General features: G+C 37.2%; 11 protein-coding genes, 1 non-coding gene and 1 pseudogene across 19 annotated transcripts; 6 read left to right on the forward strand and 7 right to left on the reverse strand.

The window, feature by feature from the left end:
• Positions 1–13,386: 13,386 nt before the first annotated feature.
• LOC116207594 (glucan 1,3-beta-glucosidase A-like) lies at positions 13,387–18,109 on the forward strand. Of its 7 annotated transcripts, none has more exons than XM_031540613.1 (11): positions 13,395–13,491; positions 13,780–13,822; positions 13,988–14,092; positions 14,541–14,656; positions 14,772–14,891; positions 15,323–15,508; positions 15,679–15,837; positions 16,266–16,435; positions 16,537–16,692; positions 16,949–17,301; positions 17,628–18,109. In XM_031540613.1, the coding sequence occupies exons 3-11, from the start codon at positions 13,999–14,001 to the stop codon at positions 17,816–17,818; spliced, it is 1,545 nt and encodes a 514-aa protein (XP_031396473.1). In that variant the 5' UTR covers positions 13,395–13,491; positions 13,780–13,822; positions 13,988–13,998; the 3' UTR covers positions 17,819–18,109. The 7 variants fall into 7 exon arrangements, with proteins under 7 accessions (XP_031396469.1, XP_031396473.1, XP_031396472.1 ...); XM_031540612.1 differs by having other exon boundaries at positions 13,473–13,491; positions 13,744–13,822; XM_031540611.1 differs by having other exon boundaries at positions 13,477–13,491; positions 13,744–13,822; positions 13,947–14,092.
• A 166-nt stretch (positions 18,110–18,275) lies between these two features.
• Positions 18,276–20,494, reverse strand: LOC116207595 (red chlorophyll catabolite reductase). The gene is made up of 3 exons (XM_031540614.1): positions 20,367–20,494; positions 19,204–19,574; positions 18,276–19,108 (listed from the first exon to the last, which is right to left on the reverse strand). The coding sequence occupies exons 2-3, from the start codon at positions 19,558–19,560 to the stop codon at positions 18,500–18,502; spliced, it is 966 nt and encodes a 321-aa protein (XP_031396474.1). The 5' UTR covers positions 19,561–19,574; positions 20,367–20,494; the 3' UTR covers positions 18,276–18,499.
• LOC116207597 (heat shock factor protein HSF24) lies at positions 20,296–22,634 on the reverse strand. The gene is made up of 2 exons (XM_031540615.1): positions 22,019–22,634; positions 20,296–21,424 (listed from the first exon to the last, which is right to left on the reverse strand). The coding sequence occupies exons 1-2, from the start codon at positions 22,235–22,237 to the stop codon at positions 20,828–20,830; spliced, it is 816 nt and encodes a 271-aa protein (XP_031396475.1). The 5' UTR covers positions 22,238–22,634; the 3' UTR covers positions 20,296–20,827.
• Positions 22,635–31,056: 8,422 nt separating this feature from the next.
• LOC116207598 (CLK4-associating serine/arginine rich protein) lies at positions 31,057–35,222 on the forward strand. 2 transcript variants are annotated; one of them, XR_004156947.1, is made up of 14 exons: positions 31,057–31,386; positions 31,484–31,522; positions 31,628–31,770; positions 31,958–32,033; positions 32,218–32,512; positions 32,630–32,739; positions 32,958–33,005; positions 33,093–33,305; positions 33,565–33,669; positions 33,804–33,934; positions 34,019–34,157; positions 34,472–34,654; positions 34,802–34,979; positions 35,095–35,222. XR_004156947.1 is itself a non-coding variant. In XM_031540616.1 (13 exons), the coding sequence occupies exons 1-13, from the start codon at positions 31,190–31,192 to the stop codon at positions 34,824–34,826; spliced, it is 1,704 nt and encodes a 567-aa protein (XP_031396476.1). In that variant the 5' UTR covers positions 31,057–31,189; the 3' UTR covers positions 34,827–35,211. The 2 variants fall into 2 exon arrangements, 1 of the variants encoding a protein (XP_031396476.1); XM_031540616.1 differs by having other exon boundaries at positions 34,802–35,211.
• Positions 35,223–38,172: 2,950 nt separating this feature from the next.
• LOC116207599 lies at positions 38,173–40,017 on the forward strand. The gene is made up of 2 exons (XM_031540617.1): positions 38,173–39,304; positions 39,485–40,017. The coding sequence occupies exons 1-2, from the start codon at positions 38,469–38,471 to the stop codon at positions 39,849–39,851; spliced, it is 1,203 nt and encodes a 400-aa protein (XP_031396477.1). The 5' UTR covers positions 38,173–38,468; the 3' UTR covers positions 39,852–40,017.
• Positions 40,018–44,380: 4,363 nt separating this feature from the next.
• On the reverse strand, positions 44,381–53,131 carry LOC116207600 (annotated as a pseudogene).
• An 8,037-nt stretch (positions 53,132–61,168) lies between these two features.
• Positions 61,169–66,315, reverse strand: LOC116207564 (zeaxanthin epoxidase, chloroplastic-like). The gene is made up of 16 exons (XM_031540561.1): positions 65,618–66,315; positions 65,183–65,345; positions 64,993–65,067; positions 64,743–64,843; positions 64,510–64,625; positions 64,195–64,406; positions 63,839–63,930; positions 63,630–63,744; positions 63,422–63,525; positions 62,936–62,981; positions 62,731–62,795; positions 62,532–62,618; positions 62,377–62,431; positions 61,818–61,906; positions 61,628–61,715; positions 61,169–61,520 (listed from the first exon to the last, which is right to left on the reverse strand). Exons 1-16 carry the CDS (start codon positions 66,127–66,129, stop codon positions 61,437–61,439), a joined length of 2,004 nt encoding a protein of 667 aa, XP_031396421.1. The 5' UTR covers positions 66,130–66,315; the 3' UTR covers positions 61,169–61,436.
• Positions 66,316–74,071: 7,756 nt separating this feature from the next.
• On the forward strand, positions 74,072–76,499 carry LOC116207565. Its single transcript, XM_031540562.1, has 4 exons — positions 74,072–74,809; positions 75,295–75,631; positions 75,852–75,933; positions 76,026–76,499. The coding sequence occupies exons 1-4, from the start codon at positions 74,248–74,250 to the stop codon at positions 76,230–76,232; spliced, it is 1,188 nt and encodes a 395-aa protein (XP_031396422.1). The 5' UTR covers positions 74,072–74,247; the 3' UTR covers positions 76,233–76,499.
• A 1,128-nt stretch (positions 76,500–77,627) lies between these two features.
• TRNAR-UCU lies at positions 77,628–77,700 on the forward strand. Its single transcript has one exon. It is a non-coding gene; the product is annotated as a tRNA-Arg (tRNA).
• A 2,431-nt stretch (positions 77,701–80,131) lies between these two features.
• On the reverse strand, positions 80,132–81,664 carry LOC116206625 (mitogen-activated protein kinase kinase kinase 17). The gene has a single exon (XM_031539403.1). It carries the CDS (start codon positions 81,515–81,517, stop codon positions 80,360–80,362), a length of 1,158 nt encoding a protein of 385 aa, XP_031395263.1. The 5' UTR covers positions 81,518–81,664; the 3' UTR covers positions 80,132–80,359.
• Positions 81,665–92,965: 11,301 nt separating this feature from the next.
• Positions 92,966–95,669, reverse strand: LOC116209496 (subtilisin-like protease SBT1.9). The gene has a single exon (XM_031543149.1). The coding sequence runs from the start codon at positions 95,438–95,440 to the stop codon at positions 93,125–93,127; it is 2,316 nt and encodes a 771-aa protein (XP_031399009.1). The 5' UTR covers positions 95,441–95,669; the 3' UTR covers positions 92,966–93,124.
• A 984-nt stretch (positions 95,670–96,653) lies between these two features.
• Positions 96,654–100,597, reverse strand: LOC116209688 (transcription factor SPATULA). The gene is made up of 8 exons (XM_031543420.1): positions 100,111–100,597; positions 99,421–99,525; positions 99,215–99,280; positions 99,046–99,111; positions 97,688–97,978; positions 97,284–97,392; positions 97,084–97,176; positions 96,654–96,983 (listed from the first exon to the last, which is right to left on the reverse strand). Exons 1-8 carry the CDS (start codon positions 100,498–100,500, stop codon positions 96,979–96,981), a joined length of 1,125 nt encoding a protein of 374 aa, XP_031399280.1. The 5' UTR covers positions 100,501–100,597; the 3' UTR covers positions 96,654–96,978.
• Positions 100,598–121,022: 20,425 nt separating this feature from the next.
• LOC116207052 (ethylene-responsive transcription factor ERF008) lies at positions 121,023–122,479 on the forward strand. Its single transcript, XM_031539912.1, has 2 exons — positions 121,023–121,259; positions 121,451–122,479. The coding sequence occupies exon 2, from the start codon at positions 121,515–121,517 to the stop codon at positions 122,016–122,018; it is 504 nt and encodes a 167-aa protein (XP_031395772.1). The 5' UTR covers positions 121,023–121,259; positions 121,451–121,514; the 3' UTR covers positions 122,019–122,479.
• Positions 122,480–144,179: the final 21,700 nt, after the last annotated feature.

The raw sequence follows: 144,179 nt of genomic DNA on the forward strand, positions 1-144,179 counted from the left end.
GCAACCTCCACCCCATTCCAATGACTGTGACTCATTTCTTAATTTATATGTCTTTTCGCTAATTAAATCTGTCCTGAAATTCCTCGTATTTCCTCTTGCCAAGCTTCTACTGCAATAGATTAATGAGAACATAACCACGATTAAAATAAACTTATTAGCAGAAAAAAAATAGATGTATTATTACAAAAGGTTTTGTTCCCATATGCATCGAGAAGAATTCCATTCAAGGATTTCCAAGTTGCCTGCAATCATTAGAAGCTCTATCACGCTAAATTATTTAAGGAAGCACCGATAATTAAGTCATCATTTTACAAATAATTATTTTCAAGCATGCAATTCATCAATAAGGTTTCTCAGGCATCTACCGAAAAAGAAATTAATATATTTCTATATATATATATGATCAACCGTATATATTGTCTTATAATTTCCACATATATTAATACGGAAAAATACATATATATTAATTATCTTCATTCAGCTCCGGCCCCAATTCTATGAAAAAATACATATATTTGATTATTTTATCATGTCAGTATCTTATTAAGCCACTTGATGATTTGAACAATACTAAAACTTACTTTTGAAAGTGTGAACCATGTAAGATTATTATTATTATTATTATTATTTTACTTTCTCGGAAACAATGTTAAAGCTCCTCCTTCCTTAGGTATGTTTCATTAGTTCTCACTGTACCGACGTTTCATATATAGTCCAATATTAATAATAAACTATATATATGTATATCTATATATATATATGTATGTCCTAATTTTACATCTCACTGGGGGGTCTATGTATGAAATCTTCGAAGCGAAAAGATTCGTGGTTTCTCTAATTATTTCGTCGTTATCAAATCAAGGCAATGGTGGTAGGCGACGAATTAATTTCGTTTTTGTTTGTGTGTGTGTTTTGGGTTGGGGGTGGTGGGGGGATGGAGATTATTTTTATTAAAGCTATGTCCTTTTTGTTGGTTTGATGAAGAAAACGAATTATCTGCTTTAAGCGCCATTATTCCACTAATTGCTTTCTTGGCGGGCGGTCCCTTAAGGATCACAGCTGATCTCTTGAGATTTAGACCCTTTTGATAATATAATATACGATGTAGTCGTCCATGCACAAAAACTGATTTAATTATTAATAACTAGTTGTTAATTATCTCGGATTATTAATTAATAGTCGACTTTTGCACGCACGTGCAATATGATGTTGAAATTGGACACCCCCATGATGAAGAGGATGTATAATTATAATCAGTGCATTATGTTTTTTTTTTTTTCCTTTCAGAATTGACAGTTTTCTATACCAAATCCCTTTAACTTTTATTTCACTTAAAGTGAGGACGCATATTGTGACCGTGAATGCTTTTGCTTTGAGCCTGACGTGAACATTCTAGAGCCACGATCTAGCTGAAGTGACCCTATATTAATTGCATACAAATGGTATGATACCAACTGCCATATTAATAAATTTTAGGATTGGGAAGAATTATTTTTGTTAAAGCTTTGTCTTTTTTGTTGGTTTGATGAAGAAAACCAAATATCTTCTTTAAGCGCCATTAGTCCGCTAATTGCTTTCTTGGCTGGCGGTCCCTTAAAGATCACAGTTGATCTCTTGAGATTTACACCATAATATACGAGCCTCTTATATGTAGTCGTCCATGCACAAAAACTGGTTTAATTATTAACAACTACTTGTTAATTAATCTCAGATTATTAATTAATCGTCGACTTTTGCATGCACGTGCTCCAATATGACGTTGAAATTGGACACCCCATGATGAAGAGGATGCATTATACAATTATAATCCATGCATTCTATTTTTCTTCTTTAAGAATGGACAGTTTTCTATACTAACTCCCTTTAACTTTTGTTTCACCTAAACTGAAATGTTTATTGTGACTATGAATGCTTTTGCTTTGAGCCTGATGCGGACATTCCGGAAGCCACGATCTAGCTGAAGTGACCCTATATTAATTGCATACAAATGATACGATACCGATTGCCATATTAATAATTTTTAGGATTTGGAAGAATTATTTTTATTAAAGCTTTGTCTTTTTGGTTGGTTAGTTAATCTCGGATTATTAATTAATCGTCGACTTTTGCATGCACGTGCTCCAATATGACGTTGAAATTGGACACCCCATGATGAAGAGGATGCATTATACAATTATAATCCATGCATTCTGTTTTTCTTCTTTAAGAATGAACAGTTTTTCATACTAACTCCCTTTAACTTTTATTTCACCTAAACTGAAATGTTTATTGTGACTATGAATGCTTTTGCTTTGAGCCTGATGCGGACATTCCGGAAGCCACGATCTAGCTGAAGTGACCCTTTATTAATTGCATACAAATGATACGATACCGATTGCCATATTAATAATTTTTAGGATTTGGAAGATTATTTTTATTAAAGCTTTGTCTTTTTTGTTGGTTAGTTAATCTCGGATTATTAATCGTCGACTTTTGCATGCACGTGCTCCAGTATGACGTTGAAATTGGACACCCCCATGATGAAGAAGAGTGTAGAGAGAGATGTAAGGCACTTGAGATGTAATAACTGATCACTGCTACTGTAGATTTTTTTTTTCCATTTTGGCTTTAATTCGATATAGTATATATAATAATCAATCAGTTGCCCGTTAAAAGCAAAAGGAAAAATGAATTTGAGTTCAAACAATGGTTTTGATGTATACTTAATAATACATACCCAACTTGGGTTTCTTAATGGTACGATGTAATCTTTCAAGGGCACATGATATGATGATAAGATATTGAGATGATATTTCCAGCATCTTTTGTGAGGAATCCTACTAGCCTTTTCATCCCCCAAATATACATGCGATTTATATAATATAAAGTACACATATACATATATATATGTGTGTGTGTATTCATATACTCACACAGTAATCGATACTGCTCGTGCAAATATAGTAAAAAAAAATAAAATATATATATATATATATATATAGCCTTCTTTTTTTTTCCCCCCTAATGATTCAGGGTTAATCCTGTGCCCCATCGACCCCTAAATCTCCCATGGAATCGGGTGCATGACATGCAAGATGGAGCATGTAAGGAGTGGCCTCCAAAACGTTTTGCAATAGGATGGGATTGATTCTGCGACTCTCATGTTATGCGGGGAATAAGAGACTTGCTCAACCACGCACACTAATTTTTGAAGGTTGTAATATGTATATACACTAGCACATGTTGAGATTTTTTGAAATAAAATATTTTGTCTGCGTCGCTTAAAGAAGAATGAGTATTTCAACGCAGTCATTTTTTATCATCTGTATTATTATATTCTAGTTTTTTGTCTTTCAGGTTAGAATATATGGGCGTCGAGCTTAAAATTGGATGATATGGTAAACATATTAGAAGTCGAGGTTTCGTGGTTGATTAGTAATAAATAGATTCCATACGTAAACCAGCATCATGATTGAAACAAAGTCAACAACAGTTCAATTATTCCACTGGGGAAAAAAAAACTGTATTTCACTTATCAGAAAAATCAACAATAGTCCAAACTCATCCCGACAAATTATTAGCGGACAATATATAACAGATAGAGAGATAGATAGACCGAACAATATATATATATATATATATATTATATAATAGATAGAATACAATAAATACCAGCTTCAGGCCACTTTCTTTTGGCAGCAGGGGAAGACTTTGCCCGTTGAAAAAGAAACAGCAATGGTTGTCACCTAATTAATTATTTTTTAATGAGGTTACGGAGTGTGTTCATCTTATTAATTGAGGGGAACTTCTCTTTTACTCCTAGTCATTAGTTATTGGGTGATTAATTATAGGGTGGATACCATTGACACCTCTTATAGGTTGTTAATATACCAACGACTTCCCCTCTTAAAAATTAACCAATCATCACCCTTGATTGTGCTAATGTGACATCTGAACACGTGCCACTTGTAAATTAGGTTGAAGTTGTAGGTTTTCCAATTTTTTATTTCAAAAATAAAAATATTTTTTTTTAAATTTGAAATAAAAGAGGGCAGGAGGAAACCAAAAGCTAGGGCTCTCCGTTGTCCATCTCCACCTTAAGTGAGGTCATCGGAGTGGTTAGAGGCCTTCGACAACCACACCTGGGGGAATGGTGGATAGTGGGGAAGCCCCCCACCATCGGTTTCGCCCCCATTGTCTCTTCTAGTTCACAAAGAGAATGTGGGGCAGAACTTGCAATGGGTCTCTCATGCCGGACACCTCCCATCTAGGTGAGTTCGTCAGGGGCATCGGAAGCCTCTGGCAACCATACTAGGGGGCGGGGTAGGATTTGCTCCCCAATTCTATCCTTTCAAAAATTCCAAAAGAGAGAGTGAGGGGCAAATCTGGCGATAGGAGCTCCCCACCGCCCATCGACCTCTCAAGTATGGTCGTTGAAGGCTTCCGATACCACTGGCAACTTCACCTTGGGGATAGTTGGCTAGCGGGGAAGCTCCTATCTAGTTCAATGCATTACTCTTTATTTAAAGTTTTAAAAAAATTTGAAATTAAAAATAATTTTAAGAGTTATCCCATTCGCATAATTTACAACAGATGCTCACTCAGCTATTATATCAGCAAAATTAGGGATGATAAAAGATCAATTTTAAAAGGAGGAAATATCATCGATAAATTAACAAATTATAGAGGGTGTGATGGTATATATATGATGTACAATTATATTGATTTCTAAAAGATTATAGTAGTCATAAGTATAAGAAATTTGACCTCATTGTTGAATACTACTGAAGGGACAAAAGATGGAATACGCTGCGGGAGGGAATCTCTGTGACATTTGAAAATCTTAGGAAGAAATCTGTATTACATCTGAAAATTTGGTGATGATTAAAATGATATGGATCGAATAAATAATCAATTATTAAAAGGATAAAATTGTTCATGATAGGAGAACAATCATGATAATATTTTTTAAAATTTTTTGAAATAAGAAAATAAAAAAGTCCTTCTAATATCACGTAATTCTCTCATAAAATAATTTGAGATCAATTTTATGAGAGAATTATATTTAAAGGAAAAGAATATAAAATATGTTGAAATTAATACTTTTATACAACTTTATCTATATATCCCTAGCGTAAAACTTGTCTACGATTCAGTAAATTATCTAATGATAACATTCAGTTTAGTAGTTTTATTCATAAAGGGAGCATATGTTAAAATGAAAACAAAAGAAAGAGAGAAGGTATTGATAATCAAAAGTAGGAAGATGGAAGAAAAGATGAGTCTAATTTGCAACAAATAAAAGAAAAAAATATAAAAAAGGAAAAGAATAGTAAAATGAGAAAAAATGAATATAAAGTTTCAAACACGGGAAAATGAATACAATTAGTCATGTCTCTACCATTACAACTTCGATAAACTTATGCTCACTTCTTATTTCTCTATTAATTTTTTTTAATTATGAAAAACTAAATTCAACAACATGAAGGATACATTATAGAGACGCTACTAAACTTGTGAAATTGTTGACGTGGTAAAATATTATTATACAAATCGAGATCGCTTATTGCATAATATTGGGAAATCGAAATTAAATGCCTCTAATATGTGAAAGGAACTTCTAACCAGATTCAGCTATTTGTGCTCTAAATTTGAGCTGAGACCCTTCATATTCTTTAAAAAACTATTAGTTTTCAAAATTTCAACTCAATAGGTCAAAAGAATTACTCTCATCAATACTAGGGAAAGTGTTTGTGCTTTGCCGTGGGTACAACTCAAATAATTTATTAAATATATGTAATATTAAGCAATTATTATTTCTTATACCCGCTTATTTATATAGGATTATAATAACTTAAAACAATAGATTTGTAATGTTTATGGATCTTCTCGTACGGATAAAATGGAAAATATTACCTGTAATTGAAAAAGTATGCATATAATATCTTTTTATACTTTGTTTAAATTTTATTTTTAATAGTTATAAAGCTATATTTTATTTTATTGGACCTTTTTCTCATCCGATATTTGTTAGGCTATTGAAATATATGAAAATAATTCATCTGATATTTTTAATAAGAAGTAAATAATTATGGCATATCGAGACTTATTATATAACTAGAGCGCGCAATGAAAAGTATATGGTACTTAAAATTACTTATGAACATTTGTGACTATAACAAAAGTATTAAATGAATTACCAAAAAAGCTTCATTATATTTAAAAACATATAAAATAAATTTAATTAATTAATTTCTAAAAAATATGAAAATCCCCCACTTAAGACCCACATTAGCATAGAACACAAAAAAAAACTTGAAATATGGTATTGTTGAGCCACTTTTTTGTTAAAAATGTATAACTTAATTTTTACTTATTCTAATGATGTATTATATAGCATTACCATTTTATATATTACGTTAAATAATCATTATTTTTTGTAAAAAAGTTGTTGCTATGATATATCGTTCTTTAATAATTTTTGTATTACCATGCATGGCAGGTATCTCGGGTCGAGTCCTGTGATTGGAGAAAATTCACGATCATGAGAAGTTTAATCCTTAGCTGGTCGACTTCACCTGAAAGATCAATCGAGCCTAGTGGACTTTCGAATATTATGTGGTACAACAAAAAATAAATAAATAAAAAGAGACTATTTAAATTGATGACCAATTGTTGAACTGAAAAATTGATGACAAATTGAGATAGATTTTCTATCAACGTGGGTTGGTTTTATGTGAGCCGACGCTTGTTATCATTAAGTAAATAATCGAATGCAAGTTTTGTTATTGGAGAAAATTCATGATCGGGAGAGGTTTATCTCTTCGTAGATCGACCTCTTTCGAATCTAGATTAATCAGATTTAGTAAATTTCATAATATCAAGTGGTACACATCCCGAAAAAATAAAAATTTATATAATTAAATTTAAACAAGAATTAAAATTATTAAAATATTTTTTAAAAAAGAATGGGTTGCGAGTGGGAAAAGCCCATCCACTCTCTCCCTTTGGGACCTATTTTCATTATCTTTTATAAAAATATCAGTATGACATCAACATCAGCATAAAAATTTTCACCAGCATGAACATTATTGTTTTATCAATAACTTTCCCATTTTACATATTAAAATTACAGCAAGACACCGTCATTTTCATCTCCATTCCATTTCTCTACCGTGTTTCCTCCTCCTACTTTCATTTTGTCTCTCTACATGGAGAGAGAAAAAGCATCGGATTCATCTCTCGCATCATCTAAATATGTACAAATATATCATGTCCTGCTATTTATTTTTTAATTAAAAAAATAAAATCGTGGAGCATAATAATATATCTCAACTTTCGGAGTCTCTAGCAAAATCATACTGGAACAGAGTTTACAGTAAGATTAACAAAATTAGTTTTATGCATATCATGCATTAAGTAAATTATTACAAAATCATATTAAAAGCTCAACAAAATTTGTGTAACACACACATATATATATATATATATTAATTTGGACTCATGACCTGTCATACAGGCTTTTGAAATATCTCTCAACTGTTTACTGATTGACTCTTCGAGTCTCCATGTAATTGTCCCTCAAAGTTCACTTTCATAGTATACTCTTTGGAGAGTATGCACTCTCTTTCACTTCAAGGGATGCTAGACCAAAGAAATTAATCAAATATATATAAATCAGAAAAAATAAATACACAAATCTAGAGGACTTATTAAATTCTCAAAAATACAGTAGTAATAATTTAGTTATTTTCTCACAAATAATTTAGATCTGGTAGTAATAAAATTTTAATAACAAAACAAAATTTCAAAAAAGAAATATAAGTTTCATATTTAAATGATGAAATTTTTACCATTCGCATATAAAATTAAATACTCATCAAACTGAAAAAAAAGAAACTAAATACATGAGTATTTTTAAAAGATAAATCACAACAATAATCCCCGGCATGTGAGGATAAATAAAGTGTCATTCTGCTGGCTTGATGGCGACCTCTCTACTTTAATCAATGATCATCTATGGCCCTTTGCCATCCTCGGAGGGTGACGAGGGTCCCTTATAAATCACAGGTGATTTCTTGAGATTAGGCATCCCTCAGATAGTATTAAGTGTCTCATCATGTATAACTTCATATGCACGAAAACTATTATTCATACCCTTGCAGTTAATTAATCTCGTATTGTTTTTTGGTAGGAATTAATCTCTTATTGTTAATTAATTGTCTTTCCCATGCATGCACGTGTTGATTTTTTTTTTGGTGGAACGCATGTGTTGAATTTAACAAACCTATGAAAAGTATCGGGTTGTTTCTTGCTATATATATATATACACGAGTTGTAAAGCCCGTACGATGCACATAATAAAATGTCATATTTTTCTTTGCTAATTTTATTATATAAAATATTTGTTATGGATTGTTGAAAATGGTGATTGACAATTGCACACTGAAAAAAATAGTTATTAACCATCACTAACAATATACTATTAGATATATATAATACTAACGGTAATTTAATTTCATAAATAAAATAAAGAAAAATTATATAAAAGAAGATAGTTTATGTAAGTCTTAAAAAATTCAACACTGTCAAGATTATGCATAAAAAATTAAAAAGAAAAATTTTATTTATGACAAGATGATTTTTTGTCTTCTATGATTCATATGATGTTATATTATGTCTTATGTTAACAAATACATAAAATTAGAGAACTCAAAAGTTCTATAAAAGTTTATATGTGAGAAAAAAGCAAAAAAATTGAAGAACTCACATTCAAAAATCCAATTATAAACGTACTAAAATAAACTCATGCATGCATGCAAAAAATTTAAAAATTAACTCTAGTGGTGGCATTATTTTGTAGATGTGGATTGGTCACAATTTATATGTGGTACCTCCGTTATTTATAACTTATCATACAAAATAAAATATAAATAACACATTATAACTTTATCCCCAAAAAAACATTATCTAATTTGCAATTTGAAAAGCAAATATATAACACATCAAATCTATGAAAATATTATCTAATTTTTTTTTTTTTAAAATGAACAATCCCATAAATATAAATATTTTTCAAAAAACTTAAAAAATTATTTTATAAGAAAAGCTCAAAAACTCAAGAAAATAATGATCGGTCCCACAAATATATATTTATACCTTTAAAAAATTTGAAAATAAAAAATAAAGAAAGATAATTTTTTTTGAAAATAAAGAATGGTATCGCAATTTTCATATATATATATATATATATATTTCTAAAAATTGAATTTTTTTTATAATAAAATAAAAAATAGAGAAAATTTCATTCAATAATGGAGCTTTTTGAGGCTATCTGACCAAGCTCACCATGCTATTGCTTTCATATATACTAGCCGTGGAGCTCGTGCGTTGCATGAGATATAACGTGAATCTTTCATATTTATAGTGTATAAAATATTGTTATAATTATTAAAAGTAATAATTTAAAAATCAATAACAAGATACTATATTACTATTATATATATAGGACTGATAATAATATTATTTTACGAATAAGATAACGAAAAAATTAGTACAAATAAAAGAGGAAAAATTGAAAAACTCATATCCACAAATTTGAAGAGTAATCATGCATGAAAAAAAAATTTCAACCACGTTACATCGTGGCAATACATCATGTCTTACGTTAACTATATATATAAATTGGAGAATCCGAAAATTTTATAAAAATTTACATGTTAAAAAAGTAAAAAGTTGAAGGACTCACCTTTATGCCTAGTAGTAGATGTACCAAAATAAGGCCACATGCGTATGAAAAACTAAAGAACTCACATATAGTGGTGGCAATATTTTTTCAGAGTCAAATCGGCACGTCTCTATTTATATATAGATAAACACATCATATCTATATCTATAAAAATATATATGATCTGTTTAATTTTTGAAAAGTAAATATGATCTTACATGATTTGTTTTATTGAGATTTTTTTATAAAATGTTTTTAATTTAAAAAATAAAAAATTGAGAAAATAATGATAGTTTCCATAAATCTATATCTATATCTATGTTTTGAAAAATTTAAAAATTCGTTTTCTAAAAACTGTTCAAAACATCAAAAAAAATAACGACAGTCGCACGAATATATATTTATATATTTTTAAAACTTTTAAAAAGTAAAAATTGAAAAAAAAATCATTTTATAAAAAAAGCTAAAAAAACGAGAATAATGACTGATTCCATAAATTTATATTTATATATTTTATAAAATTTAAAATTTAAAATTTTAAGATTGAAATGATCTTTTTCAAAGAAAGCTAGAAAATTTAGTAAATAATGATTGGTCCCATAAATTTACATCTATATATATTTAAAATTTTTAAAATAAAAAACTAAACAATTCGAGAAAAGTCCATTCAACAATCCGAGCATTCTGAGACCGTCTGGCCAGAGCACCACAATTCCACTTTATATTATATATATAGATATAGATTTGCATACATAATATTCTCGGTGAACTGCTATATATATATATATATATATATATACATACATACTTCAAACATTCTGCTGTTGCTTGGTGGATGGATATGGAAAGAATATTTGGCCCATGTTTTTACCAGAAAGGTTACATTTTTTTTTGTGAGCAAAGTTACCTTATTTGGGTTTGTTTCTTTTTGTACTGTTTACTTTTGATTTTGTCGTTTTCGTGAAAGTTATTTGAAAAGTTTATTTCGCCGCTTAATATGAGAAAATATCGATTAAATTTATAATATATATCGGCCAAAAAAATTTTACAATATATAAAAAAATAAGTATTAATCACTTGATTAATAACTAAAATTTTTCTTAATATTAACATTTTTCCATCGTTTCCCCACACAAATCAACCAGCTTTGAAGCAGTACATACAGCAAGAAGTTATTGGGACGGTGGGCTAGGTTTTTCAAATTAGTTTATGTATAAGTTCATAAAGATTACGAAATTAAGATCAATTTCTTGGTCGATTTTATATACTGTAAAACTTTTCGATCTCTACCTGTACAAGAAACAATAACTTCCTCATCTCCATATTGTCTATGAACTGCAAAAATGAGATGCCAATGTTACTTGAAGTTTTGATCGATTTAACATGTCAAATATTATCAGGTGCATTTCACATGAAATCACATGACACACAATGCACGTTTCATTGTCTCAACTAGTTTAGTCGGATGAAATAGAGGCCAGGCAACTATATTATGGATATGGAGATGTCCCCCCCGTGCCCAATTAATGTAAACATGTAGTGTTCCACCACATAAGACAAAGGAAATATATATATATATATGGTTTAGAATATTTGACACTTATTTTTTTAAAATTAAATCTCATATTCGAATCTTATGAATATAAACAATTTATAATCGGGAGAGTTTTACTCTTAGTGGACGAATTTGGCTTGAATATGGAGCTTTCAAATGTGAGGTGGTGCACAAAAGAAGTGTATATGTACATATGGTAATTGGTGAAAGAAATAACCGTATATTTTTCAGGTAATTCTTTTTTTATTGATTATTTTTCTAGGTAATGACAAACATAGAAATGACTGGATATGCATGAGTCAAATTATTGGAGATATAATAATCCACCGAAAAAAAGAAATTATTGTGCATGAGTCAAATTATATTCTTTCAATCTTGAAAGCCCTCCCGTACGGGTTAAGCGGGGTCCATTCTCTATTTAACTTTTCTGGGCAAACGATTCTACGTGGGAAATTGGTCAAAAAGCAAAGGATTTTTGCCATGTATTCAAAAAAAAAAAAAACAGACTCATGCTATATCGATGATCTTATCGAACTATAAGCAAATGTTGAGAAGAGGACGTTCAATAATGCGGTCGAGCACTTCCATTAATGGAGAATTAAGGATTTTTGAATTCAACACTTATAATAAAAACTAATTATAGCTTCTTTTTTTTATCATTCTTTCATTTTATTTCGCTTCATACTCACGTACACTCTTTACGCTTCTCTTTCTAAAGCTCTTTGGATTGCGCTTCTTATTAAGTTCAAATAGTGGATTAGGTGAATCCTCAACTCCCTTTTTTCTTTTTCATAGAATGTTATGTTATACTCAATAATTTATTTGTAAATATTAATTTATTGGCAACTTTAATTTCAGATATTTCAATATCTTTTCTATTTATTTATATTCAGATATATGAAATCTAGACATGTCCAAGCCTCACTCGCAATAATTCAATCGCAGGAGCGATGATCTACCAATTGAGCTATATACCTCCGAACCAATTGGAAATGCTCGAAGGAATTATGCTTCTTTTATTATTTTTCTTACCTGTAGGAATTTATTAGTTTCCTTCTACCCCCAAAGAAGAAAAACAGTATATAGGGGTTTGTTAGTTGTAATATAATATGATAAATTCTCTTAGTTTCCGAAATACACAATGTGGCATAGGTCTCAAATGATGTTCAACAATCGTACTACAAGATTTTTCAGGTACGTGGTTATGGAGCGGTGTATTGTAACACTGAATAGTAGAATTTATATTTTATAAATATATATATATATATATGTAAATAGACCTTTTTTTTTGTTAATGCTACTAAAACATACAAATTACCCTAAGAATAATAATATTAATCTATAAATGTAATGACTAATGTACTGATAATTATTCTAACTAATCTATAAGGATGACAAATAAATACTATTGGTTGTTGGTATATTTTCCACTGAAAGATTAAATAGTCATGTATATATTGTATAGGATTTCAAAAAAAAAAAAATTTGCAAGCCATACTTCTAGAAACATGTGGTCATACAATATGTATTACAAAAGAACATTTGAAAATGAGGATATCACAAAATAGTAAACTATTTAAGAAAAAATATATATACGTATACAACCTCATACAAAGCACGGGATAGAACGCCATTTGGTCTCTAATTACTTGGATTTGCTGGGCGGTTTCTCTTCAAGGTCTTGAGCTGGGACTGTGAGGTATCATGTGGGCCCAACTCCCAGCCGGGCTTTATAATGAGCTTTAATGGGCCTCCAGCCCAAATCAAGCAGCTCAGACCCTCCTGGTCTAAGTCTACTAGTTAAGCCCATGTTATTTCTGCTCTATATAATGAAATAAAGTTAACATTTTTTTATTATTATTATTATTATTTTTTATGAATAAGCGACTCGCTTAGACCCCTTACGACGCGAACCGCTCTTCAAGGAATGCGCAAAATCATCCAACTTCGTATTACTCGAGCGATTACTGAATTATCATAAGTTGATCTATCGCTTCATCTGCAAGACTGCAAATGAGAAATGGACTTTGAAATGGGAAAAATTATCGACCTTTTAATTGAAGAGAGAGAGAGAGAGAGAGAGTGCATACAAGAGAAGTTGACCAAGATAGAAAGGCAGCTTTGCTGGTGGGGAATAAGGCGGTCGGATGGTGCCAAACTCCCTGTCCTGTCCCACCTCGCCCCTACTACCGTTCCGAATTTCATCCCCTTGTTGTCATTGGATGGAAAGGTTCGATTTTTCTCCACCTTATTCCTACTTTTCTCTCATCAGCTAATCAAGAAGATCAAACCCACTGAACAATAATTTAAAAAAAATCCAAATTTGCAGTGAAGGTCTTCCAAGGAAAGCCGCCATCTTTGATCTCATTCCCTCTCTCTCACTCACTTTTCTATCACATCCCTTCCTTTGAGCACACACTTCTGCTGCCCTTTTTATCCTGTTTATTTATTCTTAATGAGTCTACCACATTGTTCTTCACAGCTCTGGGCTGATATATAGTTTGGGTTTTCTCTCCAGCCTTGTCTTTGACTTGGGGTGCTTTGTTTCCATGAATACAAAGGTACGTATTTGATCAAATGCCTCTGAGGGAGGCGAGTTGGGAGATCTTTCTTGTGCTTGTCTGCAAGTTTCGTTTTTGGATTAATTCAGTGCTAAGGAAGGAATTACTGGGCGATGCTCTTTAGGAAACCCCCCTCCGTTGTTGCTTCCTTCGATTTTGTTGCAGAGGTTCTCTCTATGAGCTCAGCATTTGTCGTGGAAGCTGTCATGAACGAATGGGTGTTGGCAATTCTGCTCTGTTGTTGGGTACTCTGCCCCTCTGCACTCGCAGGTACTACTCTACTGCAGCATTTCTTTCTTTCGCTGTTTTGTTTTCATGCTCTGCACGAAATGCATAGGCAGAACATGAAGCAAGTTCGGCGTGAAAATGGAACGCTGATCGGGCTGTATTTCAGATAAAGTTTTGTTCAAAGGAAACAATGAAGTATGTCCTTTGTATTTTCCAAAATTGAAAAGATAGAAGAAAGTGATTCAAAATGGGAGTTTGATGCATGAAAGTTACGGAGTGAAAAACTTATGTTATATGAATGTACTCGCGTTATATGAAAGTACATTTAAGTGCTTTTACCACCTCCATTTTGCATATCTGATCATCATAAATGATAGGTTGAAATTAGATTGGCCAGCACAATTATGTAACTTGACTTAATGCATAATGCCTTTTACCAAACACTAAAGATTGGCTCTTATTCGATTCGATGTTGTGATTGGGATTGAAGTGGAGGGCATCCATGGGGATGGTAAAGTGAGGGGAGTCAACTTGGGAGGGTGGCTAGTTGTGGAGGGTTGGATTAAGCCTTCTCTTTTCGATAACATCCCCAATGGAGATATGCTGGTGAGCTCAAACTTCTCCCATTATTTTTTTGCTCTTCCCTCCCTCAAATTCAGACCCAACTTTCAGATTTTTCTTGTACTGCGATTTGATTAGTTATTGCTATGTTGATGGGTAGGACGGGACCCAGGTTCAGTTTAAGTCATCCACTTTGCAAAAGTATGTTTGTGCTGAAAATGGTGGCGGCATGGCCGTTACAGTCAGCAGGGATGCTGCATCTTCATGGGAAACCTTCACGGTGAGCAAAAAAGTGACCAATTCTTTATACGCATCGTGCAACTTTCTTTTGATCGTGTATTGGAATATAATGCAGTCGTCTTTTCCAAAAGTTTTAGTGAGCATTTAGATGGGACTGTGACCTATTTAACTTTATGAAGGTTCTCTTGGATTACCTTTCCTGCTATCACTTTGAAAAGATGCTCTGATTAAAGAGAAGCCACCATTGATATGGGTATACTTTTTCGGGCTCAAGTATCTGTTATTCCACCTTCTTCATAGGTCTCTGTCACAGTGGTTGATCTTTGGAAGTCATTCCTATTGTGTGTGAATTGCAATATTCGTTCTTTTGGTATTTCTGTTAGAAGTTCCTTATACAACTGAGAGGGTTTTACAACTACAAGGAATTCAAAAATTTGTAATTACTCTGCTTTTATGCCTCTGCACGTGCAGTTATGGAGAGTCTCAGAATCGGAATTCCAATTCCGCTCCTCGCTCGGCCAATTCTTAACGTGTGATGGTGGTGAAGGGTGTGTTGTTGCTGCCACGGCCCAATCTCCATCAACAAGTGAAACATTTTTCATTGAAAGAAACAACAGTAGAGTACATGTTAAACTTGCCAATGGTGTTTATCTGCAGGTACATTTGCGTACCACTTATTTCTTTTTGTTTCTCTCCCCTCGTGGGAAATGGTAATCCAACCCAATAAGTCGTGAGCTACTTGTACTCGTTAATTTGTTAAGTTTTTGAAATCTTTTTACCTATGATGGTCGATATAACAAGCATATTAGAATACAATCATTGTTTAGGCTACTAAGGAAAATCAGCTCACGGCGGACTTTCCTGGGCAACCAGAATGGGATGACAATGCTGCTACATTTTTAATGACAATTGCAGCCAACAATTTGCATGGAGATTACCAGCTCGCAAATGGATATGGTCATAGCAAAGCAAAGGAGGTTCTGCAGGTAACTCTATTCTCTAAAAGTTCATTTTTCAATGCGTTAAATTCTGTTTGACATTTTGTTTAACAGCCTCCAAGTCCAATTACTATAACATGATGCTAAGGTTCGTGCTAAACTGTTTTCACTCAGCATGACATCTTAAAACGTTAGGGTCTTTTTTATCCTGGAAGACTTGGAAACTTATCGATTTCTCTTCTAGAAAAGAACGAGGAAAGAATGGGTCAGATTTTTTGGATGTGTATGTGTCAGATTACACTTCTCAAGATGTTATTTTTCTCACAAGAAAAGGAACATAAAAAGAAAAGGGGAGACTTTACTGAAGGAGCATGTCTTGGAACAAAAAGCATAACCGTATCAGTGAAATTTACCCTTTTTACTCGTGCGAATTGTAAGATGAATATCAGACACAGTTTTGCTTTGTCAAACCGCAGGAACATCGGAACACTTTTATCACAATAGAAGATTTCAACTTTCTATATAGGCAAGGGATAAATACTGTGAGGATTCCTGTTGGCTGGTGGATTGCTTTTGATCCTAACCCTCCAGCCCCATTCATCGGGGGCAGTTTAGAAGCTCTTGACAATGCATTCTCCTGGGCAGTGTGGGTTCTGCTGCTAACTTAACATTTTCCTATTGGTGATTTGAAATATTTGCAAATTCCATTTAACACGTTTTTGAAAAAAAAAAACTACTTTGGTGCAGAGACTATGACATAAAGTGCATAATTGACCTGCATGCAGCACCGGGATCACAAAATGGTATGGAACACAGTGCTAGTAGGGATGGGTGGACTGGGTGGTCCAATTCTTCGGATTACATCTCGAAGACACTGAATGTAATAGATTTCCTAGCCAAAAGGTACTCTTATCAGTGCTTTTGGAGATTAAACAAGCATATTCATCCAATCTTTTTGGGCATCTGGCGGATATCAAACGTGCCAGGCATGCCTGGAGTTCACATTCTCGAGCTTTCTGCTTTCATTTTGTTAATTGTTTTGAGCATGTGTGATTAGCCTCGATTGTTTCCTAATTTTCTAGAAAACCAAACAAATTCTTCCAAAATCCAGTAGAGCTTTTCCTTTAGTATGGACAAAATTTATTTCTTGCTTTCTCAGATATGGAAGACATCCTGCGCTGCTTGGGATCGAGCTACTGAATGAGCCATCAGCTGCTACGGTTCCATTGGACACCCTCGTGTCATACTACAAGAAGGGATATGACATTGTACGGAAGTACACCTCGAGTGCGTATGTGATCCTATGCCAGAGGATCGGGAATGCAGACCCTTTGGAACTGTACCAGGCGAACATGTGGTCCCATAATGTGGTGGTGGACCTGCATTACTACAATCTCTTCGACACGTTCTTCGCCAACTTGAGCAGCGTGGATAACATTGAGTTCATATACAAAAGCAGGGAGCCGCAGTTGCGGGCCCTCAACAGCGCAAACGGCCCCCTTGTATTCATTGGTCAGTGAAGTTACTTCTTCCAACTACACCCAAAAGAATGATAGTGAACTAACTCATTTTTACTCTTGGTTGCAAAAAACTGTCATGGGTTTCCCTTGTCCTTCACATGAGAAAACAAAGAAGTTGATTGACGCCACAAGTTATGAAGAGAATCAACAACTTCGATCTCTTATTCATGCCTTGGAAAAGCGACATCCTATTTCAATAGCGGAACAACATCTTATATCTAGACGGGGATTTCAATAGCAATTAGTTACTTTCTTACCAGTTCAATCGACCTGATGATATTCACTGCTCATAGTCCCATAATTCCATTCTTTGATCAGGGGAGTGGGTGAATGAGTGGAACGTGAAAAGTGGGTCGCAGGCAGAGTACCTAAACTTTGGAAAGGCCCAGTTGGAAGTCTACGACGTGGCGTCGTTCGGGTGGGCTTATTGGACTCTCAAGAATGACATGAAGCACTGGGACTTTGAGTGGAACATCAAGAACAATTATCTCCCATTTGGTGAGTTCTGATGTCCACAATCTGATAAAAAACCTGAAAGTTTTGCCGTTTATATCGGTAAAATAGCATTGGCAGCTTGGGCCGCATCAACATGAAGTAACAAACTTATCTAGAAAACAGGTCATAACATTCAATTCCACCCTATATATGTCCATCAAGATTCTATCTTCTGTTTATGTTCATGAACCATGCAGGAAACTCGGCCAATATAGAAAGGGCCCAACGGTTGATTTTGCTTGGACTTGTTGCATGCTTCTCTCTTCTCGAACATCTATTATGAGAATAAACCTCGGATTGTGCCACAATTACAGTTCGAGACACAGAGAGAGAGAGAGAGAGAGAGCGATACATAATATGGCGGTTTTTTTTTCTCAGGCCTCTTTTTTGAGCTATTTCTTTGAAATTTATGTCCCCAGTTAGCATATAATCCAGTTTGGGGGCTGAAATTGATTCGAGCTCGTTCTCAAGTATTGAAAGCAATCACCTCTTTCCTTAGCGTAGTAACATGTTTTGCTTAGTACAAGTCACACTCGGTTCATGTTGCCCATGATCTTCCAAACTCTTAGAACAGAAAAGACCTACGTGCTGTAAACTTATGCTGCAGATCGGGTGCGAAATGCATTCGATGAAAGATCATGCATGATCTACAGAACTTCCCTGTCCCGAAGAAATGCCTTTGATAGCTTCACAGATCACACTGCATAGACCTCCCTTAAGACTTCTATGACCCTTCCAGCGATTTCTGGACCGAATAGCCTCGGGAAGTTTGATGCCAAGTCGATGTCGATAGTCTTCCTCTTAACCACATTGTCCCTCTTCTCCAAGTAAGCCCTGTCGGCCTCGTCCACACCTCTCTCCTCCCCGTACGCGCACTTATCCAGCCAGATCTCCAGAACTGCTTTTGAGATGGTAGGCAGCTGACTGTCGATGATCTCTTCCAACCGGTCTTCGCCTCCTGCATCGATCTTGAGCATTATGGCAGTTGGAGAGACCACCGATCGAATGTAGAGTGCCGAGGAGAAGTAAGGCTGGGCCTCGGGGAGTTTCTCGAGAGCCTGTCTGTGGGAATCCAATTGGGTGTCCTCGTAGAACGTTTTAAGGTAGTCGGGGAACATGACGAGGTCCTTTCGCGGAGTTAGGTCGAGGATCATGACGAGCGACGTCGGCCCATTCCGTATGAGCTCGAACAGGAAGTTCGGGGCGTCGGTCGAAGTTTTAAGGTAGGCCGAGAGGCTCGTGATGTTCAGCGCTCCTCCTGTCGGGAGCTGACAGTTCAGCCAACTTCCTAACACGAAATCGACCTGATGATGGAATTATCACAGAACAATAAACATAACCGTATCGGGTCTTATCGTGCTGTGTCGGAAATGAGCAAAACTCAGGGGATGGAATTTACCGGAGAGGAGCTCTGGCCGCGCCGGACGTAGAGAGAGCCGCGGGCATTGCCTGCTTGGTTCTGGTAGTACTCTACGTTCGGCGGCAGAGCGCAGGGCTCCAACTGGGTCCCGAGGCGATTCTCCACCGCCGACAGGAGATCGAACATCAGGGACCTGTGCGGGGCGGACACGTGGGGGAAGTCCATGAACTTACTCCGGCCTTCCATAGGAGGTAATGAGCTAGAGGAGGAAGAAGAGGCGGCCGAGGCTGAGAACCGCCGGCGACGGGGAGATTTGACGGAAGGATGAGAAGGGAATTGAACTGGCCGAGAGGAAAGAGACGGGAAGAGTAAAGTGTTGGGTGAGAAGACTGCCATTTTTTCCAGACAACCTGAGAAGATATTTTCGAACAAGTATTCGACTCCAAAATGGCCAAACTGAATTTATGGCCAAAAATGCATTTTAGTTGCTCTTTTTTTTTCCCATTTACTTCATGATTTATTTTTTTTAAAGATCTTATTGAATAACCAACGACAATTAAATCAAACGGTTCGACGCTTATTCCACTTAAAATTTCGGGTTTGAGCCATTGTGAATACAGAAAATGTGAAAGCTTTATCTCTTAGTAAGTTAACTTGACTCGACTGAATTAATCATAATTCAATTGGATTTTTGAATGTCAGGTTTCACATCCAAAAAAAAGATTTTATTAATGACCCAAGGTCTAATGTAATAGCACAAGATGCCTGCTTATAACCAATAAATCCTAAATTCGATTCTCATTAATGAGACTTACATATCCCTTTATTTGATATTATTTCATATTTTTATACTAAACTCACGAACATTCCTTATTATTTTAAAAAAATCTTATTAACCCATATAAGTTTTCAAGTTTAATTGGGGATTCCATTAGATTGGGCTATCGTGACGTTAACGTCACAAAAATCAATTTTCTTATCTGGATAAACAAAAAGGCCAGTCTTTAAATTAGGGACGAATGTAGGAATTTTTTCAATGGAGACGAAATTCAAAGGAATTTTATATCATAAATTTAAGAAATACGAAATAGGATAACTTCATTAAAAGATGATAAACTCGACACGTCATCCTCAGACTAATTGAAAAGTTTAAACCGTTACAATTAAGAAGAAATATAATTAATCATATCATAATTTCTTACACTATAATGCTGTGGATATACAAGGAGCATGAAGACCCATTTGCTTTTGATCTTCTTGATCTGCTTCTCCACCCCAATGATCGGACACAACTGTGTTCACCTGTGACACTTACACCCTTATTATTACAATTTATGCAAATAGAAATGAATAATTTCGGTGAAGGGAGTCTTTTCTCCCTCCTACCAACAGTAGAGCCATTGACCTCCTATGATCAACTTTTGTCCTAGTTTTCCATGTCTTGCACTAAATCTATGTAACCGATTCATCGCAACCTCCTATTATATTCAGATCACTAATACGCCGTCAGTGTCGTGTGACGAGCTAGCCAGCAGTGACCCTCGCGTATTCAGGACAAGTTGCAACTCGTAACACTTTGGTAGCTTGGGCTGTTAACCATCGAAAATAGACTATCGCGGGCAATCGAGACTTAATTGGGCGGGTATAACGGTAATTGCACCCATCAGTTGCAGACCTTGCTGCTCTTTAGTGGCGGGTGAGGATGAAGGTCGAAGGCCCTCATTTCCTCCGGGCCACCGGGTCCAGTCAGCCCAACCTTTTCCTCCCTTTCCCTCTTCTTCTTGTTCTGTTCTTTGCCCTCATCCAACCAAACGCCAAACAGCTTCAACTTCAAGCCCTCTTCTCCTCCGTCCCGGGCAGCCCCGCCGGCCCCTTGCCGCATGATGAGGCTGATCTGATCCGGGGCCACCTTGAGGTACCCCGTCAGGAAGGCGACCATCTCGTCGCACTGCTTCTTCGTCTGCGCCAGCTCAGTGCTCAGCTGCTCCTTCTCCCTCTTCAGCTTCTCGTTCTCGTCCGTCAGGTCAGCAAACTGGGAGGTCAACGCGGACGTGTTGGCCGACCCCGGGCTCTTGGAGTCCGGGGACGACGTCGAGGAGGAACCCTGGTCATCGCCGGAGTTCGACGCCGCCGCTGCGGCGGACTGGGGAGGCGTTGGAACGGCCTTGCGCCGGCGGATCCCGGTGAGGAGCTCCTTGTGGTCGCGCTTGAAGTTGTCGTTGGCGAATTCCCACTTGTCGGGAGCAATCTTCCTAAATCCCTAGAAAATTGAAATTACCAGAAAATCCTTCAAAAACGTTTTCCTTCCTAAAATAAATAACGTTATAAAAATAAAAAATAAAAAGAAAAGACGAAGAAGCTATTGTTGATTTTTCAATTGTTTTAGATTAGATAGGATCAGTCGCATTCCATACCTAACCGCGTGCAGCTGAGTCGTCAAAAGAAACAGTATTTTTTTTTTTTTTTTGTTAATAAAACCCAGAAAATTAAATGCCGATTATTTAGACAATCTAATGGGGCCAAAAGGGTAATTTACTTGGCCATCAATTGTCTACGCTAAGAAAACAATGAATGCAGGCAGGTACGAACGCAACTACATGGCACCAAATTGACAATTCTAGCCTTGGAACAATAGCATCTGTTGTTAGTCTTCAGTGTGAAACATAAGATGCCTATAAGTTAGGCAGAAAGTTCAGGCTTCATCGGGACCGATAGCGGCACCATCCCAGATTGGAAAACTAAACTCGCTTCCAATTTCTCGCGGGACTTGGCTCCGGCTCGATCGAGCAATATACATCAAGTCATACGAATAATGCTAAACAGGCGAACCGAGACGGACGAAACTGATACTTACGTAGGTGTTGAGCTGCCGGACGAAGCTGGAGAAGTTGTTGTGCTTGAAGTAGTTAGGGAGCAAGTCCCCGGCGAACTCCGCCGTGTTCCACACCACGAAGGTGGCCCCGGACTCGTCCCACGACACGACCTTGTCGGTGCCCGGGTCGTCCACCAGCTGGTACGTCTTCGTCAGGAACGGCGCCGGCGCCGATCTCTGCTGCTGCGGCTGGATGCCCATATGCTAAATATACTTGGCTCCTAAAAGACTCGATCGGCGGAAAAAAAGAAAAAGAACGAAATTGGCTTCTGGCCCTCTAATTGAGAATACTTTGGTGGTGGGGGATGATCGATATGATATGATGATGATCAACGGCTGAAGAGGAGGAGAGCGGTGAGGAATTCCCAGCCCCAGCAGTAGAAACCGGAGAGGAAGATGACGGAGGAGCCGTCGGAGTTATCCATATCTCACACAGAAACAGAGGATGAAACCATAACGCCGATGACCGGACTTGCGATTGATTTCGTGTACACAAAGAGATTTCCAAAGGAATTAGCTGAAGGGAAGCTTATAAAGAAAGAGAAGAAGGACAGAGAGAAAGAGAGAGAGAGAGAGAGAGGGTTCTTTCTAGAAGTGTTGAGAAAGAGAAACAGAGGAAAGAATATAAGGTTTAGATTAATGACGTGGGAGTTCCACTACTGACTACTATTGGTCGTGTTTCGCATTGACCAAAAAAAAACCCTTTTTTTATGTGTATTCGAAAATTGAACGTATCCCGATTAATGTAATTCGAACTAGGTCGACTTACTAAGGAATAAAATTCTCTCAATCAATGAATTTTTCTATTCACAATATTCATATTCAAAATTTTACTTAAAAAAATAAACGTCAAATTGTTTAAACTAACTCTTGTTGTTAAAACATGACCTTCTTAAACATCATAAATTGATTGAGGTGATTCGATATCTCTTTTCACGAAAGATTTCGAGCTTGGTGGAGACACTGACAGTGGAAGAGACTAAGTGGATCGATTCTTTTTTAATTTAATAATTCACATTGGATACAAGTGATTGTAAGTGAAAAAAAGAAGAAGGGTAAAGTGAGTAAAAATCATACACTTTGCCTCATTTTCTAGTTTTCTCATAAACTCTTTTTTGACAAAACAATACATGAACTTTCAATTTTTTTGTCCCATTTACCATCCGTCCTATTTTCCGTTAATTTTGTTGATATTACAGTTAACGAGTGCCACATGGCAATGATGACTGATGTGGCAAGCCACTTCTTAAAAAAATTGTTTTCTTCCTTCTATCTCCTCTATCTCTCTCTCTTTTTGACTCTTTCTTTGACTTTTGACTCTTTTGTGTTCTTGGCCAATCAATACCTCTGTGTTCCTTTTTGTGGATCAGTTCGTCATTAAATCTCATATTAATTATCCTTATAATCTTATCTCTTTTACATGTTATTCACCAATAATAAGTTATAAGAATAGAAAAATCATTAGAGAGACCGAGAGAACAAAGAGATAGAGTAGAAGAGCAGTAGCAGCTTCTACGTGGAGCAGGGCGCTTCCTCTATCAACAATGGTTCCGCTCTAAACAAGCAAGACAACTTCAGGGGAAAGGGACATGAGCAGGGGAAGCCAAAGGAACACAAGCAGGACAACAACAGATAGGGACTCAAGCAAGACGGTTACGGGGACACAATGGGGGCAGCAAAAGTGACACGAGCAGGGGCGACGGCACAGCTGCAGCAGCTCAAGGGGTAGATGAGGAGCAGACGGCAGTAGCTCAGTGACTTGGAGGAGGAACGAATGGTAGTTGCAGCTCGGAGAAGGTCAGAAGAGTGGAAGAGCAGTACTAATAGCTCAGGGAGCTTAGGTGAAGGATCGAGTAACTGTGAGAGCAAGCTGCAGCTTACAACGTGATGGAAAGATGAGAGAACTAGAGGATGAAGTAGAGTAAAGGTAGCAGCGCAGTAACAATAGCAGGGAAAAGAGAAAATAGATTAAGATAAGGAGATGGAGGGGAAGAAAAGGAGCAGAGTTAGCGGTGATGATGGAGAAAACGATGATGATGGTGAGGGATGAGAATGGCAAAGGATGCGAGATGAAGATGGTGGCGAAAGAAAGAAGATGAAGTGGCTGTGATGAAAGGAGGTATAGGGAAGAAGAAGGAGAAGATAGGGATTGGATGTTAGTGGTCTGATGATGATGATGATGATGGAGATGATGAGAGGGCTGGAGATGAAGATGATGATGGAAATGGAGTTGAGGATGGTAATGGTGTTTATGGGCTGACTGCGGTAGTGGATAGAAGATAAGGAAATGATGGTGGATACTTTGGTAATGGAGGTGACTGCGATGATGGACAAAAGAGAATGAAATGATGGTGGATGCGATGGTGATGAAGGTGATTGTGATGATGGACAGAAGGGAATGAAGGCTTTATGTGTGTGTTTGTCCGCTGTCTTCCCCCGGAGCCCAGAAGAAGTAGGGAGAAGGAGGAGGCGATGAGACAAAAAGGAGATGTGCGTCTGCTCCCCGAAGCCGAGAGAGAAAAAGATAGAGGAAATGGAAGGAAGAAAATAATTTCTTTTTATGAAGTGGCTTGTCACGTCAGCTCCTTTGCCACGTGGCACTTGTTAGCTACCACATCGACAAAACTAATGGAAAATTGGACGGATGGTAGATGAGATAAAAAATAAAAAAATTCATGCATTGTTTTGCAAAAAAAAAAAAGTTTATGAAAAAACTGAAAAAGAGGCAAAGGTTATGTTTTTTAATCATTTTATCAAAAAAAAAAAGCGTTTCTTATTTTTCTTTCTTTTTGGAAGAAAACGACGTGAGGTGAGAGAAAGAGAGGGAAAATTCTTGCGAAGACCATGTCCCGAATGATTTCGCATATAAATTTGTAAAAATCAGTTTTATTTGTTTTCAACAAATAATTTTAATTTTAATTTTAACTCTATTATATTTAACTTCATTTATCTTTAATTCAACAATACAATTATTACTTTCTCTCAATTATTCATTATTTTTTCCAAAATTCAACAATACAATCATTACTTTATCTCAATTATTCATTATTTTTTCACATTTTTTCTCATAATTCAACAACACAATCATTATAACCTAATTAAAATCAAAACTCAATTCTAGCTAACTCTAAAACCAAACACAATATTAACTTTTGTCCCAAAAAAAAATAATGCCCCCCTAAATTATTTTATTATTTTACTTTTGCCCCAAAATTTTCTTATAAGCCCCGCTAATATTTAAAAACTTTTAATTTATCTTCTTGAATATTATTTCTAGCTCCGCCCTTATTCACTTACATTTATATTTTTCATTTTTCACTATGTTCCCTCTAGCGATGATCAATGGTTGATTGGACACATAAGATGCTATTTAAAAATCAAAGCATGTATATATATATATATATATATATATTCCTTTTCTTTTTAAGATTACTAGGGAGCAAGGAAGTTCCAGCAATAAACTTGGATATAAATCCTTATGATTCTAAGCGAACGTTAATGGTACTTTTACTTTCTTAATTTCGAGCATATTATGCACGAGCGATACAAATGATAGGGTCTAGGTCTAAAGTAAAACTATTTAATGAATTTCATTGGTACAAATATTTTGTTACGATAAGGTAATACAGTTACGTGCTTGTTTTTAAAAAGTTGTAAAATTTTCATTAAGAATTCTATACTTAGGAAGTGTGATGTATTTCTTACTTTATCATGTGTTACATATCTGCTGAAATTATTTTATCTTGTTCGCATATTGCAAGAAAGGACCGCGTCAAAGAAAAATTTACATTTAAAATAGGATATAGCACAGTAATGTATGTCATCCTTTGATATGTTTTATGGCTTATTTGGTTTCAAAGTAGGATTTTAAAATCCTATTTTAACTTAATTCTATCCACAACAAAACAAAATAATTTATACAAAGTCAAACGGTGGGTCCTATTTATATCACTTTTTTTTCCACAATAAAATAAAATAGTTCATACAAAATTAAATGATGAGCTCCATTTATACCACTTTTTTTCAAAATTAAAATCTGATTTTAAAATTATACTTTGAAACCAAACGTAGCATTAGATTGTATATTAAATGAGATATAAATGCCCTTTTATTAGGTATTAGAATTTGATGTCGAAAACCTCAAATGTTAGAATTAGTTATTCAATATATATATATATATATATATATAACATGTTAGGATTAGTCAATGAGGTTTTTCTGGCGAGGTGTGGAAGGTTTTCTTGGTCGTTTCTTGAGGGAAGCTTCTAATTCATTGCTTAGTCGCGACTTGCGGGGTGCTTGCTTTGCATGTATATTTATTTCCTACGGACCTTAATCAACAATTAATTAATTAGTGATTCGATAATTAATAAAATAAATGAACGAAAGAAGAAGTGGGCTTTCGCCGTTTCCTTACTTTAATTATCGTTGTTTGTTTGTTATTATTATTGCAAGGGAGAAAAGGAAAAAGCGTGCTTCATTGTGGAGTTTTTTCAGCGTGCTATCAAATTGTTCAATTTGTGCGGATGAGAATGAGATCTCAATTTAAAGATTAGTTTGCACTAACTAAAAATTAATGGCGGAAATGGAACCAATTTTAGATAAATGACTGAGGATACTTCACGGTCTAATTGGGAAAAAAATGTAATTTATCTTAGTAGGAGCAAATTAATTGATTAGGTCTAAATATTTGTTGCTTTTTGACGGGGCTAGTATATCTCGTTGGAAATTTCCTAAGGTCGCTTTCGGCTTGGCTTAACTTGACAAAACGATCCATTGGAAAAGCAAACATGTTGACAAATGAATGGCCCCATTAATTTCATGTCATCGCATCGCTTTTTATTTTCTTCCGTTGAAAATTAAATGGTTAATTCATTCAAGCAGTTGATTTAGTCCTCGCTGAAATTAAGCAAAACCAGACATGAAGAAAACACCGATTGTGTGTGTATATATATATATATATTTGATGACTGACAATTCACAAGCCGTTTGTAAGTACGTTCGTGTGAAACTATTTCCATTGGGCGTTCAACTTTCCTTATCGTTTAAATCGACAGCACCAATTTGCAATAAATTGACCGTGTTTTTAGCCGTCCGACTGAGACACGTCGGAATATGAAACTTCAACTTGCGTGTTCGATGCGTTTAAAAGCTATCGTCGAAGATCAAACATGTAAAAGATAATTTCCAGGTACTTTCCGTACGTAATGAATTTTTGCATATAATTTAAGAGTCAGTCAACACTTCTTTTTTGGCGTAGTTTTTCGAGTATATTTTATGTATAAGCTGCCGCTAAGATCAATAGTTTTCTAGTCTAATAGATTAAAAAAATATAAAATTCCACTATGCCGAAGGTGTACGTTTTTAGTGTTCATGTATGTACTTCGCAAACAGTTCAAATAAAATATAAAATAAATAAAACTATACATCTAGATGCCTTTTTCTTTTTTTGTCTTCTTACTTATTGATGTGAATTTTGATAACCGTAATCTTAATAGACCTTGAGTAATACAATTTGAGTCGGATCGATCTATTAAGTTCTTCTAATTATAAATCATAAATTTTATGTTAATAGTCTTTTTAAGATTTTCTTGGATAAACGACTCACTTAAAATTACTAATATTTTTTACTCACTTATTTCAAAGAAAATAGGAAGAGTTATTGATCATATTACTATTAAATCTATCTAAAAGCAGTAGCGAAGCATAAGGTGATGTCACGTAGGACGAAACTACATTACAATAGAGCGATCTTTGAGGTCATCACCAATGAAGACGTTGCAAATGGCATAAAATTATGGTACTACCTCACTCATAAAATTTCAAATTAAGTCTCATCGTTCAATGAAATACTAGAATTTCTAATTCTTTAAAATTCAAAATTGTCATAACTTATAGGAGTAAAATATTTTGTACTCGAGAAAGTTGAAAAGTCAAAATCTTTAGCTGTTAGGCCAGTTGAAGGGTTTTGCATAAAAATAAGGATGTGGCCAACGGTGGATTTATGGACGAATTTAAATTGATCAAGTTGTGATGTACTCTCCTAATTTTGTTGGTTGTCGACCTCTGTTCTTGTTAAAATATCGCTTTACTAATTTGTGTAAATAGTTTTTTTTTTCTAACTCGGAGTGTCTGGATTTCGTCCGACTAATCCCCGGGACTCCGTGAACTCCCGGCAGCGCACGGAGCGGGTAATTACGCCAAAAGTGCTCCGGTGGCCCCAAGGAGATTCGAACCCGAATCTCGGTGCAAACTAGAGTGCATATTAACCACTAGGTCAAACCCCTTGGAATTAATTTGTGTAAATAGTTATTACGTGATTAAAGAAACCGTCATATATAGACTATGTATAGTTACATCTTCATGTGTTTATTCCCACTTCATTTGAAAAATATACTTGTAATTCAATTAATTTCTAAATATTAATCTTAGACTTGATAAAATATACTATTCTATAGGTTGAACAACCTACTAAGCCAATCAATTGGTGGGATGAAATTTCATTATTTTTTTACATAAGCTAATCAGATTATGCTACATATGCATCATTTTCAATATTAATCGTGGTTTTCAATAATACTCATTGTTTCGTTATCTTAATAATTTTAACCCGTGCATATATACGGGTCTTTCGTCTAGTTTTCATAATAATTAATACATATAATATAACATGTAGTTTAGCCTTCTGGGCGTACACGGCCAGCGAGAAAAAGGTGAGAAGATACAATATTATTCTCTATTTCCCAAAACTAGAGAAATATAGATATATAAAGGAAAGGGCAAATTTAATAATCCGATCCTCAGCTGTATAGCAACGACAGTGATACAGTCTAGACTAGAAGTTCAAGATGTGAAAGTCAAGAGATTTTTCATTAAACACGAGGATGTGAAATTCTTAATTTCAACACATTATAAAAAAAAATCTTAAATTCATATTGAAATAGATAAGATAAGATAAGATGAAGATTATTCATTTATTATGTTAAGAAATTAGCACTATTTAAGAACTTTTTTAGGGTGAATATTATTTAAGAATTTTATTTTTGAAAAGACAACATAGACCGCAGAGTTATCTATTTAATTGATGTCCGCATCTCAAGGGAAAATTTTGACGTTGTCCTAATAATCGGACATAAAGTCATGGCATTGCATCTAATCGTCGACGGCACAAAATGCAATGTGAAATTATTTATTTATTTATGTATACTCTGGTATTCGAAAGCCCGTTGAATTCCGATTAATCAAATTCGAGTCGACTCGTCCCGCTAAGAGAGTAAGGGCTTGTTTGGTTTTAGGATAATATTTTAGAATTACAATTCTAACTTAACTCTACCCACTACAAAACAAAATAACTCATACAAAGTCAAAGAGTGGGTCCCATTTATACCTTTTTTTTTTCACAACAAAACAACATAACTCGTACAAAGTCAAATGGTGGACCTCATTTATTCCACTCAAAATCAAAATTAAAATCTTATTTTAAAATCTTACTATGAAACCAAACGCAACCTAAAACTCTCGTAACATTGATTTTCTTTCCTTTTTACAATATGTGAAATTTCTCAAATGATACTTCAATATCACGTTCTTTATCAACATAACCATTTCGTATTTATAAATATATAGTCGTTTTACCATTTCATTGATGTTAGTATTATTATGAGTTGACCGTGTAGCTGAAAAGATATCGAATGCTTATCGTCATAATAATTTTTTCTTAGTTATCCCATGCTCTAGAAAAACTATAACCATACGAAATTTGAAAGATTACGTCGTTCACAAAAAAAATAAGAATATGGAGATTCCCTTTCTACAACAAAGGCATTTTAAGGTTTTATATTTTCAGGGTTCATCGTCAGCAGAGGGTCGATGGTCAAAAAACATTACCCAAAGAATTATATTTTCTTATGAAGAAAAATAATGAGAATGGGGAAAAGAATTAAAAAAAAAAAGAAAAAAGAAGCTATTTTGTCAAATAAATTGGAATCATCGAAAAGAAAAGGAGGAACAAGTCGTTTGTTAGCTAAGGTACATCAGAAGGACCACGATAATGCTGTCGCCGAAGCTTCTAATTAATCAGAAACATCAGATCAGCCTGCCTGCAAGTTGTGGGACTCAACCAAACTGCAATTTACAGCTGATCAAACCCCCTGCTGGCGTATAATTAAATACAACCGCTTTTTAAGTAAACTAGTTCACGATCGATCTACCTCGAGAGAGCGCGGTATCTATTTCATGCATGATTTTTTTCCGGGTACGTCTTATTCCGTAATCTGATGCTACATTTACGGCCCATAGAAGGATGTTGGTAATTCAAGGGAGGTAGATACGACTGCACTTTTCCGAGTGTAGCTTTCACTTTCGTTGATCTGATCATCCATACGATCACGTGGATTGAAATGGACGAAAGAGAGCTTCCTGCATGTCCCAATTACAGCAAATTTCTCGGTACATTTAATGAAGCCGAAGTTGTTAGCGGCCAACATATGGCATTGTTAGTTATTTCTTAATTGACACTTTTTACATTTCTCCGCCCATCCAAGAAAAAAGGCCCAATCCATGTCTGTTTGCTTTACCCCACTCTTCATTATGATTATGGAGAAAATGTTGCCAAGTTATTGATAAATAAGCCTGCCGGCGGACTTGCAAAATTCTCTCATGCTGGCTAATGCGGCTGTGCGAGTTGTGATATTCTGATATCCAAAATCCGGAATCGATCACAACGTTCGCGGAAATGGACATTGTGATTGGCTCTGAACTTCTTGAAATATCAGAACTCTCACCGCCGTATTCGCCAGCATGAGAGAAATGAGCTTTTCCGGTGGTGATGAATAGGGGGCCAATGGAGTTTACACCATCAAGGTCGATTAGCGTTCATCGAGCCATCAAGGGGTGGGCCACGTGCAACGCTTTCAAGACTCACGGGCCTATTAGACCATAACACAGCTACGAGTCCAATGGGCTTTAGACAGACTGTTAGAAGGGCCCATAACGGTCCCTCCGTCTAAGTCATCGAATCGAACAGACCAATCAAACAGAGCAATTCTGATCTCTTTCTCCGGCTTAATCTCGATTCTGCGATTAGGGTTTCGATTTTCCCGGCAGAAACCGCGAAATTCAGTGAGGAATCGATCGAGAAAGAAGTAGGAGAAGATGTGGCACGAAGCGAGGAAATCGGAGAGAAAGGTGCACGACTTGATGGACGCCGCCCGGAAGAGGGCCCAGCGGAGGGCCGTCTTTCTGGCCAAACGGCGTGGCGACCCTCAGCAGTCGATTCAGGTGATCGGCTCCCGTTGCCGGATGTACCGCGACGACGGCCTGTACCAGGCCACCCAGGACCAGCAAGGCCTGTATGATCACCGTTTTACCTGAAATTGCTGCTTTTTCTTTATCACTTTCATGTAATTTGTTTTGTTAATTTGGATTAATCTTGAATCTCCGTATCAGGATACCTTGGAATGGGAAAGAGGATATATTGATCGACAGGTAATATATCTCTTGTCCTCTTCATCTTCTCTGGGTCATAGTATTGCATCCTGTTATCATGAAATCAATAATAAAAGTTTCTGTTTGGTTTGTTTGTTCAAGCAGATTTGACGGGCGTGCCCTGCTGGACTTCATTCGAGAGCCTCGGCATGGTCGTGCAAAGGAGAAGTCTGAGGAAGAAGAGGAATTAGAAGAGTTTGTTAATTTTGAGCGATACCGGGATTTAATTAAGCATCGACGTAGAGGATGTCGGTACTTTTTTGAATTGGATTGATAGTAATGCCTTAATTTTTGACATTTTCGATGCACATTCTTCACGACCTAACTGTTGCGTGCGAAAGCAATACTTGAAGATGATCGTTCGCCCTCACAGTCAATTTTAAGGAAGGACTCCTTTTTAGACAATTTTACAAGCTAAGCTTTGTACCTTAACAGTTTCCGATGCGGAGGGTTTGCAATATGTTCACCAAGAAATGGAGGCAAAAGTTACTGCATTATTGGCCCCTGACAGGTTAGTTCTTCTTCACAAATACTTCTGTGTTTTTGCTAATCAGGAAGGTACAGATTCTTATAAAACTATCTTACAGTACTGATTTTCCGCAACGCTACCAACTTATGTTTTTCATTACTAATGCCACCAAAAGTTTTTGAAGAGTTTCATACAAGTCTTAGCGTCTTTTGCTTATGTCACATAGATCTCAGCAGCAGCAGACTCCTGCAAACAAGGGTTCATATTCACAAGTGGGGTTTTCTTATGATGGTGATGCCAAAGAGGAGAATGCCTATTCAGATGGGGATGATGAGGACAATGATGATGATGAAGAGGATGAGGAAGATGATTTTAACAGTTGCGATAGTAATGATGAGGGTATGGATTCAATAGCCAAAGAATTTGGGGTGAAAAGGTATGGTTGGCTTGTGCACATGGATAAAAAAGCGAAAGAGGAAGAGAAGAGGCAGAAAGAAGTGATCAAAGGAGATCCTTCAATTGTAAGTGTGGGATGAGTTTGTTACCTTGTCGTCATTAATGCTTGAGGAACTCTTTCTTTGTTTTTTTTTTGGTCAAAATATTTCTTGACCGATGATATATAATTTTGACATGTGCAGCGAAAGCTTAGTCGAAAAGAGAGAAGGAAGGCTTCTCAAATAGAAAGGGAGAGGGAGAGAGAGGCTGCAAGAATGTCAGGAGCCAGGGCTCTTCATCATGACCCTTACAGGTGGGATTCTCAAAGACAATGTATCAGATCTAGGGAATTCTGAAGCTTGTGCTTTGTGTGGAGTTTAGATTATATCTTCCAGGCCTTTTCGGCCCAAAAGAAATCAAGCTTACGTGCTTTTAGAAATTCATGTCTTGTTACGTTGGGACTACCATCAACTATTGCTGTCTTTTGCGGACCTGTATTCTTAAATGCTGTTTTCTTGTCATAACATTTAGGGAGCATAGGCGGAGTCCAACTTACGAAGCCTATCCTCGCTCCAGAAGGTATACGAGTGAACATTATTTGTTGTGGAAAATGTTATACTGTTTGTTATTTCAACTTAAATATTTTATCTGATCCTTGTTTTGCAGGTTGAGATCACGGTCACGTTCCTATTCACCTCCACACTCAAGGCGCCACAGTCGCGGAGGGCATGTTGATGACAGTCATAGAAGCAAGCCAAGGAGTCCTAAGATAGAGTATATTACAGAATTTGGAGGCTGTGGCAATTCAGAGGGGCCAAAGTTTGAAGGACTTTCTCCGCCTTCATCTCCCCCTATACATCAGGCTGATGCTTTGAGCCGGTCGGAGCACTGGACCTTTAATTCTCGCAAAAAGATAGATTGGACAGTCTTTTCTCTGCTGCAGCTTATCCCACACTCTTGTTAGCCCAAGGCAAACTTGTCTTGGCCATATAGTTAGATCTTGACTAGTGTTGTGAGCAGAACTTCCAGGAAAGAGAAAGAATGAAGCAGGCTTCTTGCTCAATCAAATACTTTTCCCATGTGCATTTATGACTTTTTCTAGACAGCATGAATTTCTGATGCCTATAATTTCTTGCAGGCCTTCATCATCGGTTCACATACTTGAAGCGCTTCATGTTGATCCTGCATCTGGACTTTCCCTTGACAAGGATAAGAGCAGTAAACTGCCCAAACCATCAGCAAGGTACTTTATGAGATGGGTGTCATTTTCAAGTTTTGAGATGTTAAAAAATGAATGAGGAGGGTGCCCAAATTATGTAAGTGATCCTGTTGTTCTGGTATTTTTTATTGTAATAACTTACATTGTGTGCCTTGCAGCACCTCTTCGGCTTTGGCAAAGTTGACCAGGGCTACAAGCTCAACAGGGCCTTTGAAGCAACAAGGAGAGAAAAAAGAAACTCCTCAAGAACGACTTAAAAGGATAATGAGCAAGCAGCTGAATAAACAAAGTACACTTTAGTTCTTTTTTATTGTTTTAGATGGGTGTCCTGTTAATTCAGCTGCAAGTGTGATGGAGGTAATTTCCGGTGCAGTTAAAAAAGATTCTGCTGTTGAAATGGCTAAGAAACGGGAGCACGAGCGACAGAGGCTGGAAAAACTTGCAGAGACCAAACGAGTGAGTCGTTACAGGTATAGGAGCCGCAGCAGGAGCTACAGTCGCTCTCCTCCAAGGTATTGTTGTTGCTCTTCTATGCATCTTTGAGTCAATGCTGTGGTTAGATTGTGACGTGCTTTCTGCATGAGATATCTCCTGTTGGACAAAATTATTGATTATTTACTTGTGGACTCCCTCCTATTGCCTGAATTAGGTGCTTGTAGATGGTCGGAAAATTTCTTTAAAAAATAAATAAAATAACGATGGGACTAGTTTATGGACGGTTAGAGATGAATTTTGATGATTGCTCGTGTGACCAACAGGATAATATTCTACAGCAATGATTGGTTCTATTTCAACATAAGATTCCTTAAATTATTAATAAATGCAGGAGGTACCGAAGGAGCAGAAGCCGGAGCAGAAGTAGAAGCCTGAGCAGGAGCAGGAGCAGAAGCACTCGAAGACGCTATTCCCGATCCCACTCTCGTTCTCGATCACGTTCTTGGTCCCGATCATCTTCGGGTCCTCGCATACGCTCTCGATCTCGCTCTCATTCTCTGTCTAGATCACCGAGGTGATGATTTGAGTTTCTTTTTCTACTGTTTACTCCTCTCCTCCAAGGTCTGGCTTCTATGGTCTCGCTTCCTCTCGTAGTTATAGTAACTGATGTTTGGGCTGTTTAACTTTTGGGGATGTTCATTTGGATTAGTCTCTTTTTCAGGGTAAGGAGCCGTTCAAGGTACTGAATGGGTTCTTCGTTGAGGTCATCGAATTGACGGGCTCAGTGTGTGAACTGTTCGCGGCCAGTCAGTCTCTTGTTAGCATTGTAACTATCTGCTCTTAGATATCTGTTGTGTTTGGTGATGCCTCTAGAAGATGGAGAAAGTAGAAAGTTGCTTGTGAGTGATATTTATCTGAGGTTTCTATCTTCATGAACCCCTTAATGATGAGAAATGGATAATGATTAAATGTAGTTAATAATGATATTTTCCTTAATTTTTTTCTAATGTGTAGAAGGTAGATGAAGCGCATAGGTGTGGTGTATCTGTCTTGGGCTTATTAAATTTTAATTTCAGTATACTATATCTTTAATCCAAAGAGTGTATAAAATAATTGCTATAGTTTGGTAGAGTTCTGCCCTACATTAAGTATGAATCTTATAATATTTGCAAGCATGCATGCACAATATCATCATTATTGAATAAGTTGATCATATCATTCCTATCAACCACTATTATTGGTGTCGATTCAAACTCAGTTCATGCATATTCTAAAGTATGAGATTAGATATAATGATGTTAATATACAAAAGAATCTGATCATTTGGCCGCACGCACTTTCTTCCCCTTTATCAGTACCTAATCGTCTAGAGGAAATTATGGAACCGAGAGGCTCGATCAATTGGGAAGTACGGATATCGGGGACAAGCGGGTCGAAGGTATGAAGTCTGCCCTGACCAAGTGTTGGGTGTGATTCTATCAACCTAAAGTGGACCAACACCATGCGTCCATGCGAAGTGGTTCGATTTACGTAGAAATGAACACTCTTCCTATTTGCAAGCGAGGAGTGACCACTTGGTTCCCTCGCTACAACAACGCTCAACTGACCATGCTAAAGAAGTCGGTCCGTATCGGATGTTTAAAGTTTCAGAATATCGTGCAGCTCTAAGGAATATCTTCTTCACCGATATTGACATGTCACGAATGATAAATACAAAATTATTAGAAAATACAAGGCCTCGTGCAGCATCGCATTGAAACAAATAATTCTTACAACTAATGTAGGCGTTACTGATAATATGGAAGAGAAGGGTGAACCAGTTACAACTATACTTCACGTATTTGAAAATCCTAAGTTACTTTTAATGGAAAAATATCCTATTATTTTAAGAGTTTTTTTTTTTCCAAGGCATTCATCCATTGTTAATCAACTTTTTATGCTGTGATATATATATATATATATATTTAATATTGTGGATTCTGCTTCAAGGACTCGAAAGTAAACTAAAGGTTTGGTATGATCTCCCATTGATTTGATGGTGCAATGCAATCCAATCTTCAACTAATTCTAAGGATATTAGAATTTTAAAACCGTTGACCTTGTTAGAATTTTTACATCTCACCGACCGTGTGATGACGACAATGACTCAAAAACAGCAAAATCCAAATATTATTTTCTTGATCGAAGATTAACCGAAAATCAAGGCCCCCCAACACGGCAGCCTTCGATTTCAACTGCAATTTCTTAAAATAAAAAAAATAAAAAAATCAGACATTGTAATTTGTAATAAATAATGTGAATAGCATATATAGTGTTCACGTGCTAATGTAATTTAGGAAAAAGGAAAAACAAAAAGCTGATATGGATCAGCCTTTCCCATGTCCATAGTGCCCGTGGATTTACGGTGCCCCTTAATTCACGGGATGGCCTAATTTTATACTCTTTTTCTTCGTCAAACATCGAAGGTCATAGGAATAGGAAAATCGGTTACGTAGATCACATTGGGGCATTCTTTATTCGGCCAGTAAAGTTAGGCTTTTGTTATTCGATCTGAAATGTCGTGAGGAGTAAACACAACTTGCCAATTTAGGCTCTAACCACGAACCACGTTCGATATTTCTACTGGCATGCCAATTCCGTCTCATGATATTATGGCCATTAAACCAAACATCTATTATTGTAAGTGAATTCTCGTGAAATAATCACTGCATTCAAATTTTTTTTTTCACAAACCAAAGTATTGCAAATATTTGAAAAACGACCGACAGACCGATCTTCCGGTGAAAGCATATATGCATATGCATGGGTGCATGCACGCACATGAATACATATATGTGGTTTGACTTTACTGCCTCCAAATACGGTTGAATTTAATTCTTTGGAATCTTTAATTCGTCGGGGACATTTCAATTATTACCTGCCCTCCCCAACTCCTTCAACTGCTTTTATATTAGGGCAAAAGTAGATTTCAAGCATGGGCACTTCGTGAACAAGTTGCACCCTTAGCTACGATCCATCATTTTACCCTTTTCATTTGCTTTCTTTCTTTCTTTCTTTCTTTAACCAATGGGCCGACTCTTCGATCTAGTCCCTACGAACATCCCGTGGGACAATTTCTAGAATCAGTAGGCTCAAACATTTCCACGCTCTTAATCGCAATGGATCTCCTTTTGAACACGCTATGAGCATCCAATAATAGCTCGAACCAATCAATATACTGCAGTCATTGTTACTCGTCACGTTCAATGTTAGCAAACTAGCAAGAGGAAAACGAGTTTATAGATACCATTAGCGCAAGCGATTGAACCGCGCGCTAGAATGATTTTGTTCTTTATAATAAAAAAAAATGATATTCTATAACAAGTAATTATATGCTTTCGTTGCTAATCTCATGCTGATAACCAATGATTAGTTGATAACTTTCATTGCGGAAAGAGTTCCACTTTTTTTAGTTAACAAGACACCGTAAATTAGAGAATTAATGTACATCAATGTGCCACCATCATTTCCTACGCCTTTTTTTTTTTCCTTAAGAAATCTCTACCTTTCCGATTCGAATGAATAATAATAACACCCATATATCTATTTAATGTTGACCTTTTAACGATTATTATACATAAATATGTTTTTTTTTTTATTGTAAAGGACACTTATTCCCTAATATAAGAAAATCAAAACCTAGATAAAGATGACAAAAGCGGGTGGATGCATTGCAGTTTATATCTTACGCAGTGTGCTCCCTAAGGGACATGACAGTTTAGAGCGAGAACAAACAACTCTTAATTCTATCAATGAAAATTGAACATGATAGTATTATTATGGCAATGAAAAGAAGATAACTAAGCGGTAGAAATCACAAGTAGTTAAACTTTTGGTTTGAACAACCAAACGCCCTACATTGTCCTCCAATTGCTCAATAATGCAAAGCCGATAGTATTATTATGGCAATGAAAATATTTAATAAAAAATTAAAAAGCAAGACAAAGAAGAAGGGAAAAGAAGAAACCAGAAGAACAAGCGACCCCAAAGCACAGCTCACCGCCACCTCTGCGGCCACCGGACAACGGCAAGACTCCCGCCGCCGATGGATCCCACACTAACAATAATATAATCTTCATCCCAACATACAATTATTCATTGAGACGATAAAAAATATTAATTCTCATTTTTTTCTTCTTTTTTTCATTAACCAAAATCTCAGTGGGCTCCAGTTCTCCACTGCTATAATATAACTACTCATCTCTCTCTCTCTCTCTCTCTCTCTCAAGACTTCAAAGAAAGACTCTCTCTTTCTCTGTCTACTTGATTCCTCGGAAGCGTAGTCTCAAATATAACTTCTGCACTGCACCCATTGCTCCAATATCGGTTGGCTTCACGGAACCGCCATTATGGTCGACGTGGACCGGAGGATGGCCGGGTTCAAGCCAGCCCACCTAGCCGGCCTCCGCCGCCTCTCCGCCAGGGCCGCAGCATCCACCCCTTCCTCCGCCCCCGCCACCGCCCGCACCGGTCTCCTCTCCTTCTCCTCCCTCGCCCAACAAGTCATCGCTCATTTGCGCAAGACCGGCGTCGAAGTCCAACCCGGCCTGTCCGACCCGGAGTTCGCCCGAACCGAAGCAGAGTTCGGGTTCACCTTCCCCCCGGACCTGCGGGCCATTCTCTCTGCCGGCCTGCCCGTCGGCCCCGGGTTCCCCAATTGGCGCGCCGCCGGAGGAGCTCGTCTCCACCTACGGGCGTCCATCGACCTCCCCGTCGCCGCCATCACCTTCCAAGTGGCCCGAAACTCTCTCTGGTCCAAATCATGGGGTCCCAGACCCTCCGAGACAGAGGCGGCCTTGCGGGTGGCGAGGAACGCCCTGAAGAGGGCGCCGGTCCTCATTCCGATCTTCAACCACTGCTACGTGCCCTGCAGCCCGGCCTTGGCGGGCAACCCGGTCTTCTTTGTGGACGAGGACCGGATATTCTGCTGCGGGTCGGAGCTATCCGACTTCTTCGAGAGGGAATCCCTGTTCGGAAGCTCCCGACCCGACCCGAAGGTCCTCAGGAAGCAAAGGTCCGTCGGGCCGAAATCGTCCGGGTCGTCACTGTCTGACTTCTCCAATAGAAGCTCCGACGCGGCCTCTGCTGCAGCCAAGACGCCGAGGTGGGTGGAGTTTTGGACGGAGGCTGCCGTCGACCGCCGCCGGAGGAACTCCTCTTCTTCATCTTCGTCGTCGCCCGATAGGTAATTAATATAAGCAGGAATGAAGTAATGGAAATTAATGAATTATGTTGTAGTAAGATATGGTCTTTTAATTATATAATGTGTTTACGTAAAAAATCTAAAGTGTTTTCCTAATAATATTCTATCAATATTCCGATTATATATAAGACATTGCGATTAACATTGTGTATTTCGTGTCAGGTACTTCGACATGCCGAGGTTCAAGAGCCCAAACTGGGTAGGGGAGTACATCGAGCGGATCGGTTCGGTCCTGAGGGAAGGCGGGTGGAGCGAGTCGGATGTATCCGAGATCGTCCATGTGTCGGGGTCTGGTTTCTTTGGAGCCGAGATGGTTTTATTAGACAACCAGGCGGTTCTCGATGCCCTGCTCTTGAAAGCGGACCGGTTCTCGGACTCGCTTCGGAGATCCGGGTGGAGTTCCGATGAGGTGTCCGATGCTTTCGGGTTCGACTTCCGGCCCGAGAAGGGGAAGAGACCAACCGTGAAGCTGTCGCCGGTGCTTGTGGAGCGGATAGGGAAACTGGCCGAGTCGGTTTCCCGGTCATAAAACCGGCTTCAAGATTTTTTTTTTTCCCCTCTCTAATTTTGTTTTATTTAAGAAATTCGAGACCTCGGGTTTGGGATTTTGAGGAAAAAGAAGATGGGAAAGTGGGTATATTTGTGGGGAGAAACGAGGTTGTACTGTAATGTGGAAAAATTGAGGTTTATGAAAAGGATAGAGAAAAGGGTCCAAATTCAATGAATTAGGTAAATTTTTGCTGCATGCATGACAGCACGAGTACAGTAATTAAATGGTGCTCTTCCAATGTTTATACCTTTCCTGCGCATGATGATAAAATACATAACTACCAATTCCAAAGGAGTTCGGTCCGACCTGGTTTAAAATTGCATTACGGAATCACAGTATGAAGGAAAGCATAGTTTATCCTATTATGTGACTCTATTTCGTTTCATATCATTCTGCAACTCGTAAAATATGGTATGTCAGCACTTAAACTTGCGTTTGGTTTTTGAGTTAAATAAGTGATTCATAAGCGCTTGGTTTTCAAGTTAAATAAGTCATCTAACTCAATTTGATTTTATGCAATGATTGTAAGTGTTGACAAATATATTGATATGTGAGAGAATATATATATATATATATATATATTTGAAAATAAATAAAAAATTCGTTATTAAAAAAATTAATTATAAAAAAATAAATAATTTATTATTAAAAAATTAATTATAATAAATGATTAAAAAAAAAATATGAGTGATAAATTATTATTAAATAACATAAAAAGATAAAACGGTAATAATTATATTATTGAATCTTGAAAAGAATAGAATTGAACTAAATTGAGTAAAATTATTATTTGAAAAACAGTAAAAGCCTAAAATTTTAGGATTATTGATTAATTATTATCATTATCATGCCTGTATACAGCTATGATTCGCCTATCAAAAAAGTATACAGCTATAATTATTTTTTTGTATTAAAAAAATTATATCTGTGGTCATCATGATATTATGGAGTGGAGCGCTATAATGGGCTCGGGCATCCAAAACCGGCACCTGTGCACGTGTGCGTCCTTTTCCAATCAAAGGGCTGGCAGCAGCTATGCTGTATATGCCATAGCGTCGCCTCGTCCCCGCCTAAGCCAAGCTCCCCTATGTAACAATACAGTAGTGCTCATGCTAGCTCTCATTCCTTATTCAAGTTTGTCGATTTTCCTTTGCTTGGGTTGGGTAAAAATGAAAATCCATAAACTCGAATTTGAGCAAATCGTGACACTCATTTGATGATGATTGGTTCGCTACCCTCCATCACGTAATTAACTCATTACCTAATAAGTAACTCGTTTCGACTTTCGAATCATCTGTTTAGTAGTTCAATCGATTTGTTCAAACCTATCAAGTTGCATGACGAGGTACAAGTAATTTACTTGAATTTTATGCTTGTGTTCCATGGCAATTTCTAGCATGTCGACACCGTGTCATGCTAACGCGACAATGGGAGTCGTTGCATTAGGTTCCGTACGTGGGCGCATTACAGCTCCCACGTGAGGTTACCATGACCCGTGTGGAAGCTCTCCGTAATTCAGTTTACTCCTGGCCTATTTTGGGAAGTGACCATGGTGAAATTGTGCTTTATCCGGGACCGATTTCCCATTTCTGTTTTCTTGGAAAATGGGTTGGTGTTGTTTTTTCTTTCTTTCAGACGGGGGTTGATCTTCTGGGCGTGGAGAATCCTGGGTTTGATTTTGATAACACGAGCACGGCTGCACGGGTGTGGCTGTGTTTGCTCTCAAATGTCTCAGGAAATTTGTTTCTCTTCTTTTGAGATCCAGGATTGGGATTTCTGGGAAGTACGTGATTGTTTTCCTCGGAAACCGCGAAAGGAAAATCGGTTTCCGCACAAAAGCCTGACACAGAAACCTCTCCTCTCCGGGACAGAGCAACGAGGATCTTTGATGTTTGGGCTGTGGGAAACCGGTTTCTGCTGAGGGAAAGAAAAGGAGAGAGAGAACTAATTTGTGGCCATTTCCGAGATGATGAGCATGCTGTTGAGCAAACCAAATTGTTGATAGTTAAGTTAAGGTCGGTCGATGCAGTTTCCGATTAACAAAGGAGAAACACGCCGTTTGTTGAGCCTATAAGATGTCCATGATTTCTTATCAATCATTTTCTCCTATCAAAGAAGGTTCATGAGACCCAATAGAGGATACGAAAATATGAAATAAAGAGGTACGAGAATCTCTCTTTTATTCAAAAGAAATGAATCCAAAAAATATCTTAATTGGGAATTGAGGGCGATGTTATCTGCAATAATTCCGTTTCTCACCTTCTTTATCAGTTTTGGAATAAAACAAATGCAATCATATAACAACATACATAATTAGCAGAAAAGGGGAAAAAGTTCATGAGATAATGTCTCCATGGGAAGAAATGGTCGAGGGAAGCAAACGTTGGGCAGGTGGGGGACTTCCCCGGATTGTACGTGTTCTCTTTTCCAAGAAGGGTTGTACATACTATACAGTACATGTACATGTGGTCCGTCCCTAGCCACTCCCATTTTATATGTCTCTTTGCTTGGTTCCAATCCCATTTTTCGGTTATCTATATTGCGCCACAGTAACTCAATCGCTATGATCATCTATATATCCAGCAGCCAATTAGAAATATTGTTAAAAAAATTGCGCATGTCGGGCAAGTTCTGCACGCGGGACAAGTTCCATAAGAAGAATACTTAATATACGCTTCCATGAAGTTTCAAACGCTAATCCCTTTAGTTGGCAAGGCAGAAGTTCGAGTTGCCTTGGCTTTAATCTCCTTCTACGTTGAGCACCGAGTCGCTTGGCGTTGCTGACCCCAGAATGTTATGTCAAAATCCCATTCCTTTACTTGGTTCCATAGCTAGTTTCTTTCCTTGGGTCGATGGTCACTGAATGAGAGTAACTATGACGATCAACATCACGTCACGGGCTCCAGCCACAGGAGAGGGGGGGGGGGGGGGGGGGGGGGGGGGGGGGGGGATAATCATGTTTTTGTTTTTCAATAAGCAGGATAAACTGTATCGATCAGTTCGGTTGCGTCTTGATTGAACACATATACTGTCTGTGGTACGAACGAAGTGGAGGAGTTCTAGCCTTGGGTGTGGTGTCTGCGGGTTCTGAGACAGAATATGGCCTGAAGTAAATGGATTCAGCTGCGGTAGGTCCATGGCTGTCCTTACATTTACACACAGGAGATGGAGAGAGAGATGACAAAACGTTCTTTCGAAATCCAGCGTTGCTTTAATCTTAACTCACTAGCACATGAAAGCGAACAAGAAAAGGTTAGGGACAGGGACAACAATGGTGGTGGTAAATGGAGATCCATAAAGGGTGTCCGACCCATGTCGACCTAGAGAGGGCCCTTACAAGGCGAACATTTCTCGTTTTGGAAAAAGTACCTACGCCCGTGTCCCGCGCCATGTCTGGGACTTACTATCACTCTCTAATGCCATGAAGCCTTTCGACTTTTATCAAGATTTGTCCGTGAAGTCTTTCCTAATACGGCATCATTCGCGAATACCCTAAGGCTCACTCCCGCCATTTCAGAAACTTGGCTCCATCGAATTTTGAAAACTCTGTTGTTTCTTCGGGTCCAGACCGATTTGTTGGGGGGACTGAGGGGGGATGTCCGAGAAATGACCCAAAGTAAGCTGAAACTGAAAACTGATTGAGGGGACACTGTCAAAGCGTTTGGAACGGTGACCTCTCGTTGACATTAAGGGGGAGCTTGTTTTGGATCATTGAGACATTATTGCTGTATCCCTGTCCCACAGTCCTTCAATTTCCCTGTCTCCATGCTTGACTCTCTCGACACAGTCGAACGGGTACTCGGCTCCGTAATGGGTTTGCGACTGAATTTTCCAAGGATCGCTTAGAGCTAACCAGGAAAGTTTCTGATCGCTGTATATTAACCGACGCAGCAGTCCATTCTTAGTCGCCGATTCGGTATCAATTTTGCCGTCTCGGAACTGATGTTTGAGTCATTACTGATGGTATATTTGGTGGATGGGTTGCTCAGAGATCTGGTGTGAGAACAGATAAGGGCCTGATTGGAATAAGATGATTGACGGCCAGCATCAAATATAGTCCAGTCCCCAAGTGTCTTCACTCTCTGACAAGATAAAATTCTTGTTTATTTGATCTGCAGGAAGTTGGTTGCAACCTCAATTATTTTTTTGTCACGACCCATCTGCCTCTCGGTTGTTTCCGCATGCGCGTTTTTCCTGTTCTTTCACCGAGGTCATATGATATTATCGCTAATAATCTGAACTATTGATGGCCGATGGAACCCACTACTTTTCCATGGGATCCACAAGAATTAACGGTCCCTATTGATCTTGTCCACTTACCTTTTAGTCGGTGTGCAGGAATGAATTATCCTTTCATTACGTATGAAGGTGCATTCCTTCACGAGTGCTCGGATATGGAACAATAGGCCAGGCCAGGCCAGGCCAGGTCAGGTCCTTCTCAGCTTTGCCAAACCAGGCCTGCATCGATGAGGCCGATTCCTGAGCTCATTTGTTTTACACGAGGTGAATTGAGCTCTTGGCCTTCATCGTATCCAGGCATCTTGATGATACGCCTGAACAACGCTGAGTTCATCGGGCAAGAGGAAAACGACGTCAAAAATTTATAGCACTGTTCTTAGGCTTTGAATTTTATATACCTTTTTCTGATGTAAAATTTGGACGAGGCACCTCACTGTCTCAAGTCTGGTATAGAATGCTTCCCGACCTGACCGTGCTTGCTAATTAGCATTGTGAGATCCCGAGTCTTCACCATCAGTGAACAAAAGTCTGAAAATCGAGCATAAGCAAATTGAACAATATTGATACACCGATATGTCAATTGAGTGAGAATCATGTAAGACTTAAAATTAATTAATCCCTGTATTTAAACATAATCATCTGCAGCTGTGTCTCAGTGCTTCTTGTTGCAATGAATCGGTCTCGGTACAAATCATGGACCAATTAATCAATCGTTCTATGCTGTCTCACTACAAGAAAACTGTGTCTTACAAATGAATTTCACTGTTCTCTTGTAGTGTCTGGTGAAATCCTCCTCTTGTTCCAGTTTCCTAAGTTTTAACCGGAGATCTTATCACTTTAACCCGAAAAATTGCCTGCATGCAAATAAATTTCAAGTTTAATTAGGAAAAGAGAGGACCAGATAGTTTATAGGTCCCCCATAAATGAATGCGATACAAGGGTTTACCCTTTTGTCAGATCCAAACTCGATAACATACGATGGACGGAATCGGGTTGGGGCATTCGGTGATATCCGGTACCGCCTCCCCTCATTGCTGCCAAGTTATAGCAGTTAAAGATCTCACATTCCAAGTGATAAGCACAAAGCGAATTGTGCTTAACACCTTTTTTATCCTTGAAAGAGTACTTACTCGGTGATCCAGGTTCCGTGCTTGCTCCCAAGATCAGTTAGGAAATACGCACCATCCTTGTAGCTTATACGGGCATGCAAATTTGAAACCTGAGAAGGTGAATCATTCGTGAAACCTCTGATGAGAGACCTGCTACTCTGCATGTTATCCAACTTTCTGGAAGTACGAGTAAAAGAAAGTACTGGCAACTGATACAAGCCGATAACAAAACCAAAACCCAATAAAACTATGAACGCAAATCACACCTAAAACCAACCTGTTTCGAAGACTAATCAGTTATTTTAAGTCTCAGTAAAAACTTTGACATATCGGACATTTATCTCAGATGGACAGGAACCAGACGTGATAGAAGAAATGGCCAGCCTCGTCGATGATTGACAACAAGACATGGGAACAGAATAAAATTATCACCTGAGGCAGAGATATCATAACTGGAACAACCCCTAGATCATTGTTTACAACACTCCTGCATGTTTTAAGAAAAGTCCATGAATAAATAGAGGCACTAATTTGTGTAGCAGCAAGTGAATTTATGAGATTCCATACCCAATGATGTAATCTTTGCCTTCATCCCAACTTAATTCGATAGGCTGCTGCAAACTAGTCTCATTTCCGGAATGTATGAGAATCCATCTAAACACATCATAACACAAAGATAAATTCCAGAAGGTAGGAGTATCCATCTAAGAAGAAAAACACAAAATTAAGGAATAGGATTCAGGGACTTACTCCCCATTAATAGCGCGCTTGAGGGCACCATCATCCTCGAACCATCTTCTCAGTTGGTCATTTGCCTTCATTCCAGAAATCATTTTATCAGCTACCGGATGCTGTGGTTATTTATTTATTTATTAATTTTTTTGAGACTTAACCAAGAGAGATTTAAATAGTCACAAACATGAACATACTTTGTCTGAGAGCCTACAACAAAGCGGCCTGCCCTCGAGCTTCGAGCTGTCAAATGAAAATTATGCTTTCAACATTCAGTTCAAGAACATATGAAAGTGGCAACTCGATCATATAGCTCTTCGAAACAAATAAAATAGGACTGCCGGGAATTGGCTCTGTTCATGATCAGTATGAAAATAAAGCTGTTCTCAGTACACCGGCTTTTTTTTTTCCCCCTGTTAAACATCATCAAGATCATAATAGAAAGATTGCCTTACTGAATCCAACACGCGAGGTTTCACCTCGTTTTCTCAAATATAAAATCCAAAGACAAATATGGAACATTCTCCCAGTAAATCCAAGATAAAACGGTTCTTGAAAACTAACCTATAGCCACCTAATACCCAACTTACGATAAGAGGCATTGCTATATCAGCAAGGAATCTCCCTCCGACCATTACGGGATGTCGGATCCGAAACTTTGTCAAGAACTGCAAAGAAAATTCATATCCTCCTCCGTTACCCTGGTTGCAGTACAGCTCCATGTGGGTGACACTAAACTTTAGTACTTTTTAAGATATAGCATGTGTTTACCGAAAGTGGACCGAGTCCTTCACCTAGATAGGCACTGTAACTCGATAACATGGTTGAAGACATTCTCGCTATCCCATGAATGATGGCCACTCTGAACCGCCTTGCTCTGAGAAATGAAAGACAAAGTTCAGGATTTAAATCGACGTGTTGGAATAAAATTCAAGTCTCTTCTATTCTGGCCAATTCCCCTAGCTAGGCATGGTCAAGTTGTTCTTGTACCGCCTCAGAGATGAAACGACATCAAGGGGTTTTCCCGACTCAACACTATCTTTCCAGGCTTGCGCGAGCTCCATTGCGAGTAGGTAACTATCCTGCAAAAGAAGCAAGAAAACAGAGCGAGACAAATTTAAACAAGAGGAATAAGTTAGCAACGTCCTTTTATCTGATCTGAAGCGTATGCCTTGGATTTTCAGTTTTTCATTAAGCAATAAGCAATTAAAAATGGTGCAGGAGAGAAAGATAAGATACCTCGATGGCCAGACACCCTCCTTGGCCCAAATTCGGCTGCACAGCATGAACAAAATCCCCGAGCAGAGTTACGTGACCTCTCCCCCATGTAAAAACAGGTGTAAGATCATAAATATCACGTCGGAGAATTTCATCTTCGTCTGTCGCAAGTATCAGATCAATCACGTTGTCACACCAACCATCAAAAATCTTCAGCAGCCTCTCCTTTTTCCCTGGGAATGTCATGCGGGAAGGAAACAAGCACAATGTGACATAATCAATGCCAAATAAAATGGACCGATCAAGCTCCATGTACTGATAAGATCAGTAGATATATCCTACCGGAAAGACTATCAGTGCCACCAGGCGGTTCCTTGTGGAATGCATACCACTGTATCTTCCCTTCGCCAACCTCAGTAGATCCGAAGTATCGTTTGTGTCCGAGAAATACTCGGAATCTGCACACCAAATAACAGTTGACACTTCCTATGGCCCTATGTCAAAAAGCTGGAAGATAATCATCGACAAAAACAATGACCAACGGAAGAAACATCGGATCACTTACGCAACAGTTTCGATATCAGCAGGTATGAAATCCGTGATACCAGTATAACAAGTGTAGCCTGAGTATTCGGCCTCCTTCGGTCCAAATAACTTCCTCCGCACCTTCACAATGAGAAACAAAGGAATGGCCACAGGAAATTCTTTATTTTCTCATTCTTATTTTTTTTGAATATTTCCTAAAGTTAAAATATAATTTTTAACTGAAACAAATTGAGGAGAACGTAGCCATTTCGGAGACATGAAATATTTTACTTTTATTTAAAAAAAAATCCAATTTGGATACCCTCAAAATTTACTTATTTATTTTAATTCTCTTAACCCTCCATTTGGAGAAACCAGCTTTTTTTTTCTTTTTAATAATATTTTCAAGAAATGTTCCAATTCGAGGGATATTCTAAGGTACAATCACCAAAATTGGTGGCATGGTGCACTCAAATATTTTACTAGAAGTTTAAGTAAATCTCCTATAAAATTCATGTAATTTACTAATAAAATAAGTAAAAACTCTTCGAACTCCGTACAATTTACTTCAAATGTAAGTAATTTATTAAGAAAATTAAGTAATTTACGCCAACTAATTTATCAAAATAAGTGTAATTTATCGAAACACATGCAATTTACTTAAAATTAAAATATTTTACTATGACTTTTAAAATAGAAGGTCAGAATAAGAGAACATGGGCGTGGAAATTGATGATTCACTTGAATATTGAAAAAGATATTGCTTCGAGATTGTACCACTGATGTATTGATTCTCCTCAAGAATGATTCTTTACAATTTCTTCTTTCTTTATTGCTACTAACAATCACGAAATAAGAGTGAAAAATAAATTGACAATGTTGGATTTTATAAAGAGACCGTTGGATTTGGTCTTAGTAAGAATGCACAGATGACCTTTGGCATTAATTGAAGAAGGCATGGGCGTTGTTACTTAATTGAAGATTTGCATGTATAATTGTTTTTTTCGGTGTGAACCTTGGTATTCGGAAGTCCAATTGGGCCCCGACTAATTCAATCGAATTGGATTGGCCCACTAAGGGTAAAGTTTTTCCAGCGTAAATTTTCTGCATTCACAATGACTCGAACCCGAGACATTACTTAAGCAGAACAAACGTCGAATCACTTGAACCAACCTACGTTTGGTTGCATGTATAATTGTTAATTAACCTTTTTTCTTTTGCCAATTAATGAAAGTAAACCGTTCCTTAAATGTCTCAATTTGTTTAACAAGAAGATGCGTGCATGTGTTTTTCTGCTGTTTTTTTTTTATGAGCACGTCCTTTTTTCTGCCTAACTATGTTCAATTAGTCGAAGGAATTTTATCGGTAAGATTAATCAAAGGAATTAATTAGAATCATTTATTAGTTAATAGGAAAAATAATAAAATAAATATAATATTAAGTAATGAGCCTACGTTCTTGGAGGCCTATAATTTTCAAGGGCCTAACGCTATGGCCTTTTGGGCCTAATGGACAGCCGCCACTGATTGTACGGTGTTGATATGTTCATAAAAAAACACAACCCAGGTTTTAAAACGTAAAATGTTAACCTTTGTATCCTTTCATCATATTATTATATAAAGTAATTGTAGACCATGTGCATTTCACGAGATCGAATGTGATCTATTTTTATTTTTTATCAATTTTATTATACATTATATGTGCATTTAAAAAAATTTTAAATCATAATTTACGGTCAATAAAAATATATATATTAGATATATATGTGTTACACGATAAAAAACGTTATATACTTTTCCTTTTTGGTCATTTCTTTTTTCGGTTATTACAAAGAAGGACCGTATGTGTTATATATATGTGTGTGATATATATAAAATATATGTGCTATATATATAGATGTGATAGATATATAACATAAAATATCTATATATCCATAAACAATGATTTTATTTTATTTGCTTTTTGAAAAAGTAAATTTATAACCCATCATATCTATGAAAAATATGACCTGATTTTTTTAAAAAGCAAATATGATCTTGCGTGATTTTTATTTTACCTGGGTCTTTTCATAAAAAAATTATATTTTTAAAAAGTCAAAAATCAAGAAAATTACGGATAATTCAATAAATCTATATTTATATGTTATGAACAAGTAAAAAAATTCATTTTCTAAAAAGAGCTCGAAATCTAAAAAATAATGATGCGTGACACAAATCCATATATATGTTTAAAAATTACAAATTAAAATTTTCATTTTCTAAAAAAGCTCCAAATATCAAGAAAATGACAACTAGTTCTACAAATCTATATTTAATTTAAAATTTTGTTTTTAAAGAGAGCTAAAAATGATAAAATAATTATTGGTCTCACAAATCCATATCTATACATTTTTAAAACTTTAAAAATGTTTTTTTAAAAAAACTCAAAAAATTTCCTTTAGAAACTGAGCATTCCGAAACCATCTATCTAGGACCACCACAACTATGCTTTATATTATAATATTATATATAGATTCGCACATATTGCACATATTGTGTGCAATTAAATCTATTTTTATCATATATTTTTTAAGGAATGATTTGATTCAGAGTAGTTAGTCTAATTTCTTTAAAAATTTAGAGAAAAAAATAATATATAAAAGGAAAAAACACTAACAGAGGAGGAGAGAACGCGGGCGGGGTGAAGGGAGAAAAAGAAAGAAAAAGGGCGTGAATTGAGGAGAGGGAAGAGAGTGTTCAAATAGGTACTTTGTACATGCACACGACTTTAGGGAAAAAAAATCGCAAAGAAGAAGGAAAAAAAATTTCCTACAAAAATTATTAGCTTGATAAAAAGCATGGAGGAATTGAGATAAAAAAGGGTGTAGCGTAGTTACGCATACTCTCACCTCTTGACTTAGAGATTATTGGTTCGACACCTAGTAAGACTACTCGTACCTTTTTATTAGTTATTTAAGATTTTTCTTTCATTATATTAGGTATTGGGCCTCCTTTGTAACCGAAAACGGGGTTGAAGAATTGAGAATGAAAGCAAAAATGGGGAAAATAATAGTGGAAAGGAAAGTGAATCTAATCAGTAGTTATTATAGAAAATTTTTCAATATAATTCCAATTTGTCACTATTACATAAAATTATCGAAAAGGTGAGAATGGGGGAGTGGAAGAAAGAAAATATGGTTAAAATAATATAATTTTAAGTTAATGATGTTTTAAATTAAGTTTATTTATTAAGAATATATTTTAGAAGGTGAAAGTGAGACGATATAGGACTTATGACTTTATATTAGTAGAAATTAGAAAATGAGGGAAGTTTTGATCAATTTTGTAGGAAAAGGGACCATCACGAGAGATCAATTATGTAGCAGTACAAATTTAAACCCAAACTTTTTTATTAGGTCGTACTAGTTGAAATTGGGATGATATAGTTTCACCAATCAAGGAGTAAAAGTCTTAATGCCAACTAAAAGTCCGTTGGTAATATGAAAAAGTATTAAAGAACAAAATGCATCGACTTTGAATAAATATAGAGGGAGAATTTCAGCTTCAACTTCAAATTTAAATCATAAAACTCTACAAAAACTCTAAAAGCCATTAATACACTTAATTTTTTTATTTAATTTGATTACAAGCCACTTAAAAACAAATCAAATTTAAACTTGTACAAAAATATAAAATTTTGGAAATTAAATTATTAAAATAAATTAACAGTAACATATTTAAATTGGTATATTTTAATTTTATAAAATTAACAAAGAATCATTCTCAATAGAAATTTATATGTTGCAGCCAGAAAAAGAAATTTATATATGCATTTTTAAAATTTTAAAATATAAAATTCAAAACATAAAAATACCGGAATAAAATTGAAAATTTTCAAGAAATTGGAAAAACTAAATCAAAAGAATGGGTCAAAAGGCATTTGAAAATGTAATAATATATAATTTTCTGAAATTTATAAGAGTTCCAGGAAATTTATAAAAATAAGTATCATAATTTTTTTCCCAGAAAAATATCTGAAAATTGACTTATTTAGACATGTTTAAATTTATTAGGACAAAGAAAAGAAACTAATCCACCGAAAACAGAAGGAAAAAAAAAAAAACCATTGCTGTATCAGTATGCTGAACTGAACCGGAGAGAACCAAGGCGGGACCCACTGCTTCTCTCTTCCTCCATATACCGGTTCTTCGTTGAATCTTTTGTTTCTTATTTGGAATATTTTATAAGATAAAAAATAAAATAAAATTGATGCAGTGAAACACATGTTTAATTTTTTTTTTATTTTTTTGTCTTAGTCTAGCAGGCATCCTTTATAATTGAAGGGAAAAAAAAAGGAAAGAAAAAATTATCATAGTCACCGTCGACCAGATGCCATCTGGACCAACCAGAAGATCGCCTTCAAACTGCCGTCCATTTGCAAGCGTGACGGTTACCTTAAAAAATAGAACGATAAGTCAATGAAACAAAATAAATAAATGAATGAATAGAAGTTAATAATTTTTATTAAGGATAAAATCATTTGTAGGAGCATGTTATTATTGACCTTGCTGCCATCGTCGTCAAAATCAACCACCTTACTGTCAAGTAAGATCACATCATCCCCGACGTGGTGGGCGAGGATGCGCTGCAGTGCCATTCGGCTAATAATTCGAGTGACGGGAAGCCCCCTCTCCGCAGCCGGAGTGAACATATCAAATTTGTTGTACCTGATATGTACCCGGCTAAATTAACATCACTTCCTTTCCTTCCTGAGACTCTCAAAATTAATTCAACGTGTCGAAAAATGGTAAAACTTTGCACGAAAGGGTATTGCCGTGCTACGACTTACCAAGTACCCGAAACGCCATCGACGAGACCATGTATCCTGTTACCGGTAATACACCCGGCCCTCATGACCTCCTCGGCAGCGTCCATGTCGATAGCCTCGAGAGTAGCCAGCGCGTTGCTCTGTATCTGGATGGGTCCTCTGTACTGAGAATGACCTTCCCCTCTACTGGTGCTCGTGTCCTTCTCGAACACGACCACCTCGAACCCCTTTCTCTTTGCCGCCAGGGCGAAGGCCAGCCCCCCCGATCCCACCCCCCACCACGAGGACCCGCGGCTTCCTCATGGGGCTGTCATCGGAGGTTGTCACCTCCACTGCAGGACCTGCCATTGCCAGTGACGCGGGCACGACGGGCTGAAGCTGCTTCCTGCCTCTCTTCCTGAAGGAGCAGGGGACGCTGTAAGGTGGGAGGCAGAGGTCTGATGGGCGTTGTTTGGTTGGGGGAATCAGGAGGCGGGTCCGTAAGAGAGGTAGAGGGGAAGAGTGGATGATGGAGTTGAAGAGCAGAGACTGAGAGGAAGCCATTGATGGCCTGTATGCACTGATCGATCCCTCGGAGCAGAGCAGCTCCAGAAGAAGAGGAGAGAGGATTTATGCTGCAATGAGGAAAAAATTGACGTTTACGTAAAGGATTGAAAATACATATATTTCAACCAAAAAAACAAAATACATATATAACTGAGAAGAGGGCGTAGGCTCGTACTCTATTTAGTAGTCAAATTCTCGTTCTGTGACTATATGTGTCCATTAATTAAATATTAAAATTTTCTATTGTACTATATTCATGAATTTTCTTTATAATTAGAAAAAAAACATGCATATAAACTATAAATCTCACTGTTTTTGAGGTTATAATCATGTGGCAAATTTTAGATATTACCAGGTTTTATTTGACACGGTGTTGCCGACATGAGTTGACTTAAGTTGTTTCTACTTATTCCCTTTATGTAAGGTTTCGAGTCATTGAATAAGAAAATCTATGACTTAAAGAGTTTTACCCTTTAATAGCCGATCAAGTTCAAATTGGATTAGTTGGGCCCTTTTCTGAATGTCAAGTTGCACGTCAAGCAAAAAACAGAAAAAGAAAAAGAAAAGACTCAATGTTCCAAAGAGACATGATTCACAACCGTTGAACTGCGTTGCATCTCGGATCTAACGGTAAAGGCTATATAAGGATTAAAGAATTTTCCCTTGATTAAATGACACACTGATTATATGGATCCGGTGATATCATCTTAATCTCAACATTATCTTATTTTTAAGTTATAAATAATAAATGGTGTATATTTATAAGAGCATCCATCCATATAAATCATACATAAGTATATCGTAACTAATCTTTTCCAGTTACAAGAGAGATTCATGAACTAATAAAATAAAATACTTCAACTAATCTATTATCTATTAAATATACAAACTCATTGTTGTATTTCTCGAGACTTTACATAATTTCTATTTTGCCCTTCAATATATATGGCATTCTTACAAATTATTAGTTCCTTGTTGGTTATTTTTCAAGAAATATTCAATATTTCATAAATCTAAACAATTTGCAATCTGTTTAAAAATCATTAAAATATATTACAAATTCATAAAACATATGATATTACATTTTTTTCAATATAGCTAAATACTGGCAACTTCATTTATTATATCTTTGTATTGGTTTACTTTTTTATATTTTCAATAAAAGATGAGCTTTCATGTGCAATGTACATGGAATTACACTAGTTATTTACATCGATTCAGATTATCTACTCAGCAGTCGATTAGTTTATTCAATAATAAATAAGTTGCACGAAAAAGATATAAATAATTTACTCGATTTTTCAATAGATGACACAACGACATCCAAGCATCAACACTTTTTTTTCCCCTTATGAGCAAGATGGTATCAACAGTTCATTGAAGAAGCCGCTGACAATGAGAAATAATCGGTCGAAAATTTATAGGGCACTCAATTCTTCTTAACTAAAGTTAAGCATTAAACAGCACCGAATGCATGCCTGCGCATGTCTAATAAAATTAATAAAATTTATTTATTTAATATTTATGGAGAAAATTCTTAATTTATTAAAAGATTTTTTAATATAATATTTATTCGTGAATGGGAAAGATTTTTTTTCTCATTTGTAGCAATTTTTTTAAATATAATTGATAAGTATGACCATAACTTCGTTGATGATATTAATTGGCCGAGTAGTGTGGCGCTTCGACATTGCTCTTGATGACTTTTATATATTATAACTAGTCTTCTTGCCGGCGTGTTGCATGGGCATTTGCTTTTATCTATTGTAGCTAGTTTTTTGTAAAATATATTTAGAAATATCCAATGGAATGGTAACTTGACGCAGCTTAACTGTTGATGCTCTGTAAATTACATTCACGAATTTATTAGAAGTTGGATTGTATAACTTTTTTCTGTGTGTATCCTAATATCCGGAAACCCAAAGAGTCTCGACTAATTTAAATTGAAGTGGGTCGGCTCACTAAGAGATAAAATTTTCATAATGTGAATTTTTTTCACTCACAAGACTCGAACCCAAAACCCTTTTTAAGGAAAACAAATATTGAGTCGGGTTGACTCATTAAGGTTTTGATCGCTACAATAGTCTGAATTACTTTTTTTTCTTTTTTCCTTTTGTTATATGTGTCCATGGATATAGTATAATGAAAATAGAAATGCTAATAACTAATAAAGGATACATATTCTACCATGAGAATCGAACTCTCTTGGTCTGATCATAGCATGCGTGACTGCATTACACCATTTTTCTCGACTAAATTACTTAATTTATGGATAGATTGATGTATTTAGGGCCCAATTAGGCTCAACTTGTCCACCATTTTTTTAATAATCATTGTGTGCTTTCATTAGAAAACGGTTTTTTTTTCGAACTTGATAATAATAATTGCTTTTCATATGCTTTGTATGCCAAAAAAAAAATCCTTGCAAATTGGTGTTTAATCGTAACGTGAGACTTCTAATTGTTAGAGAAAATAAGATATTTACATTAATTATGTCGTTACTGTATGAATAGATTCATGGTTTCGGGAGTGCATGAAATTTTTAGGTAGCAATATATTCAATAATGGCAATACATTTTTAAGTTATGGCCTCGGATTGTTATTAAATGGTAAGGAATAATTGCATTTTACTTTTTGGTAGAAAAATAGTTGAAACCAATATGGGTTGATTCAAGCAGTTCGACACTTGTTCCGCTTAAGTAAAGTCTCGGGTTCGAGTCCATCTGAACGCAGAAAATTCGTGATTGGAGAACTTTACCCTGTAATGGGCCATCCCGGCTCAACTAGATTAGTCGGGGCCCCACTGGATTTCAGGATATCAAAATTTACACAGAAAAATAATTGCATTTTCTATGAAGGAAAAACAACAATTTATGAGGATAATTGTATACGATGAAAATTCTCTTAAAGAGTTTTTTTATTGTATTAGACCCATAAATTTCTCAAAATTCTGTGAGTATACGTGTCCATTAATTAATTATTAAATTTTTTTTATTGTATTATACCCATAAATTTCTCTTATAATCGGAAAAAAATAACTATAAATCTCACAGTTTTTGAGGTTATGATCATGTGGCAAATTTAAGATATTACCCGGTTTTAATTTGACACGGTGTTGCCGACATGAGTTGACTTAAGCTGTTTGTACTTATTCCTTTTATGTAAGGTTTCGAGTCATTGAATGAAGAAAATTTATGACTTAAAAGAGTTTTATCCCTCAATGGCCAACCAAGTTCAAACTAGGTTAGTTAGGCCCTTTTCCAAATACCAAGTTGCACGTGAAGCAAAAAAAAAAAAACAAACAAACAAAAGAAAAGACTCCATGTTGCAAAGAGACATGATTCACAACCGTTGAACTACGTTGCATCTCGGATCTAACGGTAAATGCTATATAAGGATTATAGAATTTTCCCTTGATTAAATGACACCCTGATTATATGGAACCGGTGATATCATCTTAATCTCAACGTTATCTAATTTTTAAGTTATAAATAATAAATGGTGTATATTTATAAGAGCATCCATCCATTTAAAGCGTATATTTATGATCATACATAAGTATACCATAACTAATCTTTTCCAGTTATAAGAGGAATCCATGTCCTAGCAGAATGAAATACTTCAACTAATCTATAATCTATTAAATATACAAACTCATTGCTGTATTTCTTGGAACTTTACATAATTTTTATTTTGCCCTTCAATATATATGGTCTTCTTACAAATTATTAGTTCCTTGTTGGTTATTTTTTTTATTAATATTCAATATTTCATAAATCTAAATAATTTACAATCTCTTTAAAAATCGTTAAAATATATTACAAATTCATAAAACATATGATATTATATTTTTTGTCAATATAGCTAAATACTGGCAACTTCATTTATTATATCTTTGTATTGGTTTAATTTTTTTTTATATTTTCAATAAAAGATGAGCTTTTATGTGCAATGTACAAGTTATTTACTTCGATTCAGATTATCTGCTCAGCAGTCGATTAGTTTATTCAATAATAAATAAGTTGCACGAAAAAGATATAAATAATTTACTCAAATTTTCAATAGATGACACAACGACATCCAAGCATCAACACTTTTTCCTTTTTTTTCCTTCCCCCCCTTATGAGCAAGATAGTATCAACAGTTAATTGACGAAGCCGCTGATAATGAGAAAGAATAGGGACGAAAATTTATAGGGCACTCAATTCTTCTTAACTGAAGTTTAAGCATTAAACAGCACCGAATGCATGCCTGCGCATGTCTAACAAAATTAATAAAATTTATTTATTTAATATTTATGGAGAAAGTTCTTAATTTATTGAGAGATTTTTTAATATAATATTTATTCGTGAATGGGAAAGATTTTTTTTTTTATTTTCTCATGTGTAGCAATTTTTTAATATAATTGATAAGGATGACCATAACTTCGTTGATGATATTAATTGGCCAAGTAGTATGGCGCTTCCACATTGCTCTCGATGACTTTTATATATTATAATCAGTCTTCTTGCCGGCATGTTGCATGGGCATTTGCTTTTATATATTTTAGCTAGTTTTTTGTAAAATATATTTATAAATATCTAATGGAATTGTAACTTGACACTGTTTAACTGTTGATGTTCTGTAAATTACGTTCTCAAATTTATTAGAAATTAATTTCCTTTCTTTTATGATTTTAGTTATACTTTATAAGTTGGATTATATAACTTTTTTCTGTGTGTATCCTAATATCCAGAAACCCAAAGAGTCTCGACTAATCTAAATTGAAGTGGGTCGGCTCATTAAGAAAAAAAAATTTCATAATGTAAATTTTTTCCACTCACAAGACTCGAACCCGAAACCCTTTTTAAGGAAAACAAATATTGAGTCGGGTTGGCTCATTAAGAAGTTTTGATCACTGCAATAGTCTGAATTACCTTTTTCTTTTTTCCTTTTATTACAAGTGAGATCCATGGATATAATATAAAGAAAATAGAAATGCTAATAACTAATAAATGGATATGTATGCTACCATGAAAATCGAACTCTCTTGGTCTGGTCATAGCATGCGTGACTGCATTACACCATTTTTCTTGTCTAAATTACTTTATATATGGATAGATTGATGTATTTAGGGCCCAATTAGGCTCAACTTGTCCACCATTTTTTTTTTTAATCATTGTGTGCTTTCATTAGAAAACGGTTTTGTTTTTCGAACTTGATAATAATAATTGCTTTTCATATGCTTTGTATGCCAAAAAAAAAAATCCTTGCTAATTGGTGTTTAATCGTAACGTGAGACTTCTAATTGTTAGAGAAAAGAAGATATTTACATTAATTATGTCGTTACTGTGTGAATAGATTCATGGTTTCGGGAGTGCATGAAATTTTTATGTAGCAATATATTCAATAATGGCAATACATTTTTAAGTTATGGCCACAGATTGTTATTAAATGGTAAGAAATAATTGCATTTTACTTTTTGGTAGAAAAATAATTGCAACCAACATGGGTTGATTCAAGCGGTTTAACGCTTGTTCCGCTTACGCAAAGTTTCGGGTTCGAGTCCTTCTGATTGAAGAAAATCCATGATGGGGAGTTTTACCCCTTAGTAGGCCGTTCCGGCTCGACTAGATTAGTCAGAGCTCAATTGAGCTTTGGGATATCAGAATTTACACAGAAAAAAAATTACATTTTCTATGAAGGAAAAACAACAATTTAGGAGGATAATTGTATGTGATGAATATATCGATATGATGTGATGAATTATTATTTTTTTTATCTTTGTGATGATAAATGACCTACTTAATTCTGTGGTTAGAGTATTACTTTCATACGACTAGAATCATTGGTTCAAATCCAATAGTAGGTAGAACTTATTAATAATTTTTTCTGATCACATTTTTTTATTGATTTTTTTAGCTTTTCTTCTATATTTCTATTCATTTTTTAATTTCAATTCATTGCGTAAGAATCTATCCGAAACCACTTGATTTTTTTTATTGTATTCAATTTCAATTGGCAAAATAAAAGGGGTATGTGTGTGTGTATATTTATATATATGTTATTTTCCACTCAACAAGATTCTGTTAAGTAGCAAGGCCATGTGCACATAAAATTTGATGAACTGCATGTCATGATTGAGGTATTATATTTTTATGCTTTTGTGAAGCAATTTTTTGTGTACCGGTGGATTTATACACGTTACATGTGTGAAGTTGTTTAGTCGAATACATACTACTAAAAGATACTGCGAAATATATACAAAATCTAAATCACATTAGAAAAAGTTCACCGAAAAAAAATCACATTAGAAAAATATAATTATATAAAACATGATTAAATTATATTCAATTAGTTCAATTGTAGCGATTAGTAAGTATGAATTGCTTTTCAGCAAAAAAAAAAGAATTATTTAATCAAGTAAAAATAATCTTAGAATGCATAACGTTTGACTTTTGTTCTAATTGTAGCACGCCATCAATTTTCCGTCCAATATTGATGAAAAAGCTGATGTTTTGATACCATGATAAACCGAATTTTTTTAAAAAAAAGTAAAATAAAAGAAAAGGAAGTTTTGTCTAATTCTTATAATTTCAGTTTAAAAAAAAAAAGAAAAAGCCCAAAGGTAATGAATAATTCTAGCTAATTTCTTTCATGTGTAAATTGTCTTAATTTCTTATTAGTTTCTATTTTGATATATAAAAACTAATTTGCGCAATAATATTTTCATCCTTTTCTCTTAGTGACAATTCATTTGATTATGTTCAAATAAGACCACTAATTTTGATTGAATATCTTTATACAACCTTTTACATTTGTTTATTATTCTACAAATTTAAGAATTAGAAAATAATTTCAAAAAATAAATAACAAAAAAATAAAATAAAATCAACGTGGGTTGGTTCAAACGGTATGACGCTTATTTCGCTTAAGCAAAATCTCGGGTTCAAGTCCCTATGAATGTAGAAAATCCACGTTGTGAAAGTTTTATTCCTTAGTGAGCCGACCCGTCTCGACTAGATTAGTTATGAACCAATTGGACTTTCGGATACCAGAGTTCACACCGAAATAAAATAAATAAAATAAGATAAAGAGAGCAGAAGAAAAGAAGAACGTTTAAAATTCTATGAAACAGAGGAGAGGAGAAAAATTTATAGACAAATTCTATACAAGAGAAGGAAAAAAAAAAAACTAGGGCGTCAATAAAAGGTGGCATCTCGATCCCGGCTTCCATAATGAAACCTAGAATAGTTATTAGTGATAGTGATAAGTGATTAGTGAGTGTGTGTTAGTGAAGTGATTGTCTTAAGGCAACTATATTTATGTGACTCGCTGCAATATTATCGATAGTTGTTTCTCTGTCTATATATATCTAGTTGCGAATGACCCTTCATCCATTCCAATATAAAAGATTAGTCAACCAAATAGTAGATAGTAAATGGATCGGTTTACCTTGATAAACATACTTAACTCATCATGTTGGGCATGCACCTCATGCATGCCCGAAGAGTTATATACGTAAGAAGGCTAATTAATACACATCATCCCAATTTTGTGAAGTTTCAAGCTCGAATCCTTCTATCTATTGTAATGAAGTTTGAGCAGCCTTGCCATCGATCTGATCCGTCTTATATTGGACACCAGGGTACCTTTAGTTGTATAATGCATCTTCACATGTATTATTAATTGCATACTGATTACTCTTGATTATTAAAATTTTTATTTTATTATACTAGACCACCTCTCTTGTAACAGAATATATATATATTGGTTAGGTAAGTTCCAAAGTCCCCTTTCCATTGTACCTTTTTTCATTAACAGCTCTCAAAGCTCGATCACATGGAACACTAAGGGACCGTTTAGATTCAGAGTTAAAATTACTTTGATTTTGATTTTAATTTTAATTGTGAAAAATGATAAATGAGATGTGATTATAAATTTGACTTGAAAAACGTGTGTTTTTGTCGTGTAGTGTGTTGAGTTAAAGTTAAAGTTAAAAATTTTGAATTTGAAAATATTTATTTTTATTATGTAGTGCGTTGAGTTAAAGTTAAAGTTAAAATCAATTAACTCTGAATCCAAACGGGGCATAACGCTGTGCGGACATCCACGACGAGTCTATCCGTACAAGTATAGAAGTATGCGTGAGCTATAAAAGCACACTTCTTCATTATGCACTCACAACCGTCGTGGAAATTTTCATTTGTCAAGATAGCCGAAGTCCAGACAATTAAGAAAAGTGATTTACACTTGCCAATATACAACCTGAAGAATTAGATTTCCTCTGTGAAGACTTACATAAATTTGATTGTATGATAATGGCTTGCTGCTGCAATGAATCAATTCACTGTACAAATCATCGATCAAGTCATGAGGTCCTTCCCGAACTTCATCATATGTATTCATGCTATGCTGTCTGGAGAATCCCTCCTCTTGTTTCGGTTTCTGCAGTACTTACCGGAGATCTTATCACCTTAACTCGAAACATTGCCTGCATAAAGATGAACTTCTAACTTTAGCAAGAGAGGACCAGAAAAGAAAAGAGAGGACCAGATACTATATCCCCTACAAAAGAAATTCTGCAAAACGTGGATGTACCCTCTTGTCAGATCCAAACTCAATAACATCTGATGGACGGAATCGGGTTGGGAAGTTTGGGGACACCCGGTACCGCTTCCCTTCATTACTGCCAAGTTTTAGTGACATTGAAAATTAGACATCTCACATTTCATCCAAGTCACAAGCACACTGGATTTGCGCCACCTGGTTTTATTTTAGGAAAACTTACTCGGTGATCCAGGTTCCATGTTTGCTCTGGAGATCGGTCAGGAAGTACGCGCCTTCCTTGTAGCTTATACGGGCATGCAAGTTTGAAACCTGAGAAGGTGAATCATTCACAAAACCAATGATAAGACCTGCTCCTATGCATTTGATTTGACTTACTGAAAATAGATGAGTTAAAGAATGGGCTGGCAACTGAGACTAAGGCGATAATAAAACCCAAACCCAAGAAAACTATGAAGACAATTCACCTAAAACCAACTCTTTTTGGAGAGACATTAAATAACCGATTCTTCCAAACATACTTTGTCATCTATCTGAGATGGACAGGAACCCAACAGATTCAATATTTCTTGGCCCACAACAGGCCAAACCACCTGATCACTTGGTCTAATGTGAGTAGGCCACTTAACCATGCTTCATAATTGAAAAAACAAGCACCGTGGAAATACATGCCACTCGGCCAAAGACAAATAACGGAAAGTTGCCCAAAATGGGCACTAGATAGGAGAAACTGCCAGCCTCATTGATAAATGACAACACATGGAACAGCATAAAATAATCACCTGAGGTAGAGATATCGTTACTGGAACTCCCCCTAGATCATTGTTAACATCGCTCCTGCAAGTTTTAAAGAAAATCCACAAGTTGGTTTTCCTTTTCTGGTCAATGGAGGAGGCATTATTTGTATGACAGCAAGTAAACTTATAAAAGTTCATACCCAATGATGTAATCTTTGCCTTCATCCCGACTTAATTTAATAGGCTGCTGCAAACTAGTCTCGTTTCCGGAAGGTAAGAGAATCCATCTAAGCACCAAAACGCAACAATAAATGTCTGAACAAAAATAATTCCAGAAGGTACGAGGATCCATCAATGAACAAAAACACAAAATTAAAGAATAGGATCTATGGGACTTACTCTCCATTAATAGCGCGCTCAAGGGCATCATTATCCTTGAACCATTTTGACAGCTGGTCACTTGCCTTCATTTAACAAATCATAATATCAGCGCGGATGCAGTGGTTATAAGAGTAGATTTGAACTTCCTGAATATACATATATATATATATATATATATTTTTTACTCACAAAGAGACATTTAAATAGTGAGACGTGAACATACTTTGTCTGAGAGCCTACAACAGAGCGGCCTCCCCTCGAGCTTCAAGCTGTCAAAAGAAAATTGTATATACTTATATTCAGCTCAAGAACATGGAAAGCAAGAGAAAGTACTCAAAACATTTCAATCAAAATAGAGAACAAGATGATAGAGTTACAGAACTGGTCATTTTTTCATGTGAGTGCATAACCAAAACAAAATATGCCACAATACCAAGGCTTGCCTCAGTACCGGAGATAATAAGATGCTAAAATATTTAAAAATAAGACCGAAATAAATAATATAGGACTTCCAGGAATTGGCTTTGCTCTATTATGGATGGCTACTCTCAGTTTTCTACCTTTTCAAATAGCTTGAATAACACAAAGAGTGTATCAATCAAACCAACACAGTTTTCACCTTGCTTTCCTCAAATATGCAAAAGATAAATATGGAATTTTCAAAAACTCTTCCGATCGATCCAAATTAGAATGGGCATCGAAAACTAACCTATTGCCACCTAATACCCAATTTAGCATAAGTGGCATGGCTACATCAATAAAGAATCTCCCTCCAACTCTTCCAGGATGTGGGATCCGAAACTTTGTCAGGAACTGCGAAGGAAATTCAAATCCTCCATTACCATGGTTGCAGTACTCCATGTGAATGACACTAAAATTTAGTACCTCTAATTTTTAAGATAATAGCATGTGCTTACCGAAAGTGGCCCAAGTCCAACACCTAGATAGGCTTTGTAAGTTGATGCCATAATAGCGGCCATTCTCGCCATCCCATGAATGACGGCCACTCTGAGCCGCCTTTCTCTCTCATAGCTGAGAAATATAAACTTTCAATATTTAAATCTATGCATTGGAGTAAATTCCAACTCTGCATCGACCAAATTTCCTAGGCATGATCAAATTGTACCTCTTCAGAGATGAAATGACATCAAGGGGTTTTCCCGACTCAATGCTATGTTTCCATGCTTTCTCGAGCTCTATTGCAAGTTGGTAACCATCCTGCAAAAGAAAGGAAAGATTTGCAAGAATCTATTAATTTCAACTTTCCATTTTGTCATTTAATATGGAAAACTGAGAATATATGGAACAAAATGAAATCAAAGAAAACAGAAAGAAGACAACGAACAGGAGGAAGAAATAAGCATGTCTTGATAAGAATGGAAAACTGAAATTCTATTTTGTAAAGTGTTGTACCCTTTTATCGGAGGCATGCTTGAATGATTCCATTACTAAGCAAGCGATAAGTACATTCAGGAGACATACCTCGATGGCCATACATCCACCTTGCCCCATATTCGGCTGCATGGCGTGAATAGAATCCCCAAGAAGAGTCACACGACCCCTCCCCCATGTAACCACAGGTGTCCGATCATAAATATCTCGTCGAAGAATTGCTTCTTCATCTGTTGCAAGTATCAGATCAATCACATTGTCACACCAACCATCAAAAATCTTCAGAAGCCTCTCCTTTTTCCCTGGAAAATTCATAGGAAGAAAGAAGCACACGTGAAATCTCCTAAAGTCCATACAGGTACCAAGGTGGACCAATGAAGCTCCACGTATTGATAGAGTACATACGACGAGGGTTGTCAACGCCACCAGGTGGTTCCTTGTGGAAGGCATACCACTGCATCTTCCCTCCACCAACATCAGAAGACACGAAGTATTGTTTGTGGCCAAGAAATACTCGGTATCTGCGAACCAAATTAGAGTTGACACTCCCTATCAAATAATTAGAGATGGGTAGTAGGCCTTATGTGTCAAATATGCCCAACGAAAATGACTAAGCGAAGAATCATCGAATCATTTACCCAACAGTTTCAATATCAGCAGGTATGAAATCTGCGATGCCCGTGTAACAAGTGTAGCCTGAGTACACGGCATCCTTTGGTCCAAATAACTTCGTCCGCACCTTCATAAGAGAAATAAATGAACGAGACAAACTAGAGAGACAACTATTGTTAATGTAAATAGTTCATTTTATTACAAAATACTTTTGCTTCACACAAAACTGGAGAGTTTAATTTAATATGAATGCGGCGCAAAAAAGCACATATTTACCTTCGACCATATGCCATCAGCACCAACTAGAATATCACCCTCAAACTGCTGTCCATTTTCAAGAGTCACGGTAACCTTAAATAGAACAAGACAGAATTAAGGGGCCGGGGGGGAAGGGGGAAAGGAAGCGAAATGTACTTTCCATAAGGATAAATCCTCCAATTTTCAATTGTCAGTGCATGTTATTCACCTTACTGCCATCATCCTCAAAATCAACCACATTACTATCATTTAAGATGACATCATCCCCGACGTGCTGAGCAAGGATCCGCTGCAGAGTCATTCGGCTAATGACTCGAGTGACGGGAAGCCCCCTCTCTGCCGCAGGAGTGAACGTATCAAATTTGACGTACCTGATACCCAACCAAATATCACTTTCTGAGACTCTAAACCAAAATTCAACATGTAGAAAACGGTGAAAATTCACTAGAAACACCAGGATACAAGATGTCAAGGTCGCAGAAAAATGAGAAACATAAACCATACGCAAATATCGAGGAAAATTGGACCTTTAATCTTTTGTGCATACATAGCCGGCCTATGTAAATACAAAGGGGTTGAAATTAATCACATAGACCAACCAATTGTTCCTGAGAGCAGGAAAGGGGAGAGCTTGACGACTTACCAAGTACCGGAGACGCCATCGACGAGACCATTGATCCTGTCACCGGTGATACAGCCCGCCCTCATGACCTCCTCGGCGACGTCCATGTCGATAGCCTCGAGAGCGGCCAGGGCGTTGCTCTGAATCTGAATGGGTCCCCTGTACTGACCTTCCCCTCTAATGGCGCTTATGTCTTTCTCGAACACCGCCACCTCGAACCCCTTCCTCTTCGCCGCCAGGGCGAAGACCAGACCCCCAATCCCGCCCCCCGCCACGAGGACCCGCAGCTTCCTCGTGGGGATTTCCCCGTTTGTCACATCCGCCGCGGGAGCAGCTGTAGCTGCGGCGGCAACGGGCTGCAGCTGCTTCCTGCCCCTGTTCCTGAAGCTGGCTCTTGTTCTTGAGCTGTGAGGAGAGAGGTCCGACGGGTGCTCTTTGGTGGGGTGAATCGGGAGGTGGGTCCGTGAGAGAGGTGGAGAGGAAGGATGGATTATGGAGTTGAAGAGCAAAGAGGAAGAAGCCATCAAAGGCATGTACTGATCTCCCGGAACAGCTCCTCCTCCTCCGCAACCAGAAGGAAAAGGCTTTTTACTTGCTGGGAGGAAAATGAGCAAAACCGAAGACTGGACTGGACTGGCCTGGCCGGACGCAGGAGAAATTAGAAATTGGGAATGGCCAATCACGGAGTTTGCCGGGGACACGTGGCGATTTGAGGATGACACTTCTTCTTCTTCCTCCACTGAGCAAGAATGATTGGAGTTGCTTGAAACAAAAATCTTCGACGGACATTGACGATGATACTGATGGGTCCCCCTCTGCCTCTCTGGCTATTGTTTTTCCACTTCATTTATTTATTTATTTATTATTATTATATTGTCATTATAATAAATTTAACTCCGTATAACTTGATATCCGAAAGCCCATCGGACCCCAATTAATGTAATTCGAACTGGGTCGGCCACTAAAGAGTTAAAGCTCTCCTAAATTTTGTTCATTCATAAAATTCGAATTCGAAATCTTATTTATAGAAAACAAGTATTGAATCGTTAAAATCAACCTTAGATGTTATTATTGAATTATGCGACTCATACGTACATACAAAAATATATACGTGTATGCTCAGTTGACACAGACTAATAAAGTTTAATACAAATGATGGTGCATAATACACAATTTCTAAGTCGGTCATATACAAATATGTGTTCTAAATTTATCAGTTCTAAATAAAATTAATATGTTAAAAAATGAAGCGGATCGATCCGCTAGTAATGGTGTGTGCAGCGACATAGGATTTGAACATAGCAAGGCAAACTCCCAAAGATACAAATAGAATGATAATTTCTTTGAATTAGTAGAATGAATATAAGGAATCTTATAAAAAATTAAATTATACTACGTAAATGTCCTTTTGAGCATAAAAAACCTAGGCGACACCACCTCTCGTCCCCAATATATATATATATATATATATATATATTCACGGAAAGGATCAGCTACATCTATTTATTATCATGTGATATTATCTATTGTTACTATATGTGAGACTTTCCATATAACTTTCTCTTTTCAATTTTACCCTTAATGCATATACTTGAATTTACAATAATCATAGGATAAAAGAAAAAATGATAAAATCAAAAAAAAAAATCTCATCCACCAATTTCTCCTCCTCTATATTCTCTCCACTCTCGTCCTTTTCTCTCCATGTTACCTTTTTTATTTCCAGAAGTTTTCTAATTTAATCTCACACGTATTGCGGACACATAGTGCGACCATATCTCTAATTATTATATAATTCTATTGGCAAGATCAGTTTACTTACATTTGTAGCATTGCGTGCAGGGTGCACCCGGCCATTATGCAATTGAGAAAGTTGACCAAGATGTTTTAATTACAAGAAAACATAATTTCATGTTACTAAAGAAACGGGGTATCAAGTGCTGCGATAATATTTTATTATTATAATATTTACCAAAAAAGGAAAAAGACAGAGGAGCATTAAGGTCGGTGGAGGGCGGTGGTGGTGGTGGTGGTGGTGGGTGGAATTCTGCTGAGGGACAATATGGGAAGAAACCATTGGTTAGGCTGTGTGAGCCAGTAGCTTTTTTCTTTCTTTTTTTTTTTTTAATTATGGAAGTGAGCCAGGAGTTTGACATGTTCCACGTGTCTCGAGCATTGCCATTTGCATCACAAACCCATCTACAAGGTTTTCCTTTCCTCAATGTTCGCCCTCGAATTTGACCCCCCCAAAAAAATACATTATAAAATGTTCGTCCAGGAGATTTTTTGCTTTTTTGTCCTGATAAGTAATAATATTATTTAATAATAATCAAATGAATGAATGAATGAATAAAAATAAAGTTGTTATGAAGAATTTACGTAATTTCATTCATCTTCGTTGAGCTAATCATGTATAGGACACTCGTTTTCATTAATTCGCATAAAGTGATATAGTAGAATATGCTGAAAAAAATCAGTAATCTTTATATTCGAATCATGCAATGAAGTAAACTTCATCATAAAACGATAGAAACTATAACGAGGTCTTGGACAAATTTCTCTTTAGAATGCATCTTAATGTGTTTTTACACGAGCTCGTCATATTTTAGTCAAAAGCTTTCATTATAATGGATCTCATGATGTATCTACGTAGGTGTTCTACGGATTCAGTGATCTAAAAGAGAGAAAATAAAAAAGCGACGAACGGTATATTCTATCACTATATTTTAAGAATAACTTTTTTCGATTATAAAAAATGTCTAAATCCTAGTACAATAAAAGAGAAATCATAAATTACTATTAAAGGGTATGACTAGCCCCACTACATACCTTTAAATCGATAGTCGATAGCGTGCGTCACTGCATTGTACCAACTTTTGATTTTTAAGAATGATTTTGAAGGAATAACTTCACATTTATATTTTCTTGCTAATTAGAATGCACTCATATTTCTATAGTCCTCCAACCAAAAAAATCAAGTGTGTACTTTGTTATTCATAATTTCCAAAAAATTACAATAATTGCAATTATTTCCTTGGCCACAGAATGATATTTAAGTTGTGCAAGCAATAGATTACTCATTACTGGACGCATGTTCTTCTTGATAGATATTTATTATGCAAAATTTGACTTCTCTTCCAGATCTTTTCTTCTCCTTTATTTCCCTTTCCATAAATAGTGATAGGTTGGAAACTATAATTAACGGAAAAAATAAAATAAAAATCTCCTCCTCCATTTCTTTCTCATGGTCTATTTGTCACATAAACAGCCATTGACGTCAAAATCATATACATTCCCCCTTCTTCTGTATCCCCAGGTCACATTGTAGGGTCCATGAATGGCATTGGTTATAAATAATTCCTCGACTCCGGTTAATGCATTGGACCGACTACTGCCTGAATCACGAATGGAAAGTTAGATTGGCTTGGGCTCGATATGAGCCCTTATTCAGCCCGAGATCCGGAATTTTCCACACCCCGATGATCTGAACGTCGGCTAGAAATGAAATGGATTTCTCACCTCACCTCACTGATTGATTCGTATCCATGGGCCAGACACGCAATAATGGGCCGATCCCAGGTTGTTTGATTGACCACCGAAGTCATCGGATTCACATGCACACGGTGCAAATTGGATGCTTTTGCCCAGCGGATTGAGGGAGCATAGAGGGGGCCGACATCTTATGAGCAGGCCATGCACTTTATGTCCAAGTCCTACTTCCTCTTCTGGTGCCTTCTCATTTCATCTCTGCCATGAAAACCGAGCTTCGGCATCGAAAATGAAGCCCAGGTGCGCAGGCAGCTCCTTCACTGATTTCTTACTTATATAGACGTTTTGCTTATGGCATACTCGAGCAGAATTCTTTTCACATCTGAACTCTAATATGGTGCAATACTGCTCATGAGCAAAATTATACGTTGTCAGATGTCGATAAGAAAGTGGATCCCGAAATACATACGACAGTTAGACCCTTGCTTTATACATCCATATCTTATGTTGGATGCCTGTCCTTTCGTGAATGCGATTCCTCAAGTGGTGACCAGTAGACATCTCATTTGCTCTTAGTCTTACCAATGAATTGCAGAGACTATGCAGGTAGAGTAGAGCAATGAAAATATTAACTTAGATTGCAATTTTTTTTTTTTGCTGAATAATGCATATTTTTATTAATCAGTATGAAGATGTAGCTACAATGCTATCAAGGTTCGGATATCCCTGGAAAATACAGAGAGAGTTAAAATTTGACTCTGAGCCGAATTGGCCTAGATTATGAGCCAGAGTGTTATCCGATTGAAGTGAGAAAAATGATCATCACGCGCTAGACTCCTATATCTATATATATAGCACATTTTAAAAGAAGGCTAGCTATTTGTATGTAGCACAAGCTGGAAGCAACTACAAAACAAATGTGTAGCATATAAAACGCATAGTTTTGCTTGAAAACAGAACAGAAGGATTGCATTGATTGTATTTGTGTCCCAAGTAGCTCATATTGTAAAAGACAAAAAGTTTGTCAGTTCATTTCCCCCCTCCCTCAACGTTTTCACCACAAACTCGGATGTGCATTTCTTATCCGATCTTTCAATATTTTCAAGCTGCCTCATATCATGTTCGTTCGTTTCTTCCATCTGATCATCTTCGAAGCCGTCTCTCTTCGTCCTTCTTTTTTTTAATTTAGGAATCGAACCGGCGATTCTTTGGTAATTTCGAACATCTAGATTTGTCATACACATACTTACTCTCTAATGATGCTCGTACTGTCCCATGAACATAATTTTAAGCAGGGATGACCATACGTGCATGGCCAGGTTCCCAGAAAATATAAGCTAATGAAGCCCTTAACCCGGATTATGCTTTACCCTTAAGATAAAGGATGGCTTTCTTCTTTTAGAAAAACAGTTCGCATGAGAATAAAATGATACTCTGTTATTATGTACGCATCCATTTTACTTGGAGAGCCATAGGGTGGACCTGCCGCTGCCGACATGTTAGCTAGCTAGCTAATTCAGCCAGGACATAGGCCCACCGCGCTATGAACCATCATTTGTTGTCCCATTAAGGCAATAAAAATCGCTTATGAAGCATGTGATGTTCGAATTGGAAAAGTAAATAACTTATAAAACAATAGGAGAATAATCCATCTGTAATGACAAAGATTGATGAGGAAGATGTCAAGAACCCAATGGGAAAACAATCGAGGGGGGGCATGTCTCCTAATAATGTTTAATGCAGGAATTCGTCGGCATCCACAGCTTTCAATTTCAATTTGATTTGGCATCTTCCTACCTCCATGAAAAACCAAACGCCAGAAAACCTTCCCATGTGGCCCGTATATGTATCCCTACCATAACTTAGTTACTCAATTAGAATACTTACATTGATACAAGCTAGCCACTGTTGAGAATACAATAAAAAAAATCAAGAGGAAATTCCCACCTTTTTCTCCCTTTCCTTCTCTCCCCACCAAAACTCAACAACCCTTAAGCAGCTCCCCTTACCAATGCATCTTGCGGCATGCCACCGGGGATCGGAAAGCCGTGGCCATGTTGTACCTCCCGGTAGTCTTCGATCCCGGTGGCTCTTTTCCCTCCCCTCTTCCTCCGCCCATTTTTCCTTCCCGCAAACAATAATGGAGGTTTTGGGGCTGCCAATCTAGTCACTGACCTTGATTTCTTCTTTGAATGGTCGGTCACTGCCTCTTCGAGTCAGACAGGTCTTTCTCGCTGCTCTTAGAGGTGCCCTAGGGTTCCCCTCCACCATAGTTCCGACGTTTCCTCCCGACATCGGGATTTGCGGGCCTCTCCACCACATTTCCATGCCACCCTTCCGCTATCTCTCCATGTTCTGTGGTGGTCGGGGAGTTAGTGAAAAGGACATCCCCGTAGGTTGCAGCAACTCCTCCCCCTCCTTTCTGTCTCTGCGGTGGGTTTTTCTCTCCTCCGGTGACCCACGCCCTCTCCTTCTCCAGCCTGCCCTATGGTGGAGAGCAGTGGCGGTTTCCTCCTTGTTGTGGCAAGGCTGCAGCCCCTACTGCCTGTCCGCCATTCTTTTGACTGGTGGCGAAGAAACCAATACCTAGGGGTATGCGAGTTCGGATACCATTTTTTTTACGATATCTAGACCCTGCTCTGTAAGGGACAAGTTTCAAGATTTTGAAACCGAACCCTACAATGTTGAATTCTAGAACCGGAACCTATATTATACCACAGGTTTCGAGTACCATGTTAGAACTTATAAATTTTTTTATCTTACTAAATAAAATCGAAAATGTCTCATCCGTAATTAGTAGTCACGTAAAACAGAATGTCGACATGGATTTAGATTTTTTTAAAATCAGTGACTATATTTTTAAATATAGGAATATCCGAATATAACTATAATTATATAATGAGAGAATTATTATCTGGGTCAGAGTATCGATTCCGATTCTGGATAATCTATATGTAAGAACCAAAATCGGAATCGATTTTCACCGATTCCATATTTTAATAGCTAGACCCTATATTATTTTCAATATGAGCTACCCGGATTCTACCTTAACAGATAGATTCCGACTAGTTCCCTATATACTCAGTATCCGTACACACCCCTGCCAATAGCCTCGACTCGACCCAATCATACACACATGCCATGACCAACCCGACCCAACTCGACTATCAAGCCAGACCAGTCCTGACTTGATTGCTGACCCGACTGGCCCCTCAATACCGATCTTATTATTCGAACCTCCCCTTCACCTCAGGTGATAGCTTTTCGTCTCCGGCTTCTCTGTCTCCTCTGCGACAGTATCCTCATCCTCCACGTCAAAAGGTTGTAGCTCTATTTCTTTGAATGATCGAACTACCGCTTGCGAAATTGACTTTTTGTGGCTTGACTTTTTTGTAGAATTTATGCATGTCTCAGCTCCTCTTTCAGAGTCGCTGGTTTGAAACGATCAATAATCTCGACTAATTTGATTTGATTGTCTTGGCTGATAATCGTTGGTTTGAACCGATCAAAAAAGTCGGATTGCTTGGCTTGACTATCTAGGGATTGGGTTTGTTTAGGAATTGTTCTGATTGATTAGATCTGGAGTTCTGAACTGTGAAGGGTTCATGCGCTGAGTACCGATTCAAGACTCCTCTTGGCTCTGCTCCTTTGTTTCTACACAATAGCAGCTTTATATGGTTTGCAACTTAGCTCTGCTTCTCGGCTTTGTCTGGGACTATATATAGTCTAGTTCCAAGATGTTGAAAACAAATATATAGTAACCGGAAAAATCTCTACAATTGTATCTGTACTCACTGTTTGTACTTCGTCACTATGCTTTTTCCTTTGCGGTGATCTCGATGATCTGCTGTTTTTTTTCTGTTCTTATAATTTTCTCTCGAACATCTTATCATGTACTCGCTTTTTTTATCAATGGACAATCATTAATTACTGAACTAAAATATTAGAACACTTACATTATTGTTCACCCACCACAAAAAGAAAGCAATGCCCCAAGTAAATCTCTTGAGGATGCACATTTGATGGGCTTCTTCTTTTCTTTTCTTTTTTAAACTATTTTTGTGAAATCTAATAAATGTTAGGATCCACCCTAGCTCCACTTTTTTTTTCCCTTTTAAACGACATTTATGAGTTTAAAAGGGAATAAATAGGAGAGAGAACACAACAATTCTCATTGATGTTATTAAACTCAAAACCTTTTGATCTCATACTGGAAAAGGTATCGTGCGTAACGGCTATATCACGTGACGCATTACCACGTAGTATATTCGTTATATATAAAACTTCCTCCTCATATTGTGGGCAATGCTACTGCACGAGATACACCTATGTTAAATCGGCTTTCGCTAACATGATGATAGACTGAAATCTATTGTCACGAGATATTGTTATCGTTTCATAATTAGAGCTTGTTTGGATTGCGGGTAGATGAATAGGAATGGAGAGTTATTTTATAAATTGTATCATAACCCTTCACAAGCCGCCCCTCCATAGCCGCTTACAACCCATAACCTAAGCAAACTCAGGTTTTTCAAAATTAACCGATATTACGTCCAGTGATATTCATCTTGTGGAATATATAAACGGTTCAAAATAGAAGGCCAAGGCCAACAACCTAAATCGAACATGAATTAGCTTATACTAATATTTTGTTTTTCCTTTTGCAAGCTATTAAATCGTTAGTCGGGCCAGAGGCCATCTCCTTAAGATTCGCGGAAATACTAGTTAGTCGAGGATTTCACCCACCAAATATGTCACGTTGATAATAAGTGATCACCTCCCCGGTTCAAAAACATGCTAACAAGTCAATTATGATCTCATGAACTTTTTAGTTGGCATTGACCCAAACACAGCATATATTATAGTCAAATCGAATCGAGCGAGTCCGACGTTTCTTCTGTCGAGCTGTAAGAACTTTGCGGGAAAAATCAGCTGCGTGTGAAAGCAACTGTTCCAGTCTCTCTCTGGCGTTAAAAATTCTCCCTTTATTACCCCTCTCTGCATTTCTCTCAAACTGCAGAGAGCTGACTTCGAACTCATCGCATTCACATTGCATAATAAAAGCTCTGCTCAAAAGCTCCGATTTTTATCCTTTCATGGCTAAAAACGCGGGCACCCAGACGATTTGATGTTCTGAAAAAGAAGAGGAGAAATCAAGAGCTATGAACAGAAATGGCGCCCCTTTTAGCCCGGTAGACGATAGGAAGCAGCCTGGAGGAGGAGGAGGAGCAAGAGGAAGAACAAGAAATGTCCATCACCACCAGCAAGAGCCTCAGTTGGGTTGGACCTCAGAGCGAGTACCTTCCTCCGCCGTACTCGCGAGCAGGAGACACAACATCACCGGGCTCACCGCCGCGGCCACGGTCCCCCCGCTCTCGCCCTTCAACAGCGGGAGGGCCCTGCCATCGAAATGGGAGGACGCGGAGCGGTGGATTTGCAGCCCTGTCTCGGCCAACGGCACTAACAGCTCGCATTTACTGAGGAACCGGCCCAAGTCCAAGAGCGGGCCCCTGGGGGTGGGACATCCCGGTAACTATTTCGGTTACGCCGGCCAATACGGCGGTTTCTACTCCCCCGCCGTACCGAGCCTCGAGGGGTGGAGCGGGAGGGGCTTCTTCGGGGCGGGATCGCCATTCTCAGCCGGGGTCTTTGTGGCCGATGAGTCTCTAATGATGAGCTGTGTCGATGGGAACAACAGCGCCGGTGTTCATCATGGATGGTTAGGTAAAAACCGGAATGCCGTGTTTAGTGCATAGACAGAATGGAAACGTATAAAATCATCATTACATTGTATCATACAATTCTTCCTCGAATTTCGGATTCTCATACTATAGGCTCCCGAAGTTTATAAGCTAGCAGTTGTCGTTTGATGCCATGTTAGCAAGCCAAACTCATCGTCATTATGTCTAACTATTGGACACTGAGAAGAATCGATATGCCTTCAGCTCTGAAACTAGAATCGGAATTTGAATTCAGTCCCGGTTGCTATCGTCACTTAAACATGTCAAGCCAGTCGTTTGGATACTATCGAGACTCATGTTTTTCTTGGAAGACTATGATAGGAAAGATTAGTAGTAGGGAGCAGATTTGAATACGCAGCATCAGCTAGGAATTGTTGAGCCCATATAGTAGCAGTGTCCACTGAATGGATAAGCTGCATTGTTCCTATGCTTTCGAATTTGAGTCTCAGCCTGTTTGCTTTGATGCAGAGGAGAGAGTTGATGCAAGCGGGGACGCGGAAAATGGAGTGACTCGTGCAGTGTCGAGGAGGGACATGGCAACGCAGATGAGCCCAAAGAGCAGCATCTGCGCTTCCCCAAAGACAAGAGCCTCGCACCATCATTCTCCTCCTCATGCCAAATTGGAAGAAGTGCGGGATGTTCTGATGGATAGAAGATCGAATGTCATCAGCTGGTCCAAGAGACATGCTGCTCGATTCAAGAGGAAAGACCGGGCTGTCGCCAAGGACTCACACGACGAGTTCACCGGAGAAGTTCGGGCCTCATCTTCTTGGGACATCAGAGAATCAGCGAGAAACATCTCAAGGTGCGTCTTACTCAAGGAATGTTGTAGGTTTTTTTTGCTGGAAAAGGAATGCGGTAGGTGATTGTAGTGAGAGCAGAAGAGCGAATTAGACTACTACAATAAACCGATCTCATTGATTCTTCCTCTTTACACTGCAGTTAAGAGTGGATATAATCTGAACTTTCGTTTTGCAATTTACTGAAAACAGGAACAAGTTTTCATTTTTGTTGGCTATTTGCAGGGCGCAAAGAGAAGAGGCAAAGATAGCGGCGTGGGAGAACTTACAGAAAGCAAAGGCTGAGGCAGCAATACGTAAACTCGAGGTTTTATTTCCTTCACCCTTCACTCTCTTCAAGTATTAACTCCATCACCTCAATTTTTGCCAGCTAAAGTTGATCTCGATTATTTGACTCAGATGAAACTCGAAAAGTGGAGGTCATCTTCGATGGATCGGATCCTGAACAAGCTGAGAAGGTCTGAACTGAAAGCCCAAGAAATGAGGAGCTCGATCTCGGAAGACCATATTCAAGATGACGCACAGAATCCCCCGAAGGGAAGAAAGTCTCGCAACCGTTTCCGCCTAAACTTGCTGCCCAGTTGCTTTCGCTGCCGATCATTTTGATCAATTCGTATCACGGTGTTTCTACTCATGCCTGATCTAACTGCATAGAAGTTAGTGAATCAATATATGCACATCCCTTGCTTGTTCTATTCATCCCCCTTTGGCTTCTCGATTTTGTTCTTTCATTGGTAGAATGTTAGAAAGTCGTAGGAGGATTTATTTAGCAGAGTCCACTCAGTCGAGGATGCTTCCGTAATCATTCTACTATTGTCGACGTTTTACATTGTCAGTAGTAAATTCATGAGAACAAACTTCTTCAATGCATTAGAACACGATATGTATATAAGCAAGAAAGCGTTCGGCGTTGTTGATGAAGAAACATCAATTTGAGTCGGGGGGGGGGGGGGGGGGGGGGGGGGGGGGGGGGAGACTCATAAAATTTTGAAACGAGAATTAGATGAGCAATGAACTGTCATTTATCGATTGTCTAGCAACTTTTGGGAAGTCTGTCATATGGTGCCTTGAACACATCTAGATGTATGAAAGATTGTAATTTAACGAATTATTCCACGGTAAGAAAGTAGTAGACTGGAGGCACGAGCCCCACGGCCGAGTGTGGATGGTGAATCTATCAGGTCAAATTTACCGTGCCACTATCGACGGAGCTCGTAAATGCACCTTTTTTAACGATGGCTGAAGGGATTTCACCTTTTTTTTTAAAAAAAAATGAAAATTGCCATATGCATCCTTCATATATCCACTGCAAAGAGGATACAAGGGAAAATGCCCAATCGAATATTACGAGAGCGGATTATAACAATTTATCCGCCAAGCAATCCACAATGAAAAATATTGTGAAAAAATCACAATAAAAATAAACACAAGTACAATTCAAGATTGCCATTTTAAAATCGTTAATCTCTGACACAACCTCTCTGTAACATTTAACCATGAACCCCAATGTACACCAGGAGGGGATCTTCAACCTTGTCCATAATGCAAGATTAAATTCCACTTTCACCGAAAAAAAGAAACATACAGGATATCTTGAGCAAGTATCCGAGTGGAAGATTTCAACAGAGATCATGATTCCTAGACACTCAAACCTAAGGATCTAAGAGCAGCTAGAGCACCTAGATCGGCTCAAAACAACGACTGTCAGTCGATCTTAATCGACATAACTCTAATTGCCCAATTCCAAGACAATCAAACCTAAGGAACTAGAGCAGTGAACGAGCTAGTGTTCGTTCGATCAATTCAAACCAACAATCGTCAACAGGGGAGCCAAACTTGTTCAAATCAACAACAAAAAGGCTGAAGGGATTTCATTTGAAAATCTGGGTTAACCTTGGGTCGTATCATCCTCTGTCCAAGATCGCTCAGGTCCAAGATGGGAGAGTGGTCAACGGGATTTTATTGTTGTGTAAGCAAAGCTTGCGTAAATATCGCAAACAAGCGCCTGTGGCCTAATGGATAAGGCGTCTGACTTCTAATCAGACGATTGTGGGTTCGAGTCCCACCAGGCGTGCTTCTTATTTTTTATTTCCTTCTTCTTTTTAGGGCTTCCACATTTTCTTCTCTTTTTAATAGTTTCTTTTTATAAGCATAAAATTGTGAAACCAAGTGACCAACTATCTATACCTCTGACTTTATATAATAATATAGATAAAGAAGTGTATAACAACTAAGTTGGCGATTGCCATATTACCATTTGAAATTACTGGTAATTAAAATTTTAATTGAGATAAATTCTCACTTTTAAAATTACTGAATTATCATGTTTAGTATGGGCTGGTAATGTTATATGTTATCGGTATCTTTTATGGTAATCTACATAGTCACCCCTTGTTGGAAAGTATATTATTAATTGAATGAGAAAGTGAATTACCTTGGACATTCAAATTATCGGTAATATATTTCAGCCAAATATAATAGTAATTTGATGGGTTCAAAAATTATTCCTAGTAATTCAGTTGAATTATCTCGTACCAAATGCCCTATAAACAAATTATTTTTCTTTTGTTGCCAAAAAAATTTTGAATGCGCAGTTTTCAAGAAAAGTACTGATAAAATTCCGATTCCTAACTTGATGAATGCACAAGCAAACGGAATTTACTGATTTTCATGTTACATTTGCTTTTTAAATCTTCCGATCTTATTTTATAGTAGATATATTCAACTTTGGAAGTCATTTTATCTCTAATCAAAATTTTCTTTAGGAATTAGGCGAACAATGAATTACATAGGGATCAAACAAATCAAGGAGAGTGTGGAGACGGATCGATTCAATTTGACCTATTATATTTGATGCAAGTCCCAAAAGCTTATCATATCTTATTACTGATATTATCGATCGGGGATCATAAAATCCTTCTCTTTTCCAATAAAACTTGGTTGTATGAGATTTCTACCTCCATTATGATATGAAAGTTCATATAATCCATTCAAGTTTAATAATCGATGTGGTCTATCAGCCATATATTCAAATTTAGAGCAGTGGAATATCGCATTGGATTACATAAGAGATACCAGTAATTGATACTGAATCAAATTAAATATTCGTGGCTCATAAAATTTAGAAGATATCCGATCTAGAAGAAACAAATAAATAAATAAAAAGGAAGGGAATTTTATGTTTGAACCCCTTTATGATGATTCCCAAGAGTGGACACCAATGGATGTCATTAAGGGAAAACCAAAACGATGTGTCCCCCTCCCAACTTGCCCTTTGACCGGAGCATTTAAGGCCGGTAATTTGGGTTCATAGTGGGCTCAAGCCGTCTTACTGTTCATCCTTCATTCAATTAGTCACTCCTCACACCGCAAGTGGAAGAAAAACTAAAACAAAACAAAAAAAAAGAAATAGTAATTAAAGTAATTCGATAGAGAAATCCTCTGTCATCGTGATAGAAATTTGCAGCATATTACGGCGCGAAAAATGGTTTCAAGAGAAAAATAGTTTATACGAATTTCACGATCAATTTTCAGAGTAAATTATTATTATCAAAATAAGTATCCTCTTAACGAGTCTGATTGAAGGTTCAAATAGGTATGATTAGCTGATACCGGAAGGCGGCTTAAACGAAGACGAAACGTTATATCAGCAATAAGCATTCCATCAATTAGGGAAGATCCTATCAAAATGGAATGCCAGCAAATTGGAAAAAAAAAAAATTAGGAAACAGAATACATTGAACCAAGAAAACTGTGGTGGCATATGATGACATATGCCGTGACCGACTGCCATGCCATTCCTCCATCGGCTTTCCACTTCCGAGGTAGTAAGTAGTCCTCGTTAAGATAACAAAAACCCACAAAAGCAGAGGATTCACCCAATTGGCCACCTCCTTCCGCCTAATACGACCAAACCAGAAAAGTAAAATATTTTATGGTGATTTTTATTGTCCTCGAGAAAGGTGTTGTTAACTGTTTGCTTTCAATTCAATGCAAAATTATAATACAACTGCAATTCTGAATTATAACATTTCAGGCCATTATTATTTTTATCCTGGCCAATAATTGTTTTTTATTTAATCTGCTTTCAGCAATAATACAATCAGAATTACACGAAAAAACGGGTTAATCGGTTCTCGACCGGAAGCCAAGATGCATAGAGTTTGATTGTCGCACAACGATGCGTCTGCCTTCCGGTGATTATGCATTGGCTTGTTAACTTTGGCTAATTTCCTTTAGACGAGTCAAAGGCATGGGATCCGCACTCAAACTCATGATAATGTGACCAAAAGGAGATTCGAACTTTTGTGGACGGTTGCCCACTTTAACGAGATGAGACTCTTTTTTGGGCTGACATGCATATTATTATTATTATTATTATTATAAGGGGTAGCTTCTGAACATTGCAGGGCTAACTTCCCAACCAAGAACTCGACAGCCTTCTCCCTTCCATCAACTTGCACCTTAAAAGTAATGCAAGAGTACAAAAAAAAAAAAAAAAAAACTTTGACTGAAATATCTCATCGATTTCATTCATCGCCTCAATTCGAGTATTTACATCTTCTAAATGATATATGCAAAAGAATCAATTGAATTGCAGCCGTTGGATCTATCATTAAAAAAAAAAAAAAAATCTCATCCTCGGTCGTTTGTTGCTGTTGTTCTTGTCTCTGTTCTACTCTGCCCCGCTACTCTGCCACTGCCTCGGAAACGACCTTCGGTTACTGATTGGCTTATCTCACAGTAATCCAGAGGCTCTCTGAGTCTTCGAAATCAGGCCTCGTGTCGCATGCCAAATTGTGAATCCTCTCGATCGGAGAATCGGAACCGTGATGATCGTAATTATTGAAGGACCCGAATTCGCTCTTTCCTTGCCAAAATTCCCGCGGAGAGGTGACTAGACTTGATTGTGTTGAAATTGTCGATGACTGTATCGAAGAATTCCAATCCGTGAAATCGAAGTGAGTCCTCGGAGACGGAGAGTGAGGCGGCGAAACGAACTGACAGTCTTTCTTGCAGGCAACGAAGGGGTGGTTCAGGAGCATCTCGGCCGTCCACCTCTTCGTCGGGTCCCTCACGAAGCACTTGCGTAAGAAATCCTTGCCTTCTTCCGAAAGATCATGAGGGATGATCGGTGTCTCGTCCCCCAGCCCGATCCGGATCATCAGGCTGTACACGTTCGCGCCATCTGGGTGGGACCAAGCGGGCCGTCCCGTGGCCATCTCGACGACTGCACACCCGAGGGCCCACACGTCCGATGGAGCCTCGTACTCATTGTCGTTCACCGCTTCGGGGGACATGTAGAGCGGCGTCCCCCTCCACTCGAAGCCTCTGTGCTCTTCTCCATCCTTGTCTTCGTCTTCGTCTTCGTCTTCATCTTCGCCCTTGTGCGGCCTTATTGTGCACCCTGCTTCCCTTGCGAGCCCGAAGTCGGCGACCTTGACCTCCGGACACCCGCAGCGGTCAACTGGCGGGAAAACGAGAATGTTCTGGACCTTTATATCGCCGTGAACGATCCCGTGAGAGTGAATATGCCTCAGGGCCTCCAGGACTGATCGAGCGTGGCGGCGGACCTCCGGCTCTGTCAGCTTCCCCCCGCGTTTCCTCATCTCATTGGCTAGGCTGCCCCCGGGGGCGTACTCGAGCAGCAAGTTGAAGAGCTCCGATCCACCCTCGATTGTCTGACCAGCGCCGAAACACCGGATCACGTGCGGGCACTCTCCGAGACTCTGCAGCACCTCAAGTTCGTTCCCTAGAGTCGCCGAGTGGGAGAGATCACAGGACTTGACAGCGATCAGTGGCGGAAGGCCGGCAAGATTCTTATTGGGTATCGCGAGATTGATCCAAGCGAAGCCTCCACGGCCGATCTCCTCGCCTCGGATCCACTCCATAGCTTGAAGCTTTGCTGACTTTGCTTGTTTCAGTTTTTCCCTCAGTGGGGGGGTTGAGTTGCTTTCGTTTCTTTGAGGTTAAGGAGAGTGGGAACGGAGCTGGGGTTTTTATATATAGCAGAGAATATCGATTTATTGGATACAAATAAAATAAAAAGATCTGATACATAGATTGAGGGGATTTTAGAATATCAATGTTTAAATAATAATATTTTTTTTTTTTTGGGGGTGGGAGGGGTTTCTGATTTTATGGGGTGATGGTAATTGACCGATATTTGCACGTGAAAGTCAAGATTTTTGAGGGAGACCAATTTCCTAAATTGGGTGAAACAGAGTACCGCAATTTCATGCTCTCTCTATCTCTCTCTACAAGGCGTGTGTGAGATTTTTAGGAATACCAGGAAAACAACGCGCACGTGTATCATCTGATTGTATGAATCTCAATTCCGGACTGCAAAGATTAGAATAGGTAGACCAAACTTTCTTGTTTGCACTATATAAAATATTAAACGCGGTGATAGGACGAAGATTTTATCTCCAAGTTATTTTGAACTGTCTGATTTGCTTATGTTTATGAGGAGGGCAAAAATGATTATTTCTTTAACATGGCCTAAAAGGAGGTCAAGAGGACAATCAGAGAGACAATTGTAAAGCATCTATTAACCATGGCACTACAAATAATTTACATTGTCGAATTTAATCTTCTGTTTTACTCAGCAGCTCGAGTGATGCACCGCGTATCCGTATCGTCATTTCAACATAAGTTACATGAATCTCAAAACCAGTTACTGTATAAGAGTCTTCAAAGACAAAAGGAAGCAAGAAATGGTTAAAAGACTCCTTTAGAGTATTTATATTGGTTCCCTCACAGGCATTCCATCGATCGTTGTACTCGAAATTTCCTCATTATATCAAAAACCCGATGTGTAATATGGAAAAATAGGACTATGCAATTACATTCGGATGCAATAATAAAGTCAAAATAAGAAGAAGGAACTGAAAAAAGAAAGGAAGAGGAAATCCTGGGATTTATCGGACGAAACCTGGACATTTGAGTTAGAAAAAAAAAAAACTCAATCTTCGCCGACACATATCTATATAAGCGATAATAGACTGCCGATGCGTACGCTTTCCTAGTCAGCCGCAAATTTACATTATGAGCTTTAACTAATTAAAACTCAGTTTGCACTGACTAAATATTCTTTAATTGATGTGCGCGAGATAGTTGGGATATCATAGATTTGCTTAAAATATCAGATTTCCATTTCAATCGTATGGAACGATCTCGTAGTGAAACTTTTGAAGGCAACAATATAATATATGGTTTCAATTTGAATTGATTTTCGGTTTGATTTCGTTAGATAGATTGCATATATACTGAGTACAATAAAGAAGTGGCATAGATTTTGTATTTGTTTTAATCAAATCTATACTAGATTTAGCTTACCCCTTGCTATCAGATCGGACATATATCACATAATACTAGATTTTGTATTTGTTTTAATCAAATCTAAAATTTGTCTGAAAAATCATATTTTATTCTAATATGATCATGACGCGTCCCAAACTGTTCAACTTTGATATGGATTTGGTCTCTCTGTTTTTCGTAATTTATATATTTTACAAAAAATAAAGAATAAAAATTGAAGCAAAATCAGAAGTAATTTAACTCGTGCTGATTGATTTGGACCGCTTTATTAACATGTGTCTGCGCGAGTGTGAAAGAGAAAAGTAGGGTGATGTTGATGAATCAATTCAACAACCACCCTTCGTTGACATGGTTCAGAACTTCAAACCCATATCATTTGCAACACGTGCGAAATAAGTTTGAAGACAAAAAAAAAGTAACAGTTTCTCTCTCTAGAAATTTAAGAGAGAGGAGGGAGATTGATGCGTGAATGTTATTGAGATTGCTTAAAGAATAAAACCAAACCTATATTTTCGGTTATTTTAGGATGCATAATAATCATCATCGTAAAACAATTATTGTTTAGATTAATTAATGAAAACAATCATCAACCTGTGATTAAGAATTACTGCGTATCATAATCAATTGGGGTACATTTTGTCACTCGTTATGGAACCATTGCTTCAGACGGTCAAGGAAAAAAGTCATGTTTTACGGATTAATCGAGCGATATGGATGGTGGAAAAACAGAACATATCGTTAATATTACCGCAGGTAGTTGTTAGGTTATGCACTTGATAAATTGCATATAGCTATTAGGAACCAATGCTCACGACTAGCATAAATTTCGACGTACCATGCTGTTCGAGGTGAAAGGCACATGCACTCCATGTTTAATAAGTTAATAAATTGATTGATTTCATTTTCTATCAATTGTTGGCAAAGACATGACTCAATGTGCGTTCAATTGATGTGGGTGTGAATTAATTCTGCAATTTATAAATATCCATTTCTTTCATGCATGTTATGCTTCTTTAACTAGGTCTAATTTTCTATTTATAATTAAGCAGATTACTTAAGCCAAAGAAGATGTGCGAGTAGTTGCCTAAGAAAAATAGTATTAATAAAATAATGAAAATCATTAGGTCAGTGAAAGAAAATTATTTATCCCCATAATCCAAACCCAATGTAAGGCATTCTTTTATTTTATTTTATTTCGTGCTGTGAAAATAATTTAGGGTAGATCCGTGATCATAACTACAAGAAAAGGAGAGAGATGGCTCACGTTTTTGGTCTGCCAAAAATCAACAAAATTTGTAGTCACATGTTCACACGATGTTAGGACCAAGCATCGGCAATCTCCAAATAAAAAAAAATCTAACTCACAATAATAATTTTATTTAACGTCGTAAAATTATATAGATTCATCAGAAGTTGTATCAATCTCGTAGTCGTTAATAGTTATTCATCTTACCTCCTTTTATTATCGAAAAAAATGTGCGGGAAAACTGTTGAGATATGTTGTCCCACATCGAAAAATTGAGAAAGAAACTACAAGCTTATATGAGACTTGGGTCCAGTAACCTATAAGCTTGAGCTTTTAAGTGGATATGGGCCCGAGCCCGTATGAGCCTAATGGAAATTTTACATGGTATCAGAGCGGGTTATGTTTCCGCGCGCTCATGTGGGCTCACACCACGCCAGATTCGATTTCGAGGTAGCCAAGAGTGCACCTCATGTTAATCAGGCCCAAGAGTGGCCCGGTCCAGTTCCGAGGTAGCTAAAGGTGCACCTCTAGTTAGGCCCGAGTGTGGAGCTCGATGCTAGTTTGGTATTTGTCCCCCCTTACCCGAGCACGGAAGAGAATGCCCGGCTCGGGTCAGTTGTTAAGGGCGGGTGTTTAAGGCACGTGGCACGTGTTGGACCACACGTTGCCACGTGAGGGCGGGTGTTGAGATATGTTGTCCCACATCGAAAAATTGAGAAAGAAACTACAAGCTTATATGAGGCTTGGGTCCAGTAACCTATAAGCTTAAGCTTTTGGGTTGCAGATGGGCTCAAGTCCGTGTAGGCCCAAGTGGATATTTTACATTATTAAATTTCCATTGGGCTTATACGGACTCGGGCCCATATCCACTTAAAAGCTCAAGCTAATAAGTGGTGATACCCAAGCCATATATTAACCCATGGATTTTCCTTTTCTTTTCCGATGTGGGATTTATCCCATTTTACTCTTCAACACCCGCCCTCACGTGCAATGTGTGGTCTATTTCTGCCTACACGTTGTCACGTGCCCTTAAATACCCGCCCTCAACAATTGAGCTCGAGTCGGGCTCATCTTCCGTGCTCGGGTGAGGAGGGACACTAACACGAGGCGCACTCTTGGCTGCACTCGGACATACTGGGCCTGGCGTGGTGTGAGTCCATGCGCATACGAGCGTAGGCATGAAGAAGCATAACCCGCTCTGATACCATATTAAATTTCCATTGGGCTTATACGGGCTCGGGCCCATATCCACTTAAAAGCTCAAGCTAATAAGTGGTGATACCCAAGTCATATATTAACCCATAAATTTTCTTTTTTTTTCCGATGTGGGATTTATCCCATTTTACTCTTCAACAAAAACTTTTCAATTTAATTTATGTGTCGTTTGGCCATTGGGTTGGGACCCAACCATGGGCACTGAGACATCTCCCCTGACGGCTCTTTGGCTGCTAAAACGTTTGAAATGCATTCTCCGTTCACCTACTGACCCTTATTATTTATTAGCATTTAAAATTTTGGAAATAGGTGGGATATGATCGACCTTTTTCCTAATTAATTTGACTAATGGGTATGTATCCTAAACTTATGGACGACCTAGCTAAGAAATTAGGTGGGTGATGAAATTAGTTAAATCCTAACAGTCCATTCTGCCCGCAGGATCCCCTAGCTATACTTTCATCTCTTCGAGTTACCGATTGAAGCAAATCAAACACAAAGACAACCATGTACGAGGGAAGCATGCATCTCAAAAATTTAATTATTCCGAGATCCATTAATTTTATACCTGTCACATAATCGTATCGCACGAGCTGCTGCTGTTGTCAGATTGTTTTCCGGGAAATTGGTTGCTGAAATATGGATGTACCGTTTAAGTGAACCTAAGTCCCCGTGCGTGGAAAAACCGAGCCAACAGTATTCTCTATCTAACCATCGTATTGCAATGAAATTCATTTTTTATAATTGTATTTTTGCTTTCCAATCTTTTTTTAAATTTTTTTCCCAATTTAGTTTGCCAATGAAATGGGTCAGCCTCAAAGTAAGGAACAAAGCAGCATAAAAGCAAATAAACAAATAAGTCGACATCTATATACAATTCCACGGCAAAGGTTGCACGAAACATGATGGGTTTCTCTGGCCGTCCAATTTGTTTTTTATTTTTTTTTGGATTGATTTTGATTTTGTTTTATTTTCATTATTTCACGTGAAAGTGCCCAAGGTGATGGGCACCAATAAGTTCAAAAAATTAAGGCATTTTCACATACACTTAATTTAAGGCATTCATTCTGCCGTGGGTCATGTGTCAATGAGTAAATGACAAAAAGAATTGCCCACTTGATGATTGTTTTTTGGGTCGCTCAAATATCTCATCACATGGTACTGCTTCTTATTCTTTCTTTTTTTTTAATTTCTTTTTTGGGTCGTCTTAAAAATTATTTAGTTGAAAAAGGATTTCATGTAACTGCATTGCCTTCGATTCAGGGACCAAAAAACCTTGCGTTGAACTTTTCATCGATGGGAGTTTCCATACCTTTATAATTCTCCTTTCCAACTGGACTTATATAAATCCTAGCTTTTTGGTAATCAAAAATAGATGTTTGGTCATAACATGAATTTTCCAATGTTTTCACGATAAGAAAATATGCTTTATCTAACTTATTAGAGTAATGTTTGTTGTCAAACACTGATGTTTCCAATTTCTAATTTAAGGATAAGAAAATATGCTTTGCCTCTTTGATATATGGTTTGTCTAACTTATTAGAGTAATGTTTCTAAACATCCAATAAGACTCCGAGTAATTAATGTAATGTAGTGATAGATCTATAGACGGAATCTAAAAATGCGATCCATTATCATGATATATGTAATATTAATTGATAGAAAGTTCCTAATTTTCGATAGGCACGTTTTATGACACATCACCCTTTGCTCCCAAACATATCCTTTTTTATTAGCTATATCCATTTTCGAGTTGCTACTAAAATCTTATAATTGCCACGGACTAAATATCGCCCGGTTCAAGTTCACACAAAAATGGCAATGGCATTGTGACTGAAATTGTAGATCGGTACCCCATGTGAACCAACATAAACCCAAGTTGCTTCACTTATCACTTGTAAGCGAGTTAAAATTTTACATTTTTTTGTTACCATACCAATCATATACATGTACACAAGCAAAAATAAGTATAGTATAATAGCACATGCTCTCGTCTAAAAATTAAGAATTCCGGATTAAATTGTTGGCAACGGGCTACCCGCACCATTAGTTAATTAAGTTTTTCTTTTATACTAGTTCATGGGCCTTTTATAACCGAAAAAAAATACATATATATGTACACTGTACACGCCCTAGGAAATAGTGGAACTTCTTAGGATGCCACATCGAAATTGTTCGAAAAGAAATTTAGGTTAATTAGAGAGTTCGCTGATCTAGTATCATTATTTAATAACAGTTTGAACTTTTTGATTAAAAATGATCTACTTAAATTTTTGGGTCGCAATAGATTTATTAACTTGTAGGTCCAATAAAAATTTAATATAATATCAGAATTAGACTAGAACTTAGCATCACAAACTCACACCAACGCCCTGCTTTTACGTTCAATTTGACTTCGCATCCAAGCTTGAACATGGACTTATTAAAATTATGAGTTTACTTGGCAAAACAAAAAAAAAGAAAATTAAAATGGGGCACGCCGTCAAGTTGGATTGAGTAAAGAATAAGAAAGAAATTTAATTTTAATTTGCATGGGAAAGCAACGATGAAATAGAGGGGATATGTCTGCGCGCACGTGAGTTGGTAGATTCATAGAACCCATTCCCATTACTGTCAGTATCAGCCCAGCCGGCCGGCGAGGTGCGACGACCACGATATATATAAATACACACGCGCACACACACACACACACACATATATATCCACAGTGAATTATCTTCACTTTAGTATTGATAACAGTGGTGGACCGGTCAACGGTCAAATTCCCTCCGATTCATCTATCAGCCAAAGAAGCCATCGGGTCCCACCAATTGCATGTAGTCATTGCTCGCGTAATTGCCCGCCACCCCTTACGTTTTGGCCTTTGTTTGTTGCGGCGGCGTACGAGAATCCCCGATAATGATCGCTTTAAACCAAGATTCGATGATTTGCATCTGACCCATGCCCGCAGCTCTTATCTTAACATTCGAAAATTCATCTGGCATTGACTAATTTAGCTGAGCTGGATCGACTCACTAAAAAATAAAATTCTTCCAACGTGAATTATCTGCATTCACAAGAATTCGAACCCGAAATCTTTTTTAAGCGGAACGAGCGCCGAACGGCTCACTTGAACCAACCACGTTGGCGCCGGCTACTCTAATTGACTAATAAAAAATCAACTCGTGTTGATATGATTTTCAGGTATTTAGCATGAGAAATACCTATGATTTCGAGTTTCAAGTATCGCCAATCACACAAATAAGGAGAAGGCGAAGGGAGGAAGAGGGCTCTCACTCTCTGTTACGATCTGATTGTCCGCAAAAGAATTTTTAAAAAATGAAATCTTCTTAAAGTTGAATGAGCCGGGACAACGGGTTGAAATGTTAGGCTAGACAGTACATGAGTTCGGAACGAAACTCCCTTAAAATTGTCAAAATAAACCTGGGGCTAAGATCGTGCGAATCACAACGATCTTACGATTTTATGATTTTGCAAGTAATTCTATTCCGATCTTATATTTCCGACGGTTTGAGTGATATCGGGATAGGTGGTCCGACTTATGATCCTGCAAGCGATACTTAAAACCTTGATTTCCACGCTACCTATGCTTATTCGCGACACACAACTTACTTCTGAAACAGGCGAGTAAGTTCATATTACAGCTATCAATATGGCAAAGATATCAAAGGTAGGACCCTAAAATCAGGCACGGACAAGCCCAATTAGCACATTACATGAATCCAACGGAAGTTACGGCGGTCCATCAGTCTTCACGACAACCAAATAGTTGATACCAACACATGCAAAGTTTCAATGGAAAAAAGTAAAAAGATCAAACACAGCACATGCAGCCATTGATTGACATTGCCGGGTCCCAGAATGCACCTCTGCAAGTGCAGTCTGTAGCGGCTCAATACAAGCCTTTTAAGTGGTGGCCCACCCAACCCCCGACCCCAATCCCGCCCCCACACACAGTTTTCCGTTTCCATCAGCGCTGAGGTTCTATCAAATTTCGTTTCAAGCGACCATTACTTATTTCACTTTGCTCAAAGTTCAAACTGAATCGGATTTTATTAGTCTATTAGACTCTCGAATCAGATAGACAATAACCATGTCAAGGTGATGATCACAAAAGATAGTACTACGGGAAGATTTTCTTCCTTCGTGTATTATTACCATGTACTATATCCAGTTCTCTATTTTCAGTTAGTTTGTGCACAGTTTGGTAGGCATAGATTGTTTCTTTTCTTGTCTTATCTCTAGAAGCTACAGACTTTTGTATATTAACGATACAGAGATGAATAAAGGTTTTAAGCTGGATTGCTCATTCCTCTCGATACATTAATATGGTATCAGAGTGATGGTGGTTCTGTGACCAACCGTCTCTTCAATTTTATGATTATTTAATCTGGTCAAACCAAGTTTGATTTCTCCAGCCGGCTACATGTCGAAGACCGATGGAGTTGAGTCCTCAGGCTCATTTACCCCGGCTGTTGCACTTGTTACACTGAACAATTTTTACAATATGTTTGATTTCAGAATTAAAGTAATTTTGATTTTGATTATGTAAAAGGACAAATGAGATGAGATTATAAATTTGACTTGAGAAACGTGTATTTTTGTTGTGTAGTGTGTTAAGTTAAAGTTAAAGTTAAAAATTTTAATTTGAAAAATGTGTATTTTTATTGTGTAATATAAGTTAAAGTTAAAATTTTTATGATTTTAACTGGAAAAATAAACATGCCTTTAAAATATATTTGATAAATAATAATAATAATAAAAATGTCCACTCAGATATTTTATCTTGTCACTTTTTTTTTCTTGGGAATATTTATTTATGATTCCCGAGATCTTTATTAATTATAACACTCAGAGATATATATATATATATATATATATATATATATTTTATAATTTTCCGGTGACTGCGGGTTATATGCATGTGGCCGCAGTTCTTTTTCTTTTCTATTTTTTCTTTTACCGAATTCGACGGGGGTGGGGGGCCGGCTGTGCATCTTTAGCCGCAAGGCCATTGGCCGGACTTTCGGCTGCGGACGGAGAAGAACCAGAATCCGGCCCTGGTGGGCCCAAACACAGGGCAAGTTGACCCCAACAATCTTTACGGGGCCCATCCCCATAGTCCGTCGTGATCTTCTCTTTCATGGTGTGACTGACTGTGATTGACATAGTGAAGGCTGATGGAAGCCAAGCTACTCTCTCACCGTTAATTTCTTCTGTGGCCCTTCGGGGCTGGCAAGAGGATGGCAATTACAGAAGGGCCGCCGAGATTTGAGTGAGGGTTCTCTTCGTGAAGCAACCCAAAATAATTTGAATTTATCCTTTTTTGTTCGCAACAACAGAAAAAGAAAAGGTCCAAAAAGAGAGGCAAGGCAAAATATCAAGTTGAGGGATTAAAGCAATTGGCTTGGTCTTGGGGGCCAAGTTGTGGAGAGTGGGGTTCTACAAAAGATCTGCGTCACCGTGAGATTGAGAATTGCTTGTTTGTGTGGCGATGTAGATTTTGACCGATTCGTCTTATATCTCAGTACTTGTGTGATAATTCATTTTTCGATCCAATATAGTTTTTCAAAATTTTCGATGAGCCCGTATGGCGGTCAACGGTAGGTATTCGGTTTTTCATCTTAGTTGCAGTCACACATAAGAGTCGGAAAAGAGGGGTCCGGAAAAGGCTGGCATAACTTTGGTGAGGGACTAAATCTGTAGCCAATCATATCGGTCAATTTGTTTTTGTCTTAGAATATCGGTCTAGTTGGTTTGCGAGTGGCTATGAGTCATACCCAGCATAAGCGTAGCTGCCCATGATGTTTGCCTCAAGGTCAACTGAGTTATTTCTTAGCTAAGGACTGATTCCTTCGACTCTCTCATGCCAACATGTTGACATCGCATCCTGTGGTCAACTAGACCACTCGAACCTGCAAGTACGTGTACGTGGATTTTTCTTTTTTCCCGGTTACATAAGAGACTCGTAAATTTAATATGATGAAATATAAATAAAAAATTTCAGTTGATTTGTCTGCAGTCAATGAAAATCAATGCGAGGATTTGTTCATCTCGTCATGGGCTTTAGCTCTGGAATATGGATTGAGGACATTGTTCAAAGGCCGAGCCTATGCCTTAGAAGGCTTTTCAAAAAGGCCCAAAGAAGGTCCACATAATGCCCATGTGCTCTGGGTTGATATGTTGGGCCTCAATAACTCAAATTCTCTTCCCATCTCATTGCTTCCCAACAAGCTAAGCATGTTGGGCCTTTTTCTTCTTTGTTTTTTTTTTTTTGGTTTCAATGACACACAATAACCCGCACTTTTTCAAAATGCACTATGGTGTTCGGAAATCTAATGGACTCCAACTGATCCACACTTTATCCCTATCAACGAGCATATAATAATTTAGATCCACTGAGAAAGCAATATATAAGTGCTGGAGCTCAAAAGCGAGGTGTGCTTCACATTCGGAAGACCGTGGCAACTATAGCTTATAAGACATGATAATGCACATATTTTTGGTTTGACAACAAAAATTCTTTCAATCCTCTCTTGAGTTTTACGAAGGGTGCTAGATATGGTATTACTAAGTTGTCGACTGTTGCTGCTGTACTTGCAGAGTTCAGGGGTTTGAATAGATAGTGCAAGGACCAAAGAAGGCAAAAAATAAGAGATTTACTGCTGTGCACCAATCTTACTGACGGTGCATATGAAGTGAATTGGATTGTGAATAGGAAGGGTGTGTATATTGTATCAAGCACCTGGGAAGCTTTAAGAAAGAGCAGCTCAATGTGAGGTGGTACAAGTTGGTTTGATTCCATCCATGTTTTTTTTAGACACTGTTTTTATTGGTAGGTTAGCAATTCAAACTAAGCTATCTACTCTTGAGAAAGTTGCCCACATACATTGATGTTGATACAACCTTTATTTTCTTTCATGAAGAAACTGAGACAAGAGAGCATATATTCTTTTCTTGCCCAATCACTGAGGATGTTTGGAGGAAGATGTTGCATATGAAAGGTCATGGCAGAGATGTAGGTGGTCGGAATCAAAAGTTTTCTTGGGCAATCAATACTCTTAAAGGAAAATCTATTTAGGTTACTACTTTGAAAATTGCCTCGCATGCTTATTTGTACTTTAATTGGAGATCTCAGAACCAGGCTCTACGTGGAGGAGACCCCATGGCTGTTGAAGGCATATGGCAAGCCATAAAGAATGATGTTTGGGTCGGTTCTTGGGGTTTAGGAATGTTCAAGAAAGAGTTAAGACTCTACTCTAGAAGCAGCTCATGACAAATTGGAGTGTTGAATTTTGATGCTTATTAGCCTATTTGGTTTTCATTCCAGGCCTGTGTGCCTATTGCTTTGAGTCTCTGTACTCAATTTTTAGGCCTTGATAATTGTTTCTCTTGTACTTGTATTTTCGATCATTAATGAAGAGAGCACGGCTGAATTTGATCGATAAAATGGCTTTACGGCTATGATTTTGATTCAAGGGATATTGTTGTTAACTTCTAAATGCTTGATTTTTTTATACAGATATCTCTGTAATGCGTTCAATATTCAGAAAGTGTATTATAAGAAATCAATTATAAGGATGACCAACGACAAACGACATAGTATAGAGGCAGCAAGAGAATATAGACATAAGAAATGAGTTAAACAAGGGTCACATCTTTGTCACTTCATCAACAACTCTAGGATTTGATATGATCATGGAGAGTGGACCAAAGTCTACACTTGCCTATCGCTTTTTGACCTAATGAAGGGAGATTCTTGCACGAGGCTTGTGACCACAATGGGACTGCTCGCACTGTATCTGCCACTATCCTCCACCCAAATCAAAGACCCATGAACCACTTCTTCTGCCGACAACCTTGGACCCTCTAACGTTAGCTTGTACCGCAACTTCTCATTCTTTTGCTTAAACATTAGCCTGTCTGGCTCCACTCGGACCCTTATCCCTTCCAAGCCAATCACCTTGGCTGCATAGGCTGATCTGTCATTCCCCACATTCGTCACCGTCCTCCAAAATTCCTTCACGAAGTTGCCACCTGAATGCGATCCTTCCCTGTCCGTGAATGCGATGAACGATGGGTAGTTCAGGTCCAAGGATCGTTTTATGCAGTGAGAGACCGACCTCGTGATGGCTAGCAGCTGCTTCGGTCTGTAGTTCATCCCACAAAGGAAGGATATGTATCCCTGTGGGTTCTCGTCGTATATAAGACCGGGGTCGAGCGCCCTGCTGAGATTGATGTGGCCCGATCCGATATCGAGAGGGCTCGCAGGGAGGTTGTAGTTTGCGATATCTTTGATGGGTGTCCGTGTGTTGTCGAGTAAGTAGGCCGTGGTCATGAGGGCTGACCGGATTGCCGCAGGGCTCCAGTCCGGGTGCACGGACTTTACCAGGGCTGCTGCACCAGCCACATGGGGAGCGGCCATCGAGGTGCCTGTGACAAGGTTGAAAGTGCTATATAAACTACCCGACTTTACCTCTCCTACGGGAGTCTGCGGTGCCCATGATGCCAAAACTTGTGTGCCGGGGGCGATAAGGTCGGGTTTTAGGATATTCGGGCAGCTCACGAACGGGCCTCGGGAGCTATATATCTCCACTCTTGGAGCTGGCCTCGTTCCGATCCTTGTCTTCTGAAACACTAGCCTTCCTTTAGGAATACTACTTCGTTGGATGTAGTCCATTAGGATTTGTCCATCCCGGAGCCCTACAAAAGCAGCCGGAAATGAGCTCCGGGTGTAAAATTCTGATACCGATACCTCGGTGATGAAAACAGCTGCGGTAACTCTTGCGGTCATGGCCTTCTCGACTTGTGCGTTGATCCCTAGCTTGTCTTTGCAAACTATCATCTTGCCTCGAACGCTCTCTAACTTAGGCACATCATCACACGCTCCCATAAACACGATGTCCAGTGGACCCAGGAAAGGTTTTCCCGGATACAACGATGGGAAGGTGATGGTGGCTCCACTCCCTAAGGTTAACATTCCGTAAAATTCTCGGTCGATAGTGCCAGCCCCTACTGTCATAATCCATGGAGCGCCATTCATTAAGGACCAATGCAGCGGTCCATCATTACCAGCCGATGCCGCCACGAAGAGCCCCTTCTCCATGGCAGCAAATGTGGCTACTGCAATTGGGTCATCTCCCAGGAAAGAGCCTCCCGAACTAAACCCCAATGACAGGGACAGCACATCGACACCGTCCTCAATCGCCCGGTCTATCGCAGCAATCACGTCGGAAGAGTAAACCCCGTGAGTCCAGACGGCCTTGTACATGGCTATTCGAGCATGTGGGGCCACCCCTTTGGCCGTGCCACTGGCGTAACCAAAATAAGACACGCCTTTGACAAAGTTCCCGGCGGCAGTGGACGAGGTATGTGTGCCGTGTCCCGCCGTGTCAAGGCCAGAGCTCATCGAGAGGGTCCCATTGGGTCGGTTAGCTAATAGACCCTTGTTAAAAAACCGAGCCCCGATGAGCTTCCGGTTGCAAGAGGAAGGTTTGAATCCCATACCGGACTCACACGCCCCTCTCCATCTTAGCGGGATCGAACCTATTCCTTCATCATGGAAGCTCAGACTATCGGGCCATACTCCCGTGTCCACGAACCCGATAATGACATCTTCGCCATACCTGGAAGCAGGCCATGCCCCCAAGGCCGGTCCAAGGCCCAGGAACTCAGGAGTGTGGGTGGTATGGAGCTCCAGGGGGCGATCGACCGTGCAAGAAACGAATCCCAGGGATTCCTTGAGCGCATCGAGCTCGGCCGGGGAAAGGGTTGCACTGAAGCCATGGAGGGAACTTGAGTAGGTATAGATGAGCTTGTGGGAGGGAATTTCTCCTCTGTTTTCTGAGACAGAGGAGAGAGTGTTCAAGTACCAGTTATGGTGATCAGAGAACACCTTGGGCATCGACTGAACATTCATGTGAATGATGTAGGAAGTCCGAGGTTGTCGTCCTGTAGAAGAAGCAAATGTCGGCGAGATTATAACAAGGCAGAGCGTGCAGAGAGAGACAGCAAACATGGATGAAGCATCCATTGAGGACGGCTTGAGCAAATCTTTGCTGCAATTCAAAAGTCAGGCCTCAAATATATGTCAGTAAAGCATCACACTTTAGCTCCATCCTGCTTTTTACTTAAAACGAAAAGGACAGTGCTGGCATAGTGGCAAACACCTCAATACCTCAATGCCTTTTCTCTTACTTTGCATTGGTCCATCATTAGGAATATAATACATTTGAAGCATTAACTTAGCCCACTATTTACTTTCTTTTTCAAGTGTTTCCATCGAATTATTAGAGAAAATCTTCGGATTAAGTCGATTTGCTCCTCCTAATCAGACATATTCAGATATGACATGGCCAGTCTAATCCGTTTGAATCGATGTCATGTCCTCGTTCTTAGTAAGAATCTCTCATTTGATATTAGACGGAAGAGTTGCCGTCCTTCCTACGGTTTAGACTCAACAACGTTTGGAGCCTATTTCATGGATTTTCACACGTCTTCTGCTTAGAGCTGTCCCCTTCTATCGCCAATCGCATAAGACAAAGGTTTGGAGCTCCAACTCGTTCCATGATTAGGAAGTGAATTTCGAGAACAATATAGCCAGCTATGTTTTGTCAGATTCCATACGGGGATGATTTCCTTAAATCATACGTGGGTTCCTTCATCGATAAGGAAGTAGCCAATTTGAAGATAGACCATATGTAGATTCGCTTCAATTATGACAAAGCGTCCTTGCTGGTTTATATATGTATATCCTCTCGAAAGTTATAGCAATGATAATCCATCATGTTAGCAGCTTTAACTCGAACTCCAATTTTCAATTTCCTATCCTAAACTGGAATTAGAATTTTTCCACTCCATGGAAAGCTAGGATTGAAAGCATGCCAAATGTAAAGGCTAAAGGAGCCATGCCTTTTGGCTCAAGATGGGATAGCTTCGCCATGATTAACTTGGCCTTGCATTAACATCACTTTCGCGAGCTGATTGAGGCGCTTGAGAACCAGATAGTGATGTAATAATTGGTTCCCTAGCTGATTGTCAACACCGATGATCGTATCATGTACCGAAGCTCAACTCATCATAAGCTTCATACGCATCCCATGGCCTCCATTCTTTTTTCTTTTTTTTTGGGCCCAGATGTATGCATGTCCATCACTGCTTAGCCGAATCACACCGGAGGATCACAAATGTTGCATAACAAGAATTGCTTCGGCTTAGATATTAAAATATATGGATTTCACTGTGACTTGACTTAGCAAAAACATATCAAGTGGTATATTTGTAGCTGAAATTACCAAAGCAGGAAACCTCATAAACAAGTATCGTTCAGCTCGGTTTGTTAGTGAACACAGTTCATGTCATCGAACAATGTTATGTATAACATCAGATCAGATGAGAGATGTATTAGACAAAGAAATTACAACACCTCTCAAAAACAACTTATTCCTGAGCCCAACATAGCATATATAAAGCCTGTTGTGGCCATTTTCTAATCCTGACTTCACCAGACTCAAAATCAGCATCCATATGTTCTCCATGACTCCATTGTCCCCGAATGTCTTGCTAAAACCATCAGCCTGAGGAACAGCATATGCAACATACGGCATAATCAGCAAATACAGGTAGAAACTATGAACCACAAATCTTAAACTTCAAGATGAAGAATTGGGCAGTCACCTTGAGATTGGTCTTGCCCTGATATTTTTAGGTTAGTAGATGGTTGTGAACCAAAGGGAAGTGAAGCAGCTGCTCTTGCTCCCACTTCGTAATCTTTTCGACAAGTTAACGAGACAGGCAGATCAGATATACAGCTCAAGAGTAATTTAACTACCTGACTAATAATAGGAAGCTGACTAATAATAAGAAGCCCCACGTACCAGTTTTGGGTAAAGAATATGTATATCTTGACGGCCCACCTAACAGACACGTGTCCGGGTGATTGACATTTGACTGTCGATGTCTCAGCATATTTTCTCTGCCAATTTCCTGAAGATCACATACATATTTGCATCATTCACCTCACCAATGAGAAGCAAATCTGCCCTACGTGATTAGAGCGCCGTCTCAAAATGACCCCTGTAATCTATCTCAATTTTCCTCTCAAAGTAAGGACAAACCCTCTCAATTCTTCCCCAGAAGTTATCAACACTGTAATATTTTTGCATGGAGTTTGGTGATCAGCCGCATAATTGCGTTGAGATGAAAGGGCAGATTCAGTAATTCATGCACATGATTGAAAATAAGAGGCTCAGTTGGTGGTGAAAATCATGCTTGAACTTACCTCAGAAGCTGAGTTCAACTGATAGGGACCTGGGTGGATCGGCAGGGACGATTCTAATCCAAATGTAGGACCACTATCAAACATATTTGTCAAAGGTGGCTCAATTGATGTGTGTTGATCAGGCGGACCAAAAGTTGTTTGCTGCGTGGGCGTTTCTTGATTGATAGGATTGGTATGCAAATTTTCATTCTCTTCACCAAACAGCGCTCTCATTTGTGGGATTTGGATGGGCTGTAAAACCCCAGGCACGCACATCGGGTGCAATGTCAACCCATTTCTCATCGATAACATCTACAAATACAAATTAAAAAAGAGAAACAATAAGTTAGCTGAACGCACATATTGGGTGGAATGCAGTGATATTACTAATTAACAGCCCAGGAACTAGATGGGTACATGAATTTCACTTGATCCTTTTGAGCTCAAGCTAAACTTCCAGTCTATTAACCCGAGCTCAACCTCTCATACCTCAGGTCGGACGTTCACAAGCTTAAGCAAACTTCTATTGCAATGCTATTTCTCAAATTATCTACATCATACTTACAAATATAGCTGCATTTTGTCAAGTTATTGTAAATATGAGCTGTGCTTGAGTTCAACTTCAGACGAGCCAGATGAACTTCAGGCTTTAATTTAGTCTGAGTTCGACCTATTTTGGATGGTCTAGGAAATCAGGATGAACCAAGAAGATCTTGAGTCCAAAAGTTATAGATGGTCAAGCTCAAACTGAACTAAGTTGAGCTTGGGCCCAAATAACCAGCTTGGCTCAACATGATTGCACACTATGATCACATCAAAGAAAGCTAATGTTTAACGTCCCAGATTTAAATAGATATGCATTGCATTTCTTAACAAAAAGGTGTCAGCTTCTGGTTATGCAGACAGAAATCATACTTGAAGAATATTTCCAAACACATAATTACATAAAGTTACCCACTCTATTATGAAAATCACATGATAAGCTCTGCAATGATGTTCACCATGAAAATTATACCAAAAAGTTTACAACATTTGAAATCATGAAACTATTGCAAGCTAAGAGAACAAAATTCTCACGTCTTCAGGAAGAAAAAAATTGCTCTTCAGAAACTACAGTGGAAAGTTCACCAATTAGCCCTTCTTAAGACAAATATTACGTTCATCAAAATGATATAAAGGTGGGCAATGCTTCAAAATATCAAATGAAGAAAGTAAAGGAGAGATCCTTGGAGAAAATAGGACTTTTTGACGGCGGAAATCAAAGTAAACATCCAACCAATTCCATGATACAAAAATTCTAAAATAAACTGAAGAGATTGTCCACTAGCGGGACGAGAAAAATCCTGACAAAGTTGGAATGCCTAGAATAGAGCATGAACCTGAACTTGGAGTTGAAGCTGCTTGAGGTACTCAATAGCTTCATCTAGCATGGAAGCCTTATCAGTCTGTCATTCAGAAAGAGCAAATTATACTATAACAATAATAGCTTAAGAAATCTGGAAAACATGCTTGCTGCAAAATGACATCAGCAGGGGAAAGCTTTCTTACCTTGTTAGAGTTTGGAATTAGACTTTGCAATGCTTTCATTTTCTCATTAATCCTGCTCCTTCTCCTCTGCCAGCCACAGCCATCAAAGACAAACAGCAACACATTGAGTTTAGCTTCAAAACCAGACCGATACATGCAATAAATTGGACAAAAAAGATAGAGATCAGAGAGAGACAGAGAGAAGGGCTAAGCAGACAGAAATCGACCTTTTCCGACAAGTTATGAACCTCAGCAGTTCTGCTTCTCTTGGACGAGCTTCGCGAAGGATTCAGCTTTGGCGGAATATCCTCCAGCAATGCCTCCAGACCCTCCTACAAAAATATATCATGAAACTAATTCAGTAAAAATGATGAACTCCAGGCAAGAAACAACAAACATGCACTTGAAAACCGAGCCATGAAGTTCTCCTTTCAAGGAAAGCAGGAAACTGTATCAAAAGAAGCCTCTGGGCCATCTTCTTAAGTTGAAATCATAACTGGCTTAACGTCATTTGCTCACTTTAGCAGACCAGTCAAATCATGAAAATCCAAGGACTAAGGTCCCCAAGATCTTCGTATTGTACTTTCTGCCGCATTTCCCTGCCAACGGCCAACAAAGCAGAGCTCCCCCAGTCCGGTCCAAAGATTGGAACTTTATGTTCTCATCTCCCCAGTTGAATAATCCAACAACATGGAGATTTATATAGAGGACTTATAATTACAAACGGTGGCTGTATTAGAAGATTCCCAACAGAATCCTCGATAATTATTACTAATCCGACAGCAAAGCGAGATGTTAGGGGGGATAATCTAGTCATTTTGCGAGACATCAGACACCCATTTGGATCAAATTAAGAAATTTAATTATGGTTTTTTAATCCTGCTCATATCTTTAAAGTTGAAGTTTTTACTTCATACCTCGCTTTCACAATCGTACTCATCCGTCTCGTTCTCGCTGGCCCCCACTGAGGATGACGGCGCGTGGGGGCCACTAGCAGAGGGGAGGTACACGCCACCTCCGCCGGCGGAGGAGTCCGCGGCATGGATCGCGTCCCCGGCGGGTGGAAGGCCAGGTGGGGGCCGGTGGATGTCAGAAGATAGGAAAAGAGAGTGGAGCTGCTGATGATGTGGGTCCCTCTGAGCATGCGAAGAAGAGGAAGAGGAGGAAGAGGAGCGGAGGAGGAAGTAGTGGAGGAAGTGAGAGATGTCGTCGGGTGAGGGAGTGGGAGCGGCGTTGGCGTTGGCGTTGGCGGTGGCGTTGGCGGTGGAGGAACAGCTGGCCTTCTCCTCCATACTCTCTTCCCCCATTCCTCTCTCTCTCTCCCTCGGGAGAGAGAATATCAGTTTTCTGGTTCAAAGTTAATGGGGGCTCAGCTCAGCTCAGCTCAGCTCAGCTCATGGGTTTTGTTGTAGCAGTTTTGCTGGTTTGGTTTCCTTTCTCAATATATATTTTGTTAAAATTTTCTTTTTTGATAAATCAATGTTCACGATCGGGTTAATCGCTAAATCTCTTAAACCATCTGACTAATATACGGTGGTCTCGGTATGGCTCCTGATGCATAGATGTTCTTGACAAGATTTGTCACGCCATTAACTTGATGATTATCTCGAAACATGCCACGGTTGTCGCGCGCTCCTAGTCAAACCGCCTCAGAGCTCTTAAGTTACGTCATTATTACTTTATACGTCTTTAAGTGGTGGTGCTCGGCGCCCGCGGGATCTCCGTGCTCGGTGCTTCACTTGTGACGTTATTCCGTTTGCAAAACTATAGGATTCGATATAATCGATTGGTCAATACTCATTATTCATTTCTTCGATGAGATATTTACGTGATGTTTGGTAACGGAGTGTACTTTAACTCTATTACCATTTCAAATATTAAGGTATATATTTAAGTGAAGTTATAAAGATGGTAAGAAAAAAAAAGTTTATGCGAGAATTTATTATTAAATATGAGAAAAAAAGAAAAAAGAATATGATTATATTGTTAAATTAATAGAAGAATGAAGTGGAGTTGGGGAATTTATTATTAAAAATTGATTGTAGTAATGATTAGGAAAAAATATGTGTGAAAATTTATTATTAAATAAGAGAAAAAATAAAATAATAATGATTATATTGTTGAATTTGAGAAAAAATAGTTTAAATTTCATTGGCAAACGTAGAAAATTATTTATTTGTTTGGTAATGAAATAGGATTTAACTTCATTTTACTTTTGATTCAATCCAACAACAAAATAATTACTTTTTTATATGTTTTTCAATTTAATAATAAATTCACTCATATACTTTTTCTTATTTTTTATTAGAACTAACTTTTAAATATTAAAAATTTCCTAACTATTATTTACTTTTCCTTTATTTCAATAATACAATCATTTCTTTGTTATCTTATTCTTCAATTTTATCCAATAACTTTTGTTTTCATCCCGTAAAATCAAACCAAATCAAATTAAATCAAACTTTAATATGTTAACAAATTCAACATATATGTTTTCCGATAGATTATGTTTTCTCTAAAGAAAAGTGGACATGTTAATGCATTTCCATTGAGGAGTATATTTTGGGTAATATTTGCAAATTTGTTATGTGGGTTGTGAATCTTATACACGCGGAAATGATACCGAACAGTGATCAATATGCATAATATACTTACCGAGAAAGAGAGGTATGTGCAAATTTATATTGATTCACAAGTAAAGTTCACGAGTCTAATACAATGAAATAAAATTCTTAATAGCTAATAAAAGAGGCATATATATTTCTACTGAGTATCAAACTGAAACCTCTTTATTACCAGATTAGAGCGCTCGTCATTGCGCTACATTTTCTTTTAAGCATCGATATATTTATCAAGCTTTAACTATATTGAACTTGATATATTTAATTTTACAAGAGATGTTCGTGAGTCTAATACAATGAAATAGAAATCTTAATAGTTAATAAAAGGGGCACATATAATTCAACTGAATATTATTAAATCTGAAACTTCTTAGTTACTAGGTTAAAGTTTCAGGTTGAGGCGTGCATCACTACGCTACATTTTTTTTAAATCATCCATATATTTAACTATGTTGAACTTGATATATCTAATTTTAATCTAAATAAAATAATTCATTTTTTATATCTATATCTACCAGACTAGATCGGAAACAATTTCCATTCTTATGAACTCCCAAGTTTATTAAACTCTTTATAATAAACGAAAATCTATTGGAATTCTACGTGCGATTTATAAAGTACAAATGATATACGAAGAAGAAAATATTTGGTGAGAGTTATTCATTTACCGTGTTAAAAAAAAAAAAAAAAGCTAACAGATGCATGCAGGAGAAGGAAGTGAACGCGACGGCACCCCGCGTGGTAGAGCTGGTCGGGGACTGGTCAATGGTAATGATTGGGCCGTCGAATGCAACAGGTCACAGCCCAGAAGAGGTTAACAAAACTATTGGCTGGTTCCCCTTCGGTTTCGATTACCTCCATCCTTCCAAATTTAATTAATATTACACCAAATAAAATACAATATTACAGCCCCAAAAAAAATGTTGAAAGTATATGTAGGAAATTGTTAATGAAAAAAACCGCGTGAATTTAATTAATTGGTATATGAATTAGGAAATATGGACACAATATATTAACCACAGATGATAATCTAATAATTGTACCCAATCAAATTAAACCACTGTAACTGACATGGTTGGTTCAGGTGCTTCTAGGGCTGATAAAAAAAAATCGATTGCCCCGAAAATCGGATTCGAACTGAGCAGAACCACCTCGAATTTTCAGTTCTTCTAGAGTATGATTCGATTTTTGGGTCGGTTTCTCATCCTTTAGTCTATTTCGGTCACGAGTTCGGGTTTGGGAATTCCATACCCGAATACCCTGATCCAAACCGAATTTACATAATAATATATCTATATATATATATAATTATATATTGTTATGTTTAATATTTTAATATATGACTCAAGCGAAACCTAGCCCAATAGCTTAGCCCAACCAAGCCAATCAAAATATCACAGTTCATAGTCTATTTCAAATCTATCTTAGGGATCGTTTATCATTCTCAATTCCTCTCCAAGCCATGCCTTTCTTCATCTCCTCCTACCTCTACTGGGCAGTTGCGCCTCATGATCATAAAGGCCGAAGGGGACAACTCTCTATTCTTGAAGATCTTTTTCATTTTTCCACTCTCTGCACTATTCATTTTTAGTTTTATTCTTATATTGTTTTTCTTGGCTAACCCGAGAACCGACCTGTGAAAACATGTACCCCGTAAGGGCTGATTATTTTCTTGATTTTAGTTTCAGTTCTCAGGGAAAGCGGTGCCCCAAAATTTTATCCCGAAACCGACCCAACCCGATCCATGATCACCTCTAGGATGTATATTTCTCTTAAATAAAATTTTGGATTCGAGTCTCATAAACGGAGAAAAACATGATTGGAAGAGCTTTTCCCTTATTAGTGACTTAATCCGACTCAAATATGAATTAATTCAAACTCGTTAAATTTTTCAGATACAAGGTAGTACACATCGAAAAAAAACCACTATAATTACTGAAAAGATCGAACCATCACAAATTGTTTCAAGGCGCGATTATGAAATCCATGAATGCTTCATGTTATATAGCTTCAAAGTTTTTAGTTAATAGGAATAATATAGTTGTGTTTAGAATATTTCGGTGAGACACTTTGCTCAGAAACTCCCGCATTATAATAGCACAAAATCAATTATAATCATCTTCAAGCATTTTATGTTGTCGTCGTTTAGTTGCACGAGTATCCTCAAAGGCTCGATTATTCTTTTCGTTGTTCATATACTTCAAGTATCGCACGTGAGGGTCACTCCGGCTTAAGCAGGATATTCCAGTTATTAATTAATTGTTAATTGATGTACTCAAGATTTCCCCTTGTCTTAATTCGTACCGTTAAACTTTCATTATATTAATTCCCTACTTCTCTTTCAAAAATTTATTCTCCACATCACACCGGACAGCATCCGTACGTTTAGTATGGATGTTGATGTGACATCGTTTTTCCCGGGTCATGCGTCTCTACGTGACCGGCCTTACACGTCGCGATATCGAGGGTCCCGAGGATACCCGCTCGTGGATCCCTTATTATTTTCCACTTAATATGTCGTCTATCAAACGTCGACCTCCGGTTCTTTGTCGACCTCGAGCCATCCGTCGACCATGAGTTCTCGGCCTCAAGTCCTCCTTGGGTCCTTAGGTCCTCGACCTCTGGTCCTCCTCGGATCCTCGACCTCAAGGCTTCCCTGGGTCCTTGGGTCCTTGACCTCAAGTCCTCCGATCATCGTTGGGTCCTTGACTTCCGGCTCTGCCTGGATCCTGGGGTCCTCAGCCTCCTTGAGTTCTTGGGTCCTCGACCTCGAGTCCCCCTTGGGTCATTGTCCCCTCGACCTGCAGCTCCTTGGGGTTGCCCTCGGGGAAGACGCTCCGATGTTCAAGTTAGAGATAGAAAGAAAAGCTCTCAAATGGTGGAGAGGGAGAGAATGTCTTTTAATGCTTGATATTTATAGAGAAATTATCCGAGCGCATAAAGTATCCAAAATGTATTTAATGACATGGACTGTATTTAATTACTTGTATGACTTATGGCTATACACAGTGGATATTAAGATAAATCGTCGAGGTGGGATAAACATGTTATTTTAGATTTATCAGCTTTTGTCGTATCAGATGTTTTACTCATTACTTCGGTTTGGATGTAACTAAATAAATCTCACTTACATTACGTCGCCGCCATTATATTTATATATTATGAACTTGACACCTTATCTTATGCTATATAGAGAAAGGACAAATATTCTTCTTTTCAACTTCAAAGCATTTTGCCCAAAAGAAACATTTGCTCACATAAAAATATATGTTTTGAACAAAATGAAAAGATTCGTAGTGTGATTATATGAGTTAACGCGATCCCGATAGGTAGTAATATCCTTATGTCCTTATGTAACCTATCACAAATTAAAATGAGTTTGTTTTGACATATTTTTAGAGTTAATATATATTTCACAAGTTCATGTTGCTTTCACAGAAAAAACATTGGGTTTTTCTACAAAAGCGATCCACTGCAAAGGTGGCACTCCTGGCCCAATCGATCCAACCGACTGCCTGCAAAATTCAACCTTTTGTAGCTTTTTTTTTTTTGGTTTTTTACAGGTCTTGACTCCCAACCGACGCTTGCTGGTCTGAACCGACTAATGAAGCCTGGTAATTTGATTTGACAGTATGTCTGATTTGTTTTGATTGACTATCGCTAGTTTGAACCAATCAAGGTTATTTCGCGGAATTGGTTTAACTGTCCAGGGATTGAGCTATTTAAAAATTGGTGGATTGAATTGGTTTAACGGTCTGATCTGTGAAGGGTTCGTGTACCAGTCCAAGACTCCTCTTGGCTCTGGTATTCTGTCTCCACAGTTGTAGCAGTCCCTACATGGATTGTGCTATACTTTGATTCTTGGTTTTTACTTGGGTCCATGCACAATTTAGTCTCAAGAGATTAATAATGATTAGATCCATTGAAATGATTTCTGTAATTGTACTTATGTCTATCTGATGTGTTTTTAGTCACATGTATTTTCCTTTGCAATGATATAGGTGGATCTATTGTATTTTCTGTCTCTGTAATGTATCATCTTGGATATTTTTCCTTATATTCATTTTTGTCATCAATGGACATTCATTTATTTTTTGAGAAAAAAATTTGAAAAACCAACCATTATTGTTCAAAAACTTAAATTTTAACGAACATAGATTAATTCAAGTGATTTAACACTTTTTTACCTTAAAATAAGGTTTCATATTCGAATCTTATGAATGGAGATATCATTGATTGGAAGAATTTCACCTCTTAGTGGACCAACATGTTTCGAATCTGAATTAGTCATGGTTCATAGAATTTTTGGATATCATGTGGTATAATTTTATGGTGATTTAACTTTATGGTGATTTAACGGGATATTCCTTTTAGGCTTTGGGCCTCATATTTCACCCATAGGAAAAATAAAATGGAAAACGAGAACTCTAATTTTTCCTAGCAACGGAAACAAATTTGGAGATCAAGCGAGTATTACTCTTTAGTGATCTTAGCAGCTCATTATCAAGTCCATGATGTGCATATACGTGAGTATACACACGTGCGCGCACACACATTTGATCATTGTTAATTAAATATTGGCTTTAAATATTCGCTAAACTAACAAAAATCCTCAATTATGTTCAACAAATTTTGAAAATGCTTGGACTGTAGATGTTGTAAGTTTTCCCCGTTGAAATTATTCTCTAATATTACGAGAACCCCAATTTCCGTCGGAAATAACGATTTCATGGAAGACACAAATTCCATTTTTTTTCCCCAAATTGAACGAAGAAATGGAACAATGTTCGCTGCATTCGGAAAATGAAGAATTCCCATACGCAATTGCTTTATTGAAATATGTTGCAGAAAAAAAAAAGATATGTCAAAGGTATGGGGATCTCTACCCCGAACCTTGTACTCGACATTTCCGTTATCGTTTTGACTTTTTTTGAAAATTTTAGATGGTCGTCTTCAGCAAATTACATGAGTGATTCCCCTATAGAATATATAAAAGGTGAAATGGTAAGTAAACAAACACTAGATTATGTATTCCATAAAAAAAAAAACAACAACAATAACAACAAAAAAAACACTAGATTATGTATTGAAAGTTGCATATCACAGCGAGTGAGTCCTAGTAGTAATACGACGATATAGGTTTATCGAGTTCTTGAATTATCTATATACAATTATAAAATCCGAGTTGAAGCGTCTTAAAACGTTACATAGGACAGAGGAATGCTTGTATTGAGTGACATTTCATGCCACAACTAATAAGAATATGACATGATATAGGTTTATCGAGTTCTTGAATTATCTATATACAATTATAGAATCTGAGTTGAAGCGTTTTAAAACGTTACATAAGACAGAGGAATGCTTGCATTGAGTGACATTTCATGCCACAACTAATAAGAATATGACATGTGGTGCAATATCATGCCGTCACGTTGCTTTTAAAAGCTGAAAGGAAAGACGATAAATCACATATTTATATTTTACATCCACGTTGAATTAAATATTATTATTATTATTATTTACAATAGGTGTGTCCTTTGGAGTCACAGCCAATAAAAATATGACAATTGATTGAATTTCGTGCCAAGTTGAAGAAGTTCTCAATAATGAGGTGAGTCTTTTTTTTTGGTTAAAATCTGGCAAGTCTTTTAGTTACATATAGAAGTTAAATATTATTACAACACCTTAAAATTCTAAAATATTTTCCAATTGTGCACGCAAGCCGGTTGTCTTTAAAGATATACACCAATAATACGAAGAGCAAAAATTTTTCAATATGGAAGTCCATATTTTATATAAATTTTATGATTGACTTGTCATAACTATTTGAAAACTTAGATATGATTGATTTCAACAAATATTGTTTTACTTCTTGACTTAAGTGATGTTTGATAAATTCGGTACTTAAAATTAAGTACTTAATCAGTTAGGGAAGAAATGTATAGGAAAAATGAATAAGAATGAGAAAAGTTTTGTGAGCGATAAATAGCATAATAAGTGAAGAATTACTTATTTCATTAAATTAAAATTTTCTATTTATTTCATTAAGTGATTTTTTATTTAATGATTAAATAGTTTAGATCTTATATCTCTAATCTTTTCATCTCTCTTACATTCATTTTCTCTTAAAATTAATTTATAACTTTTAAATACTTATTTAATTAAGTTGATATAAACACACCCTTAGATATGCAGATGAAAATTGGGAGCAATAATTCTTGAAATTAGTGTTTTACTTTTTTTTATATTTTATTTTGCTCATTAAATAATGGAAAATATATTCTTTGTATACATGCAGATCTTTCATCTAGTTATGGTAATTACTGATCATGTCCTGTGTACCAAAAAATTTAGCAAAAAATAATTGTCAGAAGATCAGACCAATCACGATCCATCCCATCACTATCATACCCCCAATCTAACGTCACCCAAACCGTCGAACTCTATTATTACATTGGCCCCTAATTCTGTATTTTGCTTATCAACGCAGTACATCTCCGCTCAGCCGATTGCATCAGACGTCCACGTGGCGGATTCCTATTTGGCCCTGGGTGATCTTTTATGCAGCTTCACCGCCGTGGTATACTACCCTACAAGCGGGACCACCGGAGTATCCCTGCCGCCATCATTAGGGACGTCACGATCGAGTGACCATAATCGAACAGCAACACAGCAAAGTATAAGAAAACGATGATAAAAGATTGGACGTTGACGTGTCATTTTGGATAGGGTGATTCGTTTTCGTTGTCGCCTCGAGATGCACGCCCCCCTCTTTATGACCAAGGCATTATTTATGAGAGTGAATAAGCAAACTGGTCCTGAGATTAAGGAATTACATCAATTGGGTCATTGATTTTTTTACATCAATTTAATATCTTAAATTTGAAAGTTATATCAATTGAATCCTTAACACATAAATTAGGTCCCTTAATTTGTATAGACACATCGATTTAGTGCTTGAGTTTATGAATTTATATCAATTTAGTCCTCTATCACATCAAATGTGTCATTTTTTTAATGAAAATGCATCAATTTGATCCCTTTTTATGAAAAATACATAAAGAGGTTTTTTTTGATATATCAATTAAATCATTCAGTTATGACGATATTAAATGAGGACCATGTTACATCATTTAGATCATTCATTTTCTTTTTTCTTTTTTTATATTTTTAATAGATTTTTTTTTAAAGTAGGGGAGCTCCGATCGGGGGCTCCCTCGTCGAGCTCCCCCGAACGAGGTCGCTGGGAGGGAGCCCCCATCAGAGTTGCCCCTCTCTCTGCTCCCTCTCTTTGATCGTCCGACAACCTCATCCTGAAGGAAGCCTCCACCGATGCTCCCCTATGCTCATTCTATTTTTTCGAAAACAGAGGGAGTGGAGAGGGAGCTCCACTGGGGGCTCCTTCTTGATTCTTTTCCCTTTTTTTGTCTGTCAAACAACAAATTGCGTCATTTTGACTATCTAAATCAAAATAACATCACTTAAAATCTTCAAATAAGAATAAGAAACAACGTCATTTTGATATGGATAGTCAAAACAACATCATTTCTCGTGTCACAAAAAATAAAATAAAATCGAGGGGGAGCCCCTACTTGAGCTTCCCCCACGATGACCTCCCCCCAAGGTGAGGTCGCCATAGGGTCTTGGATCAAAAAAGAATGGGAGCAGAGAGGGGCAAGCTCTGATTGGGGGCTTCCCCTGGCGACCTCCAGCCCTAGGCGAGGTCAACTGATGGGTCCAAGACCCTCTAGCAACCTCGTCTATGGGAGCTCGATAGGGGAGGCCTAGATCGGAGCTCCCCCGCATTTTTTTTAATATCTATTAAAATGAAAATAATGAAAACAAGAAAATGAAGGACCTAAATGATGTAACATAATCCCCACTTAATGTTGTCATAACGAAAGGGCCTAATTGATGTATCAAAAAGAATCTCTTTGTGTATTTTCAGTAAAAAAGGATCAAATTGATACATTTTCAGTAAAAAAAAAAAGATATATCTTATGTGATATAGAACAAAATTGATGCAAATTTATAAACTCAAGCACTAAATTGATGTGTCTATGCAAACTAAGGGACATAATTGATGTGTCGAGGATCCAATTGATGGAACTTTCAAATTTAATGGACTAAATTGATGTAAAAAAAATTCAGGGATCCAATTGAAATAATTCATGTACCAAATTACCTATTGACTCTATTTATAATAAAAATGTTCATTTGAACCATATTATTACGCGAACGCAATCCAACGATTCACTGAAGATAGATAGATTGATCCGTCGTTGGTCGACACATTGTCTCATAATCCAGTGAAGATTGACCAAGTTATTCATTGAGCATATGCATTTTACATTTGAGTTAGCCAGTAAGTGGCTTTTTTATTGTTAATAAAAAATAGTCGACGGAGATAATGTAATTTATATTATTACTTGAATATATATAATAGTAAAGCACCCGCACGATTTATTTTATAAGGAATTGAAACTTCCAGTTTATAATTAGGTTTTAAAAATTTTCAAAATCATTATAATCATTATGTACCTTTTATTTCTTATTATATTGCAGCAAAACCTTCATTATTTTTTTATTTATCATTATTCAGTATATGTATTATACCATATTATTATAGTAAAAATTATTCAATTAATAAATTTTATATTGAAAATTCAGTAAAATATAATATTTATAAATATAAAACTAAAAAATAACAGGGAAATAGAAAAATGTTATATAAATGTGGTTATCATGTAAGTTTGTGATGATTTAATTAGAAAATATTACATTGAGTACTTTGACATGTCAAATATTAAAATCTATTGAAATTTTAAAATTAAAACTTTATCAAATATCTCTAATACTTCATAGTTTGCTATGCGTAAATTTATTATCGCTTTATTTTTAATATTTAATTATGAAGTTATTAAAATATAAATTTAGAATTGAGGAATGTAACATTATGATACTTTAGCTTAAATAAATAGATAGACTATATGTGTATAAGTTAAAGGATATAGTTGTTTTTAACAAAAATTTTGAGTAATGGGGAATTTTATTGTAAATTTCGTTGTTGGATGACACATCTCCTTTAACTCAACGCATCAAATTTAACAATTATATATGATAACAGTCATAGAAGATTTTAATGTCTAGAAATTGGAAATAGAGAATAATTCGAATAAAATTAGAAAAATTAGTATCTACTCTTATAAGTAATATATGGCCCTTCAAGGCTTCAAGAGTATGTAGAAGAATGATTATTATTTTTTTGAAAAACTCATTTTTAGTGAAAAAAGTATTAAAATTTTTGAAATATATAGTGTTTGTATATTGAAAGTATTATAGATTGATACAACATATAAATATGTAAAAAATAAGGACATATTCCTTTTGAAGGTCTTATATTTTAATATACATTTTTTATTGTGCATGTACCCTATCACCTAACCATTTAGTGTGTTTGGTTTTAGAGTTAAATAGAGTTGAGTTTTGATTTTAATTGGTTTGTAATGATTGTATTGTTGAATTATGAGAAAAAGTGTGAAAAAGTAATGAATAGTTGATAGAATTTATTATTAAAAATTGAATTGAATGGTTAAAAAAATTGAAGAAAATGAGAAAAGTAATAATTGTGTAGTAAGTAGAGTTAAAGTTAGTGTTAAAATTTTAAAAACATAATCCACAAACTAAACAGAGTGAAAACTTTTACTTTTATTTGGAAGAAAGAAAATATAGGGAAGGTTTATAATATTTGTTTTGCAAAATTCTCATGTTGTGATACACAGCTAAAGGAAAGTTCATTTTTGGAACTCTCATTTAGCCTAATATGTAGATATAGATATATATAGATGGATATTATATCTTTTTTGCTGGAATATATGTTATAAGTATTCACGAAGGATTTGTGAATGTTCATTATAGATTGGCATGTAGCAATTATCTTTGTTGTACACATAATTCATATAGAAACACGAGTAGTTCTTGAACTCAGTTAGTTTGTGGAAATCCGCCGTAGATGTTTTGAGTATTATAAAAGCCTACTTATCAAAAAAAGAGTATATGAAGAGTTTTTGCTCATTTTAGACTTATTTTTCAAACTAGTATCTAAAATAGATAGATCTATATCCAAATATTTCTCACTTCTGAAATTAGTTCCTAATATTTAAAAAATTTATGGTAGTAGAGGTGGGGGACAAATGAATTGTCCCGTGCTAGCCCCAAGATAAAAAAGAAGGGGGCTTATATGCAGTAAGGCCTAGAAACCCATTGGAAAGCTTTTGGGTTGCATATGGGTCTGAACCCATATAAGTTCATAAATTGGTATGTAGTAATTATCTTTATTGCACACAAAATACATATAGAAACAAAAGCAGTTCTGGAACTCAGTAAGCTGGTGGAAATCAACGGCAGATGTTTTGAGTATCATAAAAACCTACTCATAAAAAAAGAGTATCTAAAGAGTATGCACTCATTTTAGACTTATTTTCAAACTAGTATCTAAAATAAAAATGTCTCAAAATATTTTATCACTTCTGAAATTGGCTCCTAACATTTACTGAAATTAGTGAAAGTAGAGGTGGGGGACAAATGAATGTCCCACAGTGGGCGCAAGATAAAAAAAAAAAAAAAAAAAAAACAGGAAGTGGCTCATATGTGGCAATGCCCAATAATCCATTAGTTTTACCTTTTTGATTGCAGATGGATCTAAATCTTTATAAATCCACACATTGGCATGTAGTAATTATCTTTATTGAACACAAAATACATATAGAAACACTAGCAATTCTGGAACTCAACTAGCTGGTGGAAATCAATGCTAGAAGTTTTGAGTATTATAAAAGCCTACTTATAAAAAAAGAGTATCTAAAGAGTTTTTACCCATTTTAGACTTATTTTTCAACCTAGTATCTAAAATAGACCCATCTCAAAATATTTCTCACTTATGATATTAGCTCTTATCATTTTCTAAAATTAGTTCCTAACATTTTAAAACTTTCCAAAATATCTCTACGAGGGTTAGCTACGACCACCACGAACCCAATCGAGGCTGTTAGCGGCTATCAAAATTGTTGGCGGCCTCAATCATGGTGGTAGCAGATGGTATTGGATTTCGTCACCCTCTCTAACATGTAAAGAGAGATTAAAAGTAGACTTGCTTAATGGGGCCCTAAGAGCATCCACAATACAAAGGGACACATTTGGAGACAAATGCCATTTTGGGGAGGCCCCACATGGTGCCACCTCACCTGAAATATCCGAAAGGAAAAATTGTCCCTCTCTCTTACAATTACAATTAGGAGGTCCATTTTGAAGATCATTTGTGGCCCACATGTTTTTTATTAAACAGTTATTTTACATATTTATTTAATTATTTTTAATCATGCAATTTAATTTCGGATTAATTTTTTTTTCAAAAATAATTTTTTAAAGGTTTTTCTAAAAAAATACAATGCTAGCTCTTTATAGATTTTTTAAAATAAATAAAAAGCGGCTCATTGCATATTAAGAAAAAGGTCCGGGGGCAATCAGGCCAGCAAGATGTGCCATTGCAGATGGCCAAATGCCCACTATTAGCACTCCAATTGAGGTTGAAAACGACTTTAGTGGTTGCCAGTGACCTTGACTTGAGCGATGGTAGCAGCAATTAGGTCTTCATTGCAAAGGTCTTCCCCTTCAATTATCGACCATCAACCCTCCAATCGAGATCAATGGTTGTCATAGTGGTGGCCAAGAACCTTGTTTGAAGCAATAATGGCCGTACTTAGGCTTCATCGCAAGGATCCAAAGCTGACTACTATTGATCCAGTAAAGGCTGTCGCTTGCCCCGATGGGGCCATTCTTTCTAAGGTATTTCTGTAAGTTCTTAAAAGTTAGGGGTTTAATTTCAAATAAATAATTTACTCAAATTCTAGATTGAGAAATATATATATTTTTTGAATGTGACTATTTTGGTAATTAAGTTTAGTGTAAGTCTGACTAGGGCAAAAACTTTATCATAAAAGCTCACCAACATTATCCTAAGAATTATTGATAATATGAGACTCCAACTTAGAATAGATGGATAGCCACTACCTAGGCTGATTGATGTCAAATAAGCAGGTGTATGTATTTATTTTTACGCATGTGGTTGGATATTCGCAATGCAATTATAAATTTATTTGATTAGATTGAGTAGACTGAAATCGAATGAGATGGATACTTTATTGTTTCATCCATTTCTTTCATAAATGTCTCTTTTATGAATTGAAGATTGCATTCCGATGGGATGATCTTTTTCCTCCAACATGATAAAAAGATGTTTCCTTCGAAAAATTTAAGTAAGGCTTGTTCCGTCATTTAAACTAATTTTTATATTAGTAAAATAAATTTTTAGTGAGATTTACATATCTAATTATAAATATAAATTCGACTATTATAATATAATTATAATTTCAAATCTCGATAAATAAGTATGTTTTTTATGGTACATTAAATAATATCTTCAATTTAACTAAAAAATCATTTTTTCTTAATAAAATTATATTTTATATTATAATATTATTTTATTTCTTTTCATTACATTCCAATGTATCAAATATGTTGTTGGTGTAATCACTTTCACATCTGAGCTTCTAGCTGTCAATTGGCATTGGGATTGCATACATACTTAAAATGGTTATCTTTTAAAGGTCTAGCAGTAACTCTGTTGAGGAGTATGGAGATTGTACTTTTGATTCATGCACGGTCATGATTGTTGTGTCAAAGTCAAAAAATGAAGCGATTTGATTGGTCGGGTCGTGGAAAAAGATTTAGGGAGATTTTACTCGGGCTCATATTAGGTGAGCAATACCCAACCAAGTGATCGTGTAAAATTGTATTTTGACACATGTCTAGTAAGGAAGAGAGATGTGTAGTGGTGTAATTTTACACAATTACTTGATTGTGTATTATTCAGTCAATATTTTTTCGCTTCATAATATAGCCTTGGTCTTCACGTGTCATGTCGCTATTTGTGTATTGGATTTCTTTTTCTTGTTGACTTGCAGCGTTCGAGTTTCGTTCGACTAGTCTTTCGAGATTTCATAAACCTTTGATGGGGCATAAAGCAATTAATCACGACGAAGGGGTCTGGTTACCTCAAGGGATTTCAAATTAAGATCATGTGGATGCATGAACTCTTCCTTAATCACTATATCAAATTCCTAAAAATTGTGTACCAGACTCTTATATATTCCTTGTTTCTATTCTAGCATTCATTATGATATGTATAAATATATATAGAGCTAGCTGCTCCCAGCATGAATATGGTCAAAATCTTCAGGACACAGAACAAAAAATTTAAAGAAAAAGGAGTAATCTTTAATTTTGGATCTTTCACCTATAAAATGTGATTTTCGAGACTTTAACTTGTATTTTCTTACTTATGGGATTGAAATTGATCATCATTCAACTAAAACGTCACTCAACTAAAAATTTATTGATAGTATGCGCGCTTTAGTCGATATGATAAAAAGTTCATGACGGTTGAGATTGTCGATATTTTTCACAAACTTACAAAGAGCTCAGTGAAAGAGTCAATCGAACACAACCCTTTATCGTAAAAAGCATTTGTTTTGAAGATTGATCGTATGCTATTATGCAAGTTAAGAAGATGATGTTGATATATATAATGTGCAATCAGAGATTATTTCCCGATTAATCTTGTCGCATCGGACATGTTCTGGTGTTGTTTCGGTTTTGGGCGCTGGACAAGAGGTCCATCTGGGGGTTGAAGAATGGAGCTCACCTTTGCTCAATGGGCTTTACAAGTGAAAAACATCGTACATGTTAAAATGAATACGGAAGGTCGTCTTCTGTCCTAAGGCTTTGGTTTGGGACGAGGAACTGCAAGCAAATTCTCTTGTTGGGCTTGATGGCTCTCAGCCAATTGCCGGGGTTATCCGTCCTAAATCTAATGGAGGCCCATCAAACACTGAGCTCCTCTTGCCTCAGATGACAAAATTGAGCGCTCTTCCTTGCGTATTTATGCACGAATATAAAGAGGTGGGGATCCGCGCAGCAATCCCTACACGTGAAATCATATAACCCGAATTTCGCTGCAAAATGCTCAACTGGATTCATGATTATACCGACAAAATAGAGCGTTCAGTTACCCATATTTATTGTATTTCAATCTTCATCGACGACATGTAATCGAGTTTTACGAGAAAAAGCGATGCCTATGAATGTGTAATACAACATGCCCTTTCCTTCTCATCTGTTACAATTAGTCCGAGTAACTGATGAATTCTCAAGGATGGGTTTCGATCGTGTTTCATAAGACTTCCAAACTATTTCACAAATCACAATCATTTTCTTTTTCTATTTTTTGACAAAAAAAAAAAGAAGGGAAAAATTGAAACAACAATTGACTACCGGCCGGGGCGTTGGCGTCATGCCCACAATTAGTACAGTGCAGTGCCTGTCTCCATTACACTGGATGCTCGCCAGAAATCCAGCAGCAAAAAAGCCTCTTTACACTTTTAATATTTGCATCTCTCATTTCAAGTTCAAAAGGGCACTGAAATATTTGACCTATGACATTCTGTTCCACACACACCTCTTGTTTCAACGTTCATCATGCATTGCTCGCCTCTCTCTCTCTCTCTCTCTCTCTCTAAAATTTGCACGACCAATAATTACGATGTCACAGCTATAGCTCTGCAATAATTTTGGAAGTACGGGTTTTCCACCGGTACTGTTCGTAGCATCATGGCGCGGTTGTTTAAACATCTGATCTATTATTATGAATTAACATTCTTGCACCGAGCTTCTGCAATTCGTCAGTGCGCAAAGCACCCTACATATGCAAGAAGAAGGATAAATGGCTCTTACAATAAAGACACTTCTCGAACATTCGAATAAAAGCAAGGGCACAAATACAACAATTTCAAACTTGCGGTAGACTACTACCGCGCAGTTGAAACTAGGAACAACTGTTGAAACTAGTTAAATACGACAATTAGTTTCCTCTCCGTTTCTTCTTTTTTACTCGGATAACAATAACAAGACCCGAGAAATTATGCGACCTATATATGGATTATGTAGCTAAAGAAGACAGTTGGGATTTTTCATGCAAATGAAATGTTAATTCATTCATCTTTTATATAATAGTGTTGGCTATTGCCTAGATATCAAGGCTTCTTTCTGGAAAAGCCAATTGCTTCGTGTGGCAACATAAGAACATCGATTATTCGATTTGATCATATCATATATGCACTATTCAGGCGTACAAATGCTCGTATTTGTGATTTCCTTTTAGCCACATGCGTCCTAGCCCTAGATGCCCCATATCATAGCCCAGCCAAATCAAGAATGTCAATGGTTGATGAAGACACATATTCTCATTAAGAAATATGAACAACATCGTAGTCTTCAATTTCATAACGATTATCTCGAGAAAACAATTTAGATAATTATACATTTTTTTAATAATCTTAAAGACAGAGAAATGATTATTGCTATTATATAATTATTGAACTTTTCCTATGCATCTAATAACCCTTATAATATAGTATTACTATCCGCGTTCTTTAGCTGACTAGCCGGCATTTTATTGTGATTTTCTTACTAATATCTGGAAAATTAAACCTTATCAATGTTTTCATTCAACTAATTATAAAATTGGAAATTGAAATTTTAGCAAAAAAAATTTCACTTTCCCCGAGATTAATATTATAAATCCTACTTGCAATGTAATGCAAGCATGTCGGTCGTTATTAGTTTGTTAATCTTATAAGTATCTCTTTTCCTCTAAAGTCAGACGCAATTTATGTGGAAAATAATCCGTGACCAATTATAACATCATAAAAGAATTAATTTGTCTCGTGGTTATCTAGCTATTATAAAACACCAAATATTCGTACAAATATATACAGACATACGTGTGCATGCTCCCATGTCTTAATGCTAACAAGTGCGCTCAAGAATGAATTCAAATTGGTCAGGTTGGTTTCTATTTTTACATCAGACCGTCTCCTGCAATCCAATCCAACGAGTTTCCTTACCGGGCCGGTAAATGAAAATCAATAGTCACTTGGGTGTTGAACCAATTTTCCGTAACAGAGGCAAGATGATGCCTTTATTATACCTATTACGGAAAGGTTCCACATTCCATGTATTCTTACGTAAATTGTAATCTCACATGCAGCGCGAGGAGGTAGCAGACACTACACCGATTAATGACTGTAGAGGACCTTGTATTCAATATATATATATATATATGTATATGTATATGATGAATCTTGACTTTATTGGTTACACGACTGATATATACATATATAGAGAGTATGGATTTAAAGTGTAAGAGATGATGGCCCGAAAGAGGAGAGTATGGATTTAAAGTGTAAGAGATGATGGCCCGAAAGAGGATCAAACATACATTGTCAACAATGATTTTAGGATCGATTTTTAAAATTTTAACACTAACTTTAACTTTATTCATTACACAATAAAAATTAACAATACAATTATTACTTTTTTATTTTTTTCAATTTTTTTAACCATTCAATTCAATTTTTAATACTAAATTCTCTCAACTATTCATTACTTTTTCACACTTTTTCTCATAATTCAACAACATAATTATTACAATTCAATTAAAATTAAAACTCAATCTACTTAACTCTAAAACTAAACACGCCCTAAAATTCCCACTACCCTTTCGGCCATTAAATGCGATTCATTAGGAAGCCACAAAGTTCGGGTTCTGTCTTTTTGAAGGCAGGAGAAATTCAAGTCAATTATAAAAGTCACCCTGTGACCTTTCCCTTTTTCTTTTCGTTTTTGCTAAAAAGGTCATACCATTATTAATTACAACCAAATGAGAAACATACTAAAAGGAAGAAAAAAACGAAGAATAAAGATAAAAGCCTGGATCAGTTCAGGAAAAGGGTATTATGTATTCCTGTATTATGTTTTCTATTTTCCTCTATTAGGTCATAATTCTTCTTCTGAAACCGAAAAGAAAAATCTAGGTAATTAGTTATTATGATATTTATTATAATTGCCAATATAAATTAGTAATTTTACAGGGCCCAAAAAAGGAAAGACGTGAATTATATAGTAATTAAATTGATCGAGGGGGTGGCACCTTGAGCTCATCATTATCTTCTTGGAGATAGTGACTCGCATGCAATGCAATTTGCAGGCCCCACATTCATTGGCTTAAATTTCCTTTTATATATCATTGGATGGTTTAATTAACTTGTATTTTTTTTAATTATAAGGAAGCATGTATCTAATATAATAAAATATAATTTTTAATAACTAATAAAGGGGTACGAGCAATCTAATCGAGTATCGAATCTAGAATCTCTTAATTATCATATGAGGATGTGCGATATTATATTATACTTTTTTTTTAATTAATAGTTTGTTTTATTTGCAGAACTTACAATAATCAATTATTTACCCAGCAAAAAAGGGCAAAAAAAAAGAAAAAAGAAAAACAATTCGGCCGCTGGCATAAAAAAATAAAAAAAGCTACTAGATTTGAGTGGGTGCTGTATTTAATCTTTCCTTTAGCTTCCCCTTTTAAGATTTAATGAAAGCCAACTCATAACCTGCCAAAGGAAAACAATGAACGAATACACATGATAATATTCGATTAATTAGCTTCCCAAAATGGACATGCAAAAACACTAATATATATACACATATTCTCTCGAAGAGAGATTGATACGAAAAATTTTGGCACATCCAAGAGTAACAAAAGTGGTGAATCCAATAAATCACTTGTGGGCTAGACAATAACTTTCTTTCCCTGATACTTTACCGTGAGATAGATTCAAAAGATTATCACAAGTATGTCGGATTTGCTTTTGAGATGTGTTCACCTTTTTTACCGAAAATCTACTCGGTAATAATGTTATTATTGAATGATGCTTCATAATACATTTTATGTGTGGATCATGGAAAAAATACTGAAGTAATATATGAACATGTAGAGAACAACTTGACGGATATAATAATACATTGTTTTGTTTTTATCGATAATTTTTTGTTGGTGGAGACACTTATTTTGTGATATAATACCTTAGTTGTTTTCCAAAATTAGAATGAGAAGAGCTTTTTTTTAGCAAAATATATAAATGAATGAATAAATACTATCCCTAGCATAAATACTTCGGCCGACCCCATATTCTTTTATTCAAATAAATTGTAATTAATAATCGTTGTACACGATGTTGTCCCGACCTTTTGCTTTTGGTGGGAAATAATTAAACCAAAGGACGGTTTTACCCCCGATGATGTCAACGGAGCGACAGTATGTTGGTACAGAAATGTCCATTCACCTAAATCGTTTTTGGCGTGGAAGAAAAGTCAATTCCTAACGGTATCCATCCACGGACTACCGACCTGCCACTTGCTGTACCCTAAAAATCAGTACTCGGGGAAATAATAAAGACGAAAATCAAACTAATTTATTACATAATAAAAACGATGTTAGCCTAAACCACAAGCCAGTTCATATTTTTTACTTCAAAGAAGCAAAATTATGTGCCCTTTGATATATATATATATATATATATATATGTGTATATGTATATGTGTGCGTACATAAGATCAGAAATCGATGAGGCAATCAATATGAATAACTTGTTATTATCGGCGAAAGGGCATACTCGTTATAATGCATAAAAAGGATGTTATCAGAGTGAGCAAGTGTCGATCCATATATAGGTTCCAAGTAGACTTGCAAAGGTTCGACTATATGTCTCCTCACCTTGGAAAGTGACCCTCTCTTCAATGGATGTTGGGAGTCATAACATCCCATATCGGATTTAAATCCCGTATTAGTTCAAGGGTGGAGCCCAAGGTCTCTTTAGATCTAATATGGATTGCAATGCCTCTCGACAATTGAATTGACATTCTTAAAGTTCGTTTCACTGAGGCCAACATCACACAACCCCTGACCACGACCACCACAGGTCCTGCGATAGCCACCGCCTGGTTAGCTGGTACAATATGAATAGCCAATTTTTATTTTATAAACATATGATATGATACTATATATGAAAGTAGACTATAGTGTCTGTTCACCATACAGATATAAATTATCTATTATTACATCACCAAATTATTATATAATGCATTCTCTATTTTTATTTTTCAGTGACAAAAGAGACTCAAGATTCGAGAAAATAAAAAATGCAATGAAAATGCACAAGCAGTTCTATCACGGGAATCAAATCTAAAACTTATAAATTATCAAATGAGAGAATACGTGTCACTGTACTAAATTTCATTTGTGTGTATGATCGATTTTCTGTTTTCCCGTCTCTCAATCTCTGTCACTTGCCAAACGGAAGAGCCCACACCCACCACTTCTTTGTTGCAATATTATAAATATAAAAGAAGGAACTCATCTACCTAAAAAAGAAGGAACTCCGTAGGAGTGTACAGATTTGTCGGTGAACTTAGATTTTGTAATATTTTGGATCCATCATCAGTTGTTCCCTTCCCTTTCCTTTGCTTTTTCTTTCTTATGGAATTCAGTGTGTTAGTGTGGTCGCTTTGCCCTGCTGCTTACACCCACAACCTTAATCTCTGCTAATCATCTCTCCTTCCATGTCCACGAAGAGGGTCTGTCTCTAAAGAGTGTTGTCCTCCTGGTCAGGTCAGTGCATCGACGAACAATCTTCCGGCCAGGTTTCTTTTCTACGTGCTACCGGCGACCGATAATGGAAGAGGCCAATAACAACAACAAGAGAAGGCCGGTGGAGGGCAGAGAGAGGGCGCCGTACAAGGGGATAAGGATGAGGAAGTGGGGCAAGTGGGTGGCCGAGATTCGCGAGCCCAACAAGCGGTCCCGGATATGGCTCGGCTCCTACTCCACCCCCATGGCAGCTGCCCGCGCCTACGACACCGCCGTCTTCTACCTCCGCGGCCCCTCCGCCAGGGTCAACTTCCCGGAGCTCCTCGTGGCGCTGGCTGCGGAGGACGGCGGCCTCGAAGGAGCAGGAGCCGGAGGAGACCTTTCGGCCGCCTTCATTAGGAAAAAGGCTGCGGAGGTCGGGGCGCGCGTGGATGCCGCGCTGGTTAGCGGAGGCCACCAGATGGTGATGAAGAGCGCAGCCGCAGGCCCCGCCACCCACGGGCTAAGGCCCTGCGGCGGCGGGTTTCTCCAGAGAGTTGATCTCAACAAGTTGCCAGACGACGACGGCTGCGAGTCGACCGAGAGCTAGCTATAGCTGGCAAGGCTGTCCGAGGACCCCGCCACTTCCATCCGTTTGTTTTGTCATTTGGAGCACAACAGTGCGCAGGTAATGAATGGAAGGTGATGTCGACGCACACCAGACCGGTGTGCCCGGAAACAATCCCATTGGATGGTGTGGGTCCCACATGTTCGGGACAGCGCAAGGTCATGTGGTGGTCGTTGCTAACATGCGCAAGGGGGAGAACGAAGAGAAGAGAGGAGTAATTCTGCGGCGGCGGTGGCTGAAAAAACGATGAGGCCTCCTTAGTGGGTGGGTTAGAGTACTCTTTTTTTTTTTTTTCCCGGTGGAGGGGTTCCCCCCGCCATATGTCTTTAGTTATTTTCTTCCTTATTTATTTTTCCTAATTTTGGAATTTGATCAAGAAATTTTGACCAAATTATTGTTGTAGGAAAAGTAAAGGTAAATACCCCAGCCGATATTCTTCTTAATTGCTCATTGGACCATTGCATTACATGCCCGCCGCCCCCGCGGCCCCCCCCCCCCCCCCCCCCCCCCCCCCCTCAATTTGCTCATTTTCTTTTCAGGTTGTTGAATCCCTCTCCGTCCCACTCTCAATTCTCGTTTTTCCTCCATCATATCACGAACAGAATATAAGTGTGTATGTGGCTCGGATACGAAAATCTGGGACATACATTGATGTATATTTGTATGTACGTGTTTAGATAAGGTTATGAATGAGGGTAAGAGTAGGGTGCTAGTGCATGGCAATATCAAAGGTTCAAGTGTGGGGAAGGAGGGGACGGCCAATGAGTGATAATATTGAAAGGGGAGATAAAAAGGAAAAAGGCAAATAACTACTAAAGTGAGATAAGATCTCAAATTAGTTCACTGTATTTCTCTGGTTCACTGTTGCTGTTGCTGTTGCTTGTTTGTTGATGATGATGATCATTGAGTTTGTGGGCGCCCCCAACAAACATATCAATAAGCAGTGTCTGCCTATGTTTGCCCCTTTTTCATTTTCCTTTTATGAAGAATAATGTGAACGATGTATGGATACGCACGTCAATGGACGGGACGAGACTGATTGTATATAGTTATGTCAAAATTATTAATTTCATGAATTCGGATAAATCTATTTGTTTATGATGATCCTTTTGATCTCGTGCCCTTTTACCACTTTTTATTACCAATATCCTCAAAGTATACCAGTCAAATGGTTTTGGTCATAATTGGTGCAATGCAAGTTGAGAGCACATTCTTTGCCTCATTTGTCTTCCCCGACATGACCAATTGTCAAATCTGCACTACTCCCCCATCGCCTCATTCCGGGACAAGAGTATCATCATCAACAGTCCCCAAGTTTTTGGTTCTTTCTATAGGATCCCGAACCAAGATATGCGGATGACGGATAGAGTTACTGGATCTCAACATGTGAAGCATTCGTCCAAATTATATATTGACAGGTACAAAGTATTTGTCCAAATCCACATATTCATGATCTTCATAATAACTGATGTGCTCGCGTCAACTTCTTTCTGACTTTTCGAAGGGCCCCTGCAGCTCTATGACTAAGGATTTGATGGAATATCTAAATTACCTGATGGGTCTAGACACCGAAATCTTCGCAACTGTACGATCACAGATTCTGAATATGGACCCATTGCCTTCATTGAACAGAGCTTTTGCACAAGTGGCCGATGAAGAATTACGTTGGTCGATGAGTCAGGGAGGACACAACGAACAACATGAGTCATCAGCATTTTATGCAGGAGACGCAATGCAAGGGAGAGGCTCCAGATTTCAGTGCGACTATTGTGGGAAAACTGGTCATCAAAGATCAGATTGTTGGAAGCTTCATGGGTATCCTGCAGATCGAGATTTCAAAGGAAAAGGAAGAAATGGTCCAAGGCAGGGAAACTGGTCAAAGCAGCAACAATATTGGCAGAAAGCGGATGGTAACAGAGGGCACAAAGCCCACTTTGCTCCAGCCGAGACATTGGAGGGGCAACTTTCAGGAAAGTCAACCAGCAATCAAGCTGGTCACGCCCTGGTGCATCAAGCTACAGCCGAAAAAAATGTAACCATCACAGGCATTTCTGAGGATCAGCTGAATCAGCTGGTCACGATATTCAGAGGTCGTACAACAACGTCGGAGCAAATATCTGGTAATGTTGTTTTACCCAACTGCTTGACAGATTGGGTATTAGATACCGGTGCATCAATGCATATGACAGGAAGTGTCAATTTGCTTTCGGACGTGAAGGACCTGACGCATACAATCTCGATCGGTATTCCGGATGGGAAATCCGTATTTGCTACTAAGAGTGGCAATATTTGTTTCAATGGTTTCGTCTTGAAGAATGTGTTATTTATTCCCGGGCTTAATTGCAACCTGATATCGGTCGGGAAACTAACGGTGGATCATGATTGCATGTTAATGTTTTGTTCTCAATCTTGTGAATTGCAGGACCGAGCCACGGGGAGAGTGATTGGATCGGGTGAGCTATGGAGGGGGGTCTATTGGCTCAGGCAAGAACAGTCTTCATCAGCTCATATGGTCGTAAACAAGAGTGATCATATTCTATGGCATAAGCGCTTGGGTCACCCGTCTAGTAAAGTCCTGCACTCTTTTCCTTTGGTTGATGATCATAGTCGTTGTGTATGGGTTTATTTGATGGTTGACAAAGCTGAAACGAATAAGCGGGTGGTCGGTTTCTACAATATGATAAAGAACCAATTTGGGAAATCGATTAAGGTTTTTCGATCAGATAATGGACGGGAATTCACTTCTAAAGCCATGTGTGATTTTTATCATATGAACGGGATAATTCATCAAACGTCTTGTGTAGATACGCCACAGCAAAATGGGCGTGTAGAACGAAAACATCGCCATTTGCTTGAAATGGCACGTTCTTTGCGTTTTGATGCACATCTACCAATTAAATTGTGGGGTGAATGCATACTTACAGCGGCGTATTTGATCAATTATACACCTACACCTGTGTTATCGGGAAAGGCTCCAGTTGAAGTTATATTTCAAAGGCCATTAAGACTTAATCACCTTAAGGTTTTTGGTTGTTTGTGTTATGCTTCCAAGAGACCTAGGCCTACTGATAAATTTGAAAGTCGAGCACGGCGTTGCGTTTTTGTGGGTTATCCATATGGTCAAAAAGGATGGAAGTTGTATGATCTTGAGACCGAAGAAATTTTTATTTCACGTGATGTGGTTTTCCATGAAGAGGTATTCCCGTTTAGCAAAGAGCAAAATGCTCCAGCTAAGTCGGCCTTGGGCAATGGAGGTCAGGTGAACTGGGGAGATCAGATAGGAGATTATGAGTTAGATTTGTCCAGTGAAGAGAATCAGAATGGGTCGGCGTCCAGCCCATCAGACAATCAAGGACCATCTGCCAGCAGCTTAGGCCCAAGCCCATTAGCTTCAGGGGGAGACACGAATACATCTCCACCTGACTCGACTGGGTTGCAGGATACACCGAACCCGAGTCTACCAACGACTTCTCTGCCGGAATCAAGGGAAACTCAACAATCTTTGCCACCGACCTCTGATAACTCGAGATACTTGGAATCACAGGAAGGAATTCGATCATCGTCAAGGGAGAAACGCAATCGTCGACCACCGGCCTGGCAGAAGGACTATGATTGCCGTATTGCGACGACAAACCCCCCTCTATCTGCAGCTCTCGCCGATTCCAGTATCTCCTCAGGTTCGTCCCTTGCCCTAGAACAATATCTTGATTATTCCAGATTATCGAATGAATATCGATGTTATCTGTCGGTCATTGATCAAGACTCTGAGCCCCGTAGTTATTCTGAAGCCGTCCGTCATTATCACTGGCGTGAAGCTATGAATGCTGAACTGTCTGCACTTGAGCGGAATGGAACTTGGGTAGTCACTGATCTACCACCTGGAAAGCAAGCAATCGGATGCAAATGGGTATACAAAGTCAAGCGGAAAGCTGATGGATCGATCGAGCGATACAAAGCTCGGTTAGTCGCGAAGGGCTATACACAAATTGAAGGATTGGATTTTGATGAAACCTTTGCTCCAGTAGCGAAGTTGGTGAGTGTTCGCGTGCTCCTTACTGTTGCTCTTTATAAAAATTGGGAATTATTTCAACTGGATGTAAATAACGCATTTCTACATGGAGATCTTGAGGAAGAAGTGTATATGAAATTACCTCAAGGACTTACATCTGCCGGTTCTAACAGAGTATGTCGCCTCCAGAAATCGTTGTATGGATTGCGACAAGCCTCTCGTAATTGGTTTGCGAAGTTATCTGTTGCATTGAAGTCTTATGGTTTTACCCAATCTTCTGCTGATTACTCATTGTTCACTTTCAACAAGGCTGGGATTATATTAGTCGTCCTTGTTTATGTTGACGACTTGATCTTAACTGGGAATGATCTTGCTCATTGCGCAAAGTTCAAGAAGTATTTGGATGACTGTTTTAGCATCAAGGATTTGGGAAAACTCAGATACTTCCTTGGGATTGAAGTGGCTAGACAACCCGACTGCTTATTTCTTTGTCAAAGGAAATACACCCTCGATATTTTACAGGAAACCGGGATGCTTGGAGCTCGACCAGCAACCTTTCCAATGGAGCAGCATTTACGGCTTAACTCAGAATCGGGGGACGACTTGCCGGATGCGTCACGGTACCGTCGTCTTGTAGGACGACTGATTTACCTCACTATCACACGACCCGAGCTAAGTTACCCGGTTCATATTCTTTCCCAATTCATGCAAAGACCGAAACAAGAACATTGGGAAGCAGCTCTTCGGATTCTCCGTTATCTAAAACAAAGTCCAGGGAATGGCATCTTACTTAGGAGGCCATCTTCCTTGTCCATTACTGCATATTGTGATTCTGACTGGGCGGCTTGCCCAATGACAAGAAGATCTATTACAGGTTACTTTATCATGCTTGGCGGTTGTCCTGTTTCATGGAAAACCAAGAAACAAAGCACTGTGGCTCGTTCTTCTGCAGAGGCGGAATATCGTTCCATGGCATCAACTACTGCAGAGCTGTTGTGGCTACGATCTTTACTTGCTTCAATTGATGTGCCCATTGCATCAGCTATGACACTGTACTGCGACAACATGGCTGCACTGCATATAGCTGCGAATCCAGTTTTTCATGAGCGAACTAAACACATAGAGATCGACTGTCACTTTGTCAGGGAACATGTTCAAGCAAAGTCAATTATTACACGTCATGTTCCTTCAAAGTTTCAACTTGCAGACATTTTCACGAAGGCCCTCGGTCGTGACCAATTCCAGTTTTTCCTTGGCAAGTTGGGCATTACTAGCATCCATGCTCCAACTTGAGGGGGAGTGATGGAATATCTAAATTACCTAGGAAAGATTTTGATGTGATTATGATGATTTTATCTTTCCTTGTTATCTTCATTTTAGAATATTCTATTTCATCTTTTGTCTTTGGGGTTTCCTTCTCTGTAAACCGTAGGAGATGTATTTAGGTCACGGTTTGTATACTGCTAAGGCTTGAGAGAATAATACAGAAAGTTCTTCTTCTGTCAATTGTTCTTGCTCCCAGCATCGACATATTGTCGATTTAATAGGATTACATAGTGTTCAGTCGATTCATTAAGGCCCCGTTTGAAATTCAAACGCACCCTTAATATATTTGTCGTTGAAATGATCTCAAGCAACCGGGCACATACAAATATATATCACTCTCAGAAACTTATCTCTAAAACTATTTCCAAAAATACTGATTGTGAGATTTCGTATATCGAACTGTTCATGGAAGGATGCTCTTCTTTCCTCTTCCGCACGTCTTTTACTGGCAAAATCTCTATGCCATTGCAAGTAGAAGACAAAGAGGAGTCTCCCAAATTAACGGGGAATTTCGGTGATAGGATAGAAAGAACTTAAAAAAAGAAACAAAATTTGACATAGGTATCCGTGAAGAAGTGGCCGGGAGAGACATTCTAAAGCATGAAATGAAAACAAACCAAGTGAATAGATCCAAAGCCCCAGAAAAATTTACTTTAATAATAATAAAAGGTTTTGTTCACTTCCTCTGTAATAATTTACTATATTCCTTCTTCTTCTTCTTTTTAATGCGAGAAACAATAATTTATATACGATACACAAATTTTATGGCCCGTGGACTCTTTCAAATTAAAGTCCTGCAGGCGGCACAGTCCGGTCGGATAGGATTCAATATTTATTGATCTTTCGGGTCCTTCCGTGGGTTTTATGTGCTTAACGGAAGAACATTTATTTTTTATGGCATTGTGTCTCAAGTAATTTTCCCCAAGATGTGACACTAGCTAGCTTGAGTTGGACAAAACTGCAAACTACATCTTTAAGACATTAACGTACGTAAGTCATTTGGGCAATTACGTTACATATAAAAGGTGTTTCATGCTTTAAGATACTTCGCTCGATAAATGTTCATGAGATCTATTGACATGGGTTTTACGAGTTCGAGTGGAATGGTATCGAGGGGGACATTATTTCGAGCCACGATTTTCACCAAACCATGGTGCTTCCGGTTGGACGACTGAGCAAATTGCTCTTCCTCTACGTTGTGCTTATCGAAACAGAACCGTAGTAGTTGCATTTATAAATTCATCTCTTGTCTTTACTAAGAGAGATGATAAATTAATGTATAATATAATTAAAATAAAATAAAAAAGAAGATGAAGATGAAGAGACCGTCCGGCAATCACAATACATAATTAATAATAAAATACTACAAGGCAGAGGGACTGAATGAATCTAGATTCCATCTCTCAAATTGCATCGTACACTCACATTGTACAAGTGGGATCAGAAATTATCTTTTCTCGTACCAATTGGGATATCGAATGCGAAGGTGATAGATGGTGACAAGAATCATGCAACGCCATGAATATTGAATTGGTCAAATTGTGGTTCCATTTCCGAGGCAGCTGGCTACAACCCCAATTACACGGAAGCCATTTAAGATTTTACCCATTGGCGGTACACGATCTGAATTTCCAATCGGAGAACTCAATAATTGATGATCAGAAGATCGATGTCTTGCTTGCTCAACTGATCAAGGCCAGTAGACATTGGTGTGGATCTTGCAAAATTAAGAAGGAAATAAAAATGTCCGAGCAACTATGTATACCAACTTCTGCTCAACCACTGTATCTCCTTTTTCGAAACAAGTGACCCAACCTAAACAAATTCGACTGGTCATCTATGCATCCGATCGGGTAGTTGTACTTGTGTTGGATCGACTAACGGGAAGCTCAGACAGTCTAGAGTGGGATTGTTATATGTACTTTTTATGTTGTCGCGAATGATTTTCGTTAGATGCGTTTTGAGTTGGAGGCCTGGCCCTCATCGGATAATATATATTGAAGATGTGCAAAGAGCCCGACCATTCCTCTATTTGCAGCTATACATTTTGGGCCTCACTCAGCCCAGCAGCAGCCCACTCTCTTTTTTTTTTTATTAAGAATTCCAATTTTGAACTGGACCGACCAACTAAATGATGAGACTCTTTCAGTTGTGAATTTTCTCCATCTACAATACTCAAATTCGATACCTTATTTAAAGGAAAGGAAATGTCAAATCACCTTAATCAATTCACATCGGTGCAGTAGCCCACTTCTAGCTTAAGCTAACTATTTCTCTTGCTCGGTTAGTCGTGGGTGGTACCATAATTGTCGATCATACTTTTTTTTTTTGGCTCGATCATAATGAGGATTGTATTCATCACTTAGAAAAGGATACAAATGCTCAACGCAAATTACAAAGTCAAATAATTGGATGGATCCTCCAAGGTAAAAACTACATAGAAAGAGAGAGGCAACAATCACCTAAACATTAAGCACAATGCAGTGAACCTCAATTTCTCGATCTCAACCTACCACCGACTACAAAGATCCCTCGGTGAAGACGGACGATGAGTCCTTGATCCGTAAAATCCCCGTCGGCTCCGTCATCTAAAGTAGTCTTCCAAGAAAAAGACCAAAATAGAGCAAAACATAAGAATTCTTGAGCAGTATCCTACGCGGGAGGGGCTCAACTAGCAAAAGGAGGGAAACACCACGACAGATCGGGAGAAGGAGCGCACCAAAGATGAAATCCCAGATCATATCAGGTGAAAGGCCACGACAGATCAGTATCATCGTTGATCATACTACGAATTTGTTATACAACTAGATTATATATATGACTACAATGTGGCATTTTCATGTCGGAGAAGACGTAGTAGATAGATACATGAGCCGAGCATCTTGTTGTTTTTGGATCACATCATAGCAGGCCCGGTGGGCCTAGCAGTGACCTCAATCCACATTTTCATTGAATCTTTTTCTCATGTCTGAATCTGCTCTAGTTGAGTTGAGCTTAAGTTTCGGATCGTGGCTGGTCACTCCAACCTGAATTAGTCGTGGTGAGACCATATCAAGTATAGAAAAACTTATAGACTGATGATGCAACATGAACTCTTTTCGGAGGTGGTTGGCCCGACAGGATAATCTGATTTGCCACGAAATGTTAAAAAAAGATTCATCATTTGAAAGTGGGAAGTTCAGGTTGATTATGGGCATTAATTTTGAATGGGGCATCGAAGCTTAGTTCACGAAGAGACATCACTTTAATCAAGTTGTTGGATATCCCTGTTAGCGTGAAAGACCACATCGGCACACTCAAAAGGATTTAGTATATTCCGTTCAAATCAATTAGGAATATCATTTTTTTTTGTAGTGAAGGGGTCAAAGTCTCTCAAAAATTATAGGAGATATTACTTTCGTAATTTATTAAATAAAGTATCAAATATTATTTCCTCCCTCAACAAATACTTTTTTTTGAATTTGAACTCGTGTTCTCCTCTTAGGGGTTGAATTAGGAATCTACATACATATATAAAGTTGCATCCCATAATAAATAAGGTTAGAAATGTAATTTTCTGTATAGCATGATACCATAAAGGTAAACATCTAAATAAATAATTATAAATATAAATACAATTAGGATTAAATTAGTAAATGCACATAATTTATTAAATACTGAATAATTTTATTATATACGCACATTCTTGATTTAAGAAAAATATAATCTCAAAATTAAAAAATAATAATTTCCTAAAGTACATATCTTTATCAACATAATAAGTAATTAAAAAGAAAAATCTACTGATATGCAATAAGCATGTTTAAATATTGAATACTTTTGAAATAGTGAAAAATAAATCTATTTAAAAGTATCTAAAAGTATGAATTTGTAAGAGGAATTTATGACAATAGATGCTTTGTACTTCTTCTTATTTACAAAATACATGGAAATTATATATTACAATTTTTTAGAATTTGATATTCAAGTAATATGCTTTCTAAGTAATATCATTTTGTTTAACCATATTTTGTATTATAATTCATTTTCAATTATCCTTAATTTGTTATTATGTATATGTACTAATATTTGAATGATTTCAATTTAAAACTATATATAATGTAAGGACCTTTTCAATTCTCATATCAAAATTTTTAAAAATCATTTTAAAAATAATAACTCTAACCAATAACCATTGCATTGCACTGACAAATGACTAGTATTATATATAGCTCAAAAAAGTGAATATAATTAATGCTCCGAGACCTCATCTCCAACTAAACTCTGCCCGAGAGAGTGCGTCGCTGACGATATAACTCGTGTAAGACTAGTATTATATATAGCTCAAAAAAGTGAATATAATTAATGCTCCGAGACCTCATCTCCAACTAAACTCTGCCCGAAAGAGTGCGTCGCTGACGATATAACTCGTGTAACTATTTGACGACCAACGTGCATAGGTTGGTTTAAGAGAGAAGCTAGTCCTAAAAGTTGCGCGTTGCGCAGACATTAACGGGTTGTTTCCGTGGAAAATGGTAGCGCCAGACTCATTCACATTTATGGTTGTTTCCATCAAACCCATAATTCTACAGAAACGTGACTGGAGCATAGAGCGAAATCGCTGATTAACTAACCTAATACTCCAGCTTGCTTAAGCTTATCTTAGCTGTTGCTATCAATTAGATAGGAACACTGGACATTGATTAATATAGAACTCGATCAACTCGATTGGAGCCCATCGATCAAAACCATGTTAATTGAATGCGTAGACAAACTCAAGGGAGCTGGTACGTGGCAAAAGTTATGTACTTTCACATCAGACATATATATATGTATATATATATATTGATGTATAACGTGTTGATGCTCCCATAAATACATGCATGTATCATGTTGTTTTTCCATTTACTGTCATTAAACAGTTACATATACATTTATAAGGGCTAAGAGAAAAGTGCAGTAGACATATATAATGGGGGATCGCAGTTAAAACTTTTAACTTAAAAGTGGGGGAAGTATGATACGTGTCAGGCGGATCCTTAATGGAGTCTTAAGGCCTCCCCGGGGCCAACGCCCTCCCTCCCTCCCACATTTAAAACTTTCGTCATTATGCACTAATTTCACTTCAAATTAATTAAAACCCTGACCACCTAAGCAAAACAATTCAATAATAATTCGGTCGGCAGTTATTGACGCGAATTTGATCATTAATCTGCTGTGCCGCAATTCGGTCGGGCATTGCGTTTCCTGAAGGCAAACGAGTTCCCCCGTCGTCTGGCTAAGAGTTAAACCCGAACCAATACGTGGTTATCCAGCAAAACTTTAATAACAGGGAGGGAACCAATTTGACAGTGACGAATGGATGAGTTACAGGGCTCGCACAGATTCTGGATCTAGCTAAGAGATGTTATTGGACGTGTACTCTGCTTTTCTTTTCCTTTTTTTTTTTTGGGATATTATGGAAGAAGTAAAAGATCCCTTCGATCAGAGATCCCTTGATCACGTGCCACATCTTTCTGTTGGTGGAGGTCTGTGTTCTGCTCTGAGCTATTAAGAATCTCCAATCGATCAGTGGAATCCTCTCAGGTTGTGGTGGAAAAAAAGGAAATTAAAGTAAAAAGGAAGACTAAAAGAAAAAAAAAATGTGGTTCTTTTGTCCCTTTCTTTTGGTGGATGATATCTAGACTTCAAAGTTAAATCTCTATAGAAGTCTGAGGTTGAAGATGACGGCTTCTTTTAAACTTTGGGACCAAATCGGTTGGTCTCGGGGCATCATCGGATGGAGCTTTGCATCATTATATATATATATATATATCTATGTATATACATTTTGCATCGTATGGTTGATAATATTTTGAAATATTGGATATTCCGATATAACTATTTACATTTATAATTTCAAAGAAAGTGATCCATAACTTTTATAAAATTCGCGTAATAATTAGTTCTAAATTTCTTTAAACTCTCTTGATTCTTAAAGTTGATGGGAGCTTTTTCACCATGTGTACTCGTTGAAATGGAAGTTATTAATCACTAATGTTCCCAATCCATTATTCTTCTAGTTTAATGTCGACCTTTCATTCATGCCAAGATATGTTTTATGCCGATCCAATATAGAGTGGTGTTTGGAGCAATAAGCACTTTTCTCAACTTTATATATGCTGTTAAAAGAATGTAGCCAAGTACGGAGTTGAGCTAGAATTTTTTTTTTGTGTGAATTACGGGGCCAAATCCCAAGTATTGATCTAGATTTTTGTGAGCTAGATATCTCAAGCATTTTCCTTTTCTTTCAATAGGTAAATCGGAGGGAAAGGTATGAATATGGACATTAAAAATGGGAAAAGAATTTAGTTGGGAAATTATCATATACGAGTCGGATCGACATCTCTGGAAATTATTTAACAAGTAAGATTTTTTTTAGCAGATATATACATGTAATAACGTTAAGCCGTTGGGAAGGCATTTATTTAGGACCGCAGTCATGGTACCCTTGCTATATATACATATTAATATGTGTGGCCTATAATTGCCCAAGTTTGGTGTACACCTTTTTCACAAGCTTAGGTGTAGGCATATCATATAGATAACATATAGGCCTTCTTTTACTCCAAAGGCCTCCATTTGGCCGGTGCAGAGTGCTCATATAATGGCTATGTTTACATATTCTCGAACTACGTCTAGGGCTCCAAATGGAGAAACATGGAGGTTTCACATTTTTCACATTGTACCACAAGTTAAAGGTAGTAATTTAATATATATAAAAATTACGGAACCCCATCATGAAATTATCTAGACATTGTGTGCAAGTTCATGCATCTAACACGAGTCGAACTCTTGTACTAATCGATTTAGCTCTCGTGATCGAGAGAGAGGCTATGCCAGGTTTTCTCTGCAATTGTATTAGATATATATTTAGGGTAATACATTAATAAAGAAAGAACAAAAGTATAATTTTCAGATAAATCATAAAGTGCCCTCGACTTATTAATTGTGACTAATTTAAGTTTGGTTGTTAATTTCTCAATCATAAGATGTTTTAAGTGACTTTAGACTCTTGTACTCCTATAGTACATGTCATGTTTCCTCACTAAAAACTCAGTTTACTATTGAGACATATTCTCGTATTTCTATACCTATATCATTTTTAAGTGAAATAGCAATAACATGCGAATGGGGTATATCGAGGAACTTACGTTTAGATCCACAAGTAGTTGCATCTTTCCCCGTCCCAAAGCGTTTTCTTAGCTACGTTTGATCCACCAACGCCTTTCCCCGTATAATTGTCTCCCCAATTCTTACCTCTTTCTCTAGAGATGACAAAACAAAGAACTGTTGTTTGCCCAGAAATACACACTTAATGCATAAACCCCCCAAAAAAGGGAGAAATTTTTTTTAAAAAAAATTATATGGCCGGCAGATCAATGGATGTCGGGCAAAACTCCATGGCTATGGATGATTAATTTCGAACTTTTCTAATTTGGCATGATTTGTGCTAATAAAAATAAATTATTTGGCCAAAATATTACATCAATAATTAAATTAAATTGGTCTTTCTGGATCAAGGACAAATTGTGTCAGAGAACGCCTGTGCTGTTATTACAAACAAGCAAGGGAAGTACCAAACATAATTGGTCCTTCTGGCTCCAACCCTTCTGATCTTACCTCCTTTTGAGTCCCTGTCAAGTACTAGAATTTAATCTTTTGCTCCCCATGGATGTTGAACAGTCGATCTCTCTTTGCTTTCTCGTGACAAATCACAATACAGATAGGGTTTCTAATTTTGTAGAAATTGGGGTAAGTGGAGCAAAAAGGATTCTCCGGGTAAGTCAGTGATCGTCTGATAATGAGTAGAGAATATCCGCCTTTCTGTTAAACTAGATGTAACGAAACTCATAATTCATCATACACTTACTATATATTTTTATGTCAATTAAGTATCATAAGTAATTAAAAACCAAAGTATATATTCATAGGTATTACACGTATGCGCGAAAAAGATGTGTACCAGTACCATAATCTGGAGATGAAGTAACACGGAATCTCCTCACCGTTGGACGTATAGTGAACTACGGGATTCACGGACATCTAACGTGAAAAAACAGTATTAGTATGACACGGAGTAATACTAGAAGAGTCCATAAAAGAAACATATGAATGTTCTGGTCTCGGGAATATTGGGAACGAAAGATTGCAATGATGACATATGAGAGTTGAAAACACGCAAATACTTGTATGTTCTACTAATTATTAAGTGTGTGGGAGAACTAAACATTATTTGACAAATTATATCTAATTTAGGTTCGGGACTAATCCTTATATACAGCTAGTGAAGAAGAGCCCATATCTCACCAAAAACTATTGTCCCATAAAAGCCATACGACACACAGTCCCCATTTGCTTCATTTTGTTATCTTTATCTGCCTAGCAATTTATCTCCTACGTCTTTATTCACCCAAATAACTAATAATTAAATAAATTAGGAGAAAAATATATCAATCAATCTCAGTCTTTTACGTTGATTGATTGATTGATGGAGAATCTTGTGTAGATACGGTTACTCACAGCTAATAAAAAGCTGAAGATATTGGCCCACCCAAAAATAAGAATAAGCAAATTTCATGTTATTTTACAAATATGAGGTATCGTGCCACTGAAAAAGTCTATCACTTTGCAACATACAATGTTGACTACTAAATCTTGATAGCACATATATCTGAGACGTTCGTACTGAGTTGCTCCCTTTCCTTTGTTACTAATATTATTATTTTTGGATGGAATATTGGGCATCTTCATTATATTTATATATGTATATGTATCTATTATTTGCATCTTGCTTTTTTATTTTTGTGGTTCTTTACTTTGGAGGATTCCTTCATTTTTATTATAACGATTAATTTAGAATTTTTACACTGTTCATATATTATGAGGATATTGAGTAGTAATATAATTAGTAGTCTTCGGACGAAATATAATATATATATATATGTACAAATATATAGAGGCAAAAAAGAGTGTAAGGGATATTTTCCACTAAAGTTAAATTTTTCTTCAATTTGATCATATGCCTAGTAGTGGCCAAAAAAACAAAAAAAAAACAAAAAATCATATGCCTGGTACAGTCTCTCTTCATTTTGATCTTCCCATGAGACACTCCCCCTCACCTCCTCTCATCTTACTCGTCGAAATGGCGATATATCAAGTATATAACGCATGTATTCAACATAAGCAAAATGCTAATTTACAATTGGTTAATTGGAAAAATTTGAAAGTACCATCAAATAGTCGACCCAAATATTGATAGAAACAAACACTTATGTAAAGCATATTATATATAATCTATTACATATATAAAAGTATTGTACTATGTTTCTCCACATTTACTTTTCCAAAATACCCTTTGTACTTTTTAAAATATACATCTATGTCCTCATAAGTGTCTTTTCAACATAATCCTTAAAAAAACTAACCGCTTGCACCTTCTCATATAAATCAAGCCTCTGCACCATTCGTCAAATTTTTTTAAACACACATTTTCATCAAATCAATCACCCTCTTGAAATACACCCATAATCTCTCTCTCGAAATACAAAACTAAACAAAAGAAGTTTACATATTTTACATATTAAATTCAATTTCATATTCTCACTAAAAAAAAAATATGCGTCTTTTATATACTAATTTTTTATACTTTATAACGCATGCACCTATATCTTTAGAAGTGTCTTTCCAATGTAATTTTTTAAAAAATAACCGCTTACACATTCTCATGCAAATTAAGCCCTACACCAATTGCTAATTTCAAAACACACCTTTTCATCAAATAAATGTTGCGTTTGAAACATAAAACTAAAAGGAAAAGGATTACTTATTATACATCATTCTATTCTATATTCTCATTGGAAAAATCTATGCTATATGCTAAATTTTTAGCTAAATATAGAATCATATTTTTTCACATTTACTTTCCAAAAATTATTCTTTAGACTTTCAGTATTATTTGGATGTATTTGAGAAGGTGCGTGATCATCTATATGAAAAGGTGCATGGTTATTTGTTGAAAGATAAAAAATTCAAAGACATTCTAAGTGTCTTTTCAATGTAATTCTTAAAAAAATAATCGCTTCCACCTTCTCATATAAGTCAAACCTCTGCACCATTCACTAGTTTTTTTTTTTTAACACATGCACCTTTCCATTAAATGAATCTCTCTCTTGATATACACAATAATTCTCTCTTTGGAAATACGAAACTAAACAAGAAAAAATCTTTACATATTTCTACAAACTAAATTCAATTTCATATTCTCACCGGAAAATAATCTATTTTTATATATACCGAATTTTTATATTTTATAATGCGTGCACCTATATCCTTACAAGTATCTTTTTCAATGAAATTTTAAAAAAATGCTTGCACCTTCTCATATAAATTAAGCCTTGAATTAATTGCCAGTTTTTAAAACACACTTTTTCATCAAATAAATGTTGCTCTTGAAACATAACACTTAAAAGAAACAGATTACTTATTATATACATAATTCTATTCTATATTCTCATCGGAAAAAAATTCTATGCCATATAGTAAATTTTTACCTAAATATAAAAGCATGTTTCTTCACATTTATTTTCCAAAAATTATTTTTTAGACTTTCAATGTTATTCAAATGTACTTTTTTCTGTATGTCTCTTAATTTTTTATCCTTCAATAAATAACCATACATTTTTTGACATAGAAACGATCATGCACCTTCTCAAATAGATTAATTCTTCCATGATGTTGGGCAATTTTCAAATGCACCTTCTCATTAAATAATAACACTACTAATAATAATAATTTAAATTATGATAATATTATTGATAATATTAATAATATTATCATAATTTAAATTATTATTATTATTATTAGACGTACTCTATGCATCTATACAATATATAAACGTATGGAGTTTCTTTTAGTATTTCTCAATTTTATGCCCCATAGATTTTTGCTCATGTACCTATTCACTTCCATTTTACAACTCTCGGTTCCCTTTTGTTTTTCTTTCCTCATTTACATATAAATATAAATTAATAAATATATATATATATATATATATATTTGTAGAGATATACTAAAAATTATAAATTGAGACAAAATCAATTGAAGTGCTATTTAAAAAAATGTAATCAAAATATGTCATAGTTATAAGAAAAAACGTGGAGCCCACTCATGTATTTTTACAAGGTAGTCGTTTTTGTCTTCTCATATCATTCTTTTCTATTTTCACAGTTAATAGTTACCATTCATGTCTCCTCAATAGAAAATAGCCATATAAAAGGACAGTTCTGATTGGTGCCCGTTCATTCACTTTTAACTCTAATTATTTCTTTTATATTCTAAATGTCCGCTTCCCACCTACACTCTCTTCTACAGGATATGATATGATCCCCGCTCCTTCACTGACATTAGAAACCCACCATAGACAATCGCCCGACTGCTTCATCAGCGGCTCCATCCCATCGGTACCCACTGGCCCTTTGATCAAGCCCAAAACCCATTTTGCTTGTCGGTTGTCTTCCCTCAGGACCCGCCCCCACCACCTTTAAGATGCCATTGCCTAAGCGAACTGACACTGCCCAACGATTGGCGCCACTGCCTCTCATTCGATCCGACGATCCAATGCCACATCCCACTCTCTTTTCTATCTCCCTCACTTTTCATAGTCTCATGCCCTCTCCATTTGCCCTTCTTTTCAAACCTCCAATATCTTCACCTTCTCTTCTTTCTCGCAGGCTTCCTCTGTAGTCTGTACTGAACTGAATAGCATGTCTACTAAAAGGGGCTTGATCAGCCCACGCGCACATTCAACCGTTGGTGCTTGTCCATAATGGAGGCTTATTTGAGTCAGTGGTAGCTGATTTGTCGCTTGTCATGTCCCTTTGATAGGATTTGAAATAACTTTGGACCACATCATGTAAGAGCCTACAAGATATGGCCCCACAATTTGGGAAATCGGAAATCCTAATAGCAAAGCTGGTGAGTTATGGATCAGGCTCATGAATAAGTTGTACATCGAATCAAAGCCTTACGGGCTCCAACACCTAATATGATTCGGTACATCCCACTTCACCCCTAATATGCACTAACCATAATATAATTCTCTTCCTCCCCCCCATGGTTTTAGGTTTCGGCAATAGGGGCTATGGACAAGGTATGCAGAGCTTTACCCAAATAACAACTAGGTTTACAAAGCTATTTCACTCATGTCACAAGGTATACACATATTCTTTTGATAATTGCAATCAATGTTTATGTGAAGTCTTGCATACAAAATCGAGTTACGTTTGTTCTAACGTAATGTTTTGTTTATGTTAGACAGCATATCGCAAATTATGTATCTGTGCCGACTACTTTTTGATAAGGGCAATAAATTTTGAACTTCCACAGGTATATCCTTGCAAAAGTTATAAGACTAAAAATTGCCCTGGCTTCACTTCATGCATATCTCTGCTGCAAGTACCGTAGACATATAGTTGTGAATATATTTGGACGTGTTATTATGGTCCTCTTTTAGCTCTAATATATGGCAATCCATATGTCATAATATTCCAGGGTACTAAACTTTGGAAAGTTAACTAATCAATGCACGTTTCATCTATTCTAAGTGTCATTTAACGATCCCGTATGACGAAAAGAAGGCCCCGCATTTCAACAACGATGGTAGGGTGGGAGAATGCAATTGTGAGACATGGGAGCCACGGACAGTACTGCTTCTACAACTTCGAGGTTCTATATTCCATAGTGGAAACAACACCCTCTCTCTCACTCAACCCAGCCCCGAAGTTCCCTTCCAAGGCTTGATGTATGACTATTGCGCTTACGGGGAGTCACATGCTTACAGAAGCATGTGGTGGGAAATTACGATTAAAAATTGGGTCAGCTTAGATTCATGTATATATTATATTATGAAGTTATTTTAATTAAAACTGATTATATCATGATATATGTAGTTATAGATTATTTTTATCTCTCTAACCATACAAATTAAAATTGTTAAGATTTTCTCACGTGAAAAAGTTTAAGTTGAAGCAATTGATGTTTCAGCATGATTGTTTTAAGGGCTTTACGCCACTCCGTAAGCAAATCAATCTTTACTTTGTTCTCTTTCCCCTTTGAATAATTTCGTAGCCTGCACTTGAAGACCAAAATGGAAAGAGAGACCTAACTTGTCAAGGAACAAGGACCTAGTAATAATGAATTGGATGAGGTGAAATGCAGAAAATTATTTTTAGGAAAAAGAAGCATTTTTTATGAAATATTCGAGCCATTTTTTACGATGACAACGTATGATATGAAATCTTTTTATTAGTTTCCACACACGCATTCATCTAATAATGATGACTTTGTGATAAATCACTTGTAACTAAAGAAGAAAAGAGAATGTAAATCACTAGAGGTTTATACAACAAAATGACACACGTGTTTTTCTGACTAGTTATTGAAAATTGCTAATGAATTTGGTTAATCAATAAATATGTGTTTTGACGCCCTTCAGTTCAGTCATCAGTGGGAACACTACAATATAATTTAATTCATTTCTCTTGGCCAATATAATTTAATCCATTAAGGTACATATATTGAACACATTTTCTTTGGGGGGCAAAAAAGGGAAAATGTTGATGCCTCTCTTTGGATTCCAAGTGGAGGATCCGTAACCTCATGAACTCGAATAATAATATATATAAAAAGAAAATTTTCCATCAAAAGCAATATCATCATCATATATTTTACATAAAATATTAATTGGGGTCGACGAATTTTCCTTTTCCCATATATGGGAAGTACACAATAAAGTCTTATCATCTGTTTTCCCCGATGTGAGGTGTACGAAATAGCACCTCGTGCAAATTGTGGTGTTTAATTCAATATTTACTTACTTATTTCTGTATTAATTTTACATTTAATTTTTTTTTATTGTGTCGGGGTCGGAGAGTCACAAGACCATTTCATTATATAGTTTTTCTTTATTTATTTAGACCCATGAAATTTGTAATCAAAATTATTAATAATGCCAAACTGACAAGTCCAGGATGTAAAAATTAAATTGCCTTTGATTCGTCCTTGGAGGAAGAATGCACCCTATTCGTGTATATACGCTTACCTCTAAAAGCGTGAAAGTTATTGCGTACCGACAGAAGTGACACACTATTTTTTTGGAAGTTACATCAACGTTGTCGGAGATTAAAAAGTTCAATAAAATTCACTTAATTTTATATTTTTGTCATATAACTCCTCGACCTCATAATCCAGAATTGCTGGAAATGTTTATAAGTGGGAACTGCCTTTATTTTGATTTATTAAAACCCCCCAAAAAAAAATCATCACAGAAATCGTGAGACTATGAAATTAAAAAGCTTTTATTAATTTTGATGTCGCAGCGCCTACCCTATAGTTAAGCGTATATAAGCAATTAGCTAATCTATATCCCGAAGTGCGATTAGCTAATCTATATCCCGAAGTACAAGTTACTCCATATATTTATAGATTATTATCAAAATGGGTGATAATAGAGACTCTTCATTACCGAGTTAATTATTACCCTTAATCACTTCCAAGTTCCAAGTACACCATTTTTAGTCTCTAGAATCCCTTAAGGATACTCTAATTACAACAGGATTAGGAATCGAAGTTCAATTAAAACTTGTATTTGTACATTGACAAAATTTGATCAATTGAAAGTGATAGAGTACAAAGGAGTTAGGTTAGAGACGTGTGACTGGCTTGTTTGTTGATAAAATCAAACTTAACTTAATTTAACTTAGCTTAATTTTTTTCTCAATTCAATAACACAATTCGTTACTTTTTTTTAATATCTTTTTCTTCAAATTATCTTTCATACATTTTCTTATCTATTATTATAATTAATTTTTTAATATTAAAATCTATCAATTATTCAATATTTTTTCTAAATTTCAACACTTTTTCCTTAATTTAACAACACAATCATTATTTTTAATTTTTTTTCAAATTATTTTTATCTTCATCACCGCAAATTAAACTAAATTAAATATAACTTCATTATCAAATGCTATTGTTAGATATTAAGGATAGAAATTAATTTCATGTGGGCCCACATAGATGGAGAGGGATAGAGAGAGAAAGATAGAGAGAGAAGTGGGCCGAATCGGGCCTCTAAAACAAAACCAAGTGTTTAGACTTTACAGAGGGGGAGCCGGGGAGGTGGGGAGAAGGGAGGGAGCAATGTGTAAGAAAGGAACTATTTCCACTTGGAGAAGACAGCCTCTCCCATCTACAGCCTCGTCCCACTTCCATTATTGGCAAGGTTTGTTCCTCGCAACCCCACTTATAAAGCAAGACCCTACACAGAGAAATACCGTGGAAAAGTCGCATCATACGCCTCTGATCGGCTCGTGATGCGGTGGAAATAATAATCTCATATAAAATGCTTGTTCAATCATTTTCATTCTTAGTAAGAAATTTCGATATTTTTATAACTTTCACACTCCCCCTCCATATCCCTTCCTCGAGCCAAAAAGATTTGAACATGGGATGAGCTAATTTCCTAGAGAAAAGGGGGAAGAGACAGAGAGGAGGGGGGAGATTAGACGGATAGAGAGTGAGACATTAAGGTGAAATTGGATTGGATTGGACTGGGCCTTGTTGGAACTTTGTCTGGGGGGGCAATTGACGTGGCCTCTTTTCACTTGCTGGCCCCCCCAAGCTTTTCTCTCTTCTGTCGATCCCAGCTTGAATTTCAATTTATTTACCCCTTTTATTTATTTATTTATTGATTGATCATCTTTTGTCTACTTCATTATAGTATTAATCACAAATCGGGGAAGGGTAAATAAAATTCCTTTTGCGACGGTACGAACTCTTATATTGTTTGGTGATGCAAAGCATGATGATATACCCCCCAATCTACCAATCTATCATCCCTCGATCTATACCTTGGTTAACTTTCTCAAGTTAGAGGAGACTCACGTCCTCACCTAGAGAGTGGAGCCCAATGCCTGGCCCCACTCCTTTAACATATATCTAGCTAGCTACATAATCCTGTAAATACTATGCTCATTTTTTAATTTATAATGATGGTTATCATATGCCTCTATTTTTATCTACTAATTAACGCGTGTATGATTCCACTAGTAGCGGATCTTTACTAATTTTAGAAAAGGGAAAACCGCTTTCAAACTTCGATGATCAGCTATTTGTGGAAAAAAAGCGTCGCATCTCACATCTCCAGCAGCACTCTCACGGATCGAGAATGGCGCGTCCAACATATTCGTACAGACCCATTGCATCGAGGTGCGGGAGCAAAGTGAGGGAGACCGTCCCGACGAGCCTTTACACGATCCATGTAGCAAGGAGGAGTTAGGGAGATGATTACGCCACATCAAAAGGTTAATCATTCAAAAAACAAGAAAAAAAAAAAAGAAGGGCAAGTACAAAACTTCTTTGAGAAAAGCAAAACATGGGGGGAAATATATTCTCGGAGTGGAAACTCCCCCGATGTGTCCGTAGATCCTCCTACACAGTACACCCTTCAACAATAACGAAAAGAAGGATGTGGAAAGAGGAGGAGGAAAAAAAGAAAACCAATAAAAGTGGAAAAGAAGAGAAAACCCCTTCTTGCCCTCGAATGTGGTGAACAAGTGAGCAACTTGTTCATGTGTTTAGTACCATAAAACCGAAAATCAAATAATTTTGAGTTTTTCTGTTTTGCAAGAACCACTATATATACATTTATCAAGATGGTCAATGATTCCCAATGGTACGAATATATATATATATATATATATATATTTTGGGTTTATTACAAATGAGAG

This window comes from Punica granatum, chromosome 5 (assembly GCF_007655135.1).
Source record: "Punica granatum isolate Tunisia-2019 chromosome 5, ASM765513v2, whole genome shotgun sequence".
Taxonomy (NCBI): Eukaryota; Viridiplantae; Streptophyta; class Magnoliopsida; order Myrtales; family Lythraceae; genus Punica; species Punica granatum.

Excerpts from the sequence above, each read along its gene's own strand:
- LOC116207564 (XM_031540561.1), bottom strand. The coding sequence starts at position 66,129 with ATGCCTTTGATGGCTTCTTCCTCTTTGCTCTTCAACTCCATAATCCAT. Across the intron at positions 62,796-62,935 it reads GTTGTAGGCTCTCAGACAAA|GCAAGTGACCAGCTGTCAAA; the intron begins GTATGTTCACGT and ends TGTTAAATGAAG. Across the intron at positions 62,619-62,730 it reads GAGCGCGCTATTAATGGAGA|ATGGATTCTCTTACCTTCCG; the intron begins GTAAGTCCCATA and ends TTTGGTGCTTAG.
- LOC116207052 (XM_031539912.1), top strand. The coding sequence starts at position 121,515 with ATGGAAGAGGCCAATAACAACAACAAGAGAAGGCCGGTGGAGGGCAGA.
- LOC116207597 (XM_031540615.1), bottom strand. The coding sequence starts at position 22,237 with ATGGGCATCCAGCCGCAGCAGCAGAGATCGGCGCCGGCGCCGTTCCTG. Across the intron at positions 21,425-22,018 it reads TCCGGCAGCTCAACACCTAC|GGATTTAGGAAGATTGCTCC; the intron begins GTAAGTATCAGT and ends TCAATTTTCTAG.
- LOC116207595 (XM_031540614.1), bottom strand. The coding sequence starts at position 19,560 with ATGGCAGTCTTCTCACCCAACACTTTACTCTTCCCGTCTCTTTCCTCT. Across the intron at positions 19,109-19,203 it reads GCGGCCAGAGCTCCTCTCCG|GTCGATTTCGTGTTAGGAAG; the intron begins GTAAATTCCATC and ends TTCCATCATCAG.
- LOC116209496 (XM_031543149.1), bottom strand. The coding sequence starts at position 95,440 with ATGGATGCTTCATCCATGTTTGCTGTCTCTCTCTGCACGCTCTGCCTT.
- LOC116206625 (XM_031539403.1), bottom strand. The coding sequence starts at position 81,517 with ATGGAGTGGATCCGAGGCGAGGAGATCGGCCGTGGAGGCTTCGCTTGG.
- LOC116207598 (XM_031540616.1), top strand. The coding sequence starts at position 31,190 with ATGTGGCACGAAGCGAGGAAATCGGAGAGAAAGGTGCACGACTTGATG. Across the intron at positions 31,523-31,627 it reads GAGGATATATTGATCGACAG|ATTTGACGGGCGTGCCCTGC; the intron begins GTAATATATCTC and ends TTGTTCAAGCAG. Across the intron at positions 33,006-33,092 it reads GCCTATCCTCGCTCCAGAAG|GTTGAGATCACGGTCACGTT; the intron begins GTATACGAGTGA and ends CTTGTTTTGCAG.
- LOC116207594 (XM_031540609.1), top strand. The coding sequence starts at position 13,936 with ATGCTCTTTAGGAAACCCCCCTCCGTTGTTGCTTCCTTCGATTTTGTT. Across the intron at positions 14,892-15,322 it reads CTTCATGGGAAACCTTCACG|TTATGGAGAGTCTCAGAATC; the intron begins GTGAGCAAAAAA and ends CTGCACGTGCAG. Across the intron at positions 16,693-16,948 it reads ATAGATTTCCTAGCCAAAAG|ATATGGAAGACATCCTGCGC; the intron begins GTACTCTTATCA and ends TTGCTTTCTCAG.
- LOC116207599 (XM_031540617.1), top strand. The coding sequence starts at position 38,469 with ATGGTCGACGTGGACCGGAGGATGGCCGGGTTCAAGCCAGCCCACCTA. Across the intron at positions 39,305-39,484 it reads TCTTCGTCGTCGCCCGATAG|GTACTTCGACATGCCGAGGT; the intron begins GTAATTAATATA and ends ATTTCGTGTCAG.
- LOC116209688 (XM_031543420.1), bottom strand. The coding sequence starts at position 100,500 with ATGGGGGAAGAGAGTATGGAGGAGAAGGCCAGCTGTTCCTCCACCGCC. Across the intron at positions 99,281-99,420 it reads TTCATAACTTGTCGGAAAAG|AGGAGAAGGAGCAGGATTAA; the intron begins GTCGATTTCTGT and ends TGTGGCTGGCAG. Across the intron at positions 97,393-97,687 it reads AGTTGAACTCAGCTTCTGAG|GAAATTGGCAGAGAAAATAT; the intron begins GTAAGTTCAAGC and ends TGTGATCTTCAG.
- LOC116207565 (XM_031540562.1), top strand. The coding sequence starts at position 74,248 with ATGAACAGAAATGGCGCCCCTTTTAGCCCGGTAGACGATAGGAAGCAG. Across the intron at positions 74,810-75,294 it reads TGTTCATCATGGATGGTTAG|AGGAGAGAGTTGATGCAAGC; the intron begins GTAAAAACCGGA and ends GCTTTGATGCAG. Across the intron at positions 75,934-76,025 it reads CAGCAATACGTAAACTCGAG|ATGAAACTCGAAAAGTGGAG; the intron begins GTTTTATTTCCT and ends TATTTGACTCAG.